Source organism: Patagioenas fasciata, chromosome 2 (genome assembly GCF_037038585.1).
Source record: "Patagioenas fasciata isolate bPatFas1 chromosome 2, bPatFas1.hap1, whole genome shotgun sequence".
Classification (NCBI taxonomy): Eukaryota; Metazoa; Chordata; class Aves; order Columbiformes; family Columbidae; genus Patagioenas; species Patagioenas fasciata.
In genome coordinates, this window is record NC_092521.1 from 169,756,391 (window position 1) to 169,874,028 (window position 117,638).

At 54.1% G+C, this 117,638-nt stretch overlaps 1 protein-coding gene and 1 long non-coding RNA gene across 10 annotated transcripts; both read left to right on the forward strand.

Annotated features, from left to right (window-relative positions):
- The first annotated feature begins 332 nt into the window (after window positions 1-332).
- On the forward strand, window positions 333-96,817 carry SMARCD3 (SWI/SNF related BAF chromatin remodeling complex subunit D3). Of its 8 annotated transcripts, none has more exons than XM_065829773.2 (14): window positions 333-415; window positions 4,700-4,891; window positions 50,051-50,268; window positions 52,976-53,018; window positions 61,511-61,633; window positions 67,494-67,616; window positions 69,986-70,081; window positions 70,571-70,672; window positions 74,041-74,202; window positions 82,702-82,799; window positions 84,502-84,637; window positions 88,289-88,411; window positions 92,668-92,769; window positions 92,866-96,817. In XM_065829773.2, the coding sequence occupies exons 3-14, from the start codon at window positions 50,060-50,062 to the stop codon at window positions 92,917-92,919; spliced, it is 1,371 nt and encodes a 456-aa protein (XP_065685845.1). In that variant the 5' UTR covers window positions 333-415; window positions 4,700-4,891; window positions 50,051-50,059; the 3' UTR covers window positions 92,920-96,817. The 8 variants fall into 8 exon arrangements, with proteins under 8 accessions (XP_065685845.1, XP_065685843.1, XP_065685844.1 ...); XM_065829771.2 differs by lacking the exon at window positions 333-415 and adding an exon at window positions 1,109-1,261; XM_065829772.2 differs by lacking the exons at window positions 333-415; window positions 4,700-4,891 and adding an exon at window positions 5,153-5,174.
- A 6,723-nt stretch (window positions 96,818-103,540) lies between these two features.
- LOC136098401 (uncharacterized) lies at window positions 103,541-115,582 on the forward strand. 2 transcript variants are annotated; one of them, XR_010650935.2, is made up of 6 exons: window positions 103,541-104,306; window positions 104,489-104,577; window positions 105,497-111,297; window positions 111,765-111,844; window positions 112,156-113,236; window positions 114,318-115,582. It is a non-coding gene; the product is annotated as an uncharacterized lncRNA (long non-coding RNA). The 2 variants fall into 2 exon arrangements; XR_011737834.1 differs by having other exon boundaries at window positions 112,156-115,582.
- Window positions 115,583-117,638: the final 2,056 nt, after the last annotated feature.

The window sequence follows — 117,638 nt, forward strand, 5'->3', positions numbered from 1 at the left end:
TCCCTCATTGTTTGCAGTGCTGCTTCAATTTATGTCAGACTCTCTTTGATACTTCTTCAAATTACCCTTTGAAAATGTACTTTGTACATACCTCCCGCTGGATAGTCACAAAATCGTTTTCCTTTTCCTTTCCCGTTACAATGGCACAGTACAACGGACCACCCGACCCAGTATCCTCAGCCTCCTGGGACTTACAAGCTCAAGAGAAGGGCGTGCAAAACAAGTGTGCAAATACAGGATAACAACTCTGACTGCAGGCCGATTTCGAATCTGAAATATCACACGTGCCCCAAAGCCCCCCCCGCTCACTCCCCGCACACGGTTTGTCGGGGTTCACATCACCGCGGATCCTCACGGAGCCTCGGTGAACCCGCCCCGCTCCCGCTCCCCGCTGCGGCGGCGGCCCCGGCTCCAGGTGCGTCCGCGGGCGGTCGCTACGGCCCAGGGGCGGCCTGGGCGTGCGCTCTGTGGCGGAGCCCGACCCGCTCCCACGCCGCGCGGAGCGGGGCCGGGCCCGTCCTGCCGGTACCGGGCCGGGGGCGGCGGCGCCGCGGTGCGCGCGGGGCTGCGGCGGGTCAGCGGAGCCGGGGCGGTAACGGGGGCTCTGGCGGCGGGGAGTGCGGCGGTGCGGGGCTGTGGCGAGTGAGGGGCTGTGGCGAGTGAGGGGCTGTGGTGAGTGAGGGGCTGTGGTGAGTGAGGGGCTGTGGCGGTGCGGGGGCTCTGGCGGTGCGGGGCTGTGCCGGCGGGTGGAGGGCTCGGTGGCGGCACGGGCGGTGGGCCGTGCCGGCGGGAACGGTCTGTAGCGGCGGACCCGCAGCCTGCCCGGCTTTCCCGCGGCTGCCGTGGACGCCGCCGACGGCCGGGCGGGACCGGACCACGGGCGGCGGGGCTGCGCCGGCCCGAGGGGCTGGAAAGGTGCAGGCGCTGCCCCCGCCCGTCCACGGGAGGAGCCCCGTGCCGCACCGCCCCCGCAGGGCTGGGCCGCGGCACAGGGCCCGCGGCTGCACCGCCCTCCCGCCGCCGGAGCAGCGGTGAAGCGCGGCCGGGCTGCGGCAGCGGCCGCTCTCGCACCGGGACCGCGTCCCCGGCGCTGCGGGCGGCCCGTCCGGCCTCGCGCTGCCGCTCCCGCGCAGGCCGCGCTGTGCGGACGGTCCCTGCGCCGCTGTGCGGACGGTCCCTGCGCCGCTGTGCGCACGCGCCCCGCGCTGGGCCGGCGGCCGCGGTGCGAGCGGGAGAGCGGCGGAGCAGCATGGACGGGACGGTGAGCCTCGCACGGGTCCGCCGCCCGCCCCGCGCTGCCGCGGCTCGGCCCCGCCGCTGGCCGTGGCTGCGCCCCGGGCACCTGCGGGAGCTCTGGCTGCGGGACACCCGCCCGGGCGCTGCTCCCGCCAGCGGCACCCCCGGCACCGGCGCTGCGTGCGGGGCGCTCCGGACCGACAGCCTGGCAGGGGGCGGGCAGCGGCCCCCGCGCCGCCCGACGGTGCCCCCTCCCGCGGCTCCCGCGGGCCCGGTGCAGCAGCCCGGCGGCGGGCGCGCCGCTCGCTCCGCGGTTCCCGCGGGTCCGCGGAGCTCCGGGGCAGCCGCCTGCCCGGCCCCGGCTGTTCCCGCGGTGCCCTCGCGTCCCAGCTGCGGTGGCTTTGCCGCGCGCAGGGTCCCATCTGGCTGGGAGGGGCGAGCAGGGAGGGGAAGCCCCCCTCTCATTCACCACTCCCAAATGCGGACTGCAAGCCCCGCGGGAGGCTTTTCCTCAGCAACGACCGACTTTCCTGGGGGAGGCACCGGGACCTGTCCACCCTGCCCTGGCATGGTCCTCTGTAGGGGAGGGTCATCTTCTTAGCGCTTTGTCCCCGGAGACAACCCGCACCCGGTGCTGTCCTGGCACTGACAGCCGTCTACAGTGCTCCAGGAACAACCAACCCTCATTCGGGAGGTCACACCTTTTGAGAGACAGAATTCATTTTGCTGCCTCTAAGCTGCTCCCCAGCACTGTTTTCAGAGGGAGATACGTAGTCCTGGATACTCCTGCAGGACAAACCGACCCGTATCAGTAGGTGACTGATGTTCCGTGTGGCCTTCCGGAAGATCTTGACTTCGCACACGGGCAAACCATCTCACTTGTGCACCATGAGCTTGCTGCTGGAGGTTGCTGCTCCCTCCTGTTCCTGGGCCACTCCTCTGTCAGGTTGGAGAGACCCTGTGTGTAAGCTGGAGCTGGGAAAGGCAGGTAGAATTCAACAGGAGACTGGGGAGGAAGCAAGGTCCCTCGCCGGTCAGCACGATCAGGGGTGTTTGTGCAGTGTCCGTGCCTGGCGCTGTCAGCACTGCCCTTCTTGCAGCCCGTTTCATACTGCTGCCCAGCCAGGGGATTCCTGCAGCTTCTGGAGAGAACCGGTTCCTCTGTGCTGCCTGGGGAGCAATCAACAACCCACTGTCTGCCGTGGGGTCACCACCATGAGGAGCCAGCCGCCCTTCCCTGGCAGAGCCCTCTGTCTGTGAGGAGGGAACTGCCAGCCTGGCCTTGCCCCTGCGCAGGGTGAGGGTCCCCGTGTTCCCAGCTTTGGTGGCTCCTCCGCAGTGCTGCAGTGATGTTCTGTCTGCACCCGAGCGCTCTCCTGGCCCAGCCCTTCTAACCTGCGCTGCCTCCATTGCCGTGTTCTGCCTCAGCCTCTGCTTTCCCGGCTCTGTCTCCCTTGACTTCAGCTCTGTTTTAGCACAGTTCACCATGATCTTCTTCCTGCTCTTGGTTCTTGCCTTATTTTGACCCTGCTGGACCGAGATCCTTGTCCCTGCCTCTGATGGAGTTGTCTGCTCTGGTGCTGACCAGCACTGCCTCGACTGGCACTGTGGTGCTCGTGTTTCCCTCTCACCTCTCCGTTCTTTGAGCAGTTGCTTCTAACTGCATGCCCAGGTGTGAGCTGGCACCTGTGAGAGCTGTGCATGTTCACATCTGTTCTGCTGTAATGCTGCTTCTCCTCATCAGCTGCAGTGGAGGGCGGTCAGCAGCTGCAGTGGAGGGCGGTCAGCAACTGCAGTGGAGGGCGGTCAGCAGCTGCAGTGGAGGGCGGTCAGCAGCTGCAGTGGAGGGCGGTCAGCAGCTGCAGTGGAGAGCGGTCAGCAGCTGCAGTGGAGAGCGGTCAGCAGCTGCAGTGGAGGGCGGTCAGCAGCTGCAGTGGAGGGCGGTCGGCAGCTGCAGTGGAGGGCGGTCGGCAGCTGCAGTGGAGGGCGGTCAGGAGCTGCAGTGGAGGGCGGTCGGCAGCTGCAGAGGAGGGCGGTCGGCAGCTGCAGAGGAGGGCGGTCGGCAGCTGCAGTGGAGGGCGGTCGGCAGCTGCAGTGGAGGGCGGTCAGCAGCTGCAGTGGAGAGCGGTCAGCAGCTGCAGAGGAGGGCGGTCGGCAGCTGCAGTGGAGGGCGGTCGGCAGCTGCAGTGGAGGGCGGTCGGCAGCTGCAGTGGAGGGCGGTCGGCAGCTGCAGTGGAGGGCGGTCGGCAGCTGCAGTGGAGGGCGGTCGGCAGCTGCAGTGGAGAGCGGTCGGCAGCTGCAGTGGAGGGCGGTCGGCAGCTGCAGTGGAGGGCGGTCGGCAGCTGCAGTGGAGGGCGGTCGGCAGCTGCAGTGGAGGGCGGTCGGCAGCTGCAGTGGAGAGCGGTCGGCAGCTGCAGTGGAGAGCGGTCAGCAGCTGCAGTGGAGGGCGGTCGGCAGCTGCAGTGGAGGGCGGTCAGCAGCTGCAGTGGAGGGCGGTCGGCAGCTGCAGTGGAGGGCGGTCGGCAGCTGCAGTGGAGGGCGGTCGGCAGCTGCAGTGGAGGGCGGTCGGCAGCTGCAGTGGAGGGCGGTCGGCAGCTGCAGTGGAGGGCGGTCGGCAGCTGCAGTGGAGGGCGGTCGGCAGCTGCAGTGGAGGGCGGTCGGCAGCTGCAGTGGAGGGCGGTCAGCAGCTGCAGTGGAGGGCGGTCGGCAGCTGCAGTGGAGAGCGGTCAGCAGCTGCAGTGCTTTGTAACACGGGTGCAGCTGCTCGCCCCTCCCAAGAAGCAGCTCCCCTTTCCTTCTTGCCCTGGCTCGTCTTCTCTGGGAACGATCACGAATATGAAGACACTGAAGCTGCCTGACTAGACCCTAAATCTGTGGGATCATTGCAACATTCTCACCACCTTACCAGGGCAGCTAACAACACCTGCTGAAACACTATTCTGATATCCTTTAGGGATTTGATCTTTTAAGAATGAAAGCCAGCTGACTTGATTAAAGTTCCTGGACTGGCCTGCTGTCCCTAGGGTTGCCAAGATGTCTGATGGCAGAAGTATAACTGAGAACGTCTGTGTAAGAAAATACCCTTGCTTCTTGGTTAGGCCAGGCAAACTCCGGAGGGCTGACCGCCCCCTAGTTCTCATCAGAGCACGCCCCGACTGCTGACGGGTTACAGGCACATGCACTTTCTTCATGCTTTCTTCCTTCTCCCCGAGCCCGAGCTGGCTCCAGCGCAGAAGCCGAGGGTGTGTTGGGATGGGCAGGAGCGCTGTCTGCGTATCGTGAACGCATCTGCGTGCAGCTGTCTGGAGAGAGGTCCCCAAGCCTGTGTCAGTTCCATCTTGCCTCGTCCCTCTTTGCATTTGTGCTGCTTACGAAGTGTGATGTGGGCTGGTGCTGTTCTAGGAAGTTTTATTTATATTGTGTATTGCTTCCTTCGCACTCAGGCTGTACTTTCTCTTTTCAGAGCTGGATCCAAATGCGTCCTTGGCCTGCTGTCCTAGAGCTGTTCCTGCCTCACGTCAGTGAGAGTATCTGCTGCTAATTCATCATGACGTGATACCTGCTCCCCTGCCCCATCCTGCTGGATAGGTGTCCTGCTCCCCTGCTCCGCACGCATGTGACTCGGGGCGTCCGCCAGCTGCCCAGGCCGGTACAGGTAGGTTTTAGACCTTTGAAATGTGACCTGTTCTAGGTGGGAAGAATGTGTCTGTGGCTTGTACTGGGACCGGAAAATGTTGCCTTTGGACTGATGAGCAGTGTTATTCTGTGAAATAAGTCCTGAACTGCCTGCTTGCTGATACTGACCTGAGCTGGTCCTTCTCACCAGCTGCTGTGACGGTGTCTGCTAGGGCAGCCCAGGCGGGCTCGGAGCCAGGAACATTAGAGAATGCAGCTGCAAGAGCAGGCCTGAGAGAGGACAGAATGGCGAGCAGGAGCAGGTATTCGTTGTGATAATTCATCACTCCATTAGCTACAAGTGAATGTGATTAGTTGTCGTCAGACCGTTATTGACTTGCAGGGTTAAATTAGCGTGGTTGGCTCTTCTCGGCTGGTGGACTTCTCCAGTGGTTGCTGTTGTTGAATACGCAGTGGTCATCTCCATGATGAGGTACTTGAGTCTGCCACTCGGGTCTTTCTTTTCTGCCGCTGGTTCTGTTCTTGTTGCTCGCACTGGGAATATCTGCCCGTGTCCCTCTCTTTTCCCAGTCCGTACACAGTGTGCCTCTAAGGGACTTCGCTTCTCCCACAAGCGGATCGGTGCCTTTTCACCTGCACAGATCATCGAGCTGGCACTGTGAACTGTCTGGTAGAACAATGTGTTCTGTTTTGCATTGGAAATAAATAGGCTAGGTTGTAACTGTTTTAAGTTTGAAGACACGTTAGGGTTTTACTGTCATTGACTCGGCCCTTTCACAGCCGTCGCGCTCGGTGCCGCAGCGCGGCCGCGGGTTCGCCGGGCTGTGCCGCCCGGGCTGGGCTGGGGGCTCTGTCACCAGCGCCAGTCGGCAGTCACCCCTCGCGCGAGCTGGGAGCCGTGCTGTGCGGGTCGGGCCAGGGCGTCCTGTCCCTGGCCGCGCTGTTCCCCGAGAGTAAGACAGGCTCTTGCGTTAATTTTTGCTCCAAAATATATTTACTTTTTTATGTGTATAGCTGCCTGTATGCTATTTAAATTGACTTTTTTAATGAACTGTAACTAGGACTTATTTTTGGAGTAGGGCTTGTATTTCGAGCTTCCTCAAAAATCCTGAAAAATCATGGTAGGTCTTGTTTTCAGGGTAGGTCTTGTTTTCAGGGAAGTGGGGTAGTGATGGACGTGTGGACAAAGAACAGGAAATGAGGCACATGCGGAATCTTTTTTCTTTTCCCCATACCTTTTAAGTTTTGTGGTGATCCAAGGATGGAGTCAGCAGTTTGGAGTTAACAATGCTAGAAAATCCCCCACGTTCTCGGGTCCGCTGTTCCGATGTTGCCCTCGTTGGAAGTTGTTCCAGCGTTCTGTGACTGACTCTTCTGTGGTCACATTTCTGTCACTGTTCTGTCTTTTGTGCTCAGCTGCATGTTCCCTGGGATCCCCAGTCCAGGGGCTGTAGGACCGCTGTAGGACCATTCGCTTGGGCATTTTGCTACAGGCTGTGGGTGCCCATGTCCAGTCTGCAGCTGTTGCTGAGTCCGGGTGTCTCTTAGGCAGTCTGGTAGTTGTTCTCACTCGGGTTCCGGTGACAGGACACGGAGGTGTGGATGGAGCTGCTGGCAGAGGCAGGGACCAGACAAAGAGGGTGGCTGCAGGTGCTTGGTGAGAGAGGCTGGACGCAGAACCAAGGAGAATGGTAACCTCCTAAGCAGGAGACGCGTTTGTTATGTTTTAGTTGTGTTTATGGGTGGGTTCAAGGCAACCGCTGAGCGCCAGGCAGCAGATGTGGCAAAAGGCCATTTCTAGGTGACATCTGGGAAGGTTCCTTTCCTTTTCAGTTTGATACCCACTCCATTTCTTGCTGTTCCTGTGACTATCACACGCCATGCTCTCTGTGCTGACGGACTTGTTAAGAACCCATTGATGTTAAATTAGGGCAGAATGCACCTGGTAACGTATATTCCTGCAGAAAGTCCGCAGCCCTCGCTGGAATCAGAAGAGCTGATGCATTAGGCCCCTTTAGGTTCCCGATGGAAGGCGAGGTGTTCACTTCAACCACCCGGAGCTCTCTGCTCTTCCAGGGCGGCGCTGCCGCTCGGGCCGGCACGGGGGACGTGCTGGGCTCCCCTCGGAGGGGGTGCCAGGAACCCCGCTCTTCTGGAGAGGTGCAGCTGGAGGAGTGCGGTGGTTCTTACTCTAAAATGTCAACGATCGAGAGTTCCGGTGTGATGCCATGGGAGCTATCTAGGTTTTTCATTTGTACAGCAGTGTCCTAAGTGCACAGGAGCAAGCAAATAAGCACAACTTGTATGGGCTTTATCCCAGCTCACAGTCATTGCTGTGTTCTCTGTAATGCGTTTACAGTGTAGACGGTGGCCAGCAGGTCTTGTCCAGGAAATGTTGCTCAGGGGTCATCAAGTGTCTGATTTCTGTGAATCCACAACCTGAGATGCCCTCGTCAAATGTTTCTGGTATTCACTGAGCAAACATGAAAGTCACGGGGATGTGGTCATTCCTGTACCCGGATACAGGGACAGCGCTGGCACCTTAACGCTGCACGGGGTCCCAGGAATTTGAGATGTTTTGATCTTCCTTCCGTTTCTTTAAAATCTCCCTATTCATTAGTTCCGGTGTTTGAGTGGCAAACTCCTGTCTTTTCCTTTATAGCCTTAGATAGTCCGACGGCCTTTGCTGGCTCGTGTTCTCGTAACGGGGTGTCAGTGTTTGCCTGTTGTCCCACGGCAGCGACAGCCGCGTTTCCCGTCGGGTGTCCCTGTCCCGAGCGGGGCAGCCCCGGCTGCTGAGGAACCCGCCTGCTCCAGGCTCCGATCAGCGTTGTAGCTCCCACCTTTTGCCCTGACATTTGGCACATTTTCTGGCAATGAATGAATTTTTTAAATAATTTGTTTAGAGACAATCCAGGTCCTTTCAAGTTCCTAAACCTCAGAGAGCCCTATATTTTCAAATGTATAGGCACAGCTATTGCACTGAAGTGGGAAATTGTATAAACTTTTGATAAGCATGTGGCCTTTGATTGGGAAATGTACTTTTGATGATGTGAGAGGAATTGGTCTTATTCTGGTGAAACCGCAAGGCCTAACAAGGCGTAACATTCAGAATTTATAACTTCATTATTTTTGCATATTAAACGCCGTCATTTTTCTCTGACAAAACCTGTACGATTCATGGCAGCTGCAGAAACGTGCAGTTGAAAGGTGATGTCTAGAGGGAGAGCAAGAGCTGTGTTAGCAGCCGTTAGTCAGCGAGGAATGATTTTTAGAGGTTACTTTTTTAAAGCTTTGCATTTCCTTGGTGAGAGGGACACACGGCGAGGTTGCTCGGGTGTTTCGTTCTCGTTTTTTGTCCCTGGGGACCCCAGGGGTGACGCGCAGGCTGGGCGGTGCGCTGCTCAGACTGTGCACAGTGGCCAGTAGCAGTGGTTGCAGCAGAAAGCGTGTGGTTCATGAATGACAGTGGTTTGGGTTGGGAGGGACCTTTAAAGGTCATCCAGTCCTGTTTCGGGCTCTCACCACCCCCATGGTAAGAAAATGACGAAATGGTCGGAAAGTTATGTCCAACCTAAACCTCCTTCTTTCAGTGTAAGAGCATTGCCCTGACCTGTTGCTGCAGGTCTCAGTAAAACGTCTCTCTCTGTCTTTCTCATGGGCCCCTTTTAGGTCTGGAAAGGCCACACTCAGGTCTCCTGGAGCTTCTCTTCTCCAGCTGAACCCCCCAGCTCTCTCACCTGTCCCCAGCAGAGCTGTTCCAGCCTCGGGTCATTCCTGGGGCTCCTCTGGCCCCTCTGCAGCAGCTCCGTGTGTGTCCTGTCTGGGGACCCAGCGCTGTTCAACCCCCGGGTCGTTCCTGGGGCTCCTCTGTCCCTGCTCCGACAGCTGCAGGTCTCTGTGCCCCAGAGCTGGGTCCCAGTGGAGTCTCAGGAGAGCAGTCAGAGGACCTGCTCGCGCTGCCTTCGGTGCCACTCAGGGCGCTGTTGGCTTTCTGGGCTGCAGGTGCACGTGGCAGCTCACGTCCGACTCTTCATCCGCCAGTATCCCCAAGTCCTCCTCCTGGGGCTGCTCTCAGCCCCTCCATCCCCAGCCTGCACCGGTGCCGGGGTTGCCCTGACCGGGGTGCAGGACCTGGCACTTGGCCGTGTTGAACCTCGTGAGCTCCACGTGGCCCCACCGCTCCAGCCTGTCGGGTCCCTGTGTCGGAGCCCTTCTCCCCAGCCCACCAGCTGCGCCCTCAGCCTGATGTCATCTGCAGACCCGCTGAGGGTGCCCTCAGTCCCACTGCTGTGTCATTAATAAAGCTATTAAACAGTATCGGTCCCAGTATGGACCTCTGAGGGACACCACTTGATGCTGCTCTCCATACGGACATTGAGCTGGCAGCTGTGTAAAGACGTTTTTCTTAGAACACAAGAACTGTCGACCCCCATGTTCGAGAAATCAGGTGAGGAAAGTGGGAAACCAGCACAGCCGAGTCAGAACCTCCTGTTGAAACCAGAACACGAGGGAAATGCCCAGGCAGTGGAAGCAGGAACATGCATCCTGGGAATGGCGTAGGGATAGTGCCCAGGAGTGCAGCGACGGGATCAGGAAAGCCAAGGCACAACTGGAGCTAAATTGGGCAAGGGATATGAGGATAATAAAAAGGGCTTCTACACGTATGCTATTCAGACAGGGAAGACAAAAGAAAATGTACCCCGCAATGAATGAGACAGGGAATCTGGTGACACCTGCCATGGAGAAGGCTGAAATACTCAGCAACATCTCCCCCCTTCCCCCAGTTTTCAGTGGCAATTGTTCTTCCCAGATCTCTGAGTCCCCGAATCTCGAGGCAGGGACGAGAGGAATGCAGTGTGCCTTTTCACCTGCACAGATCATCGAGCTGGCACTGTGAACTGTCTGGTAGAACAATGCGTTCTGTTTTGCACTGGAAATAAATAGGCTAGGTTAGAACTGTTTTAAGTTTGAAGCCACACCGGCGCTGAGTGCGAGCAGAGGGGTCTCCTCTGTCACCAGCTGGCGATGCTCCGCCTCGCGCAGCCCGTGGCAGCAAAGGCACCGATGGCTCCTGATCAACCCGCTGTCCCCAGGACCCTCGTGTCCTTTCTGACAAGCTGCTTTCCGGCTGTGGCCCCAGCGCACACTGGTGCCTGGGCGTGTTCCTTTGCACATCGCTCTGCTGAACTTCAGGGGTAGGTGTGAGGGTTTGTGGAAGGTGGGAGTGCACCTCTTCTTCATGAAGCGCGTGCGTCAAGGATGTTTTCAGTGCAAAAGGGACAATAAGTGAATGGGGGAAGTGCTCAAAACCACACAGACCTGCTAGTCGAGGGATAATGAGGACGAAGACCAAAAGTACACTTTCCCTAATTGATGATTGGTTAAGAAACTACAGGCACAGCTTTGGAGAGGACTAACCTGAACTAGTGGAACGTCTGGGCCTCGGGGCTGCAAACGTGGTGGATAAGTGTTCGGTTTCTGTGGTGGAAGGAGTGCCTTTTGGTTACCGTTGGTGTTCAGTGTGTGATGAGTGATTTCTAAAGAGGCAGATAAGGAAGAAAAATAATCAGCAGATAATCACAGAGCCACAGGTTGGCTGGGGCTGCAGGAGCTCTGTAGATCCCCAGCCCACCTGCTCACGCGGGGTCACGGAGCAGATCACACGGGGTCACAGGGCAGATCACGCGGGGTCACGGAGCAGATCACGCGGGGTCACGGAGCAGATCACGCAGGGTCACGGAGCAGATCACGCAGGGTCACGGGGCAGATCACACAGGGTCACAGAGCAGATCACACAGGGTCACAGAGCAGATCACACGGGATCACGGAGCAGATCACGCAGGGTCACGGGGCAGATCACACAGGGTCACAGAGCAGATCACACAGGGTCACAGAGCAGATCACACGGGATCACGGAGCAGATCACGCAGGATCCCAGGGGTTTGAACGTCTCAGAGAAGGAGACTCCACACCCGCTCTGGGCAGCCTGGGCCAGGCTCTGGCACCTCCCAGCACAGAAGTTTCTCCTCATGTTCAGATGGAGCCTCCTGTGTTCCAGTCTGTGCCCGTTGCCCCTCACCCTGGCGCTGGGCACCGCTGAACAGAGTCTGCTCCACCCTCTGACACCCACCCTGAGATGCTGATCAGCATCAATAAGGTCCCCGCTCATCTTCTCCAGGCTGAACAGACCTGTGTCTCTCACTCTTTCCTCATCAGAAAGGTGCTCCAGACCCCTCATTGTTTGCAGCCCTCTGCTGGACTCCTCCAGGAATACTGTGATGTTGTTCATTGTAGCAGAACCTAAACCTGTCTGTTAAGATTGGGGAAGGGTGCTTCGAAACTCGGTGATAATATGGCAGAATAAATTTAAGGTTCATGAATTAATAGGTAAAATGTGTAGAGAAATAATCCTACTGATGTAGCCACCTTGTTGTCAAAATTATCTCTTTTGGCTCAGGAGGGAAATGTTAGCACCTTTATAGATAGATCTCTGCAAACATGAGCTTAATAGTGGCGATTACAATGGAGAAGTCAAAGTTAGATATTACAGGAAAAGAATTAGCGAAACAGGAGTTGTGGTTACAGCGTCCCGCAGCGCGAGTGCAGTTCTGTGTCCCTTCGGGTGCAGCGACTGCAGGCCTAGAGCCGTTCTAGAAAAGGTGCTGAGGGCTGTGGGAGGTGCGGAGATCTGGACCACGGGAGCTGCGCGAGGACTCCTTAGAGAAGTGATGGATGAAGGTGACGGTGCTGGAGATCATCGGTCACCACGGGGGAGGGCAGCCGCTGTTTGCAGAGCATGGGGACTTAGATTTACAGAACATACGGGCTTGTGGTGAAATGGTCAGGCCATAGCCTTAAAACGGACACAAAGGGCTGTTGTTGTGTGCGTGCGTGGTTGGATTGCTTGTCTTTGAGCTCATGCCAGACTGGAGTGTAGCGGTTTTTGCAGAGCGTGGCCCCCGTCGCGCAGACGTGGCTGCGGGGGCCGGGGCTCCGCGGTGATGGGCGCGGTCCCGCTGGCCAGGAGGAGACGTCCATGCCTCCACCTCCACCTTTGCCCTGCGCACGGAGGGTAGATAACGTTGTCTTCCCTCGGAGAGCAGAGGCGTTTGGGTGCCCAGGAATGGAGCAAGAGCGATGTTGTATTTGTTGGCTTTGACTGTGGACACATTGCTCAGCGGCAGCGCGGCTCTGGCATCAGCTTTGGTCTTCCTAGTGAATTATTGGGTTCTTTTAGATCCAAGTCAGGTGAAGGAGAGATAGTTAATCCCAACATTTAGTTACAGTGTTATATGTATGTAGCACCTAGTGACACCACAATTTGCACTTTCTTGTAACTTTCAATTATTTTACTACCTGCTTCTGTATTATTTGTCTTTCTGTATAAAACCAGTGGCAATGGTGAAATTTCTTAGATATCACAGACTTGGGTGCTTTTCTGGGGCTCGAAGCTCTCTGTGGGGAAGAGCTGCTCGTGTACGGTCACCAAAGACCCGCAGGGCCCAGCAATGGAGGTGGCCAGGACGCGTCTCTGGAGCAGCTCGGGCTCTGTGACGGGGACACTGCCGGGTGGGCAGTGCAGCTGGCACTGGGGTCACAGCCACCCCTGTCCCCGGAGACAGGGGGAAGTGGATGGACAGACACAATTAGTGCAGTGATGAGCAACGGGGAACATTATTTATTGACCAATTTAAACTGTTTATAAGTTGATTTATATGTTAGGTTCCTTTTAACACACCCTTATTTTTGGTGGTGTAATACGCAAGGATCATGTATTGAGAAACAAAGATAGTTTAATTTGTATAGAAAGAGTAGTTGTCAATGGGCTTTGGGATTGAGAGTAAAGGAAAAGCCAAGGTCCCAGAGCGATGCCATTCTGGGGACATTGCTGCATTTTGCTGTAGCAGGTTCCGTTTAAAGTATCTGTACTTCGAGAAGGCTGATGGAATACGGAAAGGTGTTCAGAAGAGACACACAAAAAGTTTAAAGCTGTAGGTAACACTGTCGTGTAGTGAGCAACCGCAAGGACGGGTATTGTGTTCACTCAGGAGAGGCTGACGGGGATTTGGTTTAATTTTAAAGGATCTAAATGGGGAAGATAGTTCACAAGGCCATTTCGTATGAAGACACAGATTTCCAGTCTGACATGCGTAGCACAGATGATCGTTGCCTCTTGCTCTGTGTTAATTTAGGAATTACTGCTGCTACTGCCATCAGTTCATGTGGCTCACAGACCCCAGGAGGCCGGGGGCTCTGCGCAGTGGAACGCCAGGGCATAGTTTTACCCCGAGGGTCATTAAACCATGGAAGAGCAGAAGTCAAGACACAGATCCTAGATCACTTGCATTCTTTAATCAGGATTGCGTGACCTTCCAGCATCTTTATATCTTTCAAGTTAAATTGTGTGCGGAATCTGCTGAGTAAGGGATTATTGGCTGGTGCTGTGGGAGGAGCTGTCCTGGATCACATCACGGGTGTAGCACAAAACTTTGGTGGTGCCTGAGGGTAACTTTAAGGACGAGTTCGAAAACGGGAGGAATATGATGGTACTTGGCCCTGGGTCCTCTCCTGGAGCGAGCCAGAGGCACAGAGCGAAGCCGTGCCCTTGTGGACAGGGTAAGGCCCAGCTGGGGCCCTCTGGCCTCCGGGTCTGTGTAAGCGTCTTCTTCAGACATCTCCGGGAGTTTCTGAGTACAAAAGTGTAAATGTGCGCTTGGAATAACTTACTTGACTGCACGTTTCCCAGCCTGCGTGTGTTTGTGAGCAGCTCTGGAAGCGGGTCCCTGTTTCCTGCCCAGGGACGATTCGCTCCCGTTGGTCGGCACCGTGAACTTCGCTCCCCAGTCTCCATTCTCGTGCCCGCAGGCTGGTGTCACCCCCGACATACGGGGCTGTTCTTCCTCTCCCAGCCGGCGCCCAGAGAGGCTCCTGCACCACGTTGCCAAACGAGCCCCGTCTCCTCCCGCCTCACTCCCCAGGGCAGCGTGGCCACACAAGCTCTGTGTGACCGTCGCAGGCAGTTGTTCACGTGCAGGTAAACCTGCTCCCACCTGAGCCCGTCCCGCGCCCGCCGGGTCAGGAGGATCACCGGGGTGCGTGTCCTTCACCGTGCCCCGTGTGGGGCCTCCAGCACACAGAGCCCTCGGTTTCAGAAACACGGCTGCTCTTTAAAGAGAGTGCGAGAGGACCGAGGAGAGATGGACGCCGGCTTTGCCCAACAGTGCTTTCTCAGTCCAGGTCAACGCCACGGAAACCCGCGCGGAAGGAGGAATTCAGTTCACTGCGAGTTAGGTCAGTGAGAGCTGAAGAGTCACAGAACAATAGAGGAAAAGACCTACAGGCATACAGAGGTGTTTAGGTTGGCAATGTCATTTTAAATGTTGATATCAAGCCCAGATATTAGGAATTATCTGACATATTAGATAAAAATGCTTAAAACGGGTTCTGAAAAATAAGAGAATGATTGACATGTTTAAATGGAGTAGGGGGTGATAACGCCTGTGTAAAGCTCCTTATGATCTCAGAGATGCTGAAACGCTTTGGGCACAATGTTCAGCAGCCTCAAAAAGCTGCTGTCTCCTCGGCGACGGGAAAGGCCCGTGCCGTTCCCATGGAGACGGGCCGAGGCGGGCCGGGCGCTCGCAGCGCGGGCTGCGCGCTCCGCGTCTCACCTGGAGCCGAGCCCGGCCGCACCGGGCGCTCCTGCCGTCCTGGGGCCCTGCCTGGGACAGGTGAATGGGCCTGGGTCTCACCTGGAGCCGAGCCCGGGCGCTCCTGCCGTCCTGGGGCCCTGCCTGGGACAGGTGAATGGGCCTGGGTCTCACCTGGAGCAGAGCCCGGGCGCACCGGGCGCTCCTGCCGTCCTGGGGCCCTGCCTGGGACAGGTGAATGGGCCTGGGTCTCACCTGGAGCCGAGCCCGGGCGCTCCTGCCGTCCTGGGGCCCTGCCTGGGACAGGTGAATGGGCCTGGGTCTCACCTGGAGCAGAGCCCGGGCGCTCCTGCCGTCCTGGGGCCCTGCCTGGGACAGGTGAATGGGCCTGGGTCTCACCTGGAGCTGAGCCCGGGCGCTCCTGCCGTCCTGGGGCCCTGCCTGGGACAGGTGAATCGGGCGCTGGTGTTCCCACCCGAGGGGTCCCGTCCTCCGTCACCAGTTGCCAGCGCTGAGGATTCTTTGCAGCTCTTCGTAAGCAGCGCTCTCGCTGGCCAGCGCGCCGTCAGACGGCTCCTGTTAGCAATGCCTTCCAGGGAGCGGACGGGCACATCTGGGAAACAGGAGACAAAGTGTGTGCAGGGAGCCTGCGCCCAGCGATCCTTTCTGGTGTCTGCAAGGAGAGCTGTGTACAACCACTGACAGGGCAACTTGCACTAGACCCACCATGTAAGAAACTGCTAATATGGTGAACAAATTATATATAATAGGCACCACTTCTTCTAAACTCATCACAATGCTGTTCTAAGGGAGCAGGCTGAGGCAGGGACCACAAGCAGGATCCAAGCGTCGTTTGGTCTTTTTTTTGTTAAATACGAGGTGTGCGATGCAAAAGCACCAGTGGAACAGTGGTCGTTTCAGAGTGATCGGCTGGGAAAATCATTTTAGAGGCAACATTTTGTATGCATTTGTATGTATTATGTTTAGGTATTAGTAAACAGTGTCTTTGTTCTTTTGTTTTAAAGCTTTTTGATCAATAGCCTGCTTTTCATTCCAGTAGCTTCTTCCTAGTCCTGCATTAAGGGATAGCAAAAAGAAATGCATTATTTACTTTCATTATTCTACTGTTTTGTCCCCTAATACCTTCTGAAGTAAAAACGTTCTGGCATTTTCAGTCCCTGCTCCCAAACCCTCCAGCCCCTGATTCTTCTCCCCATCTCTGCACTCCGTGGTTTTCCATGCTTGCACAGACAGCAGCTGGCTCTGCACATCTGTTCCCAGCTGTTGTGTTTCTGCCGTCAGTCTCTGTTCCATGGTCCCTCACGTGAATCTGCTGCATGTTGATTTGGCGCGTATTTGAGTTACCTGTAATGCTCAGGTTCCTGGGTAGAATCATAAAGTCACAGAACGGCTGAGGCTGAAAGGGACCTCTGGAGATCTGTGGTCCAGCCTCCCTCTTCAAATCTGGGCCAGCCAGAGCAACTGGCTGAGCACCAGGTTCGGTGAAGTCTGGGATATCTCCAGGGATGGAGTGAAGTTGCTCCTTGGGCAACCTGTTCTAAGGAAAAAAGCTGTTCCGAGTTAAAATGTTTTCTCCTTGTGTGTGAAGGAGCTTTTCTGTATTGGCTGTGGTACTGTCCTGGGTGCCACTGAGGACAGTCTGGATCTGTCTTCCTCACCCCCTGCCGTGGGGTATTTACACACATTGGTAAGATACCCCCTGAGCCTTCTCTGTGCTGGGAACATCCCAGCTCTCCAGCCTTGCCTTGGTGCTGGGTGCTCCGGTCCCCGCACCGTCTCCAGTATGTCTGCGCGTGTCTTGTACTGGGAGCCCAGAGCTGGACGCGGCTCTCCAGACGTGGTCTCACCGGTGGCAGGCGGAGGAGGAGGATCACGTCCCTTGACCCGCTGGATGTCCCTCCCACTGCAGCTCAGGGTGCTGTGAGCTTTCTGTGCTGCAAGGGGACGCTGCTGGCAGATCTTCGATTGCTCGCTCACCACAATCCTCTGGTCTCTTTCTGCAAAGCTGATTCCCAGCCAGTCGTCCCCTGGCCTGTCCTGGTGCATGACCACAACCTCTCCTTCACAAATCTGTGCTGGCTGCCCTCAGTCACCTCCTTGTGTTTGTGGTTTCCAGGAGGAAATGCTTCATTACCCTCCCTGAATGACCTGCTTTTTCCCAGTTCCTTCCTCTCCCTCTTGTTGAAGACAGAAGTGACGTTTGCTCTCTTCCAGCCCTCGAGAGCCTCCCAGGCTCTGGAGTTCTCAGAGGCAATGGAGAGGCGTCTCACGGTGGCGCTGGCTCTCGCTGCACCCGTGGGCGCATCCTGTCAGGTCCCACAGGCTGCTGCCTGTCCAGCTTCTTTAAATGTTCCTTAACGTTCTCGTCCTCCACCAAGGGCAAGTCTTCTTGCTCCAGACCTCTTTGCTGGGCTCAGCAGATTCCCGACACCCAGCCTTGCTGGTGAAGGAGGCAAAGGTGGCATTTGGTGCTTCAGCCTTTTCTGCGTTCTTTCTCGGCAACTCCACTTCCCCACATTTCCCCATGTTTCGCTGCTCATGTACTCATAGAAGGCTTTCTGTCCACCCTTCGTGTTCCTTGCCAGATCCAACTCCAGGCAGGCTTTTGTTATCCCACTCACATCCCTGCGTGCTTGAACAGCGTCTCTATGTTCCTCCTGGATCACCTGTCCCAGACTCTGCCTCTCTATGCGTCCTTGTGACGTCTGAGCTCTTTGCTCATGCCTGCAGGCCTCCTGCTGCTTTTGCTTCATTTCCTGCCTGTTGGGGGGAACCAGTATTGAATTTGGAGGAGGCAATCTTTGAAAATCAACCAGCTCTCCTGGAACCTCTTATTTCCAAGGCCATAACGATTCTTGCAAGCAGATCCTGAGCAGGCCAGAGTCTGCCCTAACGAATCCCAGAGCTGTGATCCCGTTTTCTGGCCTGCTCCATCCTGTCATGTTCCTCAGCTCCTTTATCTCCTGCTCCTGCCAAGGCTGCCCCGACCTTCACACTCCTGACCAGTTCCTCCTTGTTCATAAGAGTCAGGTCCAGCAGATCAGCTCTCCTTGTCTGATCCTGTGTTAGCAGTTCACCTTCATGTGCCCAGAAACCTCTTGGGTTGCTGGTGCCTGCTCTGTTATCCCTTCAGCAGATATTGGGGTGGTTGAAGTCTCCCGTGAGGACCAGAGCCTGTGAACATGAGGGTTTTCCTGCTCTCTGAGGTCTCGTCCAGTTCTTCCTCCGCAGGGGGTCTGTGGCAGCCACCCACACAATGTGCCCCTCTTGACGTGCCTGCCGGTCCTGCCCCCCGCGCTCAGACGGTTCAGCGCTCATGCCCAGAGGAGCTGCGTGCCCCGGCTGCCCCCGGGCTGCGGAGGGACCCCCGGCCCCAGCTGCCCTCCCAACAGCCGTGTGGTCCCTGCAGCACCATGGCCTGAGAGCCCCCGGGCTGCGGAGGGACCCCCGGCCCCAGCTGCCCTCCCAACAGCCGTGTGGTCCCTGCAGCACCATGGCCTGAGAGCCCCCAGGCTGCGGAGGGACCCCCGGCCCCAGCTGCCCTCCCAACAGCCGTGTGGTCCCTGCAGCACCATGGCCTGAGAGCCCCCGGGCTGCGGAGGGACCCCCGGCCCCAGCTGCCCTCCCAACAGCCGTGTGGTCCCTGCAGCACCATGGCCTGAGAGCCCCCGGGCTGCGGAGGGACCCCCGGCCCCAGCTGCCCTCCCAACAGCCGTGTGGTCCCTGCAGCACCATGGCCTGAGAGCCCCCGGGCTGCGGAGGGACCCCCGGCCCCAGCTGCCCTCCCAACAGCCGTGTGGTCCCTGCAGCACCATGGCCTGAGCGCCCCCGGGCTGCGGAGGGACCCCCGGCCCCAGCTGCCCTCCCAACAGCCGTGTGGTCCCTGCAGCACCGCGGCCTGAGAGCCCCCAGGCCGTGGGTTCTGTGTGTGCTCGGCCTGGGAGGGGAGGCGAGAGCAGCGTGGTCAGCGTGCAGGGATCGCGCAGCTGTCTGCGGGGAGACGGGGTGGTCCTGCTAGCCCAGGAGCAGGTACTGCACGTTGCTATGGGCACCAAGAGAGTCCGTCACATCTGCATGAGTCTTAAGAGTGTCTGCTGTCCCCCCACCAAAAGCAAATGGCTGGAAGAGCATCTGACTGATTCCTGCTCTCTCGCGTGCTTTGCTGCAGGAAGGATCCAAACCATTTTTATTTTGGGGAGACTTCAACAGGATCAGAAGATGAAGACTATTAACTGTTTTAGTTACATGCAGTCCATTCTTCACCAGCTGCCGGGCAGAACAGTTGTTTTCCAAAGGTATTCTTCAGGGCTTTGTCTGGTTTGAAATGTCAGATAACTGGTCTCGGAAACACACAATATGGTTCACAGAATTCGTCCTTTGATAGATAAAAGGCGTTAATGTATGAAGGGGGGAATAGGGAAGAACAATGCTAAACCTTAAAGTAAGGCCATAACAAGGAGAGGGGTAACTGTAACTGATGCTTGATTAAACTGTTCCTCGTGAGGAACTGTGCTTGTTGACTCCTTGCAGTGCTGTGGAAGAGAGGAGGCATCCTGCAGATAAGTGCCGTGATTGATGCTTGGCAAGGATGTCCTCAGGTGGGGTAAATCAGCAGATGGATTAGACAGAGGGTGCAAAAGAGGTGGGCATTTTCTTACTCCTTTATTTGGTGTTTTAGTTTCAGAGCGTTTTGCCAGCAGCATTCCAAGTGGATTTAATCAGAGCAAAAAAGTATTTGCCCAGTTCAGAACAGACAGAAGTGCAGTGGTGAGCTCTGCAGTGGCTGCAGTGTGACTGGGACTGCAGTGCAGTGGTGAGCTCTGCAGTGGCTGCAGTGTGACTGGGACTGCAGTGCAGTGTGAGCTCTGCAGTGGCTGCAGTGTGACTGGGACTGCAGTGCAGTGTGAGCTCTGCAGTGGCTGCAGTGTGACTGGGACTGCAGTGCAGTGTGAGCTCTGCAGCGGCTGCAGTGTGACTGGGACTGCAGTGCAGTGTGAGCTCTGCAGTGGCTGCAGTGTGACTGGGACTGCAGTGCAGTGTGAGCTCTGCAGCGGCTGCAGTGTGACCGGGACTGCAGTGCAGTGTGAACTCTGCAGTGGCTGCAGTGTGACTGGGACTGCAGTGCAGTGTGAGCTCTGCAGTGGCTGCAGTGTGACCGGGACTGCAGTGCAGTGTGAGCTCTGCAGCAGCTGCAGTGTGACTGGGACTGCAGTGCAGTGTGAGCTCTGCAGTGGCTGCAGTGTGACCGGGACTGCAGTGCAGTGTGAGCTCTGCAGTGGCTGCAGTGTGACCGGGACTGCAGTGCAGTGTGAACTCTGCAGTGGCTGCAGTGTGACTGGGACTGCAGTGCAGTGTGAGCTCTGCAGTGGCTGCAGTGTGACCGGGACTGCAGTGCAGTGTGAGCTCTGCAGCAGCTGCAGTGTGACTGGGACTGCAGTGCAGTGTGAGCTCTGCAGTGGCTGCAGTGTGACCGGGACTGCAGTGCAGTGTGAGCTCTGCAGTGGCTGCAGTGTGACCGGGACTGCAGTGCAGTGTGAGCTCTGCAGTGGCTGCAGTGTGACCGGGACTGCAGTGCAGTGTGAGCTCTGCAGTGGCTGCAGTGTGACTGGGACTGCAGTGCAGTGTGAGCTCTGCAGTGGCTGCAGTGTGACTGGGACTGCAGTGCAGTGTGAGCTCTGCAGTGGCTGCAGTGTGACTGGGACTGCAGTGCAGTGTGAGCTCTGCAGTGGCTGCAGTGTGACCGGGACTGCAGTGCAGTGTGAGCTCTGCAGTGGCTGCAGTGTCACTGGGGAAAGGAAGAATTGACGCAAACAGCAGGAGGTGAAGAAGGGTGAGCGTGGCTGTTGAGACAAAGCCAGCCCAGTGGAAGAGTTGTTATAGATCGGCTGCAGTAGGAAACAGTCAGTTATGTTATAGACAAAAGAAGCTTTTGTCAAGAGCAGAAATAGGACAAGGGGCTTTTTGTGTGTGTTGGAATTTTTTTCCTGTATTTCTTATGGTTGGAATATTAGCGACTGACCTTCCATTACATAAACTTTTCACTACTTTTTAAAGTTTGTTTTATGCTTGTTTAGACTGGGTGAAAATCCTGCTCCAGGTTAATAGCCAAGATCTTAACTAAAGGAATTTAAAGAAGTAACTTTATAATTTTCTTGATATCTTTATTTAGGTTTATAACTAACAATTTAGGAAGCCTTTCTCTCTATAACCTTAGCGGAGATTTATGTCTCATTATTTGGCATCATATTGATAACATCCAGTGTGTCCGTATCAGAGGTACCCGTGCCAGCGTGGCTGAGCACCAGGGAACCTCCTTGCAGAATGAAGCGTCCTCGTTCCCAGGAGAGACCAGGGCAGTGAGCCCTGGCGGCTGTTCCTGTGCCGCGGTGCAGGCGTGGGCTGGCGCGGTGCCGGGTGCGCGCAGCGCGGGCTCGGCGGCTCAGGACCAGCAGGCCCGTGGTGCCGGGTGTGCGCAGCGTGGGCTCAGCGGCTCAGGACCAGCAGGCCCGTGGTGCCGGCTGTGGCGGCTCAGGACCAGCGGGCCCGTGGTGCCGGGTGTGGCGGCTCAGGACCAGCGGGCCCGCGGTGCCGGGTGTCCTTAGTAGCCACTTCCCTTCCACTCGTTTTTATCATTTGTTTACAACCTTTGTTTATAACCTTTTGGTAATTTTTATTTTCCTGGCAGTTACGTACAAATCATGTTCATGGTAAGAATTTCAGGCATATAATTATGTTTTACTACATTGCATTTAATTACATTTGCCATTTCCCAGTTGGCTGCCATTTTCCAAGATCACTGATGTTTGCTGTGATTATATACTGCTTGCGATTAACTTTCACTTTTGGGAGGGTAATTAGTGTGTGATTGTTGGAATTATACTGCCAAATAAAAAAGAAGGAAATTCGAGGGCACTTGGGCCTGCCTGGCAGTGCAGGTTCGTGACACCAGCGTTACCGGCTGTGACCGCAGCGTTACCGGCTGTGACACCAGCGTTACCGGCTGTGACCGCAGCGTTACCGGCTGTGACCGCAGCGTTACCGGCTGTGACCGCCAGCGTTACCGGCTGCGACCGCCAGCGTTACCGGCTGCGACCGCCAGCGTTACCGGCTGTGACCGCCACCGTTACCGGCTGTGACCGCCAGCGTTACCGGCTGTGACACCAGCGTTACCGGCTGTGACCGCCACCGTTACCGGCTGTAACCGCAGCGTTACCGGCTGTGACCGCCACCGTTACCGGCTGTGACACCAGCGTTACCGGCTGTGACCGCAGCGTTACCGGCTGTGACCGCCAGCGTTACCGGCTGTGACCGCAGCGTTACCGGCTGTGACCGCCAGCGTTACCAGCTGCCTGGCAGTGCAGGTTCATCACCACCACCATTACCGGTTGCCTGGCAGTGCAGGTTCGTGACAGCAGCGTTACCGGTTGCCTGGCAGTGCAGGTTCGTGACACCAGCGTTACCGGTTGCCTGGCAGTGCAGGTTCGTCACCACCACCATTACCGGTTGCCTGGCAGTGCAGGTTCGTGACAGCAGCGTTACCGGTTGCCTGGCAGTGCAGGTTCGTCACCACCACCATTACCGGTTGCCTGGCAGTGCAGGTTCGTGACAGCAGCGTTACCGGTTGCCTGGCAGTGCAGGTTCGTGACACCAGTGTTACCGGTTGCCTGGCAGTGCAGGTTCGTGACACCAGCGTTACCGGTTGCCTGGCAGTGCAGGTTCGTGACACCAGCGTTACCGGTTGCCTGGCAGTGCAGGTTCGTGACACCAGCGTTACCGGTTGCCTGGCAGTGCAGGTTCGTGACACCAGCGTTACCGGTTGCCTGGCAGTGCCGGTTCGTGACCGCCAGCGTTACCGGCTGCTCGGTTCCCGTGTGCTCCAAGTCTGATGGGCTTTTATTCAGCCGCTGGTTGCTCCCTGGTTCAGCTGGATGGGAGGGGGATTCACTGGACAGCCGTGCCAGGACCGCTGTTTCCTCCCTTGGTCACGGGCTTTGTCCCGGCCGCCGGTGCTTTCTAAGGCTGTGTCTCAGTTCTTATGCAGCTTTGCCTGTGAATACATCTTTCAGTTAGTATTTACTTATTATTGATCTGCTTAACTATAGATACTTTTGAAGTGATTTTCAGTGAGAGTGGGATATAATCCCTAGCTTTATTCATCAAAAAGGGCTTATTTTTTTTTTCCTGATAAAGAAACAGGAAATCTTGCTGCTTTTCCTACAATACGAAAGGGCAGGAATACTGCAGGCAGTTGCATTAGTCTGATTCTGAGTACAGGCAAGGCTCAGGAATGATTTTTAAACGAGAAGATAACTGAGCATGAGGAGGGCGCAGATGGTATAAAAAAGCAGCATAAGTTTGCTACCCCGCTGTCTTTCTCAGCTGGTTTTCTGCGTAAAGGGAACAGCGCGTGTCGTCTTCACGTGGACGTCAGTGACGCCTTTGATTCAATGCTGTCTGAAAATTCAGGTAACGGAAGAACTGCAGGGTAGGTGAGGGGCTCAGCAAAGGCGACACAAGAACTTTGCAGTTTCCTCACAATTTGCTGTGGGATTTGTGTCATTTAATGTTTTCAGTAACGCCCGTGGCACAAAAACAGGAAGTGTAGTGAGTAAATTCATTGAAGCAGAAGAGATGAAGTGATGAGGCAAGAACTGGGAGAATCTGAAGACCCCACGAGCAGGAGCGGGGTGACCTCTGATGACAGCGCCCGGTCGCGCACGCAGGGACTCGTCACAGGACCCACCCTGTACGCTGAGGCTGCTGCGGTGACGGTGGCTGAGTGACAATCGTCGCCCACGTGCAGAGCGCGGGGCTGTCGCTGTCAGCTGTGGAAGGCGGAGGTGAAGGCTGTTGGGGGTCTCTGCCGGCGGGGGAAGATCAGCGTGGCCTCCTGGGGACCGGGGCTCGGTTCTGTCTGCCCTGTTCTGGGCCGGTTAACTGGGGTGGACTCGGGAAGGGCCGGGGAAACGATGAGAACTGGGCAATCAGTCTTAAAGAGACCAAACAGCAGCTTTTGATTGTGTGATCCGACAAAGGAGTGAGCGTGGGTATGACTGCGATGTATAAATGCTGCAAAGCATAAACATTAGACACAAAGAGAAACCGTTAAGGGCAATGCTGGCAAAAGAATAAATGGGAATAGCAAGATATAGAATCACAGAATCATTTTGGTTGGAAGAGACCCATGTGCTAAAAGAAGATGGTCATTCAAAAAACTCTGGTTTTAGCAGCTGTCCCACAGGAACATCAAAGTTTGAAGTGCTGTGCAATGGATTTGTGTCTGGAAGGGTTACACATGACATGTTTGCTACTGATCATACAGGACTGGACTTGTTAACCCAGCTGTCCCCCATCTGCGTTCTGTCAATCAGGAACAGCAGGTGCATCCTCTGTGGCGCTCTTACCCAACACCCCAGAGCCATCGTTCCAAATGTACCCCGAAACCATCGTTCCAAATGCACCCCAGAGCCATCGTTCCAAATGCACCCCAGAGCCATCGTTCCAAATGCACCCCAGAGCCATCGTTCCAAATGTACCCCGAAACCATCGTTCCAAATGTACCCCGAAACCATCGTTCCAAATGCACCCCAGAGCCATCGTTCCAAATGCACCCCAGAGCCGTCATTCTAAATGCACCCCAGAGCCATCGTTCCAAATGCACCCCAGAGCCATCGTTCCAAATGCACCCCAGAGCCATCGTTCTAAATGCACCCCAGAGCCATCATTCCAAATGCACCCCAGAGCCATCGTTCCAAATGCACCCCAGAGCCATCGTTCCAATCACCGAGCAGCATCTTCGGACTGGGGGCAGTAGATTTTTCTGCTTCTGCAGATTAATGTTTGGAAGCTCTGGAGACAGACACAATGCTTTTGCTTGCCTTCATTTATTCTTTTTTTGCCTTTATTTCAAGTTTCTTTACACATGCTACAAGTTGCCCATGGTATTTCTTCATTGCAGATGGATTTTAAAAGCAGTTAGTGGAAAGGCCTGACCTCAAAAGGGATGTCCACAAAACAGTGATGAGAGAGGGTAGCTGAGGATACCTAAGAGAAGCCACGGTATAAAAGCGGTGTGCGATTCCTTACTCTTGCTTTGTTGTAGCAATCAGATAGGTATTTTTTCAATTTTTTCAATCCCATAACAAAAAAAATAAGGGACCTTTTAAATTTGTTTGCATAAGATCGTGAAACCTGCCAGTGAAAACTCTCTGGATTGAAGAAAGCCTTATCTTTGCCTTCTGAAATGCCATACAGCTTCCATAGGGAAGGAAGGGAAAGGAGCCTCTGGGGACCAGCTCGCCCCTTGGCCCGCCCCGGTCAGCATCCATCGCTCTGCTTGCCTGGCCCGTTCCTGGAAGACCTTCGGGATGGACGTTCCCATCCCTGCTGCACAGAACACCTCGACTTTCTTCCTTAATACCCAACGGAAATCTTCCTGGGAGACATTTCAGTCCGTGATTTCTTGTCCTCCGCATGTGGGGAGCAGCTCTTCCCTGTATTTGCAGCCACCCTTGGACAGCTGGACTGTTATTTTCTCTTTTGGGGCTTTGCAGCCCCCATCACGCTCGCTGTTGTCCCTGACCCACGCTGTGTGTCCCACGCGCTTCGGCGGATGCGCAGAGCCCCACACGGCAAGGGACGGCCCGGTTGAGCCGTTCGTGACTTGTTCGATGGAAGGGTTGCTGCGGAGGGGCTCCTCAGCAACGCTGGCAAAGTGCAATTCTGCAGCCTCAGGGAGCGCTGAGCCGAGACCGCCCCGGAGGTGACAAGGAGAGGGGCAGAGCAGGGACAAAGGGTGGAGGAGAGAGACCTGGGGTGTCTTGTCACCGCTGGTGCTGCCGCCCAGGGGCCGGCGCTGGGCTCCTGCACCTGGGTTCGCTCGCTCTGCGTGTTCTGTGTCAGCGCAGCACTGATAACTCCTGTCTGTTATATCCCCAAATGTCTTTTCTGAACAAAAGTACTCTTCAGCCAGTTGTTCTCCATCTTGTATTTGTGTAGTTGTTGATTTCTGCCTTGGTGCGGAATCTCACCCTATTTCTCATCAAATTATGTCTTGTTTTTCCAAATCACATCTCCAGCCTGTCCGGATTTTAACTTTAATTCTCTCCTAGCAGACCTGTGACCCTCCAAACCCTGTTCGCTAGGAAGTTTGATAGGCACGTTCTCAGGTTCCTTGTCCATATTGTTAATGAGAACATTGAATAATTCTGAATTCAGGAACAAGTGGTCATTTCTTTAGAACAAGCAGACCCTCAATCTTGGGATATTTTCTGTCTGTTTTTCAGTATGTTTTCAATCCCATATTCCATCAAGTGCAAAACCATGGCGGATATTTTAAGTTTCTGTGAGCAGAGCGCTGCTGACTTCAGTGAAAACTGGGTAAGAGAAGCCACGGCTCTTGAAGGCAGCCAGCGCCTCCGTGTACGTCTTTACTTACCTGCGGATCAAAGAACGAAAGCAGCTGCAAAAATATTCTCCCGAAGCAACAACTTGGTTCATGGATTTTCTAACCTGACCATCCTAGCTTAAAAATCTTGAAAGCTTGGAAAACACACAGGCTGGGGACAGAAAAGATGCCCCAGTCCCTGGGTGAGGAGGACGTGTCAGCCTTTCCTTGTTCAGCCGGGCAGGAACGGCATGGGCTGACCTGGGGTGTGCGGTGCGGGTGCCAGGAGCCCCAGCGCGGGCGCCCCCCGAGCTGGTAAAGGAACCCGCTGGAGTCCCCTGACACCGACACCTCCCAGACCTGGAACGGCCGGGAGCTGCCGCGGTGCCTGTGGGAGCTGGGCAGGACCTGGGCCGAACCAGGCAGCTTAAGACACACTTTTCTCCTGAACTTTATGGGAAAACTTGTATGGAAAATAGAGGAAGAAACAAAAGAAAATGTTATTCTTTTTCTCGTGGCTTGGCAGAAGGCACTCCTGCACCGTCCTCCCCTCCTGTGCAGACGCTTTGTGCACTGGTTTTCCTTGACCGTGTTGTGGGGAGCAGAAGAATCACAGGAAAAGGGTTTCATTCTCAGCCAGGTGATGCAGGCAAGTCACCTCCATCCATTTGCACCTTCTTTTCCATTTTCAAAACAGAAGAGCTATTTCTAATGATTATAAAGTACTTAGAGAACTACAATCATACTAAACAAGAGATTACTTTTATTATTACATGATTTTGGGTTTTTTTGACTTTGACTCCGTGTATGGCTACAGTGAGTTTGCCATTCCTTAATTTTCAAGTGGCTGACCTTGTAATTTGATGTTCTTTTCAGGAAATCTCTTCATGTAATGCCTGCTAAGAACAGCCAGATAGAATACAATACATGTCGTATGGTATTAAATTGGAACTCAGTAACACTCAATATATCCTCCTGCTCCAGAACGTGATAAGCCCGCTAGTGACGGAGACGGGAGCAGCTGCAGCTCGTTGCCTCACCCGCTCAACACCGAGAAGCCCGCAGCTGCGCGGCCCCGGCTGCGGCCGAAGAGCCGCGGGCAAGGCGCGTCCAGCCCGCCCCGGGCCAGGCCCGGTCTGCGGCCGCTCGCCGCCTCCTCGGTGCCCCCGACAAGCGAATTTGTCACAGGAATCGCAAAACGTCTGCGAAGCGCCCGATCCTGCTTTGTCTTGCACCTCCAGCCCGGGCAGCCCCGCGGCACCGAGCGCTGTCCCCGCGGGGCGCAGGCGGGCGGAGCCGTCCCGGCCGGAGCAGCCCCGGAGCAGCCCCGCCGCGGCCCCGGCCCCCCCGAGCCCCGCAGCTCTGCAGTGGCTGCAGTGTGACTGGGACTGCAGTGCAGTGTGAGCTCTGCAGCGGCTGCAGTGTGACTGGGACTGCAGTGCAGTGTGAGCTCTGCAGTGGCTGCAGTGTGACTGGGACTGCAGTGCAGTGTGAGCTCTGCAGCGGCTGCAGTGTGACCGGGACTGCAGTGCAGTGTGAACTCTGCAGTGGCTGCAGTGTGACTGGGACTGCAGTGCAGTGTGAGCTCTGCAGTGGCTGCAGTGTGACCGGGACTGCAGTGCAGTGTGAGCTCTGCAGCAGCTGCAGTGTGACTGGGACTGCAGTGCAGTGTGAGCTCTGCAGTGGCTGCAGTGTGACCGGGACTGCAGTGCAGTGTGAGCTCTGCAGTGGCTGCAGTGTGACCGGGACTGCAGTGCAGTGTGAACTCTGCAGTGGCTGCAGTGTGACTGGGACTGCAGTGCAGTGTGAGCTCTGCAGTGGCTGCAGTGTGACCGGGACTGCAGTGCAGTGTGAGCTCTGCAGCAGCTGCAGTGTGACTGGGACTGCAGTGCAGTGTGAGCTCTGCAGTGGCTGCAGTGTGACCGGGACTGCAGTGCAGTGTGAGCTCTGCAGTGGCTGCAGTGTGACCGGGACTGCAGTGCAGTGTGAGCTCTGCAGTGGCTGCAGTGTGACCGGGACTGCAGTGCAGTGTGAGCTCTGCAGTGGCTGCAGTGTGACTGGGACTGCAGTGCAGTGTGAGCTCTGCAGTGGCTGCAGTGTGACTGGGACTGCAGTGCAGTGTGAGCTCTGCAGTGGCTGCAGTGTGACTGGGACTGCAGTGCAGTGTGAGCTCTGCAGTGGCTGCAGTGTGACCGGGACTGCAGTGCAGTGTGAGCTCTGCAGTGGCTGCAGTGTCACTGGGGAAAGGAAGAATTGACGCAAACAGCAGGAGGTGAAGAAGGGTGAGCGTGGCTGTTGAGACAAAGCCAGCCCAGTGGAAGAGTTGTTATAGATCGGCTGCAGTAGGAAACAGTCAGTTATGTTATAGACAAAAGAAGCTTTTGTCAAGAGCAGAAATAGGACAAGGGGCTTTTTGTGTGTGTTGGAATTTTTTTCCTGTATTTCTTATGGTTGGAATATTAGCGACTGACCTTCCATTACATAAACTTTTCACTACTTTTTAAAGTTTGTTTTATGCTTGTTTAGACTGGGTGAAAATCCTGCTCCAGGTTAATAGCCAAGATCTTAACTAAAGGAATTTAAAGAAGTAACTTTATAATTTTCTTGATATCTTTATTTAGGTTTATAACTAACAATTTAGGAAGCCTTTCTCTCTATAACCTTAGCGGAGATTTATGTCTCATTATTTGGCATCATATTGATAACATCCAGTGTGTCCGTATCAGAGGTACCCGTGCCAGCGTGGCTGAGCACCAGGGAACCTCCTTGCAGAATGAAGCGTCCTCGTTCCCAGGAGAGACCAGGGCAGTGAGCCCTGGCGGCTGTTCCTGTGCCGCGGTGCAGGCGTGGGCTGGCGCGGTGCCGGGTGCGCGCAGCGCGGGCTCGGCGGCTCAGGACCAGCAGGCCCGTGGTGCCGGGTGTGCGCAGCGTGGGCTCAGCGGCTCAGGACCAGCAGGCCCGTGGTGCCGGCTGTGGCGGCTCAGGACCAGCGGGCCCGTGGTGCCGGGTGTGGCGGCTCAGGACCAGCGGGCCCGCGGTGCCGGGTGTCCTTAGTAGCCACTTCCCTTCCACTCGTTTTTATCATTTGTTTACAACCTTTGTTTATAACCTTTTGGTAATTTTTATTTTCCTGGCAGTTACGTACAAATCATGTTCATGGTAAGAATTTCAGGCATATAATTATGTTTTACTACATTGCATTTAATTACATTTGCCATTTCCCAGTTGGCTGCCATTTTCCAAGATCACTGATGTTTGCTGTGATTATATACTGCTTGCGATTAACTTTCACTTTTGGGAGGGTAATTAGTGTGTGATTGTTGGAATTATACTGCCAAATAAAAAAGAAGGAAATTCGAGGGCACTTGGGCCTGCCTGGCAGTGCAGGTTCGTGACACCAGCGTTACCGGCTGTGACCGCAGCGTTACCGGCTGTGACACCAGCGTTACCGGCTGTGACCGCAGCGTTACCGGCTGTGACCGCAGCGTTACCGGCTGTGACTGCCAGCGTTACCGGCTGCGACCGCCAGCGTTACCGGCTGCGACCGCCAGCGTTACCGGCTGTGACCGCCACCGTTACCGGCTGTGACCGCCAGCGTTACCGGCTGTGACACCAGCGTTACCGGCTGTGACCGCCACCGTTACCGGCTGTAACCGCAGCGTTACCGGCTGTGACCGCCACCGTTACCGGCTGTGACACCAGCGTTACCGGCTGTGACCGCAGCGTTACCGGCTGTGACCGCCAGCGTTACCGGCTGTGACCGCAGCGTTACCGGCTGTGACCGCCAGCGTTACCAGCTGCCTGGCAGTGCAGGTTCATCACCACCACCATTACCGGTTGCCTGGCAGTGCAGGTTCGTGACAGCAGCGTTACCGGTTGCCTGGCAGTGCAGGTTCGTGACACCAGCGTTACCGGTTGCCTGGCAGTGCAGGTTCGTCACCACCACCATTACCGGTTGCCTGGCAGTGCAGGTTCGTGACAGCAGCGTTACCGGTTGCCTGGCAGTGCAGGTTCGTGACACCAGTGTTACCGGTTGCCTGGCAGTGCAGGTTCGTGACACCAGCGTTACCGGTTGCCTGGCAGTGCAGGTTCGTGACACCAGCGTTACCGGTTGCCTGGCAGTGCCGGTTCGTGACCGCCAGCGTTACCGGCTGCTCGGTTCCCGTGTGCTCCAAGTCTCATGGGCTTTTATTCAGCTGCTGGTTGCTCCCTGGTTCAGCTGGATGGGAGGGGGATTCACTGGACAGCCGTGCCAGGACCGCTGTTTCCTCCCTTGGTCACGGGCTTTGTCCCGGCCGCCGGTGCTTTCTAAGGCTGTGTCTCAGTTCTTATGCAGCTTTGCCTGTGAATACATCTTTCAGTTAGTATTTACTTATTATTGATCTGCTTAACTATAGATACTTTTGAAGTGATTTTCAGTGAGAGTGGGATATAATCCCTAGCTTTATTCATCAAAAAGGGCTTATTTTTTTTTTCCTGATAAAGAAACAGGAAATCTTGCTGCTTTTCCTACAATACGAAAGGGCAGGAATACTGCAGGCAGTTGCATTAGTCTGATTCTGAGTACAGGCAAGGCTCAGGAATGATTTTTAAACGAGAAGATAACTGAGCATGAGGAGGGCGCAGATGGTATAAAAAAGCAGCATAAGTTTGCTACCCCGCTGTCTTTCTCAGCTGGTTTTCTGCGTAAAGGGAACAGCGCGTGTCGTCTTCACGTGGACGTCAGTGACGCCTTTGATTCAATGCTGTCTGAAAATTCAGGTAACGGAAGAACTGCAGGGTAGGTGAGGGGCTCAGCAAAGGCGACACAAGAACTTTGCAGTTTCCTCACAATTTGCTGTGGGATTTGTGTCATTTAATGTTTTCAGTAACGCCCGTGGCACAAAAACAGGAAGTGTAGTGAGTAAATTCATTGAAGCAGAAGAGATGAAGTGATGAGGCAAGAACTGGGAGAATCTGAAGACCCCACGAGCAGGAGCGGGGTGACCTCTGATGACAGCGCCCGGTCGCGCACGCAGGGACTCGTCACAGGACCCACCCTGTACGCTGAGGCTGCTGCGGTGACGGTGGCTGAGTGACAATCGTCGCCCACGTGCAGAGCGCGGGGCTGTCGCTGTCAGCTGTGGAAGGCGGAGGTGAAGGCTGTTGGGGGTCTCTGCCGGCGGGGGAAGATCAGCGTGGCCTCCTGGGGACCGGGGCTCGGTTCTGTCTGCCCTGTTCTGGGCCGGTTAACTGGGGTGGACTCGGGAAGGGCCGGGGAAACGATGAGAACTGGGCAATCAGTCTTAAAGAGACCAAACAGCAGCTTTTGATTGTGTGATCCGACAAAGGAGTGAGCGTGGGTATGACTGCGATGTATAAATGCTGCAAAGCATAAACATTAGACACAAAGAGAAACCGTTAAGGGCAATGCTGGCAAAAGAATAAATGGGAATAGCAAGATATAGAATCACAGAATCATTTTGGTTGGAAGAGACCCATGTGCTAAAAGAAGATGGTCATTCAAAAAACTCTGGTTTTAGCAGCTGTCCCACAGGAACATCAAAGTTTGAAGTGCTGTGCAATGGATTTGTGTCTGGAAGGGTTACACATGACATGTTTGCTACTGATCATACAGGACTGGACTTGTTAACCCAGCTGTCCCCCATCTGCGTTCTGTCAATCAGGAACAGCAGGTGCATCCTCTGTGGCGCTCTTACCCAACACCCCAGAGCCATCGTTCCAAATGTACCCCGAAACCATCGTTCCAAATGCACCCCAGAGCCATCGTTCCAAATGCACCCCAGAGCCATCGTTCCAAATGCACCCCAGAGCCATCGTTCCAAATGTACCCCGAAACCATCGTTCCAAATGTACCCCGAAACCATCGTTCCAAATGCACCCCAGAGCCATCGTTCCAAATGCACCCCAGAGCCGTCATTCTAAATGCACCCCAGAGCCATCGTTCCAAATGCACCCCAGAGCCATCGTTCCAAATGCACCCCAGAGCCATCGTTCTAAATGCACCCCAGAGCCATCATTCCAAATGCACCCCAGAGCCATCGTTCCAAATGCACCCCAGAGCCATCGTTCCAATCACCGAGCAGCATCTTCGGACTGGGGGCAGTAGATTTTTCTGCTTCTGCAGATTAATGTTTGGAAGCTCTGGAGACAGACACAATGCTTTTGCTTGCCTTCATTTATTCTTTTTTTGCCTTTATTTCAAGTTTCTTTACACATGCTACAAGTTGCCCATGGTATTTCTTCATTGCAGATGGATTTTAAAAGCAGTTAGTGGAAAGGCCTGACCTCAAAAGGGATGTCCACAAAACAGTGATGAGAGAGGGTAGCTGAGGATACCTAAGAGAAGCCACGGTATAAAAGCGGTGTGCGATTCCTTACTCTTGCTTTGTTGTAGCAATCAGATAGGTATTTTTTCAATTTTTTCAATCCCATAACAAAAAAAATAAGGGACCTTTTAAATTTGTTTGCATAAGATCGTGAAACCTGCCAGTGAAAACTCTCTGGATTGAAGAAAGCCTTATCTTTGCCTTCTGAAATGCCATACAGCTTCCATAGGGAAGGAAGGGAAAGGAGCCTCTGGGGACCAGCTCGCCCCTTGGCCCGCCCCGGTCAGCATCCATCGCTCTGCTTGCCTGGCCCGTTCCTGGAAGACCTTCGGGATGGACGTTCCCATCCCTGCTGCACAGAACACCTCGACTTTCTTCCTTAATACCCAACGGAAATCTTCCTGGGAGACATTTCAGTCCGTGATTTCTTGTCCTCCGCATGTGGGGAGCAGCTCTTCCCTGTATTTGCAGCCACCCTTGGACAGCTGGACTGTTATTTTCTCTTTTGGGGCTTTGCAGCCCCCATCATGCTCGCTGTTGTCCCTGACCCACGCTGTGTGTCCCACGCGCTTCGGCGGATGCGCAGAGCCCCACACGGCAAGGGACGGCCCGGTTGAGCCGTTCGTGACTTGTTCGATGGAAGGGTTGCTGCGGAGGGGCTCCTCAGCAACGCTGGCAAAGTGCAATTCTGCAGCCTCAGGGAGCGCTGAGCCGAGACCGCCCCGGAGGTGACAAGGAGAGGGGCAGAGCAGGGACAAAGGGTGGAGGAGAGAGACCTGGGGTGTCTTGTCACCGCTGGTGCTGCCGCCCAGGGGCCGGCGCTGGGCTCCTGCACCTGGGTTCGCTCGCTCTGCGTGTTCTGTGTCAGCGCAGCACTGATAACTCCTGTCTGTTATATCCCCAAATGTCTTTTCTGAACAAAAGTACTCTTCAGCCAGTTGTTCTCCATCTTGTATTTGTGTAGTTGTTGATTTCTGCCTTGGTGCGGAATCTCACCCTATTTCTCATCAAATTATGTCTTGTTTTTCCAAATCACATCTCCAGCCTGTCCGGATTTTAACTTTAATTCTCTCCTAGCAGACCTGTGACCCTCCAAACCCTGTTCGCTAGGAAGTTTGATAGGCACGTTCTCAGGTTCCTTGTCCATATTGTTAATGAGAACATTGAATAATTCTGAATTCAGGAACAAGTGGTCATTTCTTTAGAACAAGCAGACCCTCAATCTTGGGATATTTTCTGTCTGTTTTTCAGTATGTTTTCAATCCCATATTCCATCAAGTGCAAAACCATGGCGGATATTTTAAGTTTCTGTGAGCAGAGCGCTGCTGACTTCAGTGAAAACTGGGTAAGAGAAGCCACGGCTCTTGAAGGCAGCCAGCGCCTCCGTGTACGTCTTTACTTACCTGCGGATCAAAGAACGAAAGCAGCTGCAAAAATATTCTCCCGAAGCAACAACTTGGTTCATGGATTTTCTAACCTGACCATCCTAGCTTAAAAATCTTGAAAGCTTGGAAAACACACAGGCTGGGGACAGAAAAGATGCCCCAGTCCCTGGGTGAGGAGGACGTGTCAGCCTTTCCTTGTTCAGCCGGGCAGGAACGGCATGGGCTGACCTGGGGTGTGCGGTGCGGGTGCCAGGAGCCCCAGCGCGGGCGCCCCCCGAGCTGGTAAAGGAACCCGCTGGAGTCCCCTGACACCGACACCTCCCAGACCTGGAACGGCCGGGAGCTGCCGCGGTGCCTGTGGGAGCTGGGCAGGACCTGGGCCGAACCAGGCAGCTTAAGACACACTTTTCTCCTGAACTTTATGGGAAAACTTGTATGGAAAATAGAGGAAGAAACAAAAGAAAATGTTATTCTTTTTCTCGTGGCTTGGCAGAAGGCACTCCTGCACCGTCCTCCCCTCCTGTGCAGACGCTTTGTGCACTGGTTTTCCTTGACCGTGTTGTGGGGAGCAGAAGAATCACAGGAAAAGGGTTTCATTCTCAGCCAGGTGATGCAGGCAAGTCACCTCCATCCATTTCCACCTTCTTTTCCATTTTCAAAACAGAAGAGCTATTTCTAATGATTATAAAGTACTTAGAGAACTACAATCATACTAAACAAGAGATTACTTTTATTATTACATGATTTTGGGTTTTTTTGACTTTGACTCCGTGTATGGCTACAGTGAGTCTGCCATTCCTTAATTTTCAAGTGGCTGACCTTGTAATTTGATGTTCTTTTCAGGAAATCTCTTCATGTAATGCCTGCTAAGAACAGCCAGATAGAATACAATACATGTCGTATGGTATTAAATTGGAACTCAGTAACACTCAATATATCCTCCTGCTCCAGAACGTGATAAGCCCGCTAGTGACGGAGACGGGAGCAGCTGCAGCTCGTTGCCTCACCCGCTCAACACCGAGAAGCCCGCAGCTGCGCGGCCCCGGCTGCGGCCGAAGAGCCGCGGGCAAGGCGCGTCCAGCCCGCCCCGGGCCAGGCCCGGTCTGCGGCCGCTCGCCGCCTCCTCGGTGCCCCCGACAAGCGAATTTGTCACAGGAATCGCAAAACGTCTGCGAAGCGCCCGATCCTGCTTTGTCTTGCACCTCCAGCCCGGGCAGCCCCGCGGCACCGAGCGCTGTCCCCGCGGGGCGCAGGCGGGCGGAGCCGTCCCGGCCGGAGCAGCCCCGGAGCAGCCCCGCCGCGGCCCCGGCCCCCCCGAGCCCCGCAGCTCGGCCCGCACAGCGGGCGGGGCCGGTCCCGGCGCGGGAAGGGTTAAGGCCGCTCCCTCCCGCGTCCGGCCGTCCCCGCCCGCGCGTCCCCGCTGGGCCACGGCTGACCTTCACGGAGCCGCGCCGGGCATGCGCGCCGCCGCGCCCGGGCCCGCGGGGACGTGCGGCCGGACCAGCGCGGCCGCCGCGCTTCGGTTCGCCCCGGCCCGGCCCCGGGCGAGCGGCCCGGCCCTCCGCCCCCGCCCGCCGGCCGCGCAGCCGGGCCCGCGGCTGGCGCACGCCCTGCCCGTGCCGGGCGCGCCGTTGCCATTCGGTGCCGATGGTGCTGGCGGAGGAGCGCGGGGGGACGCGAGGGGGGCCCGCGCGCCGCGCGCAGCCTGGAGCCGCGCCCGCCGCCGCCCGCCGGGGCCGGGGCCGCACGGCTGCTCGCCTGGAGCCGCTGCTCGCGGGCGGCTCCTTCGCGCGTGTCGTGGAGTGGAGGTGGTTGCGCGGTTCGCCTTGAGGAATGGCAACGGCAGCGCCTGTGTCGGTGTCGCCGCTGCGGGGAAGGCTGGTGCTTCTGTGGCAAGTGCAGGAGCCGTAGTGCAGTTCCAGAGAAAACGTGTTGTGTTGCTGGGACCCGGGAAGGGCTCACAAGATGGGAGCTGACGTTCTCCCTGCTTCTCGGGTCTGAAAAACCACGGGAGGCGCAGGCCCGGTGCCACCTTGCGAGGCACGCTGACACGTGAAATCATAGAGTCACGTAGGTGGGAAAAGACCCTTAAGATCTAGTCCAACTGTTAATCAAATGCTACCAAGCCCGCCAGGCACGTAGCAGTTTGGTTCCAGATTACATATAGGCCAGGCCAGCTAAAAGCTGGAGCAGTTCAGGCACTGAATATGGCCGTGCTGCTTTGCCTGGCGTGTTCCTTCCGAGGGACCAGCGGGGAACTGGTAACAGTGCCCACCCTCCTGAATTTCCGTGGTTCCCATGGGTGTTGCCTGTGGCACCTGGGTTGGGGTCATCCTGAATGTCAGTGGAGGTTGTTGCCTTCATCCCCGTGTGCAAATGACTGCGTGATCTTTGCGGCTTGCTCTTTACTGCTGCCTAATGCAGTGTCTCTTCTGTGCTTGTTGTTGTTACTGGTTGAGGGCACACATTTATTTATTTGTTTCAGATCTGATTCTCTTCTGTTTGCCAGAAAATTCACAGCCCCTAGACAAGAATTTCAAGCAGAGGAATAGAATAAACCCCTCTCGTAACCTGGCAACCTCTCGTCTATTGCGGTGTTAGGCAGACTGGGAAACGTCAGCCCTTGCAAGCAGCAGAGCACAAGGAGCCGCGGGTGAGCAGATCGGTGCCCCAGGCCACGCTGCCTGCGCTGCCATGATGGAGCAGCCAGCGCCGCTGCTCGCGGAATGGCCGCCGTGCCGCGCCGGAGGGGACGGTGCTGCCGTGTGCCCCTTCCCCCGGCTGGCAGGTGGGCGCCGCGTTCCCAGCAGCGTGCTGGGGTGACGCGTGTTGTCACGCAGGGCTTTGTGTGATAAGCAGCGAGCGGCTGATGTCTCACGGCAGCTGCGGTGCTATAATTTGTCTGCATCTGTCAGTCACCCGGGTCTCTAATGGATCCGTCACGGTGGTACCGAGGCGTCCCGCGGGCGGCGGAGCGGGGCGGCGAGCCGGGCGCTGCGCGGTCGCCATGCTGGCCCTGCTCCTTCCTCCCGCGCTCTCACGCTGTCCCTCCCTGTTCCCAGCTCTCTGCCTCCCGCTGTTTCTCTCTTGTCCAGAGGGGTTCGTTCTCAGTCTCGCAGGCTGGAAACGCTGCCAGCGAATGTTTCTGTGTGCTGCCTGCCAGGTCCCCGGGGAAAGGGCCTGGAAATGCAGCGCGGGAGGAGCAGTGGGAGCAAGGGAAAACCATTGTTTCTCACTGCTCGCCTGCTGCATTTTCTAGTGGGAAAACACGCTCTGTGAGGCACCGAGTTGCGTGTTGCTGCTGGAGTTGCCCCCCTCCCCCTGCCCCAGAATTTACCATCCCGGTGCAGAGGAGGAGAGGCTGCAGCGCTGCCTCGGAAAAGCTGAGACGTGTTTTCAATTTGCCTCCTGCTTATCTCTGCTGTTTGGACAGAGGTTTAAAAAGCTGGATTTTCTGTCCCTGCAGAGTAAACACACAGAACCCGGCAGCACAAACTATTTCTGGCTTATCAGTGGAGGAATGCAGCAGCTGAGGCTTCGCGCGAGTGGGCCGTCAGCAAGGCCCTGAAGGGGCCCCCTCCCCACTCCGCGCTATTAGAAGTGTGAGAGCCCAGCAGGACTCAGAGGGGAGAGTTGGAGAAAAAGGCAGAAAAGGGAAAGAAAGAGGAAGAGAGAGAGTGAGAGAGGCTGAGCAGACCCCGATGGCTACAGACGAAGTTACAGGAGGGGCTCGCAAAGCTACGAAAAGCAAACTTTTTGAGTTTCTGGTCCATGGGGTGGTGAGTCGGGAAAGTTAGTGAGCTGGCTGGCTCTGAATAGAGGGATGAGTGGAAGCGGCGGCCGCGCGCCGGGCGGGAGCTCTGCGGTGCTCCGGCGCTGCTCTGCCTCGCCGCGCGGCGCGGGGCCGCGGAGCCCCCAGGACGTGCGCCGGTGCGCTGGTGGCACAGCCTGGCGTCTGGGGGGTGTGTGCTGTGATTTCTGCTTTGATTCTCCATGAATGGCGAATAGCGTGCTTTCGAGCCTGGTCACGGTGCAGAATCGGCACTGGATCTGACCCAAATGGGCTTGTAGGACACTTTGTTCTGTAATCAAACTTGTGTTTTGGAAAACAATTCTGATGAAAGCCTGATGAAGCCTGTGGTGCTGCCTCTGGTTCTTGTCTCCAGTCTTGGCTCTCGTGTATCCTCTGGCTACTTAACAGGTGACTTTCAGGGGCTTGAAGAGATTAGCTCTGCAGATCTGTGGCGGTCTATGGGAACTCCCCCACAGGAGAGTTTCAGGGTGCCATGCTTCACCAGAGCCACCCTTCAGGTCCTTAAAAATGTTCCAGCTTTTGTTTAAGAATCAGGTCTTCGATCTCCATTTAAGGGGAAATGCCAACCCTGTTTTGCTGCATTGGAAACGATGTTCTTTAAATGACTCTCTAGTGGTTGGAAGCAGTCACCATTTATAACATTTGGATTAATTGTATTGATACATATTTAACAAAAATAAGACTGTTAAAGAGCGCCAAGGAACGCAGATATTATTTGGATACTGACAGTCTTGAGTGCTTTCTCTCTTGAGGATTCTGGCACCTCCTGTGACACCTTTTTGAAGACATCAGGTGGTGGCTTTTGTGCACAGATCACAGAAATCTCTGAGGCTCATGCAGGCTCCTAAGTTGTCTCCATAGTTCAAGCTTTCTCCAGATGTATAGGATCTATAGTGTGTCCTGCACATCCTGGATATGGTGGGACTCGCAAGGTGAAGGAGTTTGAGGTGGCATTCTGTGTTTCTGAAGCGTGGAGCAGGGATGTGGCACAGAGTGCAGGAGCTGGAGATCGCGGGTGCGCGGGGTGACGGGAGAGCCGGTGCGTGGGTCTGTAACGGGGGTTCAGTGTGGGCTGTGGGTTATTGGGGTGACGGGAGAGCCAGTGCGTGGGTCTGTAACGGGTTCAGTGTGGGCTGTGGGTTATTGGGGTGACGGGAGCGCCGGTGCGTGGGTTTGTAACGGGAGTTCAGTGTGGGCTGTGGGTTATTGGGGTGACGGGAGCGCCGGTGCCTGGGTTTGTAACGGGAGTTCAGTGTGGGCTGTGGGTTATTGGGGTGACGGGAGCGCCGGTGCCTGGGTTTGTAACGGGAGTTCAGTGTGGGCTGTGGGTTATTGGGGTGACGGGAGCGCCGGTGCGTGGGTCTGTAACAGGTTCAGTGTGGGCTGTGGGTTATTGGGGTGACGGGAGCGCCGGTGCGTGGGTCTGTAATGGGTTCAGTGTGGGCTGTGGGTTATTGGGGTGACGGGAGCGCCAGTGCGTGGGTCTGTAATGGGTTCAGTGTGGGCTGTGGGTTATTGGGGTGACGGGAGCGCCGGTGCGTGGGTTTGTAATGGGAGTTCAGTGTGGGCTGTGGGTTATTGGGGTGACGGGAGCGCCAGTGCGTGGGTCTGTAATGGGTTCAGTGTGGGCTGTGGGTTATTGGGGTGACGGGAGCGCCGGTGCGTGGGTTTGTAATGGGAGTTCAGTGTGGGCTGTGGGTTATTGGGGTGACGGGAGCGCCAGTGCGTGGGTCTGTAACGGGTTCAGTGTGGGCTGTGGGTTATTGGGGTGACGGGAGAGCCGGTGCGCGGGTCTGTAACGGGTTCAGTGTGGACTGTGGGTTATTAGGGTGACGGGAGCGCCGGTGCGCGGGTCTGTAACGGGTTTCAGTGTGGGCTGTGGGTTATTGGGGTGACGGGAGCGCCGGTGCGCAGGTCTGTAACGGGGGTTCAGTGTGGGCTGTGGGTTATTGGGGTGACGGGAGCGCCGGTGCGCGGGTCTGTAACGGGTTCAGTGTGGGCTGTGGGTTATTGGGGTGACGGGAGCGCCGGTGCGCGGGTCTGTAACGGGGGTTCAGTGTGGGCTGTGGGTTATTGGGGTGACGGGACAGCCGGTGCGCGGGTCTGTAACGGGTTCAGTGTGGGCTGTGGGTTATTGGGGTGATGGGAGAGCCGGTGCGCGGGTCTGTAACGGGTTCAGTGTGGGCTGTGGGTATTGGGGTGACTTGCTCAGGATGGCTGTATCTGAGCAGAACCACGGGCAGGTTGGGAGGGATGGGTGGAGGGGACGCTTTTGCCTTTCCCATGGTTTGTGTTGGCATTTGCACACCAGCCGTCTGCTGTCACTATCAAGAGGAGTGGCAGAAACAGTTCTGTGAATGCGCTTCTTCCCCGTGTAGCGGGACTTCACGTGAAAGCAGCGTGCTGGCCGCCGAAACACGGGAATTTTTAATCTATACCAGAATGAATATAGCAGAGCTCGTTTCCATTACTGATGTGGATGGTGGAGAACTCTTCCTTTTCTGCCCTGGGAGTTTTGCCGCTGTACCCGGAGTATCTGCACTGGGCGCCTTCGCGCCGCGCGCCGGGGGGGCCGGGCTGCTCGGCTCATCCCGGTGTGGCCGTGGTGGGTGCCCTCGCCTCTCCTGCTCACCATCTCCTGCAGTTCCGCTTGGCCTCCCAGGTTCTTCCCTGTCTCAGGTTCATTTTGACCAAAGCGCAGCTTGGGGTACTCAGTCTTCTGTTACCTAAAAAAGATAATAGAGTTATAACTTCATTTTATCACCCCTGGTCCTGTATCCTACCAAATAAGAGTGTGCTGTCACAGCCGTTACCTTGAGTTTACGTGTTGCTAGCTATTGGGTTTTATTTCCATTTCATGGAGTCTGATTCTGCTCTAGTTTCAGGGAAAAGTCTCCTCTTCAAATTACTTATTTATTATTTGATTTTCTTATGGCAGGATGCGCCTTTCTTTTTTCTCTTTTCTCCTCTTCCCCAGAAGAAGAAGAGGAAGAGGTGAATAGAGGTGAATAGTAGATAGAGAAACGTTTTTTGCGGTGTGAACGCTGGGTGAACAGGGTAAATCGCGCTGTTCCTAGGGGCAGCTCCTTCTGGGTTCGCTCAGTCTTTCTGGGAACACGCGTTCCTGCGCTGAGGTCGCTTCGCCCCGTGCTCCCGCGCACCTGGTTCTGCGCTTGTTCTCCTGGTTCTGCCTTGTTTGTCCCGACACCCTGGACGGTGATGCCTCGTAATGGGTAAAAATCTCAGGTGTGACGCTTCATTCTCCGCCTGCCTGGGTTCCTGACAGTTTGTCACACCTGTGGGCAGCAGCTCTTTCGTAAGGGTTGCAGTTCTTTCGGTTATTTGTTTTTACAATTCTGTGCTCCTGTTCTGTTTTATCAGGGCCTTGCACATTGTTCTTGTGGGAAGAGAGAAATTTTTTTCCCCAAAGGCTCCATCCTTTATTTTGTCCTCTCTTTTTTGTGTGTGTGTGTTCCTCTCTGCTCTATTTCTGTCACTTTTATGGATAAATATAGCTTTAATCACCACATTTGTGTTGATTTGTCTCTTTATTGATGCGTTTTCTACTGTCCAGCAGTACGTTTCAGGCAGTCTCTATGACACCTCCCTCCGAGTGTCCAGCTGTTGCCTTAGATTGTGTTGACCAAACCAAGTTAGTGATCTTCCTGTTTCTTCTGTCCTCTGTCTCCGGCCTCCCTGTGGGCTGGATCCCTGGAGCGCCTGTTACCGTTCCCCATTCCCTCGTCCCCTCGTTCCCCCCGTGTTCGTACCCCATCAGGTCTCCCCCTGTCTGCGAGCAGGCGCGTGTGCAGGTGTTGCCGCGGCTCTTGTCCAGCATCGGTCCTCTCGTGGCTCCGTCTTCTCCGGCGCCTCGTGCCCTCGACCTTGCCGGTGTCGTCCTCGCACACGAAGCTGCTGAGAGGTTCGTTTTCTTGTGCTGTTCTGACCTTTTTAATCTGCTTCTGCGTCCTCTTTCCATTCCCACTTTATCTCCCTTCCAAAACCAATCTTCCTGCCTTTTGTACACAAGATACACCTATAAAGGTCTGTGTCCCTTTCTCAACCATCAAGTCATATCTGTATTTACAATATACTTGCTGTCACTTCAAATTACTTTCTTTTTCCCATAGCGATCTTGTTCTTTGTCCTCTGTGCTGTGCTCAGAAAGCTCTTCCTGTTAATATAAGTCCTTATCCATATTTATTTTCTGCTAATATATGGGTTTTGTATAGTTCCTGCTAATCTCTACAGTTTAATATCAGTTACACATTGAGACTGCTGATTTATACGAACCTCTATATCACTTATGTGGCTTCTTTGCTTATCCTTGGTCGTCGTTTTGTCTGGTTATCTGCGTCTCGGATCCGGAGGATTCAATGTGAGCACAGACGCTGTTCTGCGGGCGGCGCGCTCGGCGCGTGGACGGCGCTCTCGGCGCGTGGACGGCGCTCTCGGCGCGTGGAAGACGCTCTCGGCGCGTGGACGGCGCTCTCAGCGCGTGCCGTGGCGTTGGTGGCTGTTTGAGGCAGTGGTAGTCAACTCGTCACCAGTGTTAAACAGACAAAAAGACAGATCTGATGCCCCAAAGATGCGTGTGGAGCGTCTAAGAGATTTATCGGTGATTTGGAAAAGGGAATAAGCAGTTGATTTCATAAGCGGGTTTTGCGTGTCCTCATGCATTGCTGGGTTTTAAATGAAGTGCTAAGGAGGGTTTGGCTGTCCCGTGAGCAGCCGCTGCTGGGAAAGCAGGTGAACGGGTCAGGAGATGGGCGGAGGATAGCGCAGAAGTGAGGGCAGATCCAGGGCACACTCACAGGAGTATTTTCCTGATCTTGGTCACCTGCGTGACCAGCAAGCAAAGGAGGAGCAACTCAGGGGTCAGTGGTGGTGAGAAGCCTGTGAAGACTTAATCTAGATGAGAATTTTTAAAAAATTATTATTTATAATATGTGAGGATGGGAGCCGATGAGGTGAGTCGTAAGATCTCTGTCACCAGAGGCTTTTAGGCACTGGTTGAAGAAGTGAACACCTATCAAAGATAATGGAGATACCGGTGATACTACTTAGAGACAAGGAAGGACTGGATGACCTCAAGGACTCACATTTCAGTAGGATATAAAAATTATATTTGTTTCATTAGAATGGGAAGAACTAAATATATTCTCCCCAAATGGAACGCTGATCTGTTTTAAGTGGATAAAGGTGACTGTTTCTTCCAGACAGTCATCAGTTTGCAGAGATCACCGCTGGAAGAGACGAGCTAATGAAAAATATCCTACTAATTTTTATATTACCATGGCTGCCAACACAACCTTGTCAGGGCGCGGATCGGCCGGCACTGGAGGGGCTGCAGAGGAGCCCCAGCACCGCTCGGACAGCGTGGCCGCATCCGGCGCCGGTTCGCAGCTGCCGCGGCGGGGCCGTGCCGGGCCGGGTCTGGTGAGGTCGTGGGCTGTGCAGGCCCTGCTGTGCCAAGCGGGGTTCGGGGCAGCCTGGGGAAACCGGGACCTCCCCTCGGGAAGGGGTTTGGCTGGGACCGTGCCTGCGGAAGCCTGGAGGGGGGAGCACTGCGCGGTGTTGGGCTGCGTGAGCTGCCCGTGGAGACCCAAGGTTTGTCCCTTCCCAGCCCCGGACTCATCGCAGGCTGGCAAGTGTAGGAAAGTTCACACGTAGTTAGGGAAAGAAAATCATGCTAATTGTATCCAGGCCTCTAACAGAGATCAGTGTGATTTTATGCAGTGTGGGCTTGTTGAACAGATTGGAGTTGCTCATTGAGAAAACCCAGATTTGCGGGTGAATATCTTGGCACAGATGTAACTGATGCGAGATGTTTGAATTGCTCTTCTGTTTTCTAAGAAAGAAATGCTATAGGAATACGAAAAGAGTGGCAGTGAAGGATTTAACCCAGTGTCTGCAGTTCCAGGGAGCAGCAGGGCACGGTGCAGTGCGGGGACAAGAACCCTGGCGCTGCTTCACCCAGACACTGAGTTCTCCACACCCACCCCGTTCCATGCGCCGGAGCTCAGCGGTGGGTGTGATCAGATCTGCGAACTCAAAGATAGTCTATAGGGTTTGCTGGCTTCAATCCCAAAGATTTATGTTTTAGTCTATAGGGTTTGCTGGTTTCAATCCCAAAGATGTATTATTTTTCTTGGATGCATCCAAGTGTTCGTTTGAGGTTTGTCTGATTTCCTGAGCCATGAATGGACACGTATGAAATAGAAAAGTGATCACCGCGCTTTGTCTCAAGTTACGGTTCACAGTTCACGAAATGGGATGTTTTCTAAATTGGAGATTTCTGGATGGTCGTGGACGTTATATGAAAATGGGCGAGAGCTTTTGGGAAGTGGAGGAAGGTGAATATGGCAGACGAGCATGAAGAACTGCAAGACTGATGTTTCTGCTTACTAAATCTAGAAGATTAATAGACGTTAGAAAATGAACTCGTATGAGGTGATGTCTATAGCGAGAGCAGAGGAGCTGTCTGCAGCTTTCTTGTACTTCTAGGAGTCCATTTTGAAGCAGCACATGCAGTGGGACACTGTTTGTGTGATCGGAAACCTGTTGCCATCAGACAATATCAGTCTGGTCTAAATTTCTTAACTGTTCCAGGTACTTCCAGTGGCGTGTTCTGACCCTCAGACAGCGTCTGGCGCCTCCTCTTCCTTATGTTTGCGCCTTACAGAAATCAGTAGCTGCTGTAATGCACTAACACGATGTGTTGTCTAGCCAAGGTAGCTGTTCTCAGTTTTAAAACATGCTGTTTGTATTCTTGGTAACTGTGGTTGTCAGTCCCCGCGGTTCCCGTGTTCTCGAACCCCGCGGGGCCGCGGCTGCTCGCTGTTGCCATGGGGGTGCCGATGGTGCCGGGGCGGGCGCTCTGTCCCTCGGATCAGGACGCCGCTGGTGCCGCTCGCTGCTGGGCTGCGTTGCGCCGACTCCCTGCTCAGGCCCTTTCTATAAGGCTCTTAGGGGCATTTTTGGTTTTTATTTTCTTGACGCTTTCTTTTACTTTTACCTGTCAGCTCTCTGGGTTGTTTTCTTCTACCTGGTGTGTCCAGACAGGAACTCTTCTTTTTTCTGCTTTAGCACACGGCTGCTATGGCGCTGATGTCCCTTGGGAAAAGCCTCTGCAGTAGAAATACACAGAAAAGCAGCAGTTCAGTGTTGTCTCATTTCTGAGAAGTTCGCCTGAAGAAATGACAAAGGGGAGGAGGACAGAGGTGGTTCAGAGGAGATTCGCACAGGGCAGAGGTGGAAAAGCGGGTGTGTGTGTTTGGGAGCAGGGACAGGGGTGCGGGGCGTGGGCGGCTGTCGGGAGGCGCAGCGCTCGCCACACGGACGGTGAGCGGCGATGGACGGCGTGCGGGAACACGGCCACCAGCGGAGCGCCGGGCCCGCGGTGTGTGCAGGAGGTGCTGGTGGTGTGCCCCTGTGCACTGCCTGGCCTTGCCCTGCAGCTCTGGAGGTGCTGGTCGTGTGCCCCTGTGCACTGCCTGGCCTTGCCCTGCTGCTCTGGAGGTGCTGGTCGTGTGCCCCTGTGCACTGCCTGGCCTTGCTCTGCAGCTCTGGAGGTGCTGGTCGTGTGCCCCTGTGCACTGCCTGGCCTTGCTCTGCAGCTCTGGAGGTGCTGGTCGTGTGCCCCTGTGCACTGCCTGGCCTTGCTCTGCAGCTCTGGAGATGCTGGTCGTGTGCCCCTGTGCACTGCCTGGCCTTGCTCTGCAGCTCTGGAGGTGCTGGTCGTGTGCCCCTGTGCACTGCCTGGCCTTGCTCTGCAGCTCTGGAGGTGCTGGTCGTGTGCCCCTGTGCACTGCCTGGCCTTGCTCTGCAGCTCTGGAGATGCTGGTCGTGTGCCCCTGTGCACTGCCTGGCCTTGCCCTGCAGCTCTGGAGATGCTGGTCGTGTGCCCCTGTGCACTGCCTGGCCTTGTTCTGCAGCTCTGGAGATGCTGGTTGTGTGCCCCTGTGCACTGCCTGGCCTTGCCCCCCTGCTCTGCGGGCAGCTTTGCTCTTTGCTTCATCTCGGAGCCGTGAGAGCGGTCCCTGCAGCGGGGCACGTACCGTGCTCTTCCTCAGGGCCTGCAGCCCACACTGGGTTTGTCCTCTGGCCTGTGAGGTGTTTGAAGTAGTGCAGAGTAATGCATGTAATGTGGAATAAAGGGGGCAAACCAGGGGTGGTCAGTGGTTGAGGACAGAGCCGGGACAGGCAGCGTGGCCCGGGGCAGGCGGTGTGGCGGGAGGGTGCTGTGTGGGTGCTGCTGTGGACTGCGACCTTCAGCACACGTGGAACTTGTCAGGGCAGGTTCAGCCCCCTGAGGAACAGGGGAGAGATGGATGCGGATCTGTAGGCAGGTGGACCTCCAAGATCCCTCTCAAAAGATGTGATGGTATTGTAATACTCTTTAGTATCGAGACTGTGAGAAATTCAATGTATTGTCCATCTCTGTCTTGTCTTGTACATGTGTTTGAGAGCAAAATAAGCATTTAGATAAGGTGCTGCTTGTGTGTTCTCCTTGTATAACAGCTGAGATGGCAAAAGCGTTCGCGTGTCTGGGGAGCCTGGTGGGCTGGCAGGGACGCAGCAGTGGCTCGTGAGCGATGTTTTATCTGCGGGTGATCCTGGAGACGGGAGCGTGAGGTGGGAGGGGAAGGGGTGAGGCGGCGCAGGGCAGGGTTGAATGTGGTCTCTTGTTTCTCAGTTTGGTGCTTTCTCTGTATTTCTCTATTTTGATGCTTAACAAAGGCACTGAAGGAGGTTGGAAGATGTCAGATCTAAATCGAGTAGATCTGGGTTGCTGACACTGTTCCAGGCCTCGAGGTGCCCTCTGCAGAGCAGAGCGGTGGGGCCGCAGCCGGGTCTGTCCCCGGGAGGGACGCACGAGATGGCCGCGCTCAGGACCTCGTCTCTCCGGAATGTCAAATGTCCCCAGTGATTGACAGGGAACAGCAGGCCTGCCCGTTGCTGGAAGGAGGCCACGGTGTGCAGACTGACAGACACAGAGAGATCTCAAATACAGGCTCAAGTGAGAGCATTTTCTGGGCCATTTGTGCCGGCTCTGCCCGGGTGGGGGTGGCTGCGTGGGCAGCTGCTCTGTTCCAGCCGCTCTCGGAGCTCCGTGTTTGTGGAAGGAGTTTCCAGCTCCGGCAGAGCCTCGGTTCAGCCTGTTTGCTGTTCTCTGCTCAGCCACCGTTCTCTCCACCGCTTTCTGCATGGACGCTTGCTGAATTCTGCTGTGTTGGGCTCCCTGCTACGTCAGCCTTGCTCTGTCCATACCGAGTGTAGCCATTGGGCCTTTGCTGACCCTCCGTTCCTGTTCGTTCTTTCTCGGGTTTCCTTCATGCACAGGGAATGTCTGAGACCTGTGTGGTCAGGGAGGGCTCTGAGCTGGGGCTTTGGGGGCTACAGTGGGCTTGGGTGGTTAATTTAGAGATGCAGGTCCAAATTATATTTAGAATTATGTACTATGATAATATATATTATAATTATGAACTAAACCATGTTTAAAGTTGTTACTCTGTTTATTAACGGTGCAAACTCCGTGGACTGGGTGCACGCACCGCGCCCTGCAGGCCGCGGGGGACTGGTGCCAGGACCGAGCCGGTCCGGAGCCGCTTTCCCTGGGGTTAGCACCCTTTGGGAAGGTCTGCTCGGGGTGACAGCTCCCGGTGTGCAAACCCCTTTGTGTCTGTGGGCCCGGCTCATGGTTTATGGTCTGAAGGGGCACTGAACAGCCAGTCCCCCGCTGCCCTCTCCAGGCCACTCCGGATTTTGCAGAGCTCCAGAAATGCCCCCTTGGGTTACCTTGGGTCACCTCTTTCCAGGTGGAAAACCATCATGTATTTACTTTTACTTATGCGGATGCAGTTCCATATCTTAACAATTTCCGTGCCATTCTGTATGTTTTTATGGATCTGCCCCAGCGTACCGAGCTGCAGGAGCAGAGCTGCACAGGCACTCAGCGCGGGGCCGGGCCGTGGGCAGTGCGCAGCGGTGTTCCGTTCCCCTCCTTGGCAGTTATTAGGTTTAATGGCTTTCTTTGACCTCTAGTAAGCAGTGAAGTTTTTTCCTTTCCTGAAGTGACCGTTTGAACTCCACGATGTTGTTCCTGAAGGGCAGCGATCAGCTCAGAGCCCGTCGTTTTGTGTCTGACGGCTGGGTTTGTTTTCCCCATGTAATTCCCTTCAATCCGTACTGAAATCTGTGTTCACCTTCCTTTTAAGTGTCCACTCTGTCCCACGAAGCCCTTCTGCAGTTCCTTGGAACCGATCTTCCCCTTTGCCAGCTGGGATAACTTTTTCACTTCCCTGCTCCTTGTCTCTTTTTCCAGGCTGCTTATGGCTCTGCTCAAAAGAACGTCCCAGCAAACTCTGGGTGCCTTCCTTTATTTTCTAAACGAATTGTTTTTGTCTCATTTCTGTCCTTTAACCAATTATTTACCCATAATAGATGCTGCTGCATCTTGGTTTCCTTAAAAGACTTTGTAAAGGGACTTGACTTTCAAAATAATTTTGTGTATGGTTATTCTTATTCACATACTGGCTCAAATGCCTATAGGTTGTGTATTTGTCTGTGTTTTCACATGTACATAGACATAAAACAAACGTCTTGATAATTCTCAGAATGAAACTCATCTCTTCTCTGTTTTAAATTGCATTTTACGGGTGGTAGTTATTTTACTGGTGTTTTTTCCTTCATGACTGTAAACTTTGGGATTTAGAATTCAGTTTAGTGTGTGTCTTGTGTAGCATTGAGCTCGTGGTTTGACCCAGAGGGTTTCTCAGAGCACGCTGAAGTGAACACAAATGTCAGGACATCAGAATGTCTGCAGGGGCTGCTTGCGAACTACCACGTTCCTTTCTTTTAATTTGAGGGGCTTGATCAGAGACACGGCCTTTCCCTGAGGGATTCGTGTCATTTATGAGCTCACACTGCTCCCAATGTAGGTGAAGGAGCGGGCTCTTGACGGAAAATGCCGTGTCAGTGTTTCCGTGGTTCGCTTTGCCTGTTCGTCTCCCCGCTGGTCCACGCACAGTCGGAATCCCTGGAGCTGTGAGCGCCCTGTAGCTGTGACTGGTGTGTGAGCTGCGCGGGCGGACGGCCCCGCTGCCACAGCCCTGTCCCCGGTCCGGAGGTGTGAGCTGCGCGGGCGGACGGCCCCGCTGCCACAGCCCTGTCCCCGGTCCGGAGGTGTGAGCTGTGCGGGCGGACGGCCCCGCTGCCACAGCCCTGTCCCCGGTCCGGAGGTGTGAGCTGCGCGGGCGGACGGCCCCGCTGCCACAGCCCTGTCCCCGGTCCGGAGGTGTGAGCTGTGCGGGCGGACGGCCCCGCTGCCACAGCCCTGTCCCCGGTCCGGAGGTGTGAGCTGTGCGGGCGGACGGCCCCGCTGCCACAGCCCTGTCCCCGGTCCCGAGGTGTGAGCTGTGCGGGTGGACGGCCCCGCTGCCACAGCCCTGTCCCCGGTCCCGAGGTGTGAGCTGTGCGGGCGGACGGCCCCGCTGCCACAGCCCTGTCCCCGGTCCCGAGGTGTGAGCTGTGCGGGCGGACGGCCCCGCTGCCACAGCCCTGTCCCCGGTCCAGAGGTGTGAGCTGTGCGGGCGGACGGCCCCGCTGCCACAGCCCTGTCCCCGGTCCCGAGGTGTGAGCTGTGCGGGCGGACGGCCCCGCTGCCACAGCCCTGTCCCCGGTCCGGAGGTGTGAGCTGTGCGGGCGGACGGCCCCGCTGCCACAGCCCTGTCCCCGGTCCGGAGGTGTGAGCTGTACGGGCGGACGGCCCCGCTGCCACAGCCCTGTCCCCGGTCCCGAGGTGTGAGCTGTGCGGGTGGACGGCCCCGCTGCCACAGCCCTGTCCCCGGTCCCGAGGTGTGAGCTGTGCGGGCGGACGGCCCCGCTGCCACAGCCCTGTCCCCGGTCCCGAGGTGTGAGCTGTGCGGGCGGACGGCCCCGCTGCCACAGCCCTGTCCCTGGTTCGGAGGTGTGAGCTGTGCGGGTGGACGGCCCCGCTGCCACAGCCCTGTCCCCGGTCCCGAGGTGTGAGCTGTGCGGGTGGACGGCCCCGCTGCCACAGCCCTGTCCCCGGTCCGGAGGTGTGAGCTGTGCGGGCGGACGGCCCCGCTGCCACAGCCCTGTCCCCGGTTCGGAGGTGTGAGCTGCGCGGGCGGACGGCCCTGCTGCCACAGCCCTGTCCCCGGTTCGGAGGTGTGAGCTGTGCGGGTGGATGGCCCCGCTGCCACAGCCCTGTCCCCGGTCCGGAGGTGTGAGCTGTGCGGGTGGACGGCCCCGCTGCCACAGCCCTGTCCCCGGTCCGGAGCTGGGACGTGCTGCCCTGGGCCAGCCGGGCTGTGTTTCCCACCGCTGGGGTTTCCCACGACCAGTGCTTCTCATCCCTGTCTCCTGCCCGTCACTGAGTGCCTGTTGGGGTGTCCAGGAAATACAGTCCAGAGCTCATGTGCTCTGTGTCCGTGCTTAGTGCTTCTCAGAGTGGTCAGAAGGGGGAACTTGACAGCGTTAGTGTCTGGTTATGCACAAATGTCTCTGCAGCTGAAGAACCAGGGACCAAACTGACTCTTCTTTCTGTCCCGCTTCTTTCCTAGCGACCTGGGATGCCATCAGGAGCCCGAATGCCCCACCAAGGGGCTCCCATGGGTCCCCCGGGCCCCCCGTACGTCGGGAGCCCGTCAGTGCGGCCCGGGCTGCCCCAGGCCGTGATGGAGCCCACGAGGAAGCGCGCGGCCCCCCAGCAGGTGCAGCAGCAGCAGGTGCAGCAGCAGGTGCAGCAGCAGCAGCAGGCGACGCAGAACCGCACCAGGAGGTGAGTGCTGCAGACAGGAAACACGGGAGCGCGGTTTGAGGAAGAAAGAATGTCTATTTAGCAATAGGTAATACCTTAAAAATCGAATGAGACAGAATAGAAGAGTTATATGTTGTCAGTTTCTTAAAGCAGGAAAAACATTAAGTTTTACTCTTTGTTTGCGAATACTCTGGAACAAACTGACCTTTACTAATGTCTGGTTTTGCAGTTTGTAGGCTTATCAGGCTATAATTCTGGCCATTATATTTAGCCTTTTAAGTTAATCAGCAGTTACCTTCTAGCATACCACAATTATTGTATTGTTTGTTATCTGTTCTGTATAGTGTCTCTGATTTCTGGCTAGCTAACAAAATGATCTATGAATGAAACAAGTGGAAGAAATGTTTTTGTTGTTCATGTCAATACTTACACTGTGGTCACTCAGGAGAGTCATGAAACTCACAGCTGTCACAGGCTTTCCTAGAAGTAAAATGAAGAGGTATGGCAGAAAATAACTGAATAGAATCAGAGGGATGTTTTTAAAGGAACTTTCTTTTTGGAACATGCCCACTTCAGACAGTGCTGGATCATTCTTTCTTAGATAATGGTTCGCTAATTTTACAACTCCTTGGACCTCAGCAGTGTTGATACGTGGACACACTCATCTGGGTGTTCTGCCTTTTACACAGTCACTGTAGGTGTGTATCTAGATTCAGACGGTGTTCAGGTGGTGCCATCGTGTCTAGTTATAGGTAAAACATGTCCCTAAGCTCAGTGCTCCAGGAACCCTGCTCTGCTCAGCTTTAATGCCTTGGATCAGCAAGCCAGACTTGGGATGCTTATATCTGGGATGCATCTGGAAAGGACTGAGAATATTAATACATTGTGATTGAATAAGATTGAATACAGAAGGAGTGTGTGTGAGTGCAGCACGCGTGCCCGAGAGACGCATGTGTGTCCTGGAGGCCGTGCCCCTCCACAGCACCGGAGGCGCTCCGGACACCGCACCAAGTGACCCCGGCCTTCCGACGTGCAGAGCAGATGTCACCCGAAACACTGCTGCTGCTGGGCAGTCCATCGCTGCCTGCTTTCCAGGGATCGTTTTTGTAAGAGCTGATGGCGTAGCTCACAGGAGGAAGCGGTTCCCCCTCCCCAGCTCCACCCCAGTGCTCCAGTCTGACCCCGGCCCCGGTCCAGCGCGCTCCAGCACCGCCTGGTACCCAGGAGGGTTCCTCTGGTTCTTCTCCCACACTCTCCTCTGGGTGATGTGTTGAGTGTTTTCTCCTCCTTCGTTTCCACCTCCTTGTTGGTTCCCATTGTGTTTTTTCCGTTTTTTTAGGCAAGCTTTCTGGCACCTTGGGCCCAAATCCGGGAGTAATTGAGTCCCGTGGTTTATGTCGTTGTTTCTTGGCAGGTTTGGTGGTCACAAAAATCTCATTTCTGTAATAGAGTCTTAGAGAACTGGTTGAGACCCAAGTTTTTTGGTGCTTTTTGTTTGTTTGTTACTTGCTTTTTAATTGCAAGCCTTTGGGGTTGTTGCAGGTGCATGTATATCCCATTTCCCCTTGGGATGGTGGAGCTTGCTCAGGCATTACTCCCAGGTTCTGTGAAGTATTTCAGTGCAAGTTTGATTTTTGAGCTGCGGAAGGTGTTGGAGGTTCCCACTGTGTAACATTCCAGTCCCATTATTCCTACACTTCAAAAAGGGACATTGTTCCACGATGTTGGTTGTGACTGTGCGGATGGATTTCCTGCCCCGAGGAAGGGTGTAGGAGTTCCTCAGGCCCGGCTTGTGCGGGAATGGGGAACAGTCTGAGAAACTGCTGCCTCAGGCCAGGCTTGGCGTTAGCACGTGTGGGAAGGGCCTGAACTCCCTCCTGGCCCCGTCAGCGAGAGCCAGGTAACGGGTTTGGTGTCCAGAAATGGTTCTGAGAATGCAGGAATTCAGAAGACAGTGTGTTTGGCAATCTTCCCGACAGAACCGTTCCTTAGGCACATACACATTGGTGCGTATGTACAGGAAAACGAGTATGTTTTTAGAAGCATAGATACATAAATGTGCTTATGTAGGGGTATGAACACATTATGTATATACACTACAGGCACACATGTATCTTCCCACATGTGCGTTCATAAAGATAAACAAATATGGAAATGCAAGCACGCTTGCTTTTGTATATCACTGATGCAAACACGTGACAATGAAACAAGTGTATATACATAGGGAAGGGACTGTACGTATGTGTGTTTTCATACATCACGTGAAGTACACATACATGTGTGTTTTCCTCAGCGCTCGGTTTTAGACACGAATGGATGGGTGCACGTCGTGTGAACAGTTCCTGTTCTGTTCACAGGCGCTCAGGTCTGTCGTGCACCCTTCACACGTGCGCGCTGTCCTCCCACATGCTCTCTCTGTATCTGCAGACACAGAATGCACATGCGCTCGCATTCAGTGCTGCCCTGCACCACAGAAGGTGCTGTGACCACAGAACTTGCACGCTTCTTTCCAAGATGCATAACAGACAGCCCCGGGTTGCGCTCAGCAAACCGCCTCTCCGGGCTGCCGGGAGCAGGGCCTGGGTCCTGGGCACGGGGAGACCCTTCTGCCGATGCACGCACAGCTGTGCACCAGCATGTGGAGATGTCAGGATAATTTAGCAGGTGGCCTCGTTACTCCTAGATCTGTCACCATGGTAACGTGTTTTTTTCTTTAAAAAATGTACAGTGCCAAGAGGAGGAAGATGGCTGACAAAATTCTCCCTCAGAGGGTGAGTCGCTTTCATTTCCTATTCCCTTCACAATCACTTCAGCATCTTAGTGTAATTAAAGGGGCTTTAGAAAATAGTTTCACTTTTTGTTTAAAAACCTAATTAAAAAGTGAGCGGGCAGTGGGCGACTGTGCTGAGCCGGCCGCGGGGGGCTGGGCGGGAGCGCGGCCGGGCCGGGGGTCAGCGCCGCAGCCCCGCTCTGGCGCACGCCGGGCCCGCCGCGGCCTCCCCGCGGCTCCGGCAGCGCGAGGCCGGCCAGGGCCGTGCCGGCGAGACGGGCTGCGCGCGGGGCTCCCCGGCACGGCGCTGCCGGCTGCGGTGCTGGCGGCTGTGTCCTGGCGGGACTGAAGGGAACCCGCGTCAACAGCGGAGTTTAGGGGCCTGTACTGTGCGGAGAGTTACCGGTTCTCTTATCCCTGGAGGTACGTCTAGCTTTTGGTGTCTGCCTGCCTCGATCCTCAGTGCTTAAATCTGCTTCTTTCTAAACGTGGGAGTTTCTCTCTGTTCCCCTCCTCTTTCATTATTCTCAGAGTTTTCCTTTCTTGTGCCCTCTTCAGTACAGTTCCCCCAAAACCCGCCCAGTCCCAAAGCTTCCTTCGTCTTCAAAATACGCCCCCTCCTCAGGTCCTGGTCCCAGTCTCTTTGGCTCCTGGCGCTTTCCCTGAGCTCAGGACCTCTTTGACAGGTGTGCTCAGGTCTCCCTGTCTGCCGCCAGTGTAAACCCGGCCGTGCTGGCAGCCCCCGGGTTCTGTTCTGTGGCGCTCCACAGGTACCCAGCGCCAGCCGCCCGAGGAGCGGAGCCCGCCTTGGTGCTCCTGATGCCGTATTATCACTTATTTCCTTGTAACTCCTACCGCCTCGTGAAAGCAGAGCCTCTCGTAGGTGAGCCGTTAGTTCTCTCCTGCTGCTGGCTTGAAAGGACTAAGCTGCCATTAAATCCAGACCTCTGAATGACTTGCAGCCTCCGTGGTGTTTATGTTAAACCCTCATTCCTGCTCTACTTGGAATCTGTACTTTCTTAGAATGAAAACTACATTTCTTGTGCTTTCACCTCTGTCTGTCCCACAGAAACTGTTTTTGGAGGCAATTGCACATTCTGGACGGCGAGGCTGTTGCTTTAAATATATGTTCATTTCAAGGCTGCCTTTGTTGTTTTCTTTTTGTCTGGTGCCTTTATAAGATAAGAAAGTCTCAGAACAGAGGTAACCGAACTTGTTTGGCAGCAGCAGACTTGTGCCTCTGTTTATCAAATCCATGATGATTCTTTAACAGACGGAGCCTTATTCAAGTATGTAAAAAGCTTACACGTGCTTTCAGAACCGTGCCATCACCAAGTCTTCTTGCCTTTCGGTATTTTTCTTGCTGTCAACCAGTAATTCTAACTGATGGACGATAAGGCACCACAAACTGCTGGAGTTCTGTCTGCAGTGGCGTTTTTATCGGGGCAGTGGCAGTGCTGGTGCTGGTGGCACAGCGTTCTGTCGGGGTTAGGGTCTCCACGAGGCTGCCGTCAGTGTGTCACAACCTCCTCACGCTTCGCCGGTCATGGGATGGGAGGGTGCTGTGTGCATCCATGTCCTGCCAAAGGAGGATTTGCACCCGTGGCTGTGGAATGCATGTGAAACTCGGGGTGAAAGCTCCACCTTTCAGAGCTGCTTCTGGAGCCTTTTCCAGCCAGTCAGCATCTGGTACCTGCAGACTTTTCGCAGACTCCTGCTTGTGTTTTCTGGAAACCAGGGGGGACAGGAGAGCCTATTAAATATATGTTACTCTTGAAAACCATCTTATCTAATAGTGTAAAAGGTGGTGGGTTCCCAGCGTTGTTGTTGCGGTGAAGCGGTTGGCGCAGGGAGCCTGTGCTGCTCAGTCCAGGCGGCAGTGCTGGAGCAGGGGCTGGCTGGGTGTAGCGGCAGTGCTGGAGCAGGGGCTGGCTGGGTGTAGCAGCAGTGCTGGAGCAGGGGCTGGCTGGGTGTAGCGGCAGTGCTGGAGCAGGGGCTGGCTGGGTGTAGCGGCAGTGCTGGAGCAGGGGCTGGCTGGGTGTAGCAGCAGTGCTGGAGCAGGGGCTGGCTGGGTGTAGCGGCAGTGCTGGAGCAGGGGCAGGCTGGGTGTAGCGGCAGTGCTGGAGCAGGGGCTGGCTGGGTGTCTGTGCGGCAGTGCTGGAGCAGGGGCTGGCTGGGTGTCTGTGCAGCAGTGCTGGAGCAGGGGCTGGCTGGGTGTAGCGGCAGTGCTGGAGCAGGGGCTGGCTGGGTGTAGCAGCAGTGCTGGAGCAGGGGCTGGCTGGGTGTCTGTGCGGCAGTGCTGGAGCAGGGGCTGGCTGGGTGTAGCAGCAGTGCTGGAGCAGGGGCTGGCTGGGTGTAGCGGCAGTGCTGGAGCAGGGGCTGGCTGGGTGTAGCGGCAGTGCTGGAGCAGGGGCTGGCTGGGTGTAGCGGCAGTGCTGGAGCAGGGGCTGGCTGGGTGTAGCGGCAGTGCTGGAGCAGGGGCTGGCTGGGTGTAGCGGCAGTGCTGGAGCAGGGGCTGGCTGGGTGTAGCGGCAGTGCTGGAGCAGGGGCTGGCTGGGTGTAGCGGCAGTGCTGGAGCAGGGGCTGGCTGGGTGTAGCGGCAGTGCTGGAGCAGGGGCTGGCTGGGTGTAGCGGCAGTGCTGGAGCAGGGGCTGGCTGGGTGTAGCGGCAGTGCTGGAGCAGGGGCAGGCTGGGTGTAGCGGCAGTGCTGGAGCAGGGGCTGGCTGGGTGTAGCGGCAGTGCTGGAGCAGGGGCTGGCTGGGTGTAGCGGCAGTGCTGGAGCAGGGGCTGGCTGGGTGTAGCGGCAGTGCTGGAGCAGGGGCTGGCTGGGTGTAGCGGCAGTGCTGGAGCAGGGGCTGGCTGGGTGTAGCGGCAGTGCTGGAGCAGGGGCTGGCTGGGTGTAGCGGCAGTGCTGGAGCAGGGGCTGGCTGGGTGTAGCGGCAGTGCTGGAGCAGGGGCTGGCTGGGTGTAGCGGCAGTGCTGGAGCAGGGGCTGGCTGGGTGTAGCGGCAGTGCTGGAGCAGGGGCTGGCTGGGTGTCTGTGCGGCAGTGCTGGAGCAGGGGCTGGCTGGGTGTCTGTGCGGCAGTGCTGGAGCAGGGGCTGGCTGGGTGTAGCAGCAGTGCTGGAGCAGGGGCTGGCTGGGTGTCTGTGCGGCAGTGCTGGAGCAGGGGCGGATTGACTTTGTGGTCCCCTCTCCAGTCATTTCCTTGGAGTGTATGTGCCTCAGGTTTGGCTGGGTCAGAGATGCTGCCCAGCCACTGAACGTAAAGGAGCTGCCGAATTGCTTTTGCTAGAACTTTGAGAGTAACTCATCAGGACTCCTCATAATCCTAATTCATAGATGTGACCGAAAGCCTTCTTTTATGTAATTAAACATTCAAATACAAACAGTGCGCAGCGTATGTGTTGCATCCATCTGCCCACATTAGTCTGTGCTGCTGAAAGCCTTGCTTAACTGTTGCTTTGTGGTGTTGCAGGCTCTTTGCATTTTCAATGGTACCTGCACGTGCCGTGCAGTTCAGAACGGCACAGTCTTTAGTTGTTTTGCCGCGTTGCTGGACGGTGGTGTTGGCTCTGGCAGGCGGTCAGGAACGCTGGCACATCGCCTCTCGGGGACCAGGGCTCAGCGGTGGCACAGAGCTGTCGTCTGGGGAGCGCCAGCTCTCAGCTGTCCTGGGAGCACCACAGACACCTCAACCGTAAACTTTTGTCAATAAACTATAGGTTAAAGCTTCTTATCAGGGAAACTGCCCAGTAGCCGGTAAGTCACCTTCCAGTTGTTGTCACTCGTGATGTAGAAATGTTGGCTTCTGAACACTGTTTTTGAAATGTCTAGGCTGTGTGGCTCAGGATATAATCAAGCTTGTCAGACTTGGGACAGCAAGAGGCTTTTGTTACCTCTCCCAAAGATGGAAATTATAGGCTGGCCTAATTCTAAGGAAGTTGCCAAACCTCTATTGATAAATGTCTGATGATTTTTCTTTAAAGTAAATGCTAAAACTGCTTTGTTTGTCCTGCTGAGGTAGTGAAGAATGCATCTTCAATCGTTATTTCCTACCTGAAACTGATCAAATTCTACTTATTATTCTTTTCTGGAACTTGTAATGATATCCGGCTTTCCCCTGGGAAGAGACGTCAGTCTGGAAGGCACGCTGCTCTGTGTCTGTTTGTTTGTTTTCCTGTCTTCAGTTTAAAGGAAATGAAGGTGTGCGGGTGCAGCGTGGCGGCTGTCTGCCGCAGCAACCGCCTGGTGAGGGAGACAGAGCCTTTCTTAGACCCCTGGAGTGAGCGCCGTGGTTGCAGGCACTCACGGTCTTGGGGGACTTTACCACCCTGTCTGCTCTGAGGGCAGGAGCCCTGGCACAAGCACTGCAGGGGAGTCCTGGAGTGCATTGGTGACATTTCTTGACACGGGTGCTCAACAAACCAACAAGGGGAAGTGCTCTGCTGGACCTGCCACTCCCAGAGAAGGAAGAACTGGTTGGAGATGTGAAGGTGAAGGCAGCCCTGGCTGCAGCCACCATGAGATGGCAGAGTTTGCCATCCCCAGAGAAGCAAACAAGACCTGGACTTCAGGAGAGCAGGGTTTGGCTTGTGCAGGGACCTGCCCAGAAGGATCCTGTGGGACGGTGGGGATCCCTGGAGGACAAAGGGGCTCAGGGAGGCTGGCTGAACTCAGCGACAGCCTCTTCAAAGCAAGGGGAACCGTCAGACCAGTGTGCAGAAAGCTGAGCACGCTTGCAGGAGGCCAGCAGGGTTGAGCAGGAAATTCCTGCCTGGCCTCGAATACAAAGCGGGAGAGCACGGAGGCGTGAACAGGGACGTGCGAGGGATGGTCTGCCCGGCCAGAACAGCACCATGGTGCCCAAGCATGCAAGTGTGGAATTAAGAAAGTCAAAACTCCATTGGAATTGAACTTAGCAATGGGCAACAAGGAAGCCTTCTGCAAGTGGATCAGCAGCAGAAGGAAGACTAAGGACAACCTGGGTCTTCTGGGTCTGGTTCTGCCACTCATGTCAGAAACCATGGAGAAGGCTGAGGCACTCAGGTTGTCTTTGCCTCCGTTTCTCCTGGTAAGTCCTGTCTCCAGGCCTCCCAGGTCCCTGAACCTGCATCAGAGTCAGGGGAGTGTGGCTGCTCAGAGGGACCTTGACAAGCTGCAGGAACACGATGGCAGTTCAGTGTTCAAAGGTCAAAGTTCAACAAAGGCAAATGCAAAGTCTGCTCCTGGGATAGAGTGGTGCTGTGCAGTGGTACAGGTGGATGTCAACGGGATAGAAAGCAGTTTTGCAGAAGATGACCTGCGGATCCTCATGGACAACAAGCGGAGAGCCAGTCAGTGAGGTAAGCCAGCCGTGACAAAGGTCAGCTGCAAAATGGGCTGTATTAGTGCAGTTGTGGCCATGAAGTCGAGGAAAGAGCGTATTCCTTGCTATACCACACTTGTGAAACCGCCTCTGGACACAGGACCACAAAGACGTGGCATCGTGGAGCGAGGCCCACACAGGACCAGAGTCCGAGGGCCGGAGCACAGAGAACCTGCGAGAGCTGTTTGTCCAGCCTTGATGGGGAAAGGGAGATCCCGTTGGTGAGTGCCCCGCCGTGTGGGACAGCGAAGAAAAGACAAGGGCAGACTCCCCTTGGAGGTGCACAGCAGGGTGGAGGCAGCCCAGGCTCACTGCAGCATGGCAGTTGGCTCCGTATCAGGAACTCGTTTGGGTTTTTGATTTTGTAATGGTACCGTGGTGGTACCAGAACACTGGAACAGGCTGCCACATGATGCTGTGGGATGTCCGTCCTTGGCTGGAGGTGTTCAGAACCCGACTGGACCAGGTCCTGAGCAACCTGGTGTGATCTGAACTGGTTTAGTGCAACAACTGGTCTGCACAGCTTCCAAAGGTCCTTCTGGTCCAGATTACCTTGTGATCACTGCAGGTTAACCCCAGCCTTTAGAAAGACATTATCTTGCTAGTGCTAGTAATAATCTGTTCCAGTTATCCATGTGATTCTAAGATGAGGTTTGACATACATGCTTTCAAACCTCAGTTGATGACGTGCTGCTGCTAGGTACTTTTTGTGATTTTTTGAAATAGATAAAGGCCTGAACGGAGAATTCAAGTAGTGAAATACTCTTTACACATTGATAGTTAGAACTTCTGCAGAAGAGAAGAGACGTGCGTGGAGCGGTGAAGTTCTCAGGGCACACCACGTGAGAGGAAAGAATTAGGCAGGCTGCACCGGTCCTTATCGCGTGGACACCACGGTGGCTGTCGCTCGTTACCTATGAAGAGAACTGAAAAACAAATTCTGTTCTACCTAAGACGTACCAGAAACAAATAAAATTCTTCATCACGATGTGATACTGAGCAGACCTTCGATCTAGCCCAGTGTCCCGTCGTCACCGTGACCGTAACACGTACCCAGAGAAGAGCACAAAGCACAGGCAGGTGCACTTCTTCTCCCAGATACTCTCCCAACCTGCAGCCATTTGCAGTTCAAGGGTTTATACACAGAATTATCTTTGGCTATTTTTAAAATGTTTATGCTTTCTTAACATCTTACAAAGTTTAACATCCACTGTGATTATAGGAATGAATAGGAAATACCCTTTCACTTCCATGAGGTAAGAGACGTAAAGTGTGGATGTAAATATTTATGGAAGGTTACTGCTGTTTGTACAAACTCGTTAGAAGTTTCATCAGGCCCTGGTCCGGTACCGTGTGAACCAACCGGACAGTTTGTACCACAGCTGCATGTGTGCTTTGTCTCGGGGGCCAGATCCTGCTGCATCACCTGCCAAGAAGCCATGAGCTTGGAGCTAAAAGACTGAAACTATGTTCTGGGTCCAGGATTTTTAATTAGTTGCAGTACAAAATGAGAGAGGCTGAGGGAGCTGGGCTTGTTCAGTCTGGAGCAGAGGAGGCTTAGAGGTGAGCTCAGCACTCTCTAGAACGACCTGAAGGGCAGTTCTAGCCAGGGGGGATTGGGCTCTTCTCCCAGGCAGTCAGCAATAGGACAAGGGGGCATGGGCTTCAACTCTGCCAGGGGAAATTGAGGCTGGAGATGAGAAAGCAATTCTGTGCAGAGAGAGTGGTCAGCATTGGAATGGCTGCCCAGGGAGGTGCTGGACTCACCGGCCCTGGACGTTTTTAAACTGAGACTGGACATGGCACTCGGTCCGTTTACTAGATCATGGCACTGGAGTTGGACCAAGGGTTGGACTTGATGATCTCTGAGGTCTTTTCCAACCCAGTCGATTCTGCGATTCTGTGATTCTGTTTACTTGCCCATTTCCAAGCTCAGATTGTTAGACCTTCCTCCGAATCTACTTCATGTTACCTGCCCTACTAACTTGTCTGGAAAAGGGAAAATAAAAAGGGTGTTTCTTAATAGAACTGATGTAATTTAGCTAATATATTAGAACATGAGATCAGAAGTTGGCACCTTATAGCTGGTCATGTTGAAGTTTGATGTGAAGGTCAATTCCACCTCAGCCGAGAGTTGTTTCGACGAACCTTGACTTCCTAAATGGCAGTTTTTGCTTACCATGGATAACACTTACCTTAAAAATAACATGAACACACCCCCTTTCGTTTTAGTCTGAAGAGACCCAGCACTCTTTTAGTTTAAACAGGACAAATCTGCCGTACTTTGCGTTGCAAGAGCAGCGGCCCCCAGGCTGCTGGTGGCTGAGCCTGGATGGACAGGCAGGAGCGCGGTTCAGGCCTGCGGGTCCGGCTGGGTCTGCCGGAGCTCATTGGCATCAGCTCCGTGCCCCCGCTCGCCAGCTCCTGCTCGGACCACGAACCCTGCCCTCGGTGGGGGGCCGCTGTCTGGGGCTGGGGAGGGTGGTGTCCCTGCGCTGGCACACAGCGGGTTCTGCCCTCGCGTGCCGGAGTGTCCCTTGTCCCCAGTGCCGGAGTGTCCCTTGTCTCCCGTGCCGGGGTGTCCCTTGTCTCCCGTGCCGGGGTGTCCCTTGTCCCCGGTGCCAGGGTGTCCCTTGTCCCCGGTGCCGGAGTGTCCCTTGTCTCCCGTACCGGGGTATCCCTTGTCTCCCGTGCCGGAGTGTCCCTTGTCTCCCGTGCCGGGGTGTCCCTTGTCTCCTGTGCCGGGGTGTCCCTTGTCCCTGGTGCCGGAGTGTCCCTTGTCTCCCGTGCCGGGGTGTCCCTTGTCTCCCGTGCCAGGGTGTCCCTTGTCTCCCGTGCCGGGGTGTCCCTTGTCCCTGGTGCCGGAGTGTCCCTTGTCTTCCGTGCCGGGGTGTCCCTTGTCTCCCGTGCCGGAGTGTCCCTTGTCTTCCGTGCCGGGGTGTCCCTTGTCTCCCGTGCCGGGGTGTCCCTTGTCTCCCGTGCCGGGGTGTCCCTTGTCTCCCGTGCCGGAGTGTCCCTTGTCTCCCGTGACAGGGTGTCCCTTGTCTCCCGTGCCGGGGTGTCCCTTGTCCCTGGTGCCGGGGTGTCCCTTGTCTCGAGTGCTGGGACGTTCTTGTTTCCTCCTCAGATCCGGGAGCTGGTTCCTGAGTCCCAGGCCTACATGGACCTGTTGGCCTTTGAACGCAAGCTGGACCAGACCATCATGCGGAAGCGTGTGGATATTCAGGAGGCGCTGAAGAGGCCAATGAAGGTACGTCATGAGATGTTTGTGGGTTGAGCTGGGGGGAAATAATCCTTGTATTAAATGGTGGAATGATCCTTCCAGTAAAAGTCCTGTTAACAGACGTATTTTGAAACGAGTCAGAAAAAGTTCCTAAGAATGAGCAGATGGGGAGCAGCGTGCCTGGAAAAGTGGTGGAGAGAATGCCATGGACATTACCGCTCTAGCGTGTGAAAGCCTTTAGGAAGGGCAATAACAGCTTCCAGATAAAGAAACACGAGGTTTGGAACTTCCTATTAGAATGATTAAAAGGAAGAAAACAAGACACCAGAGGGATGTGCTGAAGAGATGTATTAAATTCAGTCAAAAGCTAAACTTGTGGAATAACAGGACATATAATGGGAAAATTACAGAAAAATTGTTAAAGATCCTGCAGAAATGTACGCATTTACATAGTCTGTAAAAGGGTGATTCTTATAAGAAAATAATGGAGGACATTTTCTGCAGTTTCTCTTGGATTAAGTCCAGCACTTCACTGTTCGCAATAGCCTGCTGAAATTGTCTTTTCCTAAGTTTTACGAGTCTATTCGACTGGATCATGGAAAGGTTTAGGTAGGAAGAGGCCGTGGAAGTCATTAGCTCAGTCTCCCGCTTGACACAGGGTGTCGAGGCCTGGCTGAGTTCTGGAAGTCTCTAGGGATGGAGGTTTCACAGCCTCTCCAGGCAATCTGTTCCGATGAGTGGCCATTCTCATTGTGAGGAGTTTCTTTTCATGTCTTCAATTTAAGTTCTTGTGACTGTATTGAACGCTCATGCTCGTTCATGTAGTGGGTTCTGTAGCATGGATCAGCCCATATCTTAAATATGCCTTTCAGGTTTTTTGATGTTCTGTTTCCACAGGTAACATTTCGGTCCCGTAGGGAGGGGATTCCTGAGCGCACCTCCTGATCCGCCCAGAGAGCGCGGCTGCTGAACGAGCTGCTGTAGCTGGTGTTACAGACTGCTCTGCTGCTCTTATCCAGTTTAGTCCTCTATAACATCCATTCTACATTTTTTAGGGTTTTTTCTTCATTGTTGAAGCTTTTATAGAACTGTCTGCAGGTGTTTTTCATGTGTTGGTGCAAATTTGAACTCAGTCAATATTAGGTGGTTCTTTTCAGTCTTCATGATAATTGCATCTTCTACCAAGTCACTGATCTTCCTGCTTCGGTTTGGCCATTTTAAGTTCTAGTCCATCTTCCGTTGTTGTGAGTTACCCAGCTAATTTAGTTTAATCTACACATTTTGACATGTTGGTTGCTGCTGCCCTGGGTGAGCGACACCTCTGTATTCCAGTCCCGATATGGACACTCTATTTCATTGATTCTCTTACAATGGTCAGACTTGAGTACTTGTTATTAGTGGTCATTGTTCTTTTTGTCTCCAGATTTCTGGTCTCCGTGCTGCTTTATCTCCCACTGTTCTTTTTGTTTCCTAAAAGGTTTTTGTGAGACCGTGAAACAGTTACTCTGTATGCGAAGACAGAAACACAGATTTTGTGCATGAGGTTTTTATGCTGCGCTGAGTTGCACAGCAAGTCATCCTTCGCTGCGCGCAGAGCCGTTAGGGCAGAGCCGTTAGCGCGGTGCCGTTAGGGCAGAGCCGTTAGGGCAGAGCCGTTAGGGCAGAGCCGTTAGCGCGGTGCTGTTAGCGCGGTGCTGTTAGGGCAGAGTCATTAGCGCAGAGCCGATAGGGCAGAGCCGTTAGCGCGGTGCCGTTAGGGCAGAGCCGTTAGCGCAGAGCCGTTAGCGCGGTGCCGTTAGGGCAGAGCCGTTAGGGCGGTGCCGTTAGCGCGGTGCCGTTAGGGCAGAGCCGTTAGCGCGGTGCCGTTAGCGCGGTGCCGTTAGCGCAGAACCGTTAGCGCGGTGCCGTTAGGGCAGAACCGTTAGCGCGGAGCTGTTAGCGCGGTGCCGTTAGGGCAGAACCGTTAGCGCGGTGCCGTTAGGGCAGAACCGTTAGCGCGGTGCCGTTAGCGCAGAACCGTTAGCGCGGTGCCGTTAGGGCAGAACCGTTAGCGCGGAGCTGTTAGCGCGGTGCCGTTAGCGCGGTGCCGTTAGGGCAGAGCCGTTAGCGCGGAGCCGTTAGCGCGGAGCCGTTAGCGCGGAGCCGTGCGCGATCGGCAGCCTCGTTCCCTGGCCCGACCACCACCGGCCGCCTGCTCACAGCTCGGTGAGTTTGGCTGAAGGCCCAAGCGCCGCTCCCAGAACGGCTCCTGGGGGTTTCGTCTCCTGCTCGAGCGTCCCTGAGGGACACCTGAGCTTCAGGTCCGTGGACGTTGTCCTGAGGGTATCACACAGATTGGTCTCTTCAGATGCTCGGTTTCTGATTTGACTTTTTAGGGATTTAATGCTAATAGAAACTGAAAAAAAGTATGACACTGTAAACCAGAGGCAATTTTCTGAAGGACTTGATGCATTTCCAGCATTCCACCCCTTCGCTGCCCTCGAGGCTGTACTGCTGCGCGTGAACATGGCACTGAAGAGCAGGAGCTGCGGTTCTGCTGCCCAGCGTTCCCGTAGCTGCTGTTCAGAGCCGTTTCCAGCCACACGGGCTCTCCCGCCCCGTGCTGCGGTCACCGCCGACGTGACCCATCTTCTGTCACATGCGCTTCTGTCTTCCTTTTCTTTTTCTCGAGGTGAAGTTGTAAGTGAAATACAGTGCTTTTAGGGGAAGGCTTTTCTTTTTAATATGACTGCTATGTCAAGTTCATTTTGCTGAAGACCAGTCAAAGATGCTTGTTGAAGATGTGTTTCTTACACTTAGAGAACAAGCAGATTAAGCATTTATTGATCTTTTGGACAGGAGGTGATTTGATTTACAGCATTGATTAGGTCTCTGTGAGGTTCCTCTGTTGAGCCTTGTCTTTGTGGGTGGTAAGTCCTGGTGTGTCTGAAGAGATGGAATGTGCTGCTTTCTTCTTGCCCTGGAGCTGTCCGTGTCCTCTTTAGTTTTTCCTCAAGTTACCGAGATCCCTACCGGTAAAACACAAGTGCACAGGTTTTGGTTGGTTGCTCTCCTGTTCTCTGAGAAGCTGCCATACAGAGAGAATAGATTTTAGATCTGTGCTATAATGTGAATTGCTAAGAAATGTGCAGATTTATTGAAGGACAATGGCTTCTTGTCCACTGCTGTATTGAAGATGCAAGGTGCCCAAGCTGCACGAAGCTGCTGTTGTGTGGCTGCCGCTGGGATGAGGTGGAGCCACGCAGCTGGAGATGGAGGAAGATCTCGCTCTCAGAGCCTTCTGGGAATGAACCCGACGTTACCGTGGGGCGCAGGAGTGCTCACACGTGAACTGAGTGCGGTGAGGTTGGGTGCGTGTCTTCACACAAGGACACTTCGTGGTCTGTGTGGTGGCTGTAAAACCCTAGCCAGTGCCATTTTGGTTTTGTCCTTCCCTGAGCTCAGTTTTGACTCTCGGCGTCACCTCTGGGCTGACTTCTTCAAGACATCCTTGTGACAGCAGCACAGCTGTGGCTGCTGGAGTAGATCCCTGCAGGAGGATTCAGACTCTGCTCTTGGGTGTCTTGATCGGGTGGGATGGCAGCGTCCCACAGCTGACCGGAGGAAGGTCACGGTGGAGGAGGAGCCTTCTGGTCCAAGGAACATGTTCGTTTGTGGAGCTGCGGTTCTCATGTTTTGCTGGAGTTCTCTGAATGTATTTTCGTTACCACCACTCAAAGTGTGTGTTAGCAGTGTGGGTGATAAGCGTGTGCTGGGCAAGCTCGAGTGCCGTCATCTGGCTTGGCACTGGATGGCATCACACTCAGCCAGCATGCCCTGGGCAGAGCTGCTCCCCGGTGCCTTTGATGGGGAGCGATGGTGCTGGAGCACGAACCGTGTGTAAGGAGGAGGAGGTGGTGAGAGGTCTGGGAAGGGCAGAGAGAAGGAAGAAAGGAGCAGCGGCCCCGTAGAGAGCAGGCAGGAGGTGGAGGTGTCGGAACAGCTTCAGAAGGGCAGCTGTGCGGGCTGGAGTGTCCCTGGCCTGTACGGTGACGCACAGAGGACACGTTGGGCTGCTCCAGCTGTGTTCACGGACAAACGCCCTGCTCACAGTTTTTTTTAGACTGCTGTTGGTTTAGATTTATTTACTCCATTTTACCCAGAAAATATGATTTTTTCTTCGTTATGTTCCCTTATTCTGCTTTACATTCTAACACAGATTTTTATTAAATTCAAAGCCCATTTGGTGTTGGGTCCTCTTGCTGTGCAGTTGATCTGTTTGACTGAGTTCCTGGCTATTTGTTATATGTCAGAAACAAGGATCTCTCTGTGGTTACATTGGGAAGATGATCATTGCCTTAATAGTGTAGCAAATCTGCGGTACCTTTAGGGCCAAAACCTGCCGACAGGCCCAGGGTACAGGCTCCAGTGCTGTTGTTGGACAGAGCGTCTTCACTCAGCAGGGACCGAGGGCCGAGCGCTCCACAGTACTCACAGGTTGTCAGTGCTGTTTGTGGCATGTTCGAGGCAAGGGATAAATGTTTTTTATCTAAAATCGAGCTGTGTAGAAAGCAGGGCAAAAGATAGCTGTAGAGGGAGCCATTACTTAAGGAGTTTTATTCATAATTATTCTGAGTTACTTTGGAATGACAGTGAGGGAAGAAGTGGCTGATTTATAGGGGTTACAGTGAAGAACGGATTAAATTTGAGGAAGAAAATTTGTTGTGTAGAAGAAAACTCTTTAAGTTGGAGGGAGAGATGTGGGAGAAACAAACAAACCCCAGGCGGACTCTGTCGGAGCAGTGGGCGTGCAGGGAACACACCAGGAGTTCGCGGGGGTGCATCGGGCTTGTGCGCAGCTCGGAGAAACAGTAGGGGTTGGCAAAAGGAAACACAGAGCGTCGGGGAGGGGATCGCGCGTTCGGCAGCCGGGTCGGACGCCGTCACCTGCCGGGTTCTAGGAGGACTGTCGAGGAGGCTGGAGCCCAAAGCCAGCACAGAGGAGGACAGCTAAAATACTCGGATGTGAGTAAGGATGTTACTGCAGAGGGTGATCCTGGTGATGAAATGTCACACCTCGGGGACACAGACTCGGTTCCTTTGTGAATATGGGGAGACGGGAGGAGAAGAGGGGTTTCCAGGGCAAAGGGGAGAGTGCAGATAGTGTCTTTGGGAATGGAAGTGGTGATACAAACCTGAGATATCAGGAGAGTATCCACGAGGAAAGAAGAAAAGCTGCTGATGTATATAGATACAGGTTTTCAAATAATTTAGGTGGGGATAAAATTTAGCAACAGTGCATAAAATGTGCAAGTTAATTTGAAGAGTTGTGAATCAGAAATGGGAATTCCTTCACAAATCCTCCACAGCAGATATTCGTGTGTGTGCAGGAGGGCTGTTAGGAGGCTCTGTGTGATGGTGAAGGTGGGCAGAGGTGTGCCTGGTGTGTAATCAGTTGTACTTGGGACCGACATTCACAAATCTGAACCGATGCAGCTGTGGCAGACGTTCACGTAGCAGGAGGTTTGCAGCTGAGTCTTAGCAGTCTGGCCGGGGTCTGCTCAGGAAGGGCATCACATCGTGCTTTCCTTACAGTGGTTTCTCAAACAGCTAATCCAGAAACACGGGGTATTCGGTGTGACGGGCTCGGCCCCGCCGCCTCCTGCCTTTCCTCACTCAGAGCGGACCTCGGCACGTTCGTACGGCCAATAGTCTTGAAAGGAGATTTCAGATCCAGGTCTTCAGTGTATTTTCTTATACATAACCAAATCTTAAATTCTAGTATAAGCTGGTACAACTGTACTAAACATGCAGATTCTCTAATAAATGCGTAACAGTCACCTTGCCCATGGCTTCCTTGGGTCTTGGACTTAAACTGGATCTGTTCTTTTCTTTATTTGTGTAACAGCAAAAGCGGAAACTGAGACTTTACATCTCCAACACGTTTAATCCCGCCAAGTCCGATGCCGATGACTCTGATGGCAGCATTGCTTCCTGGGAGCTGCGCGTGGAGGGGAAGCTGCTGGATGACGTATGACTTACCTGGGCTTCACTGGGGCTGGCGGGGACTAGGGGTTGTCCTGAGGGTGCTGGGCTTGATTGGGGATCAGCTCAGACAAGACATCCTGAACGGCAGCGTTGCCTTGGTGCTGCTGGGAGGGTGCCATGTCCAACCAGAGTGACGAGTGAGGCCACGATGGGAATGTCAGGGAGGGGCAGGAAGGACAGCAGGAAATGGGGCACAGACATAAGGACAGGACAGGCTGGGGGAGGTGGAGAGAACAGGCCTGGGATGATTCCCTTAAAAAATATGGCCAGGTTCAGGTCACGAGAGGTGTGATAAACCAGGTCTACAGCAGGCATTGCATTTTGCGAGGAGTAGGATAACAAGGAGAAGTGAGTAGCTCATAGAATCATGGAGTCGTTTGGTTGGAAAGGACCCCTAAGATCATTGAGTGCAACTGTGAACGTAACACTGCCAAGTCCACCACTAAACCACATCCATAAGCACCATGTCTACACATGTTCTGAACCCCTCCAGGGATGGTAACTCCAGCACTGCCCTGGGCAGCCTGTTCCAATGCCCCACAGCCCTTTGGGGAAGAAATTGTTCCCAGATCCAACCTCAACCTCCCCTGGTGCAACTTGAGGCCGTTTCTTTGTGTCCCTGTCTCCCCTCAGCTCCTGTTCTCCAGCTGAACCCCCCAGGTCCCTCAGCCGCTCCCATCACACTTGTGCTCCAGCCCCTCACCAGCTCCGTTCCCTTCTCTCCGCTCACTCCAGCACCTCAAGCCCTTTCTTGGTGTGAGGCGCCAAAACTGCCCCAGGATTGGCGGTTTGTCCTCCCCAGGTCCCAGCACAGGGACGGTCACTGCCCTGGGCTGCTGGCCACACCAGTGCTGGTCCCAGCCAGGATGCTGTGGCCTCTTGGCCACTGGGCACCCGCTGGCTCGTGTTCAGCCGCTGGCACCAACACCCCAGGCCCTTTTCCAGCCGCTCTTCCCCAGCTGCAGCGTCCGTGGGGTTGTTGTGACCCCAGTGCAGGACCCGGCGTTGGCCTTGGTGACCCTCAGACAATTGGCCTCGACCATCAATCCAGCAGGGCCAGATCTCTCTGTATGGCCTCCCCGCCCTCAGCACATCAACACTCCACCTGCTGGGTGTTGTCTGCAAACTCACTGGGGGGGCACTCGGTCCCCTCATCCAGATCATCGATAAAGATATGGTTTTTATTCATAGGGAGGGCAAGAGGATGAATGGATGGTCAGAGCCAGGATGGAAGAAAACTGTCATTACTCTGAAGTCCTCAGAAACCTCAGTGACGGATTTAACTTTCCTCAGGGAAGGCTGGACTTTCCTAGTAAAGGTGTCAGCTATTTGAATAGGCTTCACCAGCTAAGTACGATAAATAGATGGAGAACCATGGGTGCATGGAGTGGGCAGAGCTTTCAAGGCATATCTGTCTGTCTGGAGATAACTACATGAATCAGAATCATAGTCTTGTTGAAGGGTGAAGAAGTGACAAAGTCTGATGTCTGGACATTGATGTTAGACAAATTCATTTTAGAAATTAGAGCCTATATTTTAAGAAAGAAAGATTCTTTGTTGGAACAAAATAGTGTCTCAAGTACTGGCAAATTTTAAATCAAAGACAGGGTGAGAGAGCCGGGGTGTCCAGCCTGGGGAAGAGGAGGCTCCAGGGAGACCCCATTGCAGCCTCCAGTATCTAAAGGGGCTCACGAGAGAGATGGAGAGAGACTTTTACAAGGGCAGGTAGTGATGGGAAAAGGGTCTGGGCAGCACGGTCTGGTGGAAGGTGACCCTGCCCTGGGACGAGGTGATCATTGAAGGTCCCTTCCGACCCAAACCGTTCTGTGAATCTGTGATTTCTAAAAGATGTTCTGTTTAACAAAGAAGAAATTAATTGAAATCCTCTGTACTGCATTCTGTGGAAAGTCAGATTATACGATTATAGAGCTCCCAGTGTTTAATTGACAGTGTGAGCTGTGTAATAATCAGTGGATATGGATAATTAAATGGAAAGGCAGAATGTAAAAGGAAATACTTTCACTTAGTATGTGATTAATCTGAGAAATTTGCTGTCATCTGATACATCAAACAAAAACTGGCATTCATCAAAAACCCAAGCTGTTAAAATAAAAGGTATACAGCAACCTTAGAACCACAGAATGGTCTGGGCTTGAAGGGACCCTCAGAGATCACGTAGTCAAACCCACCTGCTGGGGGAAGAGATTTGTCAGAGGGAGAACGCAAGTAATTGATCACGTTTGTGATCCGTATGGGAACTAAGGACAGAGAAAGCGCGAGCCTGAGGAGGAAGCGGAGAGCACAAGCCGACGTGTGCAGGCCTAATGATTTCTGTTTCTCCCGATCATACAGCTCAGCAAGCAGAAACGGAAGTTTTCATCTTTTTTTAAGAGTTTGGTTATTGAACTGGACAAAGATCTTTATGGACCTGACAACCACCTCGTGGAGGTAAGGAGGCCGCGCAGCGCTGGCAGGCAGAGCCGGTGCTGGCACGGGTAAGGAGCCCTGTGCCCGCTGCCTGCCCTGTTCAGGATACCTTGCATTCATTTGCTCATTTAACGTATTTTCAGTGTTTTCAAAATCAGATTCTTTTTAAGAATGTTTGCTAACAAGATCTGTATAGTCTAAAACCATAACTACAGTAGTGATCAACTGCACATCTTGGAACAGAGTGCATGAAATGAAAAAATGTGTGCATTTTTCCGGATAATTAAAGCATACCAACAGCAGAACAGGTTGTGCACTAAAGCTGAATTGCAAGGGCAGAGCAAGAAATTATTGGGGGTGGGGGGAGTGTTTTGTTTCGTTTTGTTTAATTGCAAAATCTTCAGAAGGCTGGTACTTGTCTGGTTCTGCGCGGTGTTCTGTTGGAGATGCACCGCGATGGACGTCAGTCAGAAGGTGGCTGACCATCATGCCCGGTTTTGCCTCTGGCAGTGGCACAGAACTCCCACAACCCAGGAGACCGATGGCTTCCAGGTGAAAAGACCTGGCGATGTCAGCGTGCGGTGCACATTGCTCCTCATGTTGGACTACCAGGTCAGTGCTCTGCTTCTGGCGTGGAAAACACAGCTGTTGGGACACAGTGCAGCAGAACGAGTTCATCCTGTCACATACCTCAGAAACCAATGTACTCAGAATGTCACATAATCCATTGAGGTCAGAGTGATACCAGACTGCCAGATTATTTAAAACGTGAAGGGGGACATCAAGTAAGTTTCTGTTAGAGTCCAGCAGAATATTGTTCTTGGCACTATGATAATTAGTATTTTCGCTGCCCACCTGCAGAAAGAATATACATTTCCACTACTGGCTTCTTAGAGAATAGTCAGATAAGATGCACATGAGTTACGTGTGTGGTTTCATACAGAAATTCAAAGGAGTGGCTCTTGCTAGTGGTACCTGAACTACCTGTGCAGCTGTGGCAGCCTCTGAGAGCAAACTACACAGCTTTCCTGGTTTGTTAAGCTTAGTCACCTTGTCATCCTAATCTGGCATAAGACAACATTGCCCTGCAAGGGTTAGACTTGCTGTTACACTTAGGCCTTGTTAGGCATTCGTGCTTCTCTCTTTTGTCACTGTTAGTTCTGTTGTATTTGTGGATTGTGCACAAACAAGTCAGGGAACTGGTCCATTTGAAAGCTAACAAAGCTTCCTGCCACATCAGTTCTCTCATCCCCATCACAGGAAACAAAATAACCCCAATCACAGTGTGGTTTGTGTTGAAGGGCCCTTCCCAGCCCCCCTGCCATGACAGGGACATCTTCACCAGCTCAGGTTGCTCAGAGCCCGTCCAGCCTGGCCTGGGATGTCTCCAGGGATGGTTCATCCACCACCTCTCTGAGTACCTGGGCCAGGCTCTCACCACCCTCAGGGCAACAATTCCTTCCTCATATCCGGCCTGAATCTCCCTCCTTTAGTTTAAACCATCACCCTTGTCCCGTCACAACAGGCACTGCTCAACTCTGTCCCCGTCTTTCTTATCGGCCCCTTTTAAGCACAGAAAGGCCGCACTCAGGTCTCCCCAGAGCTTCTCTTCTCCAGCTGAACCCCCCAGCTCTCTCACCTGTCCCCAGCAGAGCTGTTCCAGCCTCGGGTCATTCCTGGGGCTCCTCTGGCCCCTCTGCAGCAGCTCCATGTGTGTCCTGTCTGGGGACCCAGCGCTGGACCAGCACTGCAGGGGGTCTCACAGAGCGGGGCAGAGGGGCAGGATCCTCCAAACCTGCTGGTGACACAGCCCAGGACTCGGGTGGTTTCTGGGCTGCTGGCGCACATGGTGGCTCATGTCCCATCTGTCACCCCTGCGCCCCAAGTCCTTCTCCTGGGGCTGCTCTCAACCCCTCCATCCCCAGCCTGGACCAGTACCAGGGTTGCCCTGACCGGGGTGCAGGACCTGGCACTTGGCCTTGTTGAACCTTGTGAGCTCCACATGGCCCCACTGCTCCAGCCTGTCCAGGTCGCTCTGGTTGGCATCTCATCCCTCAGGACTGCACCACTCAGCTTGGTGTCACCTGCAAACGCGGTGAGGGTGCACTTGATCCCCCTGTCTTTGTCACTGGTGAAGATGTTAAACAGTACTGGTCCCAGTATAGACCTCTGAGGGTTACCACTTGTCACTGATGTCCATCCAGACATGGTGCCACCCTCTGGATGTGAACAGCCAGCCAATTCCTCATCCACTGAACAGTCCGCCCGTCACAGCCATATCTCTCCAAGATGTGGGGGACTATGTCAAAGGCTTTACGGAAGCCCAGACAGCCAACATCTGTAGCCCTTCCGTTGTCTGCTGATGCAGTTACTGGTGTGTTCAAGCAGGCCTTGCCCTGGGTGAAGCTGTGCTGGTTGTCTGGAATCAGCGCCCTGTCCTCCATGTCCGTAGCGCAGCCTCCAGCAGGATCTGTTCCGTGATCTCCCCGGGCACAGAGGTGAGGCTGACAGGCCGGGAGTTACCGGGGTCCTCCTTCCTACCCTTTATAAAATGAGTCACCAGGGACGGCCAGGACTTCCCAGGTGTCACGGACAGTGGCTTGGCAGCCACACCAGCCAGTTCCCTCAGGACTCTGGGGGCGTCTCATTGGGTGTCATAGCTTTATGTATGTTCAGGTTCCTCAGGTGGTCGCAAACCTGAACAATAGGCAAAATTACATTATTCTGCCTTGGGATACAATATAAAAGAGGTTCCTGGGCACAGTTTCAGACTGGTTTAAGATGTTGCAAGGCTAAGCTGCTCCAAAACGCACTCTGGTTTCAGCTGTGGGTGTGCACTGCCGCAGTCTCCATTCTCGTGGCACAAGCGGTGGAGATTTGCAGTCGTGGAGCTCACCAATCTGACTGAAACCATCCCTGAAAGAAACGGTGCTGTCTGAGGGAAAGGGATGGAAATGGACTGCGGAGAGGAGACGGGGTCTCTCTCGTCAATGCAGCTCAGTCTCAGATACGTTTTGATTGTTTAAGAACTCATTCTGTGCCATTCTCTTTCCCCTCCATGCAAACAGCATCTGTCCAGGATAAAGATACTCCATTTTATGTTAACAGAGAGAAAATTGTCTTATTTTTAGGGAGCGTATGAGCTTACTGAAATGCTGCTATAGCCAGTGAGAATTCTTATTGCTAAGACAATATAGTGATGTTTGTTGTGCTCACCATTGTTATAAATTCATGCTTTAAAACAGATGTTCTGTTATCCTTAAGTCTTGTTACAAAGCTGGCTTTGGGTGATCTAGCACCCAACAGAGTAATCCTTGCCTAATGATGTGGCAAATATTAAACTCGATTATGGGTGCACACTTGAGGAGGCACCAAATTCCGAGGTATCTAAGGAATGTGTATTACTGGAGATGCAGAACAGGGTAGTTGAAGAGTTGTATCACAAAGGTCAGGACAATAGATATATTCCATTGATCAGTTGTGGTTGGGTAAATTTTCTGGTAGGCAGCAGAATGGTGGAAACGTGCCTGAAAACCAGATCTAAGGTACTTTTCTGATGTGAGGCAGCTGAGCAGTTATTAGCAACAGCAGAGGCCTCATCCTGACCTCATTACCACTGCCTGTGGTCAACCTCGAGTAGCTCAGACCATCCTTTTCCTTCTCCTGCTGCTAAAGTGTTGAAAAGCAAAATGCTTTCCTGAGTCTGCATGCAGGTTGTTGTTATCTAAAGCGTGTGACACAGGCAGCGTGGGCAGCACACGGGGAGTGTCCCTCTTCCTTTTCAGACCCCAGCCATGGTTCATGCAGAGCACCGACAGTGTTACACAGCCGAGCAACCTGTGATTTGCCGTGTGCCAGCGAACAGGGAGCCGCTTCCGAGGAGCACAGTCCCTGAGAACCAAAGCTGGACCTTGGCACCTGTGTATCTGCTTTTCTCTCTCCATCTCTGCCATCTCCATCTCCTCCTCTTTCTGTTGCAGCCTCCGCAGTTTAAACTGGACCCGCGGTTAGCCCGGCTGCTGGGGATACACACGCAGACCCGATCCGCCATCATCCAGGCGCTCTGGCAGTACATCAAAACAAACAAGCTGCAGGACTCCCACGACAAGGAATACATCAACTGCGACAAGTACTTCCAGCAGGTAACTCCCTTCTGGACGCAGTAGCTCTTCAGAGGCAAACTGTAATATACATTTGCGAATTTTGGATGAATGAAAATCACTGATTTTCGATATCTGCAGTACTGAATGGCTTTCAACAGTCGCTACGACTAATGTACTGGGCAGCCTTCGTATGTACTGGTGTCAGAGACCACATCCAGTGGTTCAGCGCCACGTGAGTTGCGGCCTGTCCAGTAATTGTTTCACTGTATTGATTTACTGTTTTTTTACCCCAATGTATCATTCTCTACTAAGAAACATAGAATAATCTGCTGATTCTGATTGCCAAATCACATGTGGACCTGGTTTTTTCCCTTCTCTTTCTCTGTTCATGAAGGGCAGAAGACATGGGGGATATCATTAGAAAAGCTATTTTTCCCTAAGTCTGCTTTATGTTGTAAAATACCCTCAATGATCTCCATGATGTTTTGAAAGTAGCACGTTAAGACTTAAGGTTTTCCACAGTGACCTCTAGAATTAAACAAGAAGGCCACTTAAAGGCATCTCTGCCTTTTCCGTAAATATTATTATATTTATTTTGTAAAGGCAATGTGAACTGAGGTATCACTATCCTAATTTGCTTTGGTTTTCTGTAGCTTCAGGCTTACCCAATTTATTTTGACAGTACCTGGAGGTAGTTTGTGAGATAACCCTGTTTGGGGAAGGTACTTGCAGTTATAATAAGGGAACAGTGTTTTGTGAGCATTGGAAGGAAATGTCGCAATGAAAGTTGAGTCCTAGTTTTCTTCTTAAACTTTGATTTTCTGTTATTAATTTGCCCTTCCATCGTTTAAAGTGACCAGTGCTTGAAATAAAGGCAGCACTGTTTTTTTCCACGTTTGAAAATATAGAATAATTGAGATTCATGGGTAGTGATATGTATTATATAGTCATAGGCACGTCATTGTTTGGGTTTTTTTTAAGAATTGCAGCATGGTCTCTTTCATATATAGTGAAAATTCAATCTTAAAACCTCATAAGAATTTTTGGCAAAATTAGGGAGCTGTTTGCTGTGTTTCTGAGGTGATTTGGTTTCCATTCTCTGTTCATCTTTAGCCAGTTTTCTTTGTGCCGGCCTGATGACGAGATGGAAAGGGGATGTGACAGAGATCTGAAAAATCATTAGCAGGATGGAAAAGATAAGCAGGAGTCATTATCATTTATTTTAGTTAGAGGCCATCAACTGAAACTGGCAGGTGGCAAATAAAAAACAAACAGAAGGCACTGAGCACAGTTAAAGTTCAGAGCTCCTTGTCGCAGGACATGACAAATGCTAAAAGTGTATGTGGGTCCCAAAAGTGACAAACCCATGGAAAAACTACTGGGCAGTTAGAAATGCAAAGTAACTGCAGTGGGCTGAGAGGAGCAGGTTCCTGCTCTGGAGACCGAGCCCCGCTCCCTGCAGGAGCTGGTCCGTCTGGAATGGTTTCATAAGAACAGTGCTTGAACAGCTTTAAACCATAAAGGGGAGTGATTTGAGTGTTTGGGTGTCTCCGGCAGAATTGTCCTGAGCAGCTGATCTGGCTTTCACAGCTGAGGTTGGTACTCAGGACAATGAATCCCATTCAGTCCAGTGAAACATTTTGTGATGAGGTTTTTGTTTTTCACCCTAGAACTCTAGGATTGAGATACGGAGGGTAAATGAATTGGGTGAGGAATGCCGTCCGGTCTGACGGTATTTCTGTAGACTGTGTCGTTTTGGGTGTGTAACCCCTGGGAAAGGAGAGGTCGTAGCTGGAGAGCGCAGAGCGCTGGGCGGAGCAGCACGTAGCGCAGCGGGGCACCCAGCGCTCCCCGAGCGGGGACAGCGCCAGGATGTCCCTCTTCTCACTGGCGTGCCAGCTTTCCAAATCCCGCCTGGCGTGCCCTGTCCACAGCCAGTGACACACCGCAGAGCGTTACCTCACGCACAGAACCCCGGCAGCACACGGGCTTTGTAATGCAGGCCAGGAACTCGAGCTAAGCAGGAGTGTGAGAAGCTTTGGGGAAATCCCATCCAGCCTTAGTTCCTAAATGCCCATCCAGCCTTAGTTCCTGGTCCCCCCTTCTCTCACTACTGTGTGTGTCCTTGCTCCTTTTTCCCTTCCTGAAGCTCTTGGGCACCCACATGAGTTTGAGGTGAGGGCTGAGGTGAGGGCTGAGGTGAGGGCTGAGGTGAGGGGCTGAGGTGAGGGGCTGAGGTGAGGGCTGAGGTGAGGGGCTGAGGTGAGGGGCTGAGGTGAGGGCTGAGGTGAGGGCTGAGGTGAGGGCTGAGGTGAGGGGCTGAGGTGAGGGGCTGAGGTGAGGGCTGAGGTGAGGGGCTGAGGTGAGGGCTGAGGTGAGGGCTGAGGTGAGGGCTGAGGTGAGGGGCTGAGGTGAGGGGCCGAGGTGAGGGGCCGAGGTGAGGGCTGAGGTGAGGGGCTGAGGTGAGGTCTGAGGTGAGGGCTGAGGTGAGGGCTGAGGTGAGGGGCCGAGGTGAGGGGCTGAGGTGAGGGGCCGAGGTGAGGGGCCGAGGTGAGGGGCCGAGGTGAGGGCTGAGGTGAGGGGCTGAGGTGAGGGCTGAGGTGAGGGCTGAGGTGAGGGGCCGAGGTGAGGGCCTAGGTGAGGGCTGAGGTGAGGGCTGAGGTGAGGGGCTGAGGTGAGGGCTGAGGTGAGGGGCCGAGGTGAGGGCTGAGGTGAGGGCTGAGGTGAGGGGCTGAGGTGAGGGCCGAGGTGAGGGGCCGAGGTGAGGGGCCGAGGTGAGGGGCCGAGGTGAGGGGCCGAGGTGAGGGGTTGAGGTGAGGGGCTGAGGTGAGGGGCTGAGGTGAGGGGCCGAGGTGAGGGGCCGAGGTGAGGGGCCGAGGTGAGGGGCCGAGGTGAGGGCTGAGGTGAGGGCTGAGGTGAGGGCTGAGGTGAGGGGCTGAGGTGAGGGGCTGAGGGTGAGGGGCTGAGGTGAGGGGCTGAGGTGAGGGGCTGAGGTGAGGGCTGAGGTGAGGGGCTGAGGTGAGGGGTTGAGGTGAGGGGCTGAGGTGAGGGGCTGAGGTGAGGGCTGAGGTGAGGGGCTGAGGTGAGGGCTGAGGTGAGGGGTTGAGGTGAGGGGTTGAGGTGAGGGCTGAGGTGAGGGGCTGAGGGTGAGTGCTGAGGTGAGGGGCTGAGGTGAGGGGCTGAGGTGAGGGCTGAGGTGAGGGGTTGAGGTGAGGGGTTGAGGTGAGGGCTGAGGTGAGGGGCTGAGGGTGAGGGGCTGAGGTGAGGGGCTGAGGTGAGGGCTGAGGTGAGGGGCTGAGGTGAGGGCTGAGGTGAGGGCTGAGGTGAGGGGCTGAGGTGAGGGCTGAGGTGAGGGCTGAGGTGAGGGCTGAGGTGAGGGGCTGAGGTGAGGGCTGAGGTGAGGGCTGAGGTGAGGGGCTGAGGTGAGGGCTGAGGTGAGGGGCTGAGGTGAGGGCTGAGGTGAGGGCTGAGGTGAGGGCTGAGGTGAGGGGCCGAGGTGAGGGGCCGAGGTGAGGGGCCGAGGTGAGGGGCCGAGGTGAGGGGTTGAGGTGAGGGGCCGAGGTGAGGGGCCGAGGTGAGGGGCCGAGGTGAGGGGTTGAGGTGAGGGGCCGAGGTGAGGGGCCGAGGTGAGGGGCCGAGGTGAGGGGCCGAGGTGAGGGGCCGAGGTGAGGGGCCGAGGTGAGGGCTGAGGTGAGGGGCCGAGGTGAGGGGCCGAGGTGAGGGGCCGAGGTGAGGGGCCGAGGTGAGGGGTTGAGGTGAGGGGCCGAGGTGAGGGGCCGAGGTGAGGGGCCGAGGTGAGGGGCCGAGGTGAGGGCTGAGGTGAGGGCTGAGGTGAGGGGCCGAGGTGAGGGGCCGAGGTGAGGGGTTGAGGTGAGGGGCCGAGGTGAGGGGCCGAGGTGAGGGGCCGAGGTGAGGGGCCGAGGTGAGGGGTTGAGGTGAGGGGCCGAGGTGAGGGGCCGAGGTGAGGGGCCGAGGTGAGGGGCCGAGGTGAGGGGCCGAGGTGAGGGCTGAGGTGAGGGGCTGAGGTGAGGGGCCGAGGTGAGGGGCCGAGGTGAGGGGTTGAGGTGAGGGGCCGAGGTGAGGGGCCGAGGTGAGGGGCCGAGGTGAGGGGCCGAGGTGAGGGGTTGAGGTGAGGGGCCGAGGTGAGGGGCCGAGGTGAGGGGCCGAGGTGAGGGGCCGAGGTGAGGGCTGAGGTGAGGGGCTGAGGTGAGGGCTGAGGTGAGGGCTGAGGTGAGGGGCTGAGGTGAGGGCTGAGGTGAGGGGCTGAGGTGAGGGCTGAGGTGAGGGGCTGAGGTGAGGGCTGAGGTGAGGGCTGAGGTGAGGGGCTGAGGTGAGGGCTGAGGTGAGGGCTGAGGTGAGGGGCTGAGGTGAGGGCTGAGGTGAGGGGCTGAGGTGAGGGCTGAGGTGAGGGGCTGAGGTGAGGGCTGAGGTGAGGGGCTGAGGTGAGGGGCTGAGGTGAGGGCTGAGGTGAGGGGCTGAGGTGAGGGCTGAGGTGAGGGGTTGAGGTGAGGGGTTGAGGTGAGGGCTGAGGTGAGGGGCTGAGGGTGAGTGCTGAGGTGAGGGGCTGAGGTGAGGGGCTGAGGTGAGGGGCTGAGGTGAGGGGCTGAGGTGAGGGCTGAGGTGAGGCCTGAGGTGAGGGCTGAGGTGAGGGCTGAGGTGAGGGCTGAGGTGAGGGCTGAGGTGAGGGGCTGAGGTGAGGGCTGAGGTGAGGGCTGAGGTGAGGGGTTGAGGTGAGGGCTGAGGTGAGGGCTGAGGTGAGGGGCTGAGGTGAGGGGCTGAGGTGAGGGGCTGAGGTGAGGGGTTGAGGTGAGGGGTTGAGGTGAGGGCTGAGGTGAGGGGCTGAGGTGAGGGGCTGAGGTGAGGGGTTGAGGTGAGGGGCTGAGGTGAGGGGCTGAGGTGAGGGGTTGAGGTGAGGGGCTGAGGTGAGGGGTTGAGGTGAGGGCTGAGGTGAGGGGCTGAGGTGAGGGGCTGAGGTGAGGGGCTGAGGTGAGGGGCTGAGGTGAGGGCTGAGGTGAGGGGTTGAGGTGAGGGGCTGAGGTGAGGGGTTGAGGTGAGGGCTGAGGTGAGGGGCTGAGGTGAGGGGCTGAGGTGAGGGGCTGAGGTGAGGGGTTGAGGTGAGGGGCTGAGGTGAGGGCTGAGGTGAGGGGCGGAGGTGAGGGGCGGAGGTGAGGGCTGAGGTGAGGGGCTGAGGTGAGGGCTGAGGTGAGGGGCTGAGGTGAGGGGCTGAGGTGAGGGGCTGAGGTGAGGGGCCGAGGTGAGGGCTGAGGTGAGGGCTGAGGTGAGGGCTGAGGTGAGGGGTTGAGGTGAGGGGCTGAGGTGAGGGCTGAGGTGAGGGCTGAGGTGAGGGGCTGAGGTGAGGGGCTGAGGTGAGGGGCTGAGGTGAGGGGTTGAGGTGAGGGGCTGAGGTGAGGGGTTGAGGTGAGGGGCTGAGGTGAGGGGCTGAGGTGAGGGGCTGAGGTGAGGGGTTGAGGTGAGGGGCTGAGGTGAGGGGTTGAGGTGAGGGGCTGAGGTGAGGGGTTGAGGTGAGGGGCTGAGGTGAGGGGCTGAGGTGAGGGGCTGAGGTGAGGGGCTGAGGTGAGGGCTGAGGTGAGGGGTTGAGGTGAGGGGCTGAGGTGAGGGGTTGAGGTGAGGGCTGAGGTGAGGGGCTGAGGTGAGGGGCTGAGGTGAGGGGCTGAGGTGAGGGGCTGAGGTGAGGGGTTGAGGTGAGGGGCTGAGGTGAGGGCTGAGGTGAGGGGCTGAGGTGAGGGCTGAGGTGAGGGGCTGAGGTGAGGGCTGAGGTGAGGGGCTGAGGTGAGGGGCTGAGGTGAGGGGCTGAGGTGAGGGGCCGAGGTGAGGGCTGAGGTGAGGGGCTGAGGTGAGGGCTGAGGTGAGGGGCCGAGGTGAGGGGCTGGATGGAGCTCAGTGTGCAGAGCTGAGTGGAATTCCACAGACACCTCTGCCAAGTGTCAGAATTCAGAACTGAAATAGAGCGAGCTGCAGGCTTGGTAGATTTGATTACTTCCTGGCTCTTTAGAAACTAACTGACTGAATTCCTGGGTGCAAGTAAGTCCAGAAAATGAGGCAGATTTTAGAATTGATGGAGAAGGATCCTTTTCTCTTTGGAAAATCTGTTTGCATCAGCTGGGACATTTGAAATCCACTGTGTTACAACCAAAAGCAAGGAAGAAGGTCCAAAGGTATTTCAAAAGCCAGGGCAGGCTTCCAGGTACTTCTGCTACCAAATTCCCTCTCTCCAGAAAGTCCCGTATTTCAGAGGGCACTCTGTCAGAGGAGGCACAGCGCCCTGGTCGGCAGCCTGACTCCACGTGCCGTTCCACAGCCCAGCAGCCCGTTCTCCCAGCCCACCTGCGTCCTTTGGCGCTGCAGGCAGCGTGTCCTCGTGTCACACACACAGCGCTGCAGGCAGCGTGTCCTCGTGTCACACACACAGCGCTGCAGGGCAGCGTGTCCTCGTGTCGCACACACAGCGCTGCAGGCAGCGTGTCCTCGTGTCACACACAGAGCGCTCAGGGCAGCGTGTCCTCGTGTCACACACACAGCGCTGCAGGCAGCGTGTCCTCGTGTCACACACACAGCGCTGCAGGCAGCGTGTCCTCGTGTCACACACACAGCGCTGCAGGGCAGCGTGTCCTCGTGTCACACACACAGCGCTGCAGGCAGCATGTCCTCGTGTCACACACACAGCGCTGCAGGCAGCGTGTCCTCGTGTCACACACACAGCGCTCAGGGCAGCGTGTCCTCGTGTCACACACACAGCGCTGCAGGCAGCGTGTCCTCGTGTCACACACAGAGCGCTCAGGGCAGCGTGTCCTCGTGTCACACACACAGCGCTGCAGGCAGCGTGTCCTCGTGTCACACACACAGCGCTGCAGGCAGCGTGTCCTCGTGTCACAGACACAGCGCTGCAGGCAGCGTGTCCTCGTGTCACACACACAGCGCTGCAGGCAGCGTGTCCTCGTGTCACACACAGCGCTGCAGGCAGCGTGTCCTCGTGTCACACACACAGCGCTGCAGGCAGCGTGTCCTCGTGTCACACACACAGCGCTGCAGGCAGCGTGTCCTCGTGTCACACACACAGCGCTGCAGGCAGCGTGTCCTCGTGTCACACACACAGCGCTGCAGGCAGCGTGTCCTCGTGTCACACACAGCGCTGCAGGCAGCGTGTCCTCGTGTCACACACACAGCGCTGCAGGCAGCGTGTCCTCGTGTCACACACACAGCGCTCAGGGCAGCGTGTCCTCGTGTCACACACACAGCGCTGCAGGCAGCGTGTCCTCGTGTCACAGACACAGCGCTGCAGGCAGCGTGTCCTCGTGTCACAGACACAGCGCTCAGGGCAGCGTGTCCTCGTGTCACACACACAGCGCTGCAGGCAGCGTGTCCTCGTGTCACACACACAGCGCTGCAGGGCAGCGTGTCCTCGTGTCACACACACAGCGCTGCAGGGCAGCGTGTCCTCGTGTCACACACACAGCGCTGCAGGCAGCGTGTCCTCGTGTCACACACACAGCACTCACGGCAGCGTGTCCTCGTGTCACACACACAGCGCTGCAGGCAGCGTGTCCTCGTGTCACACACACAGCGCTGCAGGGCAGCGTGTCCTCGTGTCACACACACAGCGCTGCAGGGCAGCGTGTCCTCGTGTCACACACACAGCGCTGCAGACAGCGTGTCCTCGTGTCACACACACAGCACTCACGGCAGCGTGCCCCAGTAAGACAAAAGGGCTGTAATAATTATAGTTCTGAAAACTCCCAGAGTGAGGAGTGTTGGAGGTTGATGGCGACGCACCGCAATTACCCACAGATAGTCGCAAAAACTACTGATTCTGATCCTTTTCAAAAGATTTATTTTCTAAATTCAATACATATTTAGCTTCTGAACCGCAGTAAAGAGAAGGAAACCATGAGGTGCTGGTTGGAGAGGAGTGGGTTCCTTTCACGAGGCTGTTTACATTCTGGGTAAAAATAAGTAAAACCATATTGACTTATTTTTCCTTTATTAAAAAAAAAAAAAAAAAAAAGAAAAAAAGCAAAACAAAACAAACAAAAAAGCAAATGGTTTTCAAATCCAAAAGTGTCTTTTTGTGTTTTTCTTCAGCACAAGATAATGCAGGAAACAGTCCTTGGGGGGAGAAAAGGCAGCAAACTGGTTTTGTATTTCCTCTGGTAAAAGAAAATATAATAATTAAGAAAGTTTCCTTTATGCCGTGCTGCCGCGAGCTGTTAGTGAGAGGAGAGCCCAGCTGACCCCGGTGTCCCACTGACATGGCCTGTGCCCCTCAGCAGTTAAACCACAGCTGGGAAACCTGAAACAGTCCTTGTCTGACACATCCGTCAACCGGCCTGGGCTGTAACTACAGCCACAGTTTGCAGGGACACAGGTGACCAAAAATCTGGTCTGTGCAAGGAGCCAGCATTATATTAATGGCTTCCAAAAGCACTTGACTTTTGAACTCTTGGTTTCTTCCTTTCTCATTTAATTGCAAGTTAGGTTTTGGGCAAGGATAACAGGATTTATGGATTTCTTGTATTGCAGATCTTTGACTGCCCACGGCTAAAGTTTTCTGAGATTCCTCAGAGACTCACTAACCTGCTGCTGCCACCAGACCCCATCGTGATAAACCACATCATCAGGTAAGTAGGTCGTCAGCTCAGCGCCGCTGTGTGCACAGCACCTGCTGTACAAACACAACATGCAGAGCAGCTAGAGTAGCGGGGACCACAGTCCTGTTCTTGTAACTCCCAGGTCAGTACCTCGGACTTCGTTGTGTGGTCACTTTCTGTGTTACTCTGGTCTGTATAATTCTGAATGAATTTCAGTAGAGAGGCACCAATTGTCTAGGAGAGTGGAAAAGTTCTTATTTTTATCCCTATTAGACTACCATTGAGAAAGTTGTTCAGGTTTCTTTCCTAAGGGGAGATAAACAAGAGTTTGAGTCCGCTTTGAGGGAAAAAAAGGAATTGAAATCCCTTCTACTGTGCATTATTCTGTGATTTTATGAACCTAAAAATTAATTACTTTCAATTCAGTGCCAGACTTCCAGATTTATTTTGGCTTAGCTTGAGACTGCAGAGACTTTATTAAGCACTATGGCCAGCAGCCCAGGGCAGTGACCGTCCCTGTGCTGGGACCTGGGGAGGCCAAACCGCCAATCCTGGGGGCAGTTTTGGGCCCCTCACACCAAGAAAGGCCTTGAGGTGCTGGAGTGAGTGGAGAGAAGGGAACAGAGCTGGTGAGGGGCTGGAGCACAAGTGTGATGGGAGCGGCTGAGGGACCTGGGGGATTCAGCTGGAGAACAGGAGCTGAGGGGAGACAGGGACACAAAGAAACGGCCTCAAGTTGCACCAGGGGAGGTTGAGGTTGGATGTGGGAACAATTTCTTCCCCAAAGGGCTGTGGGGCATTGGAACAGGCTGCCCAGGGCAGTGCTGGAGTCACCATCCCTGGAGGGGTTTAGAACATGTGTAGACATGGTGCTTATGGATGTGGTTTAGTGGTGGACTTGGCAGTGTTACGTTCACAGTTGGGCTCAATGACCTTAAGGGTCTTTTCCAACCTAAATGATTCTACAATGTGTTACCTATTACTGAAATCTCCTTCAGTACCAGGGGGTGGTAAATAGTTAATGTGATGTCAAAAACGTACCAGGACAAATCCTGGATATCGGAAGCCAATCAGTACTGACTGTAGTAGAGAATGGAGTTAATAGACCTGTGATACATTGGGAAGAGTCACTATAGCTTCTGTAACAGGAAGGCTGGACTGACTGTATTCTTTGAAGAATCAAGCAGGCAACTTTGCAAACCAAGTGGTGGTGCCCAAGTTCACTGCCACCTTCTAAGAAGTAGCTGGGAATCACTACAATGCTGCATAGCTGCGAAAAACGATTAACAGGACTAGGAATTATTAGAGAAGGAACTGATAACCACATAAAATGTCATTATGTGCTCACATCCAGAATGGTAGTGTATAGTTGTACTTGCCAAAAAAGATGCAGTCAAGCAAAAACCACACCAGAATGGTATTGCTGGGCATTGCTTTGGAGACCAGAGTTATAACAGGTCTCAGGAAGATGCTGGACAATTTAATGAACACTGTGTCTGTTAGTAGCTTCTAAAGTTGATGGTCTGGACAAAACCACCAGCTCAAAATTCTCTGAATGCTGGCCAGTGGAGGATGAGAGGCTATACTAGGATGTACAAATATATAAAGGTATCCCATGATTAAACTCCACAGCATCTGCAACATGCTTTATCAAAGTGTATTCTGGGCTGGATGGATATTTATTCTGGTTCATTTTGGCAGTTCTCATGGTCTTTTGTTATGCTCCCTGTAGTGTTGACCCCAACGATCAGAAGAAGACGGCTTGTTATGACATAGATGTAGAAGTTGAAGACCCACTAAAGGGACAGATGAGTAGTTTTCTTCTCTCAACAGCTAACCAACAGGAGATTACAGCATTGGACAACAAGGTACCAGCCCAGGAGTAAAGTATCACATGGCATATATACTTATTGTGTGCCTGCACATGGGTTTGGTGTCACATGTCGAGGACAGTAATGTTGTGGGACAGGGACTGCTCAGTCAGGTGTGCTCAGAGGTGAACTGGCCACATGCAATGGGAATGTAGAGGGGTCAGTGCTGCTCCTGCTTAGGTTTTGATCCAGGGCCTTGTGCGGTTATAGAGGTGATGGAAGCAGAGTTTCACAGGTAGTATAATGAGTCCCCTGGCATTCCAGAATCATCTGAACTGCTCAACTATAACTTTTTATTGAGAGGTCATGGTTTCTTGCTAAATTGCTGTAAGGCAAAGCTAATAGAATCTCATACCCAGATATGGTTTGTGCATGCATGGTGTTGCGTTAAGAGGATTAGTTTAGCAGCAGTTAGACTCCCTTGCATTCCAACATGTCCTCAGCATGTGCTCTGTGACCCTGGGGCGGCCGAGCTGAACCCTGAGTGATGCCCAGTTCCATCAGATAACCTCAGGTCAGCACTACGGGTCTGACTGTGCTCAACAGCTGCTGAGCTGAACCCCGAGTGATGCCCAGTTCCATCAGATAACCTCAGGTCAGCACTACGGGTCTGATTGTGCTCAACAGCTGCTGAGCTGAACCCCGAGTGATGCCCAGTTCCATCAGATAACCTCAGGTTAGCACTACGGGTCTGATTGTGCTCAACAGCTGCTGAGCTGAACCCCGAGTGATGCCCAGTTCCATCAGATAACCTCAGGTCAGCACTACAGGTCTGATTGTACATAACAACTGCTCCAGCATAATGCTGGATTCACACAATTGGATTCACTGATAGTGTGGGGCAGTTGTGACCACTGAATTTACACGCTTGCCCAGATTAATGAACAGTATAATATTGAAGTCTGAGTGCATTCAGTGAGAAATTCTCAGGACTAGATCCACAAATAATGAGGTTTATTAAAGCAACAGGTAAAGTTCTTTTAGATGGTACAACAGGTACATTTTCTTTAGATGCTGTTGATCAATACACTTTCTGAAAAAACACACTTTACTTGCAAAATACACTTTAGTTATAAGAAACACATATTAGCTGCAAGAAATAAATATTTGTACCCAATAAGTATGAATTCTAACATGACTATGTAGCACTATCAATGTGATTGCAAAACAAGCTTGAAGTCTGAGTGTCCGGGGAAAAGTTGGTATAACTGGGTGCGCAGATCTTTCCCAAGAGCGTCCCTTTGGGTGAAGATAGGCTCAGCCTATCTGATCCTCAGCTCAACCAGTCGACTGGTCCCAGAAGTCCTGTGATGCTGTTCCCTTGACTTGTCAGTGACGGTGTCTTCCCCACCTTCCTCTATTGTTAGGGTATTTTATACTAATTTCTATGTTTAGGTGGAGCTTGAGTGACTGTAAGTCATACATACCTTTGTTATTGATTGGTGTCAAAACTCTCGCTTCAGTTTTTAAGGTAAAAACTTCACTGCACTTGCTCAAAAGGGTGTGGGAGTCGGGTATCTCTTAAGATGGAGGTGTGTTCTGGTGTTTTGATGAGATTACAATGAGCAAATTTCATCCACCGGACAAATTTCTGGCTCGGTAACCACCATTTTGGATGGAACTGAACTTCTATCCTTTTTAATTGACAGCAGCTAAACCTCATATTTTGAACCTGGTGGCAGCTCTACCAGCTGGCTCCGTGCCTGCCCAGTTGCACGGGTGCTGGCCGCGGTCTCTCCTTGCCGCTCCCGTCCCCGAGCCCGTCACCGGTGGCACACGGGGCGTCCCCACGCGCGGCCGCCCAGGCCTGCCAGCCGGGGGGCCGAGAGCACAGAGAGCGGATTTGCCTGCCATGCAGCTGCCTTGTGTGCTGAGCATGGGGATATAACTTCATTCTCAATAAGTGTATCCTTGGTAATTAGTTTCAATAATTAGCCCCCTCAGCAATGATCCACACATGGTTGCAGAGCAGCTCTCTGCAGCAGGTGTGAATATGGAAAATGCATGGCAGAAAAGTCACCTGGAGCAGTCTGACAGACTCGTTCCAGCGTTCCCGAGGAGAACACCTTGCGCTGTTCGCGCAGCAGTCCCTGTCCCAGGGCAGTGCGGGCTCTGCAGGCCGCTCGAGGGGCTCGTGCCTGGGACACAGGGGGCAATGGCTGACGTGTCTTGCTGAGAGATGAGCAGAGGTGGCCTCTCCGAGCAAGGGAAGAAGGTGTGACATCGTGGGCCAGCAAGGATTCATGTGGCATACAACTGGGCCCAGTTTCTGTTTGTTTACCTCTAATACAAACTAATATGTTAAACTCTGTTTTTCATGCGATTTTAAAGGAGTTTGGACACTGGCAATCCTATGGATTCTGGTAACTCTTGCAGCATCTTTTGTTTTATGGCTCTTGAGAAAGGTCCTTTTGAGCACGGCGGCTGCTCGGCTGGTTGGTTCCCAGCCTACAAAGGCTGCACAGCTTGCACAGGACTGTGGTTAGTCCGGCTCACCTTTTCCCAGGTCCGTATCACCTTTTCTGAGCATTGATGAGAGCAGAGGGCTGTGACTAGTGACGTTGCTGAAATCAGCTCTGGGTAAACAGGCATTGCCTGCTGCATTGTTACAATCTGTGCCATTTATTGCAGCGCTGCCAGAGAGTCCTCTAGTGGAAACTCAGTGCGAGCCAGCACATCTCTCCCCAGCAGGGCTGCATGGTTCTCCCAAACAAGGCATCGTTTTAAGTTGGCAGCAGCTCTCTTCTGTTAACGTACCGTATAGTTGTGCCCGTTCTAGCAGCCTTGGTGGCACAGCCAGCTCTGGGGAGGGTTATTGTCTCCCATGTGCCTGGCCACATCTGCCACTTTGGCAGAACAGATGTATATGTGATACTAAATAATGGGTTTACAATCTCAAACTAGAATTTTTGAGGAACAGGGTAGCAATAGTTTGCTTTACTAAATGTGTATGTGCAAATGATTCTTAACTGTCCTCCCACTGACCATACTTGATTTTGGTATCCAGGATGATTGTAGGACCTTAGCTTCTCTTTGGAGTCTCCATTCTCTCTGCTGGTTAAATCTCATTTCTTTCTTAATATTTCTGAAGATAATCACTCACTTTCTATAAACCTTCCAAGCTTCTGATTTCTCATTGTTCACACTCTTTGTTTTGCAGCCATTGTGACTTAACAGCCTTTCTTCTAAGAAAAAGTCTACGAGTCATGGCTGCTAAGTGAATTCGTTTAACATGGACTTGATCAGGCAATCACTAGACATTTTAAGGATCACAGCAGAGTATTGAAGATATGATAATGATTAACCAGGGCAATAACTGCGTTCTTGCACTGGGCACTATTTAAAGACAGATTTATATAGCTCCTTTCATGAAAAATCCCAGACGTGACAGAAAGAGTGATTATAGACAGGAAATAACTACATTGTACAGTGACGTGGTAGCTCTTCAGTATTGTTTACCAGGTGCCATCCAGCAGATCAGCACGATAAGTGAAGACGACTCCTGTACGTGGTTGTGTTGCAGAGATACAAGTGAAACTTGAACGTAATTGCAGGATTAACTCCCTCTCTGAAAGGAAAAGCCATGGGGTCCTGCGCGGGTCTGCACGGGAAGAATTAACTAACATCTGCTTTGTTTGTTTTTGTCAGATTCATGAGACAATTGAATCCATAAATCAGTTAAAAATACAACGTGATTTCATGCTGAGCTTCTCCAAAGATCCCAAAGGATACATCCAAGACCTTCTCCGGTCCCAAAGTAGGGATCTTAAGGTAAGCTAAGGTTTGACGAAGAATTAATAGTGTGCCCTGGTTTTGGCTGGGGTAGTTAATTTTCTTTCTGATATGGTGCGGTGTTTTGGATTTAGTCTGAGAGAAATGTTGACAACACATTGATGTTTTAGTTGTTAAGCAGCCAAGGAATTTTCAGTTCCCCGGGCTGTGCCAGGTGGGGAGGAGCAGGGAGGGGGCACAGCCAGACAGCTGGCCCTAACGGCCAGAGGGGTGATCCATACCCCATGGTGTCACACTCAGTAGTGTTTGGGGGGAGGAGGAGGAGACTTCTGGAGTCACGGCATTTGTCTACCCGAGTCACTGTTTACGTGACCGAGTCCTGCTGTCCCGGGACGGCTGAACACCCGCGTGACTGAGTCCTGCTGTCCCGGGACGGCTGAACACCCGCGTGACCGAGTCCTGCTGTCCCGGGACGGCTGAACACCCGCGTGACCGAGTCCTGCTGTCCCGGGACGGCTGAACACCCGCGTGACCGAGTCCTGCTGTCCCGGGACGGCTGAACACCCGCGTGACCGAGTCCTGCTGTCCCAGGACGGCTGAACACCCGCGTGACCGAGTCCTGCTGTCCCGGGACGGCTGAACACCCGCCTGACGGAGTCCTGCTGTCCCAGGACGGCTGAACACCCGCGTGACCGAGTCCTGCTGTCCCAGGACGGCTGAACACCCGCGTGACCGAGTCCTGCTGTCCCGGGACGGCTGAACACCCGCCTGACGGAGTCCTGCTGTCCCGGGACGGCTGAACACCCGCCTGACGGAGTCCTGCTGTCCCGGGACGGCTGAACACCCGCGTGACCGAGTCCTGCTGTCCCGGGACGGCTGAACACCCGCGTGACCGAGTCCTGCTGTCCCGGGACGGCTGAACACCCGCGTGACCGAGTCCTGCTGTCCCGGGACGGCTGAACACCCGCGTGACCGAGTCCTGCTGTCCCGGGACGGCTGAACACCCGCGTGACCGAGTCCTGCTGTCCCGGGACGGCTGAACACCCGCCTGACGGAGTCCTGCTGTCCCGGGACGGCTGAACACCCGCCTGACGGAGTCCTGCTGTCCCGGGACGGCTGAACACCCGCGTGACCGAGTCCTGCTGTCCCGGGACGGCTGAACACCCGCGTGACCGAGTCCTGCTGTCCCGGGACGGCTGAACACCCGCGTGACCGAGTCCTGCTGTCCCGGGACGGCTGAACACCCGCCTGCCTGTGGGACGTGGTGCATGAACTCCACGCTTTGCTCTGCTGGTGTACACGGCTTTTGCTTTTCTCACTAAACTGTCTTTGTCTCAGGCAGTGAGTTCCTCACTTCTGTGACTCTCTCCCCCACCCACCGGGGAGGTGAGTGAGTAGCTCTGCGATGCTCACTTGCTGGTTGGGTCTAAACCATGACATGGTAGGACCAGAATGTAAGAATTGTATTTAAAAGTATATAGAGTGTGAAACTAAAACATCCAGGATGGAAAGCTGGTGGAAGACGGACAGTGAGCATGCAGGACAGACAGTTCAGGCTGTGTTCCTCCGTGGAACAGCGGTGCTTAGTGGGGCTGATTGGATGGTCAGATCACAGTGCAGGGCTGTGCTGGTGTACTCCCTAAAATTAAGGCTAAGTAAAACTCAGCAGAAGCATCCTATAATGCAATAACACAATTCGAGTGTTTTGATATACGTATCTAGTTTGTAGTCAATAGTCCTCTAAAAATTTACTGTTAAGATTAGGATTATTAGTTTGTATATGGTATTGCAAAGGGGACAGGCATCTGAAAGAATGTTTAAGTAAATCAGCCTTTAGCTTGAAGAGCTTACAAACTAAGAAATTGTGCAGCTCCTCTACCCACATACATTGAACAGTTGTTCAGTTCCTCCCTGACTGACAACCAGTCCCGTCCCATAAGGGCCTTTTCCACAATGTTCTGCCTGCTGGCATCAGAATGTGATTGCACAATACTACTCTGCAAAAAATGCTAATAATTTGATATTTACCCTTGATTCTGTGATGCTGGAGACTTAGTCTTTTTTTTTTTTAATAGAGTTATAGAATCTTAGAATCGTTTGGGTTGGAAGGACCTTCAGAGATCATCTAGTCCAGCTCTCTTGCCGTGGGCAGGGACGTCTTTCTCTAGACCAGGTTGCTCAGAGCCCCATCCAGCCTGGCCTTGAAACGCTTCCACAGCTTCTCTGGACAACCTGTTCCAGGGCCTTGCCACCCTCATCATGAAAACAAAGTCTTCCTTATATCTAGTCTGAATCTCCCTCCTTTAGTTTAAACCATCACCCCTTGTCCTGTCACAACAGGCCCTGCTCAAAAGTCTGTCTCCGTCTTTCTCATGGGCCCCTTTTAAACACAGAAAGGCTGCACTCAGGTCTCCCCGGAGCTTCTCTTCTCCAGCTGAACACCCCAGCTCTCTCACCTGTCCCCAGCAGAGCTGTTCCAGCCTCGGGCCATTCCTGAGGCTCCTCTGGCCCCTCTGCAGCAGCTCCGTGTGTGTCCTGTCTGGGGACCCAGCGCTGGACCAGCACCGCAGGGGGGTCTCACAGAGCGGGGCAGAGGGGCAGGATCTCCCAAACCTGCTGCCCACAGGGCTGGTGATGCCACCCAGGATACAGCTGCTTTCTGGGCTGCCAGCGCACATGGCGGCTCACACCTGATCTTTGTCCACCGATATCCCCCAGTCCTCCTCTGCAGGACTGCTCTCAGTCATCCCTCCTGTCGGTATTGATGCTGAGGATTGCCCAGGCCCGGGTGGTGACATCAGTTGCTCTTCTCTTATCCATCTTAGAAGGCCGCTAGGTTAGTCATGCCTGATTTGCCCCTGGTGCAGCCATGTTGGCTGTCTGAACCACCTCCCTGTTTCATAGTCTCACTGGACACAGAGATGAGGCTGACTGGCCAGTGGTTCCCAGGGTGCTCCTTTTCACTCTTCTTAAAAAGGAGTGTGATGTTTCCCTTTTCTAGTCACTGGAGACTTCCCCTGACTGCCAGGACTTTTCTGATATGTTGGAGAGTGGCTTAGTGACTCCACCAGCCAGTTCCCTCGTGACCTGGGCATGTATTTTGGCAGGTCCCAGGTTCCTCAGATGGTCTCAAAGCTGGTCTTCTACAAAAGGAGGGACTTCTTTCTCCCTTGAGGTTCAGGGACTGAGAGATGTGGGAAGAGAGAGTACAACTGAAAACTGAGGCAAACAAAAATTGTTGATTCACTTTGCCTTCTCCACATTGGTTGTCACCAGTTCTCCTGTCTTATTTAGGAAGGAGGAGGGTGCACTTTCTTTAATCTTCCTTTTCTGGCCAGCATACCTGTAACAGCTGATCTTACTATTCTTTGCATCCGTTGCAAAGTTCAGCTCCAGCTGTGCCTTGGCTTTCCTGAGCCCATCCTGACACATCCCTGTGTTCTTCCTGAGACACGTGTCCCGGGTCCCACTGCCTGTGCGTTTTCTTCTTATTCTTCAGTGTGACCAGGAGGTCCTTACCGAGCTGTGCCGGTCTCCACCTTCCTTCCCCAGCTTCTTACACAGGGGAATTCGGAGCTCTTTCGCTCCAAGAAAAATGTCCTTAGAGAGCTGCCAGCTCTGTTCAGCTCTTTTCGTCTTTAAGGGCAGTTCTCCAGGTGGTCCCATCCACTAATTGCATAAACAACTCACCAGTTTTTCAAATCTTGCTTTCTTGGCAGTTGCGTAGAGACCAAAAAATCAGCTCAGGACTTTGTCGATTTGGGATTTACTAGGGTTCTCTGCTCCTTGCCTTTCAATAGAGTTATTTTTACTTAATGCTTTCCCCATCCGAACTTCTCTTGAAATCAAGGTAAGGTATGCTTTCAGATACGGGCAACGCTGGTGTAGAATTGTCCTTCAATCTGGTGTGAACACCTTAACAATTTCAAGCTGTTACCCTGTGTATGAGTAACTACTGAGGCTCTTTGGGCATATGGGCTAATTGGATGTACAGTGCTGGTAACTTTCCCTGGGCGCTGGCAGTAAACCGCCCACGCTGTTCATTGTCGGAGGTCACGGCGCTCGGCCCGGGCAGCTCCTGGTGTCCGGGGTTGTTCCTCGGCACAGCTGAGGAGCTGTTCACAGTTCGTATGCAGCCGCCTTGAGCACACGTGCCATTCATTGCCCTTTGCCTTGGGCCTAGAGAACAGTCCTGAACTTTTAAAATGTAGATACATTTTGACTGTAGGTAAATCGGAATGTTTTCCTGTGTGGTAGAGGAGCTGCAGTGAAAGATGTTTTTATTCTTGTTGCAGGTGATGACCGATGTAGTTGGAAACCCAGAGGAAGAGCGCAGAGCTGAATTTTATCATGAGCCATGGTCTCAAGAGGCTGTGAGCAGATATTTTTACTGCAAGGTACGGAGGAATTCTCCACACTGCTGACTATAAATGAATCTTCCTGCCACTGAACAACTGAATCTGCTGAACTGCGCCGTTTGTCTTTTCTTTCAGATCCAGCAGCGCCGGCAGGAACTGGAACAGTCTCTGGGAGTGCGCAACACATAAGTACCGCTCACAGGATCCCGTTGGCATCACAACCGCCAAACCAGTGGACTTGTCAGTGTTCCTTAGCTCACTGTTACACATGGACCTGCTTCCTGACTGGATGAGAATGTGCCATCAACACACCAGTCAGAACACCAGCTTTAGAGTGACCCTTGAAAATCTTGCCCATGGGGGGTGTCTCAAACCATTTCAGGCCAGGGAAACCACCACACAAGTGTCAGTGTTAAAGAAGGTTGAAGGTTCATTCATCGACGCACATCATTGAGTTTTAGTGCAAAGTTCAGACACCACACAGCAAATCCTAACAGGCTGTGCACAGAATCGTGGGTGGCATTGGTGGGGCAGCTGAGATGGGCGTTGTAGGAGACAACAGATTTAGAGAAATAAACGCAGTTCACGTCCGATGTTACCTGAGAGTCTCAAATAGTAACTTCTCTGCAAACAGGCAAGGTAGTTTTTCTTACCGCTGTGGAATGCTTTATATTCCTGAATAGAGCTTTTATTCCAGCCAGAGCAGCGCAAGAAGCCATCTCACTATGTGACGTAACAAACCAGGGGATTTCCATTCCTGGAATGAAGAGCCCCTCTGGAAGGAAGACGTCAAGTCAGGACATCTCTTCTGCAAACGCTGATGTTCCCTCTTTCCATTGCCCCGCACTGAAAGGCAGATGAGTCAGGTACCGCTAGATGGATATGAGCCATGTGCCGGACTGAGAGAAGAGAAGAGAACTGTCCCCGGGTAGGAGCTTCTGGGGCAGCCTTAGCGTCAGCGGTGCTGGCAGAGCTGAGGGTGAGGCGAGAAACGGGGCATCCTGGGAAAATGGAAGTAACGTACTGGTGCTTTGCTGATACCTGCCTTGAACACGGCACATGCTAACAGTAAGCGTGTATGTAAAATATGAGGTTCCTTACATGTTTCTCTGCGTGCCAGTAGGGATCAGCACTGAGAAAAACTCCCCTAATTGTTCATTTTGTTATAGTGTGGCAGTTTTCTCTTTTCTCCAAGATGTTAACAGAGTCCCTGGATCGGTCTCACGTTTTGATCAGAGGTGAACTGCCTCTTACTATGAATTTTGTAGTTCCCCCATACATGATACTTACTGGGTATATAGGATGCTGTTGAGTTACGAAGCGCTATCAGCCTTAAATAGCACAGAGAACGTAGCCCTTAGAAATAATCTTCTTCGTAAATGTACAACAAATTCAGACTACAGGAATTTATACCATATTTACTTGAAAACAGGGGCGTCTTCATTAAATCCTTCCCCCCTTATGTTTTGTAGTGCATAGACTAGTTTGTAATTAATGGACCATCATGATTTGTCGTTCAAAAAGCAGCTACCAAACTATAACTCTGCCCAGATGATGTGGTACTCAAACCCCACTCCTCGGTTACTCCTGTTCGTCTGCTTTCTTTCACTTTCTTGCAAAGAGAATCAATCCACATGGTGTGGAAGGGAGGCGGTTCTTCTGAACGGTGCATTTGCTGTAGTGTCGTCCTTTTATCTTCTGCTATCTTTGCCAATTTCTTAACTGAACTTCAAAGTTTCTCCTGTCCAGTCTCAGAAGAGTCTTCTCTTCCACCCCTTCATTTAATGCCTCTGTTCTCACGTTAATAGTGCCACAGGTTTACTCTGTCCAGTGTGTTCAGAGATGTCTCGGAACGTGTCTGTTTTGATTGCAGTCACACAATGGCAGTGCCATCATGCAAACCACTGGTGAGGACAAAGCTGCACCTCTCTCTGAGACCTTTCACCGGGAACAGCCTCATTTGGAACTTCTTGCTGTTAAAAACTCTTTTTATAGTAAAATGTGAAATCCTGCAGTCTTAGACTGAGCATAGTGAGGGGCTGCGGGGCTGCCAGACAGTGAGCAACTTGAAATCTCATTTAGTTTAGGACTCCACTAACTGGGCTACACACGAGCATTCTGAGGGGAACCAGCGGGGTCATTGCTACTGTGCTTCCATATTTATTACGCTGCTGTGTCAGTTGTGTGCATGCTGTCCGGTGTGTAAAACTTTTCTGTGTGTGCTAAACAGAGCAGCTACATTCAGGGGTGCGTTCAGTCTCCAGGAATAAGAAAGGTGAGGATGAGGGAAGGACGTGGGGCTGGGACGGACACCTGTGCAGTGTGTGCCAGAATTCCGCTGGTGAGCACCTGCCCATCGAAGGGGCAGATCTGTACAGAGGAGTGTCAGTGTGTGCCACAGCGTGGGCTTCGGCCTGCTCATGCAGCGTCTCTGTGGAACTAATTGGGTGGATCCATTTCGAAGTCTCTTTCAGAGCAAATCAATGAAACTGCTGTGCTGTTGCTGCCCGGTGTTCTCAACAGCATCACCGGACGGTGAATCGCTGTCGAGCTCCGGTCCTGCACTGAGTGTCCATGCACGCGCGCGAGCCAGCGCTGACAGCGGTGATCCGGGCAGATCCCTGTGTCCCGCCGCCCGTGCTCCTGCACACACAGAGCGGGCGCCAGCAGGGGGGCTGGAAGCAGCTGCCAGGTGTCCCTCTTGTGCTCAGACGGGGGTGAGATTCTGGTGCTTTTTCCTGTGTTCAGAAGTAGTTCGGGTGCGTTACTGAAGAGACAGAGCGGAATTCAGTTCTGCGTTCCAGAGTGCGGTCGGGAGCTCGCTCGTTTGCAGAAAAGGTGAATCACGTTTGAAGAGAAGCGGTGGAACAATACTGGGAAGAACTGGACCGAACACTGCTGGAGTGTACGAAGATGAAAGGCAGCGGTACTGAACAGGCGCGTAATTGTGGCGGATTGTGAGGGATAAATTCATTCAAGTTCAGGATGGTTGTCGTCTTGTGCGTATAAACCGTGACAAGAAGATGGTTTGGGGTCTTCAGTTGCCGCCATAGTACAATACAAATCTGTGCATCCCGCAAAAAGACCCATTCTGTGCATAGAAGTAGTTAATGTATATATGATGATATAGATTGTTAGAAAACATGGCATCAGACGAGGAAAGGGTTAAAACAGAATTCTGAGCACCAACAAAGGGAAATAAACCTTGGAGCTGCGGTGTTGACACGGCAGGTTTGAAACACTAATGCTTTGTGTGTTTTTTGTGAGTCAGGATTCAGTTCAGGTGTTTCTTAGAAGTTAAGGGGAAAACAAATGTTTGACTACAGAATAGGGAGAATACAGCAGTGGAAAATGAAATAAGAAGTGCCAATAAGAGCACAGGATGGTGTACAGAGCACTGCTGGAAATAGCACAATCGTGTGAATTGGTGTATTTTGTGTGTGTGTGCAGAGCACGTGGAACAGTCCGTCTCACCGTGTCTGTACCCTGGGACACGGGTGTGCAGAACAGAACCGGACACGTTGTCTCAACGTTTCGGTTGTTGTGAGCAGGGTCTGGTTGTTGCACTGAGCAGGTTGGTAGTTGTTGTAGCGCAGACGGTGCTTCAGCTGGTGGGTTTTTACACCATGCTTAGAATTTATCCTGTGACAGCTGAGTGAAAATATTTGTGCATGTATCGATATTGGTGCATATCCTAGGGCTCCTAATTTTGCCAAAACGCTAGTCAGATATTGGTTTTTTTGACCTGTTTTTGTGTTGACAACCCTCTTATGGCAATGCAGGTAGACAAGGGGGGAAAGAAAGGTCTTTTTCCTGAAGAAAAGAGGTCTCCTTTCTGTAACTGCTCTGTTATTTAATAGGATGTATCTGTTCTTCCAGATCCTGTATGATAAACACCTTTTCCGGTCTCATTGGAGAAAGGAACTCTATTAAAATAACACAGATATGGGTTTGTGTGAGTGAGCAAATACGGGGGGGCAGAGGGACAGAGAATCCCTCCCTCTGCTCTGCAGCCGCCGTATCTCATTGTATGATGCTGAGTGGTTCGTAGAAAAGCTTTGAACAATAAATGCTTTGTTTCTTTGTACCTCTTGCACTAACCTTATGTGTCCAAACACAGACAGGTACAGGTGGTTTCTCTCTGCTCCTGATAATGTCACGGAGTTCTTGGGTCTCTGTTCCCTCGTGTGCCCACGCGCACACACACAGGGCAAACGTGTAGAGGGCTGATGGGACCTGACAAATGTGAGATCTTTCTTAGGTGAATCGTTTCTGCCCTGGATTCCGTTTTCAGCCATTTCTATACTGAAATGAAGTGAGAAATCCCAACCGCCAGAGGGGTCTGGATCCTTTCCAGGTCAGTCGCTCGGTCATTTGGAGCACATTTGTCATTATCACTGCTATTATAGCCCACAAAGAAGCTGCATTTGGGGCCAGAGCACGGATGGTGTTGCAGGAATTCCGCAGCCACCTCCAGGGCTGCTGGCAGCTCGGGCCCATCCGGCCTCACTGCGCAGGGCAGGAAGGGACAGGGACGCGCGGCTGGGGATGGGGCTGCCGAGAGGTGGGGATGAGGAAACCAGAGACATCGTCCGCATCCACATCCATCTCTGCTTCTCCACAACCTCGCTGGCCTGTTTCTTGGCGCTGTTCTGCTCCCTGCACCTGTACCTGCCACTCCGTGCCTTCCTGTCTTTCTCCTTCCTTTGTATCGTTTTGTGTTACTCGCTGTCCCTGTTTTTTCCCATTCAGTATCTCCCTGTCCCATCCTCCTTCATGTTTGCCATCTCTTACTCCCTCTGCCCCCTGTGCTGCTCCCCGGCCCTTTTCTTGTCCTCCGTCTCTGCAGGTCTCCTCATTCCTTTCCTTCCCCAGCCGCGTGCTTCTCGCTGTCCCTGTTTCTGTCATTGTTCTCTCCTGTTGTTCTCTCTTGCTTCCCGTCCTGTTGTTTCTCGCCATATCCCTGTGTTTCGCTCCCTACCCATATTCATAGTCCTCTCTGTCCTGGTGACCATCCCAGATGTTTTTTCTCCATCTTTTTCCTCCCACTGCCCTGACTTTTCTCTCTGTGTTCTGCTCCGTCTCTCTTTCGCTCTCTTTCCTCTGTCCCTGCTGCTTTTTCTCCAGTTCTGCAGACTCCTGTCCCCCCTGTTTTCTTTCTCTCTTGCTGTCCCTCTGTCCTGCTGCCTCTCACTGTATTTTCCATTTCTCTCTCCGTCCTGTTCCCTCTCCCATCATTTCTGTTTCCCCCAGCCGTCCATCCCCTCTTTCTCTTCTCTCTTCTTCAGTGTTTCTTGCTCCGTATCTCCCCAGCGGCCCAGCCCGGTTGGGTTGGGTTGGATTGGGTTGTTCGGGTGCTGTCCTGCTCCCTGTGCCTCTCTCCCCTTGCTGCCGTCCTGTCGCTCTCCTCATGTCTGTGTGATTGTAATTCCTCTGTCTCTGTCCTGCAGCCCATGGCTATATTTTCCTCTCCCGTCCCTTTGTCCGGCTCCCTGTCCCTGTTTCTGTCCCTGCGTTCTGCCCCTGTCCTTTCTTCCCTTCCTCGCCCATCTCTCGGTCCTGCTCCCTGCCCACCCCGTTCCTGTTTCTCTGCCCTTCTCCTTGTCTTTCCCCTCGTTGCTGTGTCCCGGTCCCTCACTGGTTTTGTTTCTCTGTCTGTCTGTCCAGCTCCTGTCACTGTGTCTCCTCCCTCCACCCCTGCTGCTCTTTTTCCTCCATCTGCCTCTCTCGCTGCCCATCCTGGGGTTTTCCCCTGCACATTGGTCCTGCTCCTTGTCTTTATTTTTGCCTTTCTCCTTGCCCTGCTGCCCTGTCCCTTTGTCTGTGTATCACCTTGTCTTGCTCCCTGTCTCTGACAATCTGGATCCTGCTGCTTGTCCTTCCTTTTCCCCTCTTTATCCCCATCCTTCCTCATACCTTTTCTTCCTCTTCTCTGCCTCAGTGCATCTTCCTCCACCTCTCCTGGTTTCCCGTCGCTGTCCCTCTGTCCTGCTCCCTGTCCCTGTTATTTCTGTCTGTATTTCTCTCTCCTGCTGCCTCATGGGGTGTCCATTTCCACACCTCCCTGTCCAGCTGCCTCTCCTTCCCTTTCTCTCCTCCTCTGTCCAGCTCCCTGTCCCTTTTTCCTCCATCTCTGTCCTCCAGCCCATTGCACTTTTTAAATTTTTCTTCTTGGTCTCTGTACAGATCTGACCCTTTATTTGTTTCTCCACCTGTTTGTCCTGTTCTCTGTCTTTTCTGTCTGTGTGTCCTGCACCCTGTCACTGACTTCATCCCTCCTTTCTTGTTCTTCTCCTCCCATCCCGCTCTGTCCTGCTCCCTGACCCTACGTTTTCTTGCTCCATCTCTCTGCAGGGCTCCTCGTCCCGATTGTTCTTGATTTCTCCACCTCTCCCCTCTCTCCTGCCTCTTTTTCCTCTTTCCAGCTCTCTCTCCCGTTCCCCATCGCTTCGTTAACATTAGCGGCCGGCGGCCGGGACCAGCGAGGCCGCGGAGCCTCGTTCCGCCCCGGCCGTGCGGGAGCCGCCCCGCGCAGGTGAGCGGCCGTGGGGCCGCGGCCGCGCTGTGGGATCCGCCGTGCGGAGCCTCCGCGGGGGGTTCCGGGCTCTGCGCTCCCGGGGCCGGTGGGCGCGGAGGCGGCACAGGGACGAGCGCTGCCCGGGCGTCGCTGCGGGGTTTGGGGGCCGAGCCGTTGTCCGGCCCGGGGAGCAGGGGCGGCCTCATCCCGTCCCGGCTGCTCCTCGCTGGGCCCGGGCAGCGGCGGCCCCGGGGCTCCTGCGGCGGCGGGCCGGTCCCGGTGCCCGCCCGGGCGGGGAAGCCCCGGCTGCCGCCGCCGGGGGTTTGGCGGGACCCGCGCTGCACTGGGGCAGGGGCTGCGTGCGGGTCCCCGCGGGGTCCTGCGGTGCGGGGCTCACGGTGCGGCGGAAATGGAGCCTGAACGGCGGTGATGAAGCGCCGCCCCGCCTGTGCCGGTGCTGCCGCAGGACGGGGCCGGGCCCCCACGGTCCTGAGCGCTCCCCAAGCCTTGTGGGGCCCTGCGGGTGGGGGCTGAGCTCCTCTCGCCCCTCGGCATCGCACACGGGGGCTGCAAAGGGGCCAGAAATGGAGCTGAAGCTTTTTGTTCCTGGGGCTTGAAAACAGGCTTGTGCAGCTGATTTTGGAGCTCAGAAACAGATTGAGTGGTATGGCTGATTCTGGGGCTCAGAAATAGAGGTCAAATCCTGCATTTCTACTACTGGAGAGCAGGCTCAGCAGCCGGGTTTGGGGCTCAGAAATGAGCACTAAAGGAGCTGGTTTGGGGCTAAAAGCAGAGGCCAGGAGGGAATAGCCTGAGCTGCCACCAGGCCAAGAACTTTCCTGTTCGGAAACCCCCAGGGAAGCAGAACGGCACCTGAACCCCGGCCAGCTGTGGGTGCAGGGGGTCTCGTGCAGACCTTTCCGTCTGTGTGCGATTCGGCTGCGAGCCAACCGCTTTGCTCCATAAACATGAGCCTGGGGGAGCTGCCGTGAGCTCTGAGTAACTGACTGTGGAGCGATGGTTTTACTACTCACAGGTCACCTCATGAGCCAAATTTAAGTTTCATATCACTCACATAGTTTAAGGAAAAGCATCCTGGATAGAATTAATCACCTAGAATTACAAGGTTGTGTGATTTTTGATATATTCTCTGCTCATGTTACTTAGTAAGCTGAGTTTGCTGAAATCTTAAGCTGTAAAGTTCTGCTCATATTTAACAGAACAGCTACAGCTGACACTGAACATCTGTGGGATAAGGTCTGGTTTGCACTTTGCTGGGAAGAACAGAATTTACTGGGGAGAACAGGGCGAAGACATCGTGGAAATCTGCGAGACGGGGCTGTTCTGCACTTTGCTGGGAAGAAAAGGATCCACTCAGTCAAAACAGCACCTTCCGGGCTATGGACTGTAAACAGCATCTACAGCTGAACAGATCAAAGGCCCCTCTGAGAGCAGTGAAGAAGATCCAGTGAGAAGCAAGAAGAGCCCAGACTCAGCTGTTACCATTGAACTGAATCACAATGTGAATGTTCTGTAAAGATGTAAGAACCCAGGGATTCCGGTGCTTGTCTGGGACTCTGTGCAGGCACCAGCCTGACCCAGCCCTGCTGCACTACATTATTGGTTTATACGAACTTTGATGCCTGAGAGTTTGCTTCAGGAGCCCTGGGCTGCGGACCGCGGAGCGCCCTGCCCCCAGCGCTGCAGGGCAGGCGAGTGGGTTCGCCCAGCGCGTCTCCTCCTGCAGTAAACAACGGGGTGAACCTGCCCCGAACGCTGTTCAGTCACTTTTCTGTGACCGAGTAAACATTGTTCTGTGGGAGGCAGAGCCCGAAATCACTCATCGGCAACACCATCTCCCGAAAGAAAAGAGAAATATAGAAGCACTTTCAAAAGCTATTTCTTCCCCCTTCTCCTTTTCTGACGTGGATTTGGGGCCGATTCCCCAGAATGGGGACTTTCTGCTGTGGAACCCCACATGCAGAGTGGGAGCCGCTGCCACGGCACAGGAACACCCCAAACACCCCGAATCGGGGTCTGCAGCGGGGGCCGTACAATAAATAGAAAACAAAAACGTTTGGAAAACCGACCCAAGTGCCCCCGGCCGGGTGATCACTGCTGCCTCCTGCTGGCGGTACCGCGGTACTGCATGCGGTGTTGCTCTGTGACCCTGCGCGGTGCTGCCACCGGGTGGCAGAAATACGGTACTGCAGCTCAGAATCAGCGCATGCGCAGTGATGCGCCCCAGCCGTGTTCTGTGCTGCCCTCTGGTGACCACGGTTCGGTACTGCAGCTGGGAAATGGCGCATGCGCAGTGGCGTTCTGTGGACTTGCTCCTTGCGGCCACTGAGGGCGGGGACATGCAAACCAGAAAAGCAGTGCTCGAACGGGCCGCCGGGAAAAAGAAACAGAAAGCAGGAAAAGAAACAGAAATAATATAGAAATAGAAATAATAGAAATAGAAACAGAACAAAGCGTCGTGCGGAACACGCAAATCGCCTCGGGGTTTGGGCGGGGATGGGGCGGAGAAATGCAAATCAGAGGCGTGGCTACGCAAATAGAGCGCCGGAGAGCTCGAACGGGCCGCCGGGAGGTTCCACCGAGGAGGGTTCTCTGGGTGGGGTGGTTCTCCAGAGCGGATGCTCTGTTGTCCCAGGTGACTCGTTTGCTGTGGGTGGTCCCGGGTGGTCACGCCGGTGCAGGTCACCCCCGCACACGCCCGCCCATTCAGTCCCGGTTCCGCGCATGCGCGGTGGCGCCCCGGTGCCCCCCCCGTACGCCGCCCGCCGGGTGTCGCTGGTGCTGCCGCCCGGTGGCCGCAGCGCGGTACTGCAGCCCGGCGCGGGGAGTGCGGCATCGGGCTCAAACCAGAGCTCAAGCCCTGCGCTTGTGGGACGGCCTAGTAGAGCTGGGCTTCGGTTTGGAGGAGTTTTAATGCACGTGTTAAATTCCAGAGGAAAAATTCGTCTAGGGGATGGGGATGATATCGGGGGAGGCTTTGACGGGAAAGGCTGAGCTACCTCGGGAAGGGGATGATATCGGGGGAGGCTTTGACGGGAAAGGCTGAGGTACCTCAGGGAGGGGATGATATCGGGGGAGGCTTTGACAGGAAAGGCTGAGGTACCTCGGGGAGGGGATGATATCGGGGGAGGCTTTGACAGGAAAGGCTGAGGTACCTCAGGGAGGGGATGATATCGGGGGAGGCTTTGACAGGAAAGGCTGAGGTGCCTCAGGGAGGGGATGATATCGGGAGAGGCTTTGACGGGAATGGCTGAGGTACCTCAGGGAGGGGATGATATCGGGGGAGGCTTTGACGGGAAAGGCTGAGGTACCTCAGGGAGGGGATGATATCGGGGGAGGCTTTGACGGGAAAGGCTGAGGTACCTCAGGGAGGGGATGATATTGTGGGAGGCTTTGACGGGAAAGGCTGAGGTACCTCAGGGAGGTGATGACATCGGGGGAGGCTTTGACAGGAAAGGCTGAGGTACCTCAGGGAGGGGATGATATCGGGGGAGGCTTTGACAGGAAAGGCTGAGGTACCTCGGGGAGGGGATGATATCGGGGGAGGCTTTGACAGGAAAGGCTGAGGTACCTCAGGGAGGGGATGATATCGGGGGAGGCTTTGACAGGAAAGGCTGAGGTGCCTCAGGGAGGGGATGATATCGGGAGAGGCTTTGACGGGAATGGCTGAGGTACCTCAGGGAGGGGATGATATCGGGGGAGGCTTTGACGGGAAAGGCTGAGGTACCTCAGGGAGGGGATGATATCGGGGGAGGCTTTGACGGGAAAGGCTGAGGTACCTCAGGGAGGGGATGATATTGTGGGAGGCTTTGACGGGAAAGGCTGAGGTACCTCAGGGAGGTGATGACATCGGGGGAGGCTTTGGCGGGAAAGGGTGAGGGACTTAAAGGAGAGGACGGAAGGGAGAGAGGTTTTGGTGGTAAAGGCTGAGGTACCTCAGGGAGGAGATGGCATCGCAGAGGCTGCAGTGGGAAATGCTGAGGTAGCTCTGGGACGGGATGGCACTAAGGTGTGGTTTCAAAGGGAAATGCTGAGGTACTTTGAGGAAAGGATGCTGGGCTAGGAACTATGAACACATCAGATCGGTTAAGAGAATGTTGATGACAGAAATTTCTACAGTAAAGTATTCCAGCAAAGACAGGGAGATGAGCAAAACTTATATCAGGCCTCCTAGGATTCCTGCAGGTTAGGGGTCAGGGATGATGAGGTTGTTAACTCGGTCCTAACTTTTTCTTTCTCTCCCTCTCTTGCAGCACCAGAATGAATGGAGAAGCAAGTGGATGGGAAGTTCCTGCGCCACGACACAGACCACATTTATTACTCTCGCCCTCCGAGACCCGGAGAACCGAACCGTTCTCATCGTGCCTTGAAGCAACCTCTGCTCATGCGCTTCTCCCAGGGAGAAGGCAGAATGGGAGTGACTCGCCACGTTAAACAACAGGGTGTACACTCTGCAGCTTTCAAGCCCAGCTCTGCGTTAGCTCACCCCTGCAATTTTGCACCGCCCACGCAAATTTGAGTTGTCGCTGGTTGTTGCAGCGTTTGGCTTTGGTGAGGACAGCGTGTGTTTGTCAGCAGTTGGTGTAGGGCGGAATCTTGAGGAGAAAGTGACATTTCCGTGCCAGAACTGGTTGGTGTTTGCATGGTATTGTGGTAGTTGTTCCCACAGGTGATCAGTGCTGGAGTGTTATTGCAGGATGAGGGGATTTTGAAGGCTTGTCTGTGAGATGCACTAGAGGCAGCAGTTGCAAACGAAAGGCTGAGGTGTGGAGAGTTTGTCGGTGGGTTTTGGACAGTTGTCAGTTGAAGAGTTGGTTGTTTGCAGGTGAGGTGTAGAGCAGAGGGTGAAGCTGACTTTGCCTGGGCGGCGCAACTGGATGGGTGTGCAGAGCTGAGGAGAGCGGGCTTCTGCGGGTGACCCTAAAGCTGGAGAACCAGCCAGCGGCAGCTCCAGACAGTCCCGCTGCTGAGCTTGGCCGTGTAGGGCCAGTGCCCTGGGGCACAGGGAGTGTGACCCTCCGCAAGCACCAAACAGCAGGTGAGGACTGTGGGGATTTGTACTGAGCTATGATATCTCTAAGGCATGTGCGAGGGGCCGGGGCCAAGGCAAGGTGGGCTCGTTGTGGGGTGTGGGGAGGTGTCAGCCCCCGGACTCAGCCCCTGTCTGATTGTAGTGCCCTTGGGCTGGTGTAGCTCAGTCCTCTGTGTGTTTCTCTTCAGGTGGAGCAGCGTGCAAAGGAAAAGCAAGGAAGGAGAGGAAGGTGGTGAACCTATGAGGAAGAGTGTAGCGAATCTGGCGTGGACTCACGGTAAGGTGCCATGAGAGACATTTATTACAAACTCAGGTTTGCATTTATACTCGCTATGATGCTTGCTCAAGCATTTGCTCTTTAGCTAAGTTAGACATTACATGAGCGATGTAACTGCCATATACGCATTTTTTTCTATAGTAAGCTGTCCCTCTGTCCCTGATGTATCAGTCCTGTATCCTGTATCTTAGTAGTCATAATTTTTCCCCAAGTAGATGAATATTTGCAAGCAACTTTATCTCCAGTCGTTACCTGTTCATGTAATTCTCATTCATCTTTGTGCCATGTCTCCAACTGAAATGTACCAGTTGTAGGAAAGTCTAGCACATGATTAGCAATCCATTCTAATAAACTCACCAATCAGACCCCTGATACATCCTGATTTTGCGTTTGTAGCGCATGTTGAAGGACATCCAGGGTTTGTCTTTGCTTAAGGGATAACTTCCCTCCCATGGTTCCCAATCGCTCACCTTTCGTTGGTGGTGGGCGCGCACTGTCCTGGTTCCCGGTCCTGTTTCCTGGTTCGATTGGGCTTCGCTACCAGAGCGGCTGCTGCCTTTACAGGCACGCTGAAAGTCCCTGTTCCAGGGCGCCATTTGTAGCGAATGCGGTACGGACTCTCTTTTAAGGTGCAATGAGAGATGTTTATTACAAATTCAGGCTTGTGTTTATACTCGCTATGATACTTGCTCAAGCATTTGTTGATTAGCTAAGTTAGTCATTACATAAGTGATGTGTTTTGTGTTCCCACCAAAGTCACTGCCATAAACACCTTTTTTGTCTATCACAAGCTGTCCCTCTGTCCTTGATGCATCAATCCTGTATCAACTCCTCTGTCCTTGATGTATCACATAGCATACAGTCCTTTGTTCTTGTATTTTTCCACTAATGCTTGTTCTCATGCTGTTGACTCTTGCAGTTTCTCATGTGCCCGGTCTTCCGTGTACTGACACAGAAGAGCGATCACGAAAGAGGATTGGAGCGCACCTGTGAGTCAAGCAGAGTCAAGAAAGAAGATGACAGTGGTGGACCTGTGAGTCAGGAGGGGACAAGAGAGGAGAAAGGTGATGGAGCTACGAGTCAAGAGTGAGGAGGAAGATGGGCAGCCTGAGCCAGCGAGAAGGAGAATGTATCCTTAAGCACAGGGAACGATCTGTGATTAGTGCGTCCCCCTCCCACCCCTAGAAACCGTGCTCGGGGGTAAAGTGGTAAAATGGGAGCAGGGGCTGTTGGCTGTGTTTTGGGAGGTGGGGGTGGTGAGCAGGGGCTGGGCTCTTGGACTTGGGAACAGTTAAGGGAGCAGGGTGGTCATCCCTTGGGAGGTGTCTGTCTGCCAGCAGGTAAAGGAGGGGGAAGAGGATCCTGCCGGGGTGAGGGCCTGGCCAGCTCTCCACTCCCAGAGCTCTTGATGCTGGTGTGGTATGTTGCTGTAAGTGCCAGGGGTGACTGGCAAAGAAAGTCTTTGTGGGGTGCATGCTGGGAAACTGTGCTGCTACGGAGGGGCTGGGTTGGTGGGAAGGCCTGTGCGGGGGGCCGGGGCCAAGGCAAGGTGGCCTTGTGGTGGGGTGTGGGGATGCGTCAGCGACCGGACTCGCCCCCTCGTGTGACTGTACGGGCCTGGGGTGGGTATATTTTTGTTTTCTGTGCATCTCTGTTCGGGTGGAGCAGCTCGCAAAGGCGAAAGCAAGAAAGAAGAGGAAGGTGGTGAACCTACGAGGAAGAGCGATCAAGAAAGAGGATTGGAGTGCATCTGCAAGTCAACGGGGATCAAGAAAGAAGATGACGGTGGTAGACCTGCGAGTCAGGAGGGATCAAGAAAGAAGAGGAGGAAGGTGATGGAGCTGCGAGTCAGGAGTGAGGAGGAAGAAAATGTCCCCCTTGGGACAGGGACCTCCCTGTAATCAGGACTGCGCCCTCCCACCCCTGGAAACTGCTCAGGGGCCCAGACATCCATGGGAAGGTTGTGTCCGACAACACGAGCCAGATCTTCAGCACTGGCTGCTGTTCAGCTGGGACCAGGGGCTGCTGGTGGGGTTTTGGGAGGCGGGGTGGGTGAGTAGAGGCTGGGCTTTTGTACTCATGAGTGATTGAGAGAGAGGGCTGGACACCTCTTGGGAGGTGTCTTGTCTGTCTGCCATCAGCTAAAGGAGGGGGAAGAGGATCCTGCCGGGGTGAGGGCCTGGCCAGCTCTCCACTCCCAGGGCTCTTGATGCTGGTGTGGTGTGTTGCTGTAAGTGCCAGGGGTGACTGGCAAAGAAAGTCTTTGTGGGGTGCATGCTGGGAAACTGTGCTGCTACGGAGGGGCTGGGTTGGTGGGAAGGCCTGTGCGGGGGGCCGGGGCCAAGGCAAGGTGGGCTTGCTGTGGGATGTGGGGATGCGTCAGCGACCGGACTCACCCCCTATGTGACTGTACGGGCTTGGGGTGGGTGTATTTCTGTCTTCAGGGCATTTCGGTTTGGGTGGAGCAGCTCACAAAGGCGAAAGCAAGAAAGGAAAGTAAGGTTGTGAACTTACGAGAAAGAGTGATCAAGAAAGAGGATTTGAGTTCATCCGGGAGTCGAGGGATCAAGAAAGAAGAGGAGGAAGGTGATGGACGTGCATATTGAAAATGAGAGGGAAGATGGGCAACCTGAAGCATGGAGCAAGGGAATGTCTCCTAGAACAAAGGGACCTTTCTGTAATCAGAGATCCCCCCTCCACCCTACAAACTGAACAAAGAGGACTGCGAGAGGGAGCGCTCTGACAGGACAAGAGGTATCAGTAAATCTGGCAAGAGGACAGTGGGGGAAGCGCTCTGGCGGATCAACAAGTCTCAATATATGTGGCAAGAGGATGATGGGGGAGAGTTCACCAGTGGTTCAAAAGTCACCCAGAAAAAGGGGAAGAGGATGTCAATGGGGGAGCGCTCTGGTCGATCACAAGACTCTCCTAAAAAACACAACAGGATGGTGGTGGGGGGGAATGTCCTGTATGGGACAAGGGGTCCCGAGAAATCCAGCAAGAGGATGGTGGGGGGGAGCACTCCAGCAGACCAAGAATGTACTAAGGAAAGGCAAAAGGACGGCAGGAGGAGAGACCCAGTGGGTCAAGAGGTACCGAGAAATCCAGCAAGAGGACGACAGGGAGGAGCTCTTTAGCAGGCCAAAATCCCACTGAGGAAAGGCAAGAGGACAGCGGGGGAGAGCGCTCCAGTTCTTCAAGTGACTTCCCAGGCAGAAGGCAGGAGCATGGCGGGGCAGGACTGCGGCAGGTCAAGAATTCTCAGTCTGGCAATAGGATGGCGGGGAGGAGCGTTCCAGCGGGAGAAGAGCGCCCTGACTAGAGGCAAGACAAGGGTGAGGGAGAGCACTCGGACGTGTCAAGAAGACTCCCCCAAAAAGTGCAAGAGGAAGGCCGGTGGGGAGAGCAATCCAGCAGATCAGGAAGTCTCAATAAATGCGGTAAGAAGGTGGCAGGTGGGAGCTCCCCAGTGGTTCAAGAGGTCCCAAGATATCCAGCAAGAGAACTGTGAGGGGGAGCGCTCCAACAGGTCAAGCGGTGTCAAGAAATCCAGCAAGACAATGGTGGAAAACGCTCCGGTGAGTCACAAGATTCCCCCAAAAAAAGGCAAGAGAATGGTGCAGGGGAGCACTCTGGTGGATCAAGAAGCACCCAGGAAAAGGGGAAGAAGATGGTGGGGGGGAGCACTCCGGTTGGTCACAAGACTCCCCCAGAAAACACAAGAGGGTGGCAGGGGGAACGCCCTAATGGGTCAAGAGGACCCAAGAAATCCAGCAAGAGGACGGCGAGGGGGAGCGCTCCAGCAGATCAGGAAGTCTCGATAAATGCGGTAAGAGGATGGCGGGTGGGAGCCCCCGCAGTGGTCCAAGAGATCCCAAGAAATCCAGCAAGAGGACGGCGAGGGGGAGCGCTCTGGCAGATCAGGACGTCTCAATAAATGCGGTAAAAGGATGGTGGGTGGGAACCCCCCAGTGGTTCACAAGGTTCCAGGAAATCCAGCAAGAGGACGGCGTGGGGGAGCGCTGTGGGAGATGAAGAACCCTCGGTACATCTGGCAAGAGGACGGTGAGGGGGTGCTCTGATGGGTCAAGGTTGCTCTGAAAAAAGCCCAAGAGGGTGGTAAGGAGAAGCTCACCGGTGATTCACGAATCACCCAGAAAAAAGGGAAGAGGACAGTGCGGGGGAGCTCTTCAGTTGTTGAAGAGAATCCCCAGAAAAAGGCAGGAGGATGATGAGGGGGAACACTCTGGCGGGTCAAGAAGTCTCGATAAGTCCGGCAAGAAGACGGTGGGGAGGAGAGCTCGTGTGGGTCAAGAGGTCCCAAGAAACCCAGCAAGAGGACAGCAGGGGCGAGCGCTCCGGCAGATCAGGAAATCTCGATAAATGCAGTTAGAGGAGGGTGGGTGTGAGCCCCTCAGTTGTTTAAGACGTCCCAAGAAATCCAGCAAGAGAACTGCGAGGGGGAGCGCTCCGGCAGGTCAAGCGATGTCAAGAAATCCAGCAAGACAATGGTGGAGAACTCTCCGGCGAGTCACAAGACTCTCCCAAAAAAGGCAAAAGAATGGTGCAGGGGAGCACTCTGGTGGATCAAGAAGCACCCAGGAAAAGGGGAAGAGGATGGTGGGGGGAAACGGCCTGGTTGGTCACAAGACTCCCCCAAAAACCACAAGAGGGGGAACGCCCTAATGGGTCAAGAAGTCCCAAGAAATCCAGCAAGAGGACGACAGGGAGGAGCTCTTTAGCAGGCCAAAATCCCACTGAGGAAAGGCAAGAGGACAGCGGGGGAGAGCGCTCCAGTTCTTCAAGTGACTTCCCAGGCAGAAGGCAGGAGCATGGCGGGGCAGGACTGCGGCAGGTCAAGAATTCTCAGTCTGGCAATAGGATGGCGGGGAGGAGCGTTCCAGCGGGAGAAGAGCGCCCTGACTAGAGGCAAGACAAGGGTGAGGGAGAGCGCTCGGATGTGTGAAGAAGACTCCCCCAAAAAAGTGCAAGAGGAAGGCCAGGGGGAGAGCAATCCAGCAGATCAGGAAGTCTCAATAAATGCGGTAAGAGGATGGCGGGTGGGAGCCCCCCAGTGGTCCAAGAGATCCCAAGAAATCCAGCAAGAGGACGGCAAGGGGGAGCGCTCCAGCAGATCAGGAAATCTCGATAAATGCGGTTAGAGGATGGTGGGTGGGAGCCCCACAGTTGTTTAAGGCATCCCAAGAAATCCAGCAAAAGGACGGCGAGGGGGAACGCTCTGGCAGATCAGGACGTCTCAATAAATGCGGTAAGAGGATGGCGGGTGGGAGCCCCCCAGTGGTTCAAAATGTCCCAAGATATCCAGGAAGAGAACTGTGAGGGGGAGCGCTCTGGCAGGACAAGCGATGTCAACAAATCCAGCAAGACAATGGTGGAGAACGCTCCGGTGAGTCACAAGACTCCACCAAAAAAGGCAAGAGAATGGTTAGAGGATGGTAACAGGCAGCTTTGAGAGCACTCTGGTGGATCAAGAAGCACCCAGGAAAAGGGGAAGAGGATGGTGGGGGGAAACGGCCTGGTTGATCACAAGACTCCCCCAAAAAACCACAAGAGGGTGGCAGGGGGAACGCCCTAAGGGGTCAAGAGGTTCCAAGAAATCCAGCAGGAGGACGGCGAGGGGGAGCGCTCCAGCAGGCTGAGATTGTACTAAAGAAAGGCAAAAGGACAGCAGGAGGAGAGACCCAGTGGGTCAAGAGGTCCCAAGAAATCCAGTAAGAGGACAACAGGGAGCAGTGCTCTGGCAGGCCAAAATCTCAGTGAAGAAAGGCAAGAGGACAGCAGGGGGAGTGCTCCAGTTCTTCAAGTGACTTCCCAGGTAGAAGGCAGAAGGATGGTGGGGTAGCGCTGGGACAGGTCAAGAATTCTCAATCTGGCAATAGGACAGCAGGGAGGAGCATCCAGCGGGACAGGAGCGCCCTGAAAATAGGCAAGACAAGGGTGAGTGAGAGCACTCCGAGATGTCAAGAAGTGTCAAAAAATCTGGTAAAGGATGGCAGGGGGGAGTGCTGTGGATATTCAAGAGACTCCCCAGTAAAAGGCAAGAGGACGGCGCGGGGAAGTGCTCCAGCACGTCAAGATCGCACTGAAGAAAGGCAAGGTCACAGTGGGGGGGAGCATTCCCGTTGTTCCAATGGTTCAAAAGGTCCCAAGAAATCCAACAAGAGAACTGCGAGGGGGAGCGCTCTGGCAAGTCAAGCGGTGTCAATAACCCCAGCAAGGCAACGGCGGAGAGCGCTCTGGTGAGTCACGAGACTCCCCTACAAAGGACGAGAGGATGGTGGAGGGGAGCCCACCAGTGGTTCAAGCAGCACCCAGGAAAAGGGGAGGAGGCTGACGAGGGGCAGGCCTCTGGCGGGCCAAGATCGCTGAGGGAAGGTGCGGGGGAGCTTGCTGGTGGCTCAAGAGACCTCTAGAAAAAGGTAAGAGGGCGGCGGGGGGTGGGAGGGCGCCTCAGCTGGTGAAGAGGAACCCCGAAAACAAGGCAAGAGAATGTTGGTGGGGGGAGCGCTCTGGCGGTTCCAGAGGCTCCCCGAGATCCGCTCAGACGGCAGCGGGTAACGCGGCAGCTCAGCGTCAATCAAAGAAGAACAGGAAGGCGGTTGACCTGCAATTCCAGAGCGAGGAGGAAGACTGGCAACCCGAGCGAGGAGCAGCAGAACTTGGCATGGCCTCTGAAATCCTCCTTTAATCTGGGCTCAGGTAAGCTGGAAGCAGGGGACATAGGCTGGGGTTTGGGAGGTGGGCAGGTGAGAAATGATCCGCATTTTTGATCTCCTGAGTGACTGAAGCGCCTGGGAGTTCATTTGGAGTCGTTGCCTTACTTGATTTTACACTGACTTTTGCATTATATTTTAATGACGTAGAATTTTCCGTTTTGACATCGAAACCTAAACTTCTTTGGAAATTCATCCTCTGTCCCTTCAGTCTCAGCTCGTGGCACTTCCACTGTCTCGTGGCCCGCGTTTCAATGTACATTAGATCGCTTCCTGGGCCTTGGATTTTAAGTAATGGTCCGTCACAAGTTTGTTTTTCTTGTCCTTAACGGGCAGCTTTGAGAGCTCTCTAAGGAAAAGTGATATCTTTTTACCTTGTTACTGCTCTTTCCGTGTTACGAGCAGCCACCCTCTTTATGATCAGTCTCATGCTTTTCTTCCTTTCTTGCCCAGGTTCAGAAGACCGGGAATTCCAAGCTTCAAGTTTCCTGTGGAACATTGCGGGAGACCTTGATAACGTGGCAATGAGGGAGGTGATGAAGAGAAACAATACCTGTTCCTTTCCCATTTCAAGACGTTATTTTTTACCTTCCTGGTAGCTGTGAGATGATTTGCAATCTTGCGCTAGCATCTGCCTGAAAGAGAACACGGACCCTTTGGGTGCCTCCTCAAGAAATACTTGCTCTATGGTTCTGGCGATGTCCAGGCTTCAAGGGTGGGGCATAGGGGAGTGTAAATCTTAGGGGGCCTCCCGGGATGTCTGCAGGTTTGGGTGACCCGTGGCTGGGACGGGGACGCCGAGGTTGTCAATCTTGCCCTGAATCTCTCGCTCCCTCTCTTGCAGCACCCGAGACCGAATGGAGGAGCAAGTGTACGGGAAGTTCCTGCGCCACGACACAGATCACATTTATCGCTCTCGCCCTGAGAGACCCGGAGAACCAAACCGTTCCCATCGTGCCTTGAAGCAGCCTCTGCTCACGCGCTTCTCCCAGGGAGAAGGCAGAATGGCAGTAGCTCGCCACGTTATACCACGGGGTGCACACTCTGCAGCTTTCAAGCCCAGCTCTGCGTTAGCTCACCCCTGCAATTTTGCACCGCCCACGCAAATTTGAGTTGTCGCTGGTTGTTGCAGCGTTTGGCTTTGGTGAGGACAGCGTGTTTGTCAGCAGTTGGCGTAGGGTGGAATCTTGAGGAGAAAGTGATATTTCCGTGCCAGAACTGGTTGGTGTTTGCATGGTATTGTGGTAGTTGTTCCCACAGGTGATCAGTGCTGGAGTGTTATTGCAGGATGAGGGGATTTTGAAGGCTTGTCTGTGAGATGCACTAGAGGCAGCAGTTGCAAACGAAAGGCTGAGGTGTGGAGAGTTTGTCGGTGGGTTTTGGACAGTTGTCAGTTGAAGAGTTGGTTGTTTGCAGGTGAGGTGTAGAGCAGAGGGTGAAGCTGACTTTGCCTGGGCGGCGCAACTGGATGGGTGTGCAGAGCTGAGGAGAGCGGGCTTCTGCGGGTGACCCTAAAGCTGGAGAACCAGCCAGCGGCAGCTCCAGACAGTCCCGCTGCCGAGCTTGGCCGTGTAGGGCCAGTGCCCTGGGGCACAGGGAGTGTGACCCTCCGCAAGCACCAAACAGCAGGCGAGGACCGTGGGGATTTCTACTGAGCTATGATATCTCTAAGGCCTGTGCGAGGGACCGGGGCCAAGGCAAGGTGGGCTCGCTGTGGGGTGTGGGGAGGTGTCAGCCCCCGTCTGACTGTAGTGCCCTTGGGCTGGTGTAGCTCAGTCCTCTGTGTGTTTCTCTTCAGGTGGAGCAGCGTGCAAAGGAAAAGGAAGGAGGCGAACCTGTGAAGAAGAGTGATCGAGAAGGAGGGTTGGAGCGCACCTGTGAGTCAAGAGGGACCCAGAAAGAAGACACGGGTGGTGGAACCACAGGTCAGGAGAGCTCAAGGAAGGAGAAAGATGATTGGGGCAGTATGGGTTTTTCTAGCTCACGCGCTAATGGAAACAGTTTGGATAATAAAAGAAATATATTCAAAACCAATAATTAAAGGCAGGGAATGTTTATATGCTATGTATTGGATAGACCTGAAGGTGTATTTGTTCCTACAACAAAGGTGAAGTTACAATGGTAATTAACTGAAGATGTGAATTTCCAGATTGCATTGGCAACATACGCAGGGAACATATCAGTTTATTACCCTCAACATAAACTGTGGGCTGAAATTGGTAATTTACCGTTGTATGGCAAGTGCTGCTGTCAGCAACGACAAGACTGAATTTACCGATGCCTCTGGTTGCTCACGTAAAGTTGTAATTACATGGCTAAACTCAGATACCCAGTGTTGCAAACACAAAGTAGAAAAAGGAGACCAGGGGTCAAACAAGTTCTTGAGCTGACAGCTGTTAGGATCGCTTTTGAGTGTTCTGTAATGAGCCTTTGAATGTTGTAACTGACTCATATTGTGCAGCTGGCATACTTATCCGCCTGGAAGCTTCTTTTCTTAAGGAAGAGGATGATCCTCTTTTGATGGCTGAATTGAGAATGCTATGGTTCCTAATAAATCATAGACGTCATGGTTTTTATGCAGCGCACATCCGCTCTCGCACTGCCCTTCCAGGACCTCTTGCGGAAGGCAATAGGAGGGCCGATGCACGAGCTGTGCCGCTTACTGTGCCTAAAGCCTTGGAGCAAGCTAAATTATCACATAAACTCTTTCACCAGAATGCAAAGTCGTTAAAACGACAATTTCAAATTACAACGGATCAGGCCAGGAGCGTTCTTATGTCCTGCCCTGATTGCCAACAGTCGGCACCCGTGCCATCCAAAGAGGGTGTTAATCCAGGAGGGATTACTGACAAGTACGGCCAGCTGATGTAACGCGTTGTTCTGAATTGGGTAAATACGTATGTGTTTCTGTAGACGCTCATTCCAGATTTCTCGTTGCGGCTGCACGCACTGGTGAAAGAGCACGGGACGTCTGTAAACAGTGGTTGGCGTGTTTTGCTGTTTCAGGAGTTCCAGGATATGTAAAACCAGAGGAAAGCGGAACGCACGCTGGATTAGAGGAGCGATCCCCCGAGTGCCCAGCGCACCGTAATAAAAGTGCCTGCTTTTTAACACTTTCAAAACAGTGTTAGAGAGTCTGTTTGCCGACTTTTCGGTATCGTTTTCTGGCGACGAGGATGGGATAATCTGCCTGACCTCCCGTGGACCCCAGGATCTCTGGGACCTTGTGCCGGCACCGGGGAATTCCCGGAAGGGATCACGGATCCTCGGGCCAGCTCGGGACGTGGGTAAAACCCCATCAATGAGATAAGGCACTTTCATAGTCTGGTTTGTTTGCAGGCTGCCTGCGCGAGACGTGGGCGACACCAGCGCGTTGGGTCTGCGCGTTTTGGTAAATTGGGTAAATTAAAAAGAAATAAAAAACTAAAGAGGAAAATGAGAAAACAATAAATAAAAGAGAAAAACGAGGGAATGGTAATTTGGTAAAGGTACCTTTAGTGATTTTGCTGTTTGTGCCTTAGCAATTGTATGATTGTTTGTGTCTTTAGTGATTTGTTGTTGTTGTTACTTGTGTCTTGGGTGATTTTGTAGTCCAGTACTTATGGTTCACCAATTGTCTGTTATTGTGATTGTGAAATAGGTAGTGGACAATGGACAGGAGCGATTCGGAAGAAATCCCCCCCGGGCTGTGTTTTGTGACATTGGAAAAGGATCGTTTGACTCCCTGGGGAACAGCAACCAGGGAATATTGTAATTAATGGTGGCCACTGTAAATAATATTAATATGCTGCACAGGTCTGGGTGGGTATACCCGAGATGTGTAGTATAGTAATGCACTACATGTAATATATAATGAGATATGTTTTAAATCATATATTGTCTATTATATAATGCATATTACACAGTACAAAATGTTACATACGCATTGTATTTGAAAAAGGATAATCAGAGAAAGAAATTGAAACCAGTAAAAGGTTTGTTGACGAACAGATATTGGTGTACAATACACAGAGAACATTAGATCAGGATTGTCCCTTGGTGAATGCAGGGTGGCATCCTAATGTCCTTATATCGGGGGACAGGCTGAATTGGTATGGACAGTGCATTTTATACGGGATTGGACACGCTGTGCCTAAAGCTGTAAATACGCCAAAGCCTTCTGAGATAAAACAGGATCGTCTGTGCCTCATTTGCTACACCCCTTTATCTGTTTCCCAAATTACGATTTAGACTGTATTTACCATTGTAAAAATAAAGCTTTCCCCCTTTAATTTTTGTCATGTATTGGAGCCCGTCCTACCTAAACTGTAGAAAAGACAGCAGCCATGTGTATTTTTAAATAAAGATTAAATCAAGTCTGCTAGCCCATTATCTTTAAGCGTTCTACTGTGATCACCTCCCTCCCAAGGTTTTGTGTCTATTGTATCAGGGCCTGACACCCACGGCCACAGTGGATGAATCGCCATGGGCACAGCACCAGGACCCGCTTGTTGGTGTCCAGGGTATCCACTCCAGCAGACACTGTTAGTAAAAGAGCACATCATGGAACTGGAGAACCATCTAATTGTGTCATTATACACATTCACTGCTCTTTTTTCTGCTTTATACCCCTGGTAGCTTTTTAAAATGGCACAGTTTGAAAAGGATTTCTGTTTTGGCCCTGCACACGGAGGCTGATTTTCCTTTTCTAGGGCCTCCCACCCGGTTCACCGCACCCGTGTGATCACTGCGCTGCACATGGGCAAAATCAGCTGTGCCCTGTGTTTCTCCCGTAAAATAGTAAGAACGCTAATACAATCGTGCCAGGAACTACCTTCACTGTGAATATTTGAAGGAACCCACTGCTAATGTATTGTTAATGGGTACTTGCATTGTGGATTAGATGCAACAAAAATCCATACTTTCTTTTATCCTTTGCTGTACAGGAGGTGGTTGAACTTTTCTATAGCAGATTCAATCACCTGTTGTAAAGCGAGATGGTTGTCTCCTGTGAGGAAGCAGGGTAGATTTACCCATGCTCTATAAGCACCATGGATGAGCTATATAGAGTAACAGCTTAAAAACAAACCAACCGACAACAAGAAGCTAACGATCAAAACAACAAAAGGAAAAAAAACCCAAATAAACCAACCCAGAAGCGCAGAGGCTCCTGAACGCCCCCTCTCAGTGCTGTGATGTCCGTTTCCAGGGAGCCCGTGGGGTGTCCCCACAACCGCAGACACAGGTGACCCGGCTGGGTGGTGCCAGCAGAGAACAGTTGGTGTGACCCAGCCCGCTGCGCTGCCCTGGGAAAGCCGGGGACAAAGGGCCGGGCCGGGGCATGGGGAGGTTGGTTCCAGCTCACGGATCAGCTCACAGCGACTGCGGAAACAGCCCCGAGCCGGGACGGGCCCGGCCGTGTGCTCCTGTCCCCCCGCCGCGGGGTCCTGGCTCTGGACATCGTTGCACAGGATCGTTTGAGAACCGTTCCTGAAGGATGCGCAGCGCCCAGAGCAGCAGCGCCTGCCCGGCTGCTGCTCAGCCGAGGGTAAGGGCTGGAACTGACCCTGTAACAGCAGCAGAGCTGCCGCAGCTGCGGGCGAGCCGAGTTACTGCTGCAGACAAGACACGGGGCACAGGGAGAGGCAATGTATTTTATTAGGATAGAAGGCATCTTTAGGAAAAAAACACATTTTAGCAATGTCGGGCTATTATCTTTTATCAGTGTGTCTGCCATGTGCGCGGCTCTGGGAAAGCGCGTTCGGGGAGCTCGGGCTGCCCACGGGTCAAGAAAAAGCGCCCGCGCTGCGGGGCCCGGGGGCGCTGCGTGACCGCGCTCGGTGCTGCCGTCTGGTGGCCACAGTCCGGAACTGCAGCTGGGGAGCGGCGCCCGGTGCCCGTGCCGCGGGTAAGAGGGGGGCGCTGCCGCTGCGACCGAGGTCGTGCCCGTCAGAAAGGGGGGGGCAGCGGTCGGACGAGCCGCCGGGAAAAAAAGAGGCGCCCGGCTCTCCCGGGGCGGCCCCGCTGCGAGAGGAACGGGCGAGGCGGCAGCAGGAGGCGGCGGCGTCTCCTCGGTCCCGGGCACAAGGGAGAGAAACCTGCCGGCCGGAGCTCCTTAGGGCTCTCTCTGTTCACAATGAATTTAAGGGTAGGTGACCACCCGCCCCGCTTGTCAGCGTAAAGCAAAGGAGCGCGGTTTGTTGTTTCCTTTCAAACGCGGCTGTTGGAAGCCGCGCGGGCAAAGGGCGTGGGGGGCCCGGCAGGGCGGAGAGCAGACGGGTGAGGGTGCAGAGCGGGCCAATCAGATGGCGCGGGAAGGCTGGGGGGGGGGGCGGATCGCTGATAGGC

What these genes read in the sequence shown, in the direction of transcription:
- SMARCD3 (XM_065829770.2), top strand. Translation starts at nt 37,348, where the DNA reads ATGGCTACAGACGAAGTTACAGGAGGGGCTCGCAAAGCTACGAAAAGC. An exon ending in ACGCAGAACCGCACCAGGAG is followed by an intron (nt 50,269 to 52,975) that starts GTGAGTGCTGCA and finishes AAAAATGTACAG; the next exon opens with TGCCAAGAGGAGGAAGATGG. An exon ending in TTACAGCATTGGACAACAAG is followed by an intron (nt 84,638 to 88,288) that starts GTACCAGCCCAG and finishes TGTTTTTGTCAG; the next exon opens with ATTCATGAGACAATTGAATC.